The sequence below is a fragment of the Seriola dumerili genome, unplaced genomic scaffold (assembly GCF_002260705.1).
Source record: "Seriola dumerili isolate Sdu_G_001 unplaced genomic scaffold, Sdu_1.0 BDQW01000110.1, whole genome shotgun sequence".
NCBI classification, from domain to species: domain Eukaryota; kingdom Metazoa; phylum Chordata; class Actinopteri; order Carangiformes; family Carangidae; genus Seriola; species Seriola dumerili.
The window spans coordinates 7,052,189-7,183,184 of NW_019174365.1; the positions used below are offsets into that span (position 1 = coordinate 7,052,189).

Here is a 130,996-nt window from a genome sequence, read left to right on the forward strand (position 1 = left end):
TCTGTCCACAATTCCTCATGAATTGATAGTTCAGGAAACAGCTAGAGGGAATTATTTAAATATGACTCAAGGGTGAATTAATCAGAATTTGGTGGTCAAAGGTCAAGGTCACTGTGACCTAACAAAATATATTTTCTGGCCATTAAATCAAGAATTCATACACTAATTATCATACACATTTCACATGTCTAAATAGATATTAATAGGATACTTATCTGAAAGTGGTTTTACATTACATTTTACATCCAAAAAGGTCAAAGGTCAACATCACTGTGACATCTAATATTTCGCAAAAAACACTTATGGCCATATATTCAAGGGCAGATTATGACCGTATTTTCGGCAAACTGGACTTTGACATTGTGGAGGCTTAAAATCAGCAAGGCAAGTAATTCCACTAGTGAAATGTCTCAACAACTATTTGATTTACATTGAAATTTGGTACAAAATGTCCATGGTTTATTTCATAAATGCTAATGACTTGTATGGTGACGCTGACTTCATCACCAAGCTAAACTTCCACTAATCTGTTAAACACAACAACACACTGAATTTAATACAGACATTCCTGGTCCCCAGATGATGAATAGCTCTGATTTTGTGTGATCCCTGATTTGTTTTTTGAGTAAAATGTAGCACCATGTTTGCATTGGCACTGTGATGTTGGCTTTTAGCTCAAAGCAGCACCCTGCTTTATTGTTACAGAAAATATCAATAATAATGATTATTTGATATTTTCCTAAAATACAATTACACATTACATGTATCCCATTTTAACTTGAAAATATTAATCATATATACATGGCAAATATATATATATATATATATATATATATGTGCTATCCCCTGTATGAATGAATGAATAAATATTCAGAGTTATTATCCAAAACAAACCAAAATTTTGGTTTCTTATAGCAGAGCTACGTATATAATCATAATAACCTACGTTTTAAAAAATTGTAATGCATTCAATGCATATTATGCTTGAGTGAAATCTGGTAAATTTGCTGAATATATCTATTTGCTGTATAAAATGCTTTATACATTATGATCTTTGATACCCTAACTTCCATGTTTCTTATCTCATTGGCATGTTTTCCATGAGTGAACTCCAATTAACGTCAAATCGATTCACAGCAGCGTATTTCAAACTTCCAGGAGGATTCTCTTGACACGCAGTTCTGGCTTCGCATACACATACTGTAGTACCACATAGTGATAGTGTCATTCAAACCAGCATGAAAAATGTTTAAATATTTATTTCCACGTCCCAAAATCCAGTCCCAAATTCCCCAAACCCATTATCAAAAATTTTTTTTATTCATATTTAGATTTATTTAGGCCAATAAATCAAGGGAAATCTTTTGGGATATTTTAGGGTAATTTGCGTCAGTTTGCAGAGGCACCATCAAATTCAGCTCCTGGTCTTTTACTTTGGATGTGGATGTTTCACAGACTCCAAAAAGTGGAGATGCCTCATAGCAAAGCAGCTAGCTTGCGGAAACAGCAGACTCTTGTCTTACCCCCTACAGTGGCCTAACTTCCCCTCTGGGCTGGGATCCCTATATGGCCGTGCATCTCTCTCTCTCTCACTTACGCAGCATTCATCAATCCAGGCCTGCTCTGTTGCTATAGAATGTGTAAGCACTCGAATATCGACTGTCTGAAATGTAGAAACACTGTGTTCTGCCAGTGGAGTGACAGAGAAAAGATGAAGTAGATGCTGTGTTGTGTGTGTGTGTGTGTGTGTGTGTGTGTGTGTGTGTGTGTGTGTGTGTGTGTGTGTGTGTGTGTGTCAGCATGCACTAGTGTGTACATGTGCTAGATATTCCCCAGCCCACGGTCATTATCCCAGCATGCTGTGGACTGTATTTTTATCAGGCTGTGAATGCTGCATGTTTCATACAGGCATGTTACAGGAAACCAGTCAATGATCATGCCATACATGGAAACCAATTGACCTTCCTTGACTCTACATCAAAGGCTGCATTGACTCTTGTAAATTATTCCACATCTGGCCAAGCTTTCCTTTAACAGCCATCTGTAAAGACATTGATTTTTTTCAACAGTCAGCGATGAATAAAAGAAGATGGTGTAAGAGAGAGATAATCATTTGTAAAAAAAAAAAAAAAAAAAAAAAAAAAAGAAAAAAAAAGAAATTGCCATATACAAATACTTCCACTATGTTTGAAGCTTAAAGTTCTATACAGATTTTTAAGAATAAGCAATGAAAGAAGAAATTAGTGCATTAAGAAATAAGTCAAACAACCTTTCACTTACTAACTAGATATAAAGCGCAATTCAAATGGAGATAGGATAGGATGTAGAAGGAATAATAGCGATACAGAAGCTTCAGGGATTCAGTTGGAAAAGTGCAAGGACAGATTTCTGTCTCGGTTTATGTGGATGAAAGCTTTGAAAAATCTCTCCTTAAATGGATTGGAGCAGAAACACCATCTTGAGAAGCCGGCTTCTGTGTTTTGGCTTCATCAAGTGGCAGCAGACGCCAAGATGTATGGATGAGAGGCCTTGTACAGGTGCCATGCCAATGCCCTAAATGGTTAAGTGCCCCAAGTGCCAATCTGCCTGGCACTCAGACAACTGGCACGGCGAGGTGGTCCCCTGAATTACATTACTGTCACTGAGGAAAGTAAGAAAAAAAACCAAAAAAAAACCCCACATGACACAGATACCATTTCCATTCCAGTGAATGCCTTCACTTTGACAGTATGGACCGGAGAGCTTGTGTTTTAATGGCCTTTATAAATCTGGCTTGGGCCCATTCTGCCAAAGTAAGGGCTGTCAAAATGAAAACAAAAGGCAGACAATATGAAAATGTGTACAAACTGTTTTGTTACCCTTGAACATTTTAGCAAAGATCGCTGTGACAATTGTATTTCTATATTTAGTATCATTGTGTTGAATTTTATCCTCAGTTGCCAGTTTACGCCTAAAAGGTTAAAATGCTCAGTTTTTGTTGATTCATCTTTCTTTTGTGCTTGTTGTGCCGATGAATTGTATGTTGTCACACTGAGAGGTGTTTTTAATACATTGTGCTCTTCATTTATATCAGTGAGGTCTAGGACTAAATATTAGCAACATCGTTTACAACACAACTGAACACCTCTCTCGAACACTTAAATATCAAATTAAATCATAAATAAATGACGTAAATATAAACATCAATGTTATTACATAAAAAATACAGAGTATGGTATTTGTGTAGTTCAAATTCATAAAAGCTTTATTCAAGTCATAAATGGGCTTACATACTGTACTCACACACACACACTATCTATTTGACCTATTTCACCTCTTTTTTTTTTCTCTTTTTTTTTTTTTAATTTCCTGATTCTGTTTTTACCATGAATGCGTTACCATTAAGCCTAACCACAGACAGGGGCTGCAAACAAGCTTCAGCTCAATGCCACATATGCATCACATCTACTGCATTGCTCTTCCTTATGTAACAATGTTTATCTGTATGGCCCCCGTCAAATAAACTAATTTTTTTTTTTCTCAGTTTATACACCAGTGTCTGCACACTGTACTGCCTGAAATACAATTCTGCTCAGGTTACCAATAAATTCAATTCATCCACTCTACTCTTTCACATCAGGTTTCGAGGTGTGAAATTAAGTTTACACAAAGCAAATGATTTTTCTGCGGGACCAATGCCAGAATGATTTTTGGAGGATGTCAAAGACGAGATGCTTCTAAAAGGCAGCAACAGCCCAGGCTGTGAAATTCTTCAACTTAGCAAACACACGGGAACCAGATTTTATTCCATTCAAACGTACCATTTGTAACCATTACATGTCACACAAAGAAGAAGTGTAAGGATCATGTGTTGTTAGTCTAAATCTGAATTTATCAAAGCAACTTATGTTATGTTTGGCAGTTATTTTTGCAGTCCTCATTAGCAGCGCTCCCTTGAATGAATTGTAAGACAAGTTGCTCTCCTCCATGTCTTCCCTATCATACAGAGGCAGAGGCTCACAGATGGACAGTCGTGCATCATTAGGCCTGGACTACTAGCTTAGCTAAACCAAGCAGTCCACTCCAGCCCACAGCTGGACAGGCCCTGAGAGGCTGTGTGTGTGTGTGTGTGTGAAGTGGGTGACTCTGTGTGTGTGTGTGTGTGTGTGTGTGTGTGTGTGTGTGTGTGTGTGTGTGTGTGTGTGTGTAATCCACAGGTGCACAGGCCTGCTCTGGACGGAAAAGAGAGCATTAGCCCGGGGCCATGGAGGCAGGGCGAGAGGCAGAAAAAGGGGCTGGGCAAATCTGTTTCAAATGCAAATGACCTGCCCTGTTCCTCACAAAAACTTTCTCCAGTGGCACAGCTTGTAAAATATAGCACCCTATGGCTTCATTCAAAAGATACACCCACTAACCAGCGGCTGCAGAACCACATGGCCTCCTAACCACTCAACCATATCATGAAGAAAAGTGAGCTCTTTTTCAATGGTACTAGTCCATGAATACACTGAGGCATATTAGCCAAGCAGTTAAGGTTTATTTAATGTTTTACCGTTTGGGCTGCATGATGTGATGCTGTATTATATAATGCATTATTTGTCCAAATGTGTTTATATTAATATTTTGTTTATAGGACATGCATTGAAGAATGAAATATATTTAAAGAGAAAAAAAAAAGATTGCGGCTATTAATATATGATGTATAAATAAACAATAAGTGTGTGAAATTAAATATTAATTCAAAAATTGGAAAACAATTTGCATTATCATGGAGGGCACAACTAAAATAAAATAAATTACTAATGTTTCAGTTTGATGTACCCTGATCAGAGCTAAGGAAAAGCAGATGGCCAAAATTCAGTGGAATAAGGTTTCAGCCATTTGAAATAGTATAATATTTCAGTTCATTAAGAAACTATGGCGGGACTAATTAGACTGTCAGAGGCAGTCCTTCAATGTGGCCTAGGACACATTTGTGTTCACACTGCGAGAAGAATGTGGGCATTCAGACCAAGTCTGAATGTGGTCTGAGTGATCAGATCTCAAATGCATCTTTGGTGTGTTCACACTTATACTTAGAGCTGTCCATTTGTTATCGGATAAACAGTTAAAAAGTTCTTTAGAGTTCAAATTGGCAAAAACAAAAACACAGTTGCTGTAACCTCTCCTTTGGCTGGCATGTTATTTTTCATTGTGTGGGTTAAATCCATTTCTGTTCAAATTTTTTAGTGTTGCTAAAACATTTTTATTAAAATTTCTTTTTTTTTTACACTACTCAATTACACTACTCAGAGAAAAATAACTTTTTTCCTAATGATCCTCTAATCTATCCCCCACTTTCCAAACGTACAAATGAAACTTTGCCTGCAAAGTTTGTATGTTCAGATGTTGTATCATTAGTCACACACTAGTGTGATGTCCCAACATTTAACACTCAGTAGGAAGTCAGAGGGAGTGTTTATACATCTGCTATGGCTATCATAGCAGCCCGATGGCCAACAGGCCTTTTGAAAACTGCCTTGTTTTTAGGACTCCCTCGACATGCCACTCACTGATACATAAACTGAGGGGAAATGTTATGCTAGGCATGCCTAAGATACAGTCAATGGCAGTCACATACACAAAAATGCTATTGCATGCACACACACACGCAGATATTCACATGTACCAACACATTTTGCTTGATGCGTCCTGTGTTTCATTACATGATATATCATTAAATATTATTGTTCTTAAGAACGAACTTTGTTTGACAAGGTTTAATGGCTGTGACATAAATATATATATATATATGTGTGTGCGTGTGTGTGTGTGTGCGCGCATGTGTGTGTGTGCGTGCATGCACGCATGTGTATAGACCATGAAATGTGGCCTAGGCAGCCCACTGCACCACTGAACTATAAACGATATGCTCACCCACACACAAATACACACGGCACATACAAACTCTCACACACACACTGGAGCCTTTGACAGCAGTGTTAAGATTTAAGCCTGAGAGTTGGGGTGGGTTTTCCCAGCATGCACTAAGAAAATTGAAAGAGTACACTTTGATGGAACAAACAGATGCTCTACCAACCAACATACCAACCATCCATCCATCCATCCATCACCATTTGTACAGGTGAGTTTTACCAAACTACAGTGGTAGGCTACAGTCCGTTACCTTTGAGTGGCCTGGTTGTGCATCACTCAGAACATGGTCAGCCAATCAGAAGAGAGGCTCCGAGACACAAAGAGACCCTGTTCTTGCTAGAGGTCCATAGAGAAGCATGAGAGAGGAAATGTAAAAATATGAGATAGTTCTTGGTATTTAAAACTACATATATTTTTACAGATGTCAAAACTTCAAATAAAACACTGGAAAAGTGTAAAATATGGGACCTTTTAAAATGAACATTATAGAGCTTTTTACTTCACATTAGAGACATTTATGAAGGCACACACTGTAAAATAGCCAGGAGTCAGGTTGTTTTAATGATAATTATGTGCATAGCATACAGAGTGCTTTTGTTGTATGAGTGGGGGAAACTTAAGAGCACAGTGAAATGTATGTAGGAGGAGTGTGAAGGCTGGAGGTCAGTGACTGTGGTTTACAGACTGAGGAGATGGCATTTTAGTCTATGACAAATGAAGAGGAGTGACTCTGCAGTCTGATTGAAGAGCAAGGGGAGCCATTATGTTAAGAGTGGTTTTAATATTTCATGAAGATGGGTCACAACACGTTTCGAGTTCGGCGCTCTTCAGGTTCGTTCTTGAAAAGCCTATGTGTCTGCATTTCATGTTATGGCCACTGCTTGTTTCCCTTTTTTTTGTGTGTGTGTGTGCGTGTACTTTTTTGCATTCAAGGGATCTGTTCATACTGTATATTGAACAAACATTGTGTTTGTTGTAAATACCTTAACTAAGTGAGGAATAGGTGAGGAACAGAGGTATTATTTTAATCAAAATATCAAGATTTAATTAGCAATGGCCTAGATCTTGATCATTCCAATTAGACATCTGCAGCAGACAACGTACTGTATATTTGTCTTACAACTGATGTCAACTAAAAATGTTTGACCTTTCCAGTGCACCTGTCTTTAATGAGGCACTAATTAAGAGTCCCATTAGGATTAGAGAGCTTGCAATTTACAGGTCCTTAAATACAAAGATTTAGGTCTCTGGTGGAACACTAAGACACTCAGCACTCATCATCATGAGAGGCAAAATGTCAGCTCGTAATAACACATAAAAAGCTTTGCATAGCTCTGGAGTTGGATTGAAAATCATATCAGTATCTTTGAGCAATAGTCCCTTTTTAAAGCAGACATAGTAGAAAAAGCACAGGTGTTACTAATAACATAAGTGTCACGTGACAGTGAGCCAACGTGCAAAATACCAGGACCCTGAATCTGAAGCAGCTAATTGGAATTCAGCCATCATTTATTTTGTTATTTGCGCCTGCGCTTTTCCTACTGTAAGATGTCTAATGAAAAAGGCGTATTAGAACTGACAGGAACTCTAAGTTAAAGGAGCTATTTGTAAGTTTCGCTATTGCTACATAGCGAGCGTTAGCATTAACAGCTGTTTACTTACCAGTCTTGGCAAGAGCTTCGGTCATTGTTGTGTATACAAGACAACAGGTTATAATATGCCCTCTGAGAAGTGCTACTTCCTCAGGGCAGCCTGGATGCAACAGTGGCTCGGTATTGGAATGTGACAAGTCTGTCCAACAGGGCCGGAGCTTGCTGGTTACCATGCCAACCGCAGTACAAAAAAAGAAGAGATAGAAATAGAAGAAAAACACCGCTGCAAACAGCTCTTGGCGAGTAAAGGACTGAAGTTTGATATTGAACTTGCAACGTTTCTTCTAGAATAGTAAGTAAACAGCTGTTAATGCTAACACTGGCTATGTAGCAATAGCAAAACTCGCAAATAGGTCCTTTAAACGCATCAATGGTGGAATATGTTATTTAGTGTAATTACAATGTCTAAAACTAAATCATACAAAAGACACAGGGGTGTTCAAAAAAGTCTGACTAAAATTGAGATGAGGAAAATGATGAAGCCGAAAATATACTTGAATGAAGAGGAATTTGGTGGACTGATGGAAGTACAAGCCCTCATGCTGCCAGGCTCTTCTGTCTGGAGTGGTGATATCATGTGATAACTTTAACATCATTATTGGTGTAAACATTATTTATTGGTATATGAATTTGAAAAGGAAAAACTAAAAGGGAGACTTGGAGGGGTTTGTGTTTGTCTGCACTGTAGCATGTTTCCTTAAGCCTGAATGCCTGCATACATTTCAGTATCTGATATTGACATTTCTTGGGCTCACTGACCTCTGCCTGGATAAGCCACAATATCCTTCCACCTAAACATCGGGTCAAACATTGACATTTTCTCCTTATGCACTACCAGAAAAATCTGCACAGAAAAGTCCTCCTCCCAGCCATACCAATCGAAAACAGAATAAGTTTTGTTCTTCCCCCCAATCATTAACAGATAAAGCCCCTCTTTCTTACCCTTTAATCAAACAGGCAATGGCTTGACATGGCTGGTTAGCTCCTCGATAGAGTGCTCATTGTGCCAGCGCTGAAAAGAGCTATAGAGGGCTTGTCTGCGAGCAAATCATGGGATCACTGGATGTGCATTCCTCCTTCCCTCCTCCCATCCCTCCCTCCCCCTCTCTCCATCTCTCACCCCCTTTTGAAAATCATCACGTCGCACAGTTGCATATTAATCGCTAATTTGTGTTCAGGCGTAGATAACCTGGACAAAGTGAGAACAAACAGGCAAGTTGAAAGAATGAAAAGGTGTTTCCAAAGGTTTATCTACTGTCTGTAGACATTCTTTTCAGACAGTATGTACACCTTCACACAGGTCAAACAAGTCTGATTTGCCTCCTTTTAAGGTAATGCACTCCCATAAAGCCTTTCGTCTTTCAGCCTCTGCCTAAGGTACATGGCAAGGCTGCCTGATTCTCCCCACACACTTTTCCCCTGCAAACAGGGCTGAGAACAATAGGTTTCAAGGCGAAGGCCCTTCATGCTTTCTGTCTAGTTTGTGATGAACCCTCAGGGGCCATGGCTCTTGAGTATTGTACTTTGTCGTTTTTTTTTTTTTGTTTGTTTTTTTTTTAAGGCTTCTCCGGAGGCAGATGTGCTCAGCTCAATTCAGACGCAGCTGCAGATGAAGAGGAAGAATATAGGGGGACAAAGCCCAGTGAGATGGAGGAAGAATGAGGACCTGAGGGGAGAGAAGACAGCTTGTGAAGGAAATAAGAAAAAGCAGATGAGAGAAACAGTGAAAAACTGAGCATGTGAGAGACAAAAATGAAACAAAGATGTGAGGTACAGGACATACAGAGTCAAGTGAGGGAGTGTTTAAAGGTAAGAGAACAAAAGAGGTGGAATGCGTGAGAAGGAAAAAGATAAACAGAGAGGGAGGGACTGAGGCAAGCAGAGATAAAGAGCGCTGCGATGAATCGAATGGCACATTTCTTTCCATGGTGCATGTGAGAGAAGAGGAGAGACGGTTGAGAAACAAGACATTGTGGTTTCCCTGATCTAAATATAAGTTTGTGGTCAGACCCACTAACTGCTGTGTGTCTGTATCAAGTATGTTTTTTTTTTTCTTCTGCGCTGACATTCATAAGTAGCCAAAATGGCACATTAACTTATAAACCATGAAAATGTAGTGACGCCTAAATTAAAATGTTGGCTTAATTCGCTCAAATGCTTGTTCAAAGTCATTGTGCGTTAAGTTTGGCAAAGGCAAAGCTAAAATAAAGACCTGTTTTCAGAGAGCAAAGTATTGTATTCTAAATATAAATTAGAATTCATAATGTAAAAAAAAAAAAACTCAAAGGATTTCTAGTGAGGACAAAAAAAACCAAAACATTTACATATTCTCATCTTCTGGGCATCCACTGTTTCCTTTTATCATCATTTGTATGTTTGTTGATTAAATGGTCTTCCCCCTAAATTCTTCATTGTTGCCTGTAAACAACATAGTAATAAAGCTAACAATGTATTATTTATTTTTGGCTAATGTCCTGTGAGAGCTCTAAATGTCCTTGATGTCGTGTGCATTACTATCTTGTGAAATCTGGTTATTTTCCCATAAACATAACAATATGATGCGCACTTCAATACAAACTGGGCTCATGTTTTTCTCTGCTCAACCCATAAATAGAACTTCCTTACTGGCTTTTTCCCAATTTGTAGTGAGCCCATCAGCCCCAGTCTCCAACAGTAAAACCAGTGTTTCCCCTCATCTGTCGTCCCAGTCTTCTAGTATGTATGTATCTATTTCCTGTTTTTTTTTTTTTAAGAGCATTTTTCCGACCAAATGCAGATGACCAGGCTTGGTGATTACAACTGCTTTGCCACACCACGCTGAAAGACAACCCAGCTGAACTTTTCCGAATGGATAAACATCACAAATCTCATACCAAACCTGCAACTTTGAAGTTGCAAGTGAGCAGTTTCAGATCGCTATCAGTCCCAGGCAATGAAAAACAAGTTTTGAAGCAGAAGTGGATATCCGGCTGTAACTGTCCCAACCCACATGCTAGACAAAATGAATTATTTTAGAATACGTGCAGGTTTTATCATACTGGCATAAACATGGGGTTTACCATCACATCACTCATTTTTATCTCTATCTTCCTGTATTTCTTCTGCTTACTCTTCCAACCTTTCTGTCTAAGTCATGTACAGGAAACATTCAAAAGCTCAGTCTGGGGTTAATTGTTGCCTTATCAAAATGCAGTTTCAGTGCTAACGTTGATATCAACATCTGCAGGTGGCTCAGCTGTGAATGTAGATAGAGAACAGAGGAAATAATTGATTGGCACCAGCATTTCTGTTAGCTACTAGCAACAACAGCACACACATACACAGTGCCATTCACTGAGAAAGCCACAAGACTCAGTAAGGAAGTTAATAGCTAACATTCCTCACATGGTTTTTAATAAAATGTGTTGCTGGGGCAGGGAAGGAGTGGAAGTGGCAACCCAAGCTTATTTTAGGGTAACCCTTCGTAACAGAAAACATCTGCCACTGTTTCTGCAAGTCATCCATGCAGCTTTTAGTGATGAGGTTCAAGGGGAAGTAAATTTTGGAAAAATCATCCTCATCAGCAGCACCTTCCTTTCTAGGAAATGCAACCAAATTAATTGACTTCCTTTGTTTAAGATTATTTGAAGAACCTGTGACATTCAGGTCTTGTTTGTTTGTTTTTCTTAGTTTTGACCATTAGTGATTTGTCAGTTAGTTCTGCACAAACATGTAAGCAATGAACCTTCTTTTTTTTTTCTTAAGCATATGAATAAATGGCCCTATTTAATCCACATTCTACAGCACAAGGCGCACGTGCACTTTTCTCCGTCATGCTGATAGACAGTTTCTACAATTCAGGCTTCACTCCTGTTACTTTTTTCCCAGTTCAAAAGAAAACGTGCTGAAGTGTGTTCTATAAAATGAGATTTATAAATATGTGAGTACATGCTATGTACACAGAACAGCTGTTGCTGTCAAGCTGTGCTGATTATTTAATTGTTATGTACACTGCGGCAAAGATAACGCACCGACAAGGTAATTGAAATGTTATCCCAATCTTATCTGAGATGATTACTTAAACACTACATTTCTAATGCATGTTGAATTAGGCAATTACATGCGTTTAACGAGAGCCGGTGAGTGAGAGAGAGAGTGGGGGGGGGGGGGGGGAATTAGCAGACAATGGAATGGGAATATTAAGTGTTTCAGCCAGTGAGAGTGGGGTCAAAGATCACAGAGTGCTTATAGGCATATTAGCCACTTGGTTATGATAAATTATGACTGTGTTGCTATGGCGACCAGTACACTCATAGCTGGCATCCAGCATAAAAAACACACAGCCTTAATGAAGCCGGGCAGCTTGACTAATGCAGTAGTCTAATGTCAGTTCTGTTCTTAAATTAGGTTAAAAATGAATAAACTATTTTTAATGATGTTTGTGTGTGCGCGCGTGTGTGTGAAACTTATGTGCTGGAGCCTCGTAGAAATATTAAGACGGTGTTTTCCACTGTGATGTAACTGCATCCAAATGTGCTGCAGTTGTAACTTACGCTCAAGAAAAATGTGGGGTTTTTTTGTCTAGTTTTATTTGATCAGAAAAACTTGTGAATAAATTTACTTGAGAAGAAAATAATCAAGGAAACAGGGTCTTTTTTCTTTTCTATGTGTGTGTATGTGTGTGTTTCTGTGTGTGTGTGTGTGTGTGTCTACCTGTAAAATTCTGGATTCCCCACTGTCTGCCACATTACAATGATTTGCCACTTACTTGACAATTAGACGCTAGCAGCTGGATGCTGATTTTTTGGGAAGCGGTGGGCGCTTGTCGCCATAGTCACGTCACATCCCCCTGTGAGCTCATTAAGGATGTGTGGAACGCCTGGCTGACTGGCTTAAAATACTTGAGATGGACAGCCAGGTCTGTGCTGAGGAGGGGAGAAAGGGACCGACAGAGAAAGAGAAGGAGGTAGACATACAAGGAGAGGGGAAAAAAGAGAGAGATATGTGGATGGATATACAGTGAATGCAGAGAGCGGAGCAGGTAAGCAGATGAGACTTTGAACCTCCTGCACTGCCCCAAAAGGAATTTTTTTTAGCCACTATCATGTTGCATCTGAAGCTTTTTATGTTTACATGCGGGTGTGTACCCCTCCAAGTGCACATGTATACACCAACATGTCTGCACATGTAATGTTTGCCAGTATCCACCCATCTGTGTGCATCTGTGTAAACATATACACACGCATACATACACACATGCACACACATATGTCACATGCTTTATAATTAGCTGATTGAGCTCTAACTTCATTACCATGGGGGAGTCTTCTGCACACTAATCAATTTCCACCATCTAGTAACGGCTTAGCGCGCAGCCCTGGCTGTCAATGGCAGAATTAGCCACAATACTGTGGGGACGAAGCACGTGGCCGGCATTGCTGTGGGAGGGAGGGAGTGTAAAGTCTGATTAGAAAGTGTGATGTGTTGGCCCATTTGCATGCAATCTGCGTTTTCGGTGTGTGTCGGTACATCTGTGTGCGTGCTGCTTTGCATGTGTGTACCTGGCTGCTCTCCTTTAATAGCCACACATCCTGCTGCAGCCTGTTAAGACTGGCATTTTTACAGTCTCGTTTGACTCTAACGCTCCATAATACAAGCAGGCCAGCAAATGCCCAGCCATTCCTTCTGTCTAGCTCCCATCCCCCTTTGTAGTCGTTTTCTCCTTTAATGCATGTTTTAACCATGCTGGTGGCCTGCGCGACTTTAGGAAAGGCATGTTGGTCAGTCGGTCTGCCACTTTGTTCCAGACTGGAATAGCTCAACAACTATTGGATGGAACTGCTGTGAACTTGCTGTGAACTCTTGTGTAGGTATTCATGTATGTATTCTCCGAAGGATGAATGAAGGTTGACATTTTTTTGTTTCAGTGAAAATTTCTCAGCAACTATTGGATTGAGTGCAACAAAATTTGGTACAAATACCCATGGTGCCCTTAGGATGAATCCTACAAACTTTGGTGGTCCCATGACAGTACCTCTGGCACCACTAGCAGATCAAATGTTTCACTTATTTTGTGAAAAAGCTCAACAACTACAAGATGGATTGGCATGAAACTTTGTACAGACATTAATGGTTCCCAGATGATGTATCCTACTGACTTTGGCAAAGCCCCTGACTTTTCCTCCATCATCAGTTCAAAATGTTCTCCACTTTGGTTTTTGACCAAATACCTGCAACAAAAAAAGGACATTCCCATCAGCAACAGCTAATTTTGTAACAAACAAGCAAATGTTAGTACGCTAACAAGGTGAACTACGATGGTGAACATGGTAAACATTATACTAGTTTAACATCAGTATCCTAGAATTGTAAATATAAGCATGATAGCGATGTAGCCTTAGCGTTTATCTCCGTACAGTCTCACATGGTTGCTAGCATGGCACTATACCAATGTCAAGGTGTTATTGCCATTGTCTGATTTATTAAAGAGACTTCTTTTCCTCCTTAATGAATTGATATTTCCTGTTGAAACAGGATATAGGGATATAAGACTGAATACTCATTGTAAGCCGTAAACCAACGGGATATCAGTCAGGAAATTTAATTTAATGTAATAGGTGGGACAGCAGGGTGGGATGCCATAAAAAGTTATAATGCCTTTATTAGCTTCTAGTGTAAGATTATCTCACCACTAAAGACTTTATTTTGTTCCAGACAGTTAAAGTCCCCATTTCATCCGTTCTTCAAGATTCAGGTTTGGCAGGTTTCTCCCTAGAAGACGATGCCGCAGGAGGTTTAGTGAGTCGCTGGTCAGTCTTGTAGCCCTTAGGCTATCATGTCACACACACACACACTCACATGCAGGCATGCACACCAGGGAATCTTTAGGGACTAGAGATGGCGGATGGGACAGAAGTGGAGCAATGATTCAGCATCCATTTGATTTGCTTTGGCGGGACTTCATTGCGGTAACAGGGGTGACTGAAGGGAAGAGGATACCCCTGTATAAACAAGGAAAAAGGGATGAGTTGGAAGATTGATTGCACATCTGAAGGTGGTGTGGGCAGTACCGGGAAGCTTCCCCCAGCAATCCACGGTCCAGCCACAGGGCCAAACCCCCACCGCCACCCACCCCCCCATCCATCCATCCCACCCCCCACTGACAAGCTCTTCTGCCACTGGACAAAAGCTGCTGCAAGTCAAGCATGAAAGCAGGGGAGGGGGAGCCGAAAAGAAATTAGGGGTGTGTTGGAGAGAAAATAGCAGGGGGCATGAACTGCCAGCTGTTGTGCTCAGCGCTGCACTTCTCCTGGGGTAAAGAATGCCAAAAAATCCATCTTGGACTGGATCACATGCCCAAGATTTACTTCAGGTGCTGTCAGTGTTGATGCATCATTTATGAACCACTTACCGGGCTCTTATTTGTGCATGTCTGTCAAAACAAAACTAAATTGCAACATGTTTTCATTTAGGCTTCTGTGATATGAGCTTCACTAATATTCAATTGATGCCCTGAAGAGATTTCTCTCTCTCCCCCCCCCCCTTTCAGCTCTCATTCAGGAAGATGAGAGCACAGAGCAGTGACCCTGGAGCTGGCTGGGAGTTACAGTCATTTTCAAGGACGTTTGTCACCGTCATTTGAAGCTGAGCCTTGAGAGAAAGTCACCTGTTCTTGAAAGCGGCCCCTCGTTATTACACTAAAAGTAATCAGCTGTTTTTATTGTTGGGCCTGTAGTATAATGCTGGCACAAGTTATTCTGTTTACTTGAGAGGAAGCTTTATTAAGTCCTTGGCATCATAAAAATGTTGCTCGTCGTGTCGCTTCAAGCGGGGGGCGGGTCCTAAAAGCTCATCTACTCTGTTTAGGCCTGCCCTCTTTTTTCACCCTCCTGACTTTTGATTTATGCTGCTTGCCTTCCCTGCATGAAAATTACCCCTGGTGTGTAAAACTATCTGTCAATTTCAGCTCTCCAGATATTCCTCTAAAAAACAGTTTGAACAAATTTATTGGCTCATTAGGATGCATTTTTTGGACTCCAGCATCTCTCAACCCCCTTCCCCTGAAAAGTTCTGACTGTACTTATTATGTTTATGTATGATTATGAATCTTTTTTTCTACACAATGACAGCATGTCTGATTACAACATGAGAGGGAGTGAAAAAGCAACAAGCCAAATCAGCCCCCTGAAGTGATATGTATTGGCTGGGGAGATGTATTCTTCCAGCGTTCTCTTGTGCTGTAATCAAAGGGAGTGGCACTCTGACTGCGACTCCCATCACCAGAGGCTAATGGCTAATCAAACAGGAGGGCTGCCAACCCTCAATGGCTTTCTCTAGCTGTCCTGCACTCGCTCATTTTCTCTTCTTTATTTATTCAAGACATCTCACCTACACAATTAACGTGCACGCCAATTTCCTAATGGGATATGTTTTTATGGTCACAGCAATTAGCAATATAATCCCATCAAAGTGTGAATGTCAAAATCACACCTTTGCATCTAACTGAACTGATAGCACTGCGGGACTTTAGTTTCTTAACACTCTCCTTCTTTAAGCTCTTATTTCCTCACTGAACGTCAGATTTCTTGTATTCCACGATGTTCACGCCGCGCAGCTCAGGAGGTGCAACTTTTGCTCACCCCCTTTGTCTCCGGCCTTTGTGGAGAGCCACGGTTCAAGGGTCAAAGTTCAAAGGCTCTCTGACCCAGGGATCTTTTGAAACGCCACATCCCATCAGTCCTCTGGAGCATTCTGAGGAGGATTTGTATGATTAATCCCTCCCGCAGCAAATCTTTTCTCCCTCCCAGTGTCCCATACTAGGCACTGTCCCACCGTGAGCCCTTCACAAGACAGAGTCAAGTCAACACGGCAAATTAACTTCATGCCTCCACAACACTTGTGGGTTCATCCTTGTTATTGAATAATGTAGATAGTGAAAGAGAAAAACAATTACAGGAAACACTCATAAACCCTTCCATAGACAGACGGTGGCACCTACTGTACATGTGTGCTGGAGTTATTTAGGGAATGTGGCACTTCAGAAACAGTCAGATTGTTTTTGTGGCTATTCAGTTGGTGGAGATTCAGTGTTGCAAAATAAAAATTTGAACGATTTGAACAGCATCCTAATGAGGCACACTGCCGTTAAAATAATTCACTGCAGGTAAATCCAGCATGACAGAATAAAATGATTCCAAAAACTGATCCTCAAACCTGAACAAATTATACTCGGAAGCTCTTCAGTAGGCCCATGACACCACGTGCATTATGGGCTACTTGTATGGCATTCATCAAAAGCTAACCAAAGTGTTCACAGTCTAGCTAATCTCAGCATAACCTGTGAGAGTCATAGGTTAAAAAATTAGGGACTGTTCTGCTGCCGGAACTCGGTTAGAGTCCCAGTAGCAGGGCAGGCTGGATTCAAGATAAATTGGCTTTTTTACTGTTGAGTTGTTTGTATTTAATGCCTTCCACCCAACAGATGCTTCTGTGGCAATATATTTTAATGGTCTAGCCTTGCTCCAGGCCAGGGAGGTTAGATGAAATTGGAGGGAGTCTGGTGAAGAATAGAGTTACATTTACTGAGGGGAGAAAAGTCATTATTTATTGATAAAAACTGAGTTTTATCTATTACAAATCTACAAATACAAAATTGATAAGGTCACTAATGAAATATCATAAAGAAATTATTGTTTCTGGGCCACCATTTGACATTTTTTACCAATAAAAAACAATGGTCCATACAATATGACACTTGAATTCTCTGATTTTTCTGATTCAGGTGTTTGACAAATATAAAAGTCCATCTCTCTGTCTCTCTTTGTCCCGGACACATGCACACACACACACACACACACACACATATATACATACACACATACATGTACACACACTGACACACTCACACTCAGTGGCCCCAGGCATGGCATGTGGGGCACAGTAATGTGGTGAACAAGTTTCAGGACACTCCCCGCTGGTCTCAGTCTGCGGTGCCGACCGCCTGTCGGCCAACCTCTGGCCGCCATCTGTATCCCATTAGAGCCACAAGAGGGCCGCGGTGCAGAACGCATGAAAAAAAAAAAATAATCCACTGTGTTCCCCCTCAAAGTCATCCTGCATTATTTAATTACAGAGCACACTCCATAAACTTCATGCTATTAACACAGTGGGAACACATAAAAGTATATTGGATAAAGTGACACCGAAAACTCAATCAGTCATTGGCTGGTGCAAACAGGGAATTCAGGCCAATGCTGGTCGGTCAATCTCTGTTAATGCTCATTGGTTTGTTTGGGTGATTAGTGCATCTTTTCCATTTCAAATCCTGTGTCTGCAATCCTTGATGAGGTATATTCATTTATTTAGTTAAGGATGTGTAGAACAGGCATCTGCAGCTCTTGCATTGTTCTGTTGTTGTATAGGTGATAATTATTCCACATACTTTGACTCTTGTGAGTATGAAATATTTTCTGCCAGAACTTGTTATTCAAAGTGGATTCACTGAAACAATCATATAAAAGAAATGAATACACTATGTGACAAAGGAAATTAAGTATTCCCCTGCAGTTTTTCTTTTTGAGGTTTTTCTTTCCCTGGCTACGACAGCTTAAATAAATGCTGCGGTACATCTTTGTCCAATAAAGAAAAACATTAAATCTCCTCAGGTTTCAATTGTGAGGCTCTTGGTTATTTGCATTTTCGCCTGTGTGTGGAAACTCTATGCCAACAGCCAGATGACCGCAGAGGGGATTAGGGGTCACAGGTTTTGAGGCCACACTGCATGACCTCAATCAGCGCTAAAGGGGACATTCCCAAATAACTAAAACTATCCAGATGATGACCTTTGACCTCAGCTCTGCACCCACCAACCCGTGAGTGAAGTGGACGTTGCCTCTGGCTTTGGGAGACCAAACGCCTCCATTATGGCCTCAGATTGGAGCGAGGATTAGACTTGGGGTCCAACCATACACACACACACACACACACACACACACACACGCTGTCTATTTTCATCTCCCACTTTCCTCCTTGTTTTCTCTCACTCCCTCCCCTCTCCCAGTCCCCCTTTCCTCTTTTTCCTTCCTAACAAGCAATAAAGCTTTTGTGCTTCACCAACTCCTGCAGGCTGCTCAATTGGGGAAGTTGTCTGTCTCCGACACTTAATGTTGTTTAGATTTGCAGAAAAATAAAACATAACCTGCCACCTGCCTGCTCATACTCGGAGAAGCGGGCCAAACACAACAATTAGCCAGCACACAACTGCTATAAAATGCCATTATGGTGTGTCTATGAGAGTGTTTGTGTGTGTTAGGGGAGAAGCGGAGAAAAAAAACACCACACACTTGAGATATATAAGCACATTTCCACTCCAAATGAATTCATAGCATGTGGGAAAACACGGTGGCCTGACCTGAATAAATATTGGACGGGCTGTGTACCCGTCCAAAAAATGGAAATCAGCCGATTGATTTCAGGATAGCACTGCGTATATATTCTGAAATGGCTTTTATCAGTGCCACCTAAAGTCATATAAGGAAATCTAATGTCTCTGTAATGTAAATATAATGCCACTAATCCGAAGGTGCAAGGCAGCTTGAAATCTCCTCAAGCAGGCGTGCAGCAGCTCCTAAATATGTAATACCGTTAAATCAAATTAGAATACCACGGTCTGACCAGAACCAGAAGAAACCAGCGTGCACCCGACACTGGAAGATAATTCAGCAAGCACAGTGAGAGGAAAGCAGATTAATTTGCACCAAAATTATCCAGTAGATTGTATCATCGAACATTTCCATTTTTCTGTGAATTATTCTGCCACTGCAGGCTTGGCAGCCGAGCGGCACAGAGTATGTCCCACCTCTTTTGTCAAAGGAAACACATTTTTGTCATTTGTTTTGGCAGAGGAGGCCTTGTTCATGACATTTCAACCTCCATGCCAACCCCTGCGGCAGGCAATACGCCGGCTTCTCAGCAGCGGGGGAACGCAGCCTTTGATGGAGGTTGTCTGGTTCTGAGTGGCACAGTTGGCCCAGATTGGTTTAATACCCACAATCAGCTTTCATGTGCGTCTCTGAGATCGCGTCTTCTGCATTGAAACACACAAAAGATTTAACACACGGAGAAATCGTGGCATTCTTTGTGCTTGTGCTACATGACATCGGTGTGGAGGGCTGCACATCAGTCAGTTCTCCTTCAGACTTCCTTGACAGCCTGACGGCTCTGAGCGTGTTTCATCACAGGCCCAAGGTCAGCAGAGAGCCGCTCATAATGCTGCCGATTCTAGAGGTCAAGTTCAGCTTACTTCATATCGCGAGCTGTTAGACTTTTCTGTCAGCACCTGTATAGTTTGACATGCAGATGTGGATATTTTTCCTCTTGCCGTATTGAATACCAAAACAGAATTCATACATCGTCCAGCAAGCCACAATTGCTAAGAAATAAGTGTGCTACCTGCTACCCATGTGGCTGCAGTAAAAACAAACACTTCATAAATTATGTAAACTGCTCCTCTCTTACTGACTAGAATTAAATTAGTCAGGATTCAAACTAAATTCCACATCAATACCCCAGATAATGTTTTTTACTAGGTTTTCTAAAATTCTTGCTGTCAACAATATCTGCACATGGCAGCTACAGTGTGGCTAAGGCTAGTGGAAGATGGTGATTATGGCAAATACATTATAATTAAAGTGTGGTTAAGATTAGGCAACTAAAAGACTCACAGTTGATGATCTTGCAAGTCTTTGACATCAAATATTATATTAATTACTATCTCTCTATCTATGGCTGTAATTTGCAGGATACTGGGCTGATGAAAATACTGATCAACAAGTAACAACAAACAAAGAGAAAAAAAAGAAAGCAATAGTTTATTTTTGGAAGAATTGTTAGTTGGGTTGTTGGTGAAAATAATAGGCATGTTTTTATGAAAAGAAAAAAAAAGAATTGACAGATGTTCTCAGACAGTAATAACAAAGGCAGACCTCCCCTGGGGCCACGAATGCTCATGCACAGTGTGGGCTGATTTGGGCACATTACTACAGATGTAAAACTCATTTCAGGTCTAATCTTAGCAAGAACAAAATGACAGATTTATTTAAGCTGCTCCAAATTTCCTTTGTATTTATTGAGTGGGGTAGATTACCTCGGTATCGTAGGTGCTAAACTGCTTAAGGTGAATTTTCAGTCCACAGTGGACACAATTACTTGTCTATTCTGTTCACAATTAGTTGATTTCCATAAAGACATTGTGATGCATTTTTTTTCCAGCGTTGTTCGGTTCCTTCTGCATACATATGCATAACGCTACACGTACACACTTCAAGTACACAGACAAAACACATTCACAAATAGTTTGTCATCACTGCATGTCTTGTGCATCTTTTTTGTGAGTGTTTGTGTGGAACAGATGGGAGTAAATGGTGCTGCCAAGTTGAATATCATTCAGAGGAAATTTGTCAGATTAAAATGTCGCTTCAGAGCAGCTTTCAGAAAACCACCAACGTGCAGCTGTGACAAGTGCTGCTCTCACATTCGGCAGATGTGTCATGAGAAACAGAAATATGGGTGTGAACTGTTGACCTAACAAGGCGAACTAATAATGACGATTTTCAATTATGATATTGTCCCTTATCGGGATCTGAGAGTGAAACACACATAGTTGAGGTGACGTGAACAGAAACTAGTAATGAAACCGCTCTGTACAAGGAGTTTAAGCTGAGTAAACTTTGCTGATAACTCTAGTCCATTATCGGTCTGTTTCTATATCATCAATTCATTAAGACAAAGTTTTGCCTATTGATTGTATTTGGTAGGAAAAGTGAAAGAAAGAACCTGAATGGCTCATAAACACACATCCAGTCATTTGACAACATTATCTTAGTTAAGGGTCCACTCATAGCTTTTGCAGAGCTGTGAATCGCAACTCTGTGTTGTAAGATTATTTTGTCAACTTAGTACGCCCAAGGTCAAGCATGAACTCTCACTTTCAGTGAGTCATTTTAGTTTAGAGGCAAATAATGAAACGGTAATCGATCTAAAAAATAACATGCTCATGGCACCCGTGCAGAGTGGGTTATAAGCCTGCTTATTTATTTACTTACCATTGTTTAGGGTCCTTTGACCCACAGCTGCAGGCTCTTTTATGGTCACACACAGCTGGCAGTCAGCTGAGGCGTCACCACAGTGTCCTTGTGTGCACTCCATGCTAAAGATACAGACTCGGAAAATGATAATACAGTAGAAACTGGAAATACTTTTATAACTTTTGCCTAATTCTGGTGTGTTGTTCTGTCAAAGAGAAGCTGCACCACACTGAACCTAATCTATGAGATGTTTATATCTGTAGGCAACAAGGGAGTTTAGACCAGATTCACGCAGTCGGTGTTTTGAAACACATCAAAACCGTGTGCAGTGAGTCGAAAGTTACACCTGCCATGGTCATGCATATGTTAATTATATGTAAATCTTCTTGTGTTGCCCACATCAAATTCATCCTGTATCATGGAAAGGTCGTTCACAACACTTGACAACAGATTCTCCTCCATATTCGTCTGACCGATCTGAATAGCTGTTTCATATTTGCCTGCCAGGTGGGTGGGGATGCTTGTCCCACAATCTCGAATGGAACGATTTATGTTTTGGTTTATGTCATGTGTACATGTGTTGCTGCATGTATGCATGAGCCCTAACATGCGCGTTGCCCTTTCCTCACATGCCCTCAAAACTCTTTCCCTCACTTTACTTTCTGGGGCAGGAGTCTGCATCTCTCTGATATTTTTATTACATGCAGTGGTGGAGAATGTGTGTGTGTGGAGGGTGGGGGTGGGGGGGTGGGGGGTCCTGGGGACTTGGTACGCCCTTGTTTTTCAAAGCATAGTGTTAAACCACAGGAATGCTCAGGCAGCTCCTTTGCTGCTCTTGAGAGCAGCCATCAGCCGCTCGGCCCTTTGAAGGAAGTTCTCATCTGAATTCCACAATCCCAAAATACTCAGTATGAGTGTGTCTGTCTGTGTGTGCGTGTGTGTGTGTGTGTGTGTGTGTGTGTGTGTGTGTGTGTGTGTGTGTGTGTGTGTGTGTGTGTACATTTTCAAGATTTACCTTTATACTCTGTATTGCAAGTGAGTGAGTGAATGATGAAATGACATCATTGTTTGGCCAAATGTTGGACCTTTCCCATCAGCTGTTGCTCTCTCAAAAGTATTTAGCACAAACATTTTCTATTACATCATCAGGGGGTGTTTACAGCAGATGCACAACAGTTTTTGATTTCAGACCATTTTAGACCACAAACCTTAGCAACTTTCCACAGAAGAGAGAGAGAAGAGAGATGCCAGTGTGCGCCATGAGCGAAACATAGACCTCTCCCTGTGTCTGCTCGACAAAATAAGAGAGATATTCTGTTGCTTCTAACTCTCTCTCTGATTGATCATTTTACAACTGAATATAGCTGCTGCACAGCTGTTGTCTGTAATTATGTGTTTGGTGATTTCGTCAGGTGAAGTACGTCCTCAGTTTTGCACATTGACCGAACACACTCCGGCCATATAGTAGGTTCAAATTCAGAAAATGAAGAAAAATGAGAGTCCAAGTTGATGTCTTCAAACTGTGTATTTTGCCCAACAAACAGTCCAAAACCCAAATGCATTTCATTTTTAATTATATAAAATAGAAAAAAGTAGCAAATCCTCACTTTTGAGAACAGTGGATGTTTTTTTTATTTATTGCTTAATAAACAACTTTAACTATTGCATTAATTATCTAAATTCATTAAACAAATTGATTAATTGTCCAATTGTTTCAGCTCTGATTGTATCTTTTTGTATTGAGAAGATTTCTTTCCTTTCTCATTTCATCCGTCGCACGAGGGTGAAGTGAAGCTGCAGTCATAGGCTGGCAGTAATAGAATATTTCGAAATACGGTGATTTTGATTTTCTGCTGCAGCTTTGTCAAGAATTTCTTCACATTGACAAACCCTCTGAACAGTCCAAAATTACAAACGCATGAGTGGTATTCAAACACGTTTCTAAATTTTGACATTTAACATAAGATATTATAAGATATAATAAGATATAAGATATAAATTGTGTATCATAAGCGGCAAAAAAAAAACCCAACTACATACAAAAAGTTCTTAATATTAAAACAGTTTTCTGTAAATCCACATACACATCTGCAACATAGATCTAATTCACTCCCACAAACCCCTGAATTCCATGTTAGCACTCATTAACACTGATCATTAATACCAACATAAACGCTCATAATTACATGCAAACATGGTTTTATAGGCTCCCACCTGTGTCAATAGACTGTCAGTTTATTTAGCTTTAGCTTTGGGCTAAAGGGTTAGCTGTTTCCTTGTCTGCAACAAAGCTGCGCGCCTCGAGGGTGCAAGTTGAATAAAGATTACATGTGTCATTATATTAAGTAGACGCAGCTCTTGTTCTGCACACGATAATATAGGGTGACATACATTTTACATGAGTTCCACAGACCGGCTACTGCTCCAAGGTTGTTCACTTCATTTAAAGCACGGACAGAATTAATTAGGTAAATGTCTCAGAGGTTAATCATTTTCCCCCTTTTTCTTTCAGGAAAGGTTTTTTTTTTTTTTTTTCCTTCTGCACTGCACTCACAGGCTTTGTCTTTGACACACTCATGTATGTGCTGATTCTTTTTCTCTCCTGATTTTATTTCTGTCCTGTATTTAATCTTGCTTGCGTTCTCTCTTCAATTACAAATTACATCTATTTGCATTTTGCATTTAGAAGTCAAGGTTGGTGATTTTGTTTGATTTCTTACAATACTCCATGTGTATATAACTCTCTCTCTCTCTCTCTCTCTCTCTCTCTCTCTCTCTCTCTGTCACACACGCACACACACACACACGTTAGCACTCATTAACACACAAACACACACACACACTTACATTGAACATTTTTATGTAAGGTCTTCTTTCATTATATAAGTGCTAAACTGCTTGTGTAAATTTCTTTTAAAAATTGTCAAGAGGCCGATCTCCACACATCAAAGAGGGGGCCTCCACAGCCTGCAGGCGAACTGTCTATGATGAACACAGACTGGGACATAAATACATACAAAGGCTTTCTTGATGCCTTTCAAAAATAGATCCTATAACTATTATGTTTCTAACATTTAAACATGACAAATATTCTAAAAAATAACCTTGCGGTGTTGCATTATACTGTATATTAGAATGATATTGTAGTGTCTCAATTCTTTGTAGTTTTTTTTTTTTTTCACTTAAAATGTAACAAAAAAGTGTGTTCAGACTAAATAGTTTCTTTAGTAGGTAGCCTGTTAAATAGCCCGCCTGTATTTCTGAAAGCCTGCCAACGGCTCAAGCCATTCACACTATGGAGGAGTGTGAAAAAATAATGTGTGTGAGTTAGTCGTTAAAATCCCTGTTCCAGACTGCAGAGGTATGCAACCACACACACACACACACACACACACACACACACACACACACTGATTAGGGGTTGTCTGTAAAGCCTGAGGTTAAGTTGATTAATTAACATTGATATAGATTAATTAGCTGTAGCGACACTTTGATCTATGAAATCACCTCCATATGCGTAGCCAGCTATGTCTTTAGCACCGAGGTAGTTTGTACATGTAGGAAGGAGACTACATGTTGGATTTGAGCCGCCTGTGGTTTGATAAGAGCTTCTCAGACTCTTTTGACTCAGCAATAAGAAAGACCAAAGCAGAGATAAACAAATAAATGTTCATCTACAGATAATGGAAAATATCAGAGGGTGTTTTCTCACCCACTCAGTTCACTCAGTTCTCCATTAAAAAAAAGCACATTTCTTCGATAAATGACCTCTAGAGAACATGACCATTATGGCAACTGAAACAGACGCTGTGTGAACAAAGGCGTCGCAGTGGCGCAGGCAGCTAATGCATGTGCTTTGTATTTAAGACTGTATGGGCTCAAATATCCGCCATTGTCATGCTGCCCCTGCTACTGAGCTCTGTATGTTCATGCTCTATATGTAACTTAAATAACTCTCCCATAAGAAGTGAGGAGAACCAAAGCAAACCTGGTCTTCTTGATAAAAAGTCCTCCAATCTATTAAAGCATATAGACTGTTCGACCCTACCCTCTGATACGACCCATAGGAGCGTCTCCGCCCCGACAGCAGCAGGCTTATCAGACTTTTGGCATCGTGGTTACAATAATAAACCCGGAGTTAGGCTTATGGAGTGGTCACAGTTTGGTTAGGTTTTAGGCACAAAAACAACTTGGTTAGAATTAGGAAAAGTAGAACTTGCATAAGGTTAGAGGACCTTTGTTTTCATGGGTTTATTGACACATCCATCCACCCCAACCTCCTGCTAACATGGACTTCGTCGCTCTATATATATTACGCCACCTGACTTCCTCCTCTGCTCTCGTCATAATTACTACAGCCACTAGAGGTCACCTAACAATAAAACCGAACTATGGGTCATATAAGCTGCTTGCACAGACGACCCGTGAGCTCATTTTTTTGCAGCAGGACAGTCTCTGAAAACCTATTTCTGAAGAAGCAGTCATAAATCATTTTTGTGGTTCTTTCAACTTGCACAAAGAACCAAAAGTAACAAAGTGACCCAGCTCCATCATTCCTCTTAACTTCCTTCCCTCCATCCCTCTCTCCATATCCGACAGCAAGGGTCTTCCACTGGCTGGCATCATTAAAAATCAATATGGCTGCTTATTTAGAGTTTGAACTGTGTGTGAATTGGAGAGGGGGAACTCTGACAATTCCCCGGTGCTAAGCCCTCCAAGTCACATGCGGTTTGTCAAGCTTTGTCAGAGGACAAAAAGGGAGAGTGAGGCAGGGAAGGGGGGAAGAGAGTGAAGGTGTGTGTGTGTGTGTGCTTCCCTCCCTGCTTGCCTATGCGTGTGTGTGTTTGTGTGTGTGGGCGTGTGTGTGTGTGTGTGTGTGTGTGTGTGTGTGTGTGTGTACACAGTGTAAGGGTGAAAGTGCTGAGGATGAGTGGGGAGGCATAGCTGCCAGGGTCTCCATGGCAATGATGCTAGTTAGCTAGCTCGCGCTCAGGGGCCCTGGAGAAAAGTGACAATACAAGGGACTTAGCTGCAGCCGCGGCTCGGCAGCCGCACTGCATTAATGAGATTTTTCACACTTATTATACACGCACTTCCAGCTAGTGCCATAGCAGGAGTGGTCGAGTGGTGTGTGCTCATTATGCGCACACGCACAGGCTCTGTTACCACGAGCATGTGTGTTTGACAACAAAATTAGGAGCGGCCCGTGATTGGTTACGAGCAGGTAAACAAATAAACAAATACAAACACATATGAACAATATTTTCCCTCAATCAATTCCTGTTTCAAAATCTGCTGCACATGCACAAACACACACATCCACTACAATATGGAAGTAAACAAACAAACAAAGACTAAATTATAGATCCAGTCTCAAGGCCGTTATTATAAAACATTATGCTCATTTATTATATTGTATTGCTTCATTTCCAATGTGAAATACTCCTGTCTTTCCTCTCCTGTTGTGTCTCTGAGTTTTCTTTTTCAAGTGGAAAATACCTTTCTCCTGGTCAAATACTGAGGATTGTTGTACAATGTACAGAAACAGACAGATTGGCAGATAAAAGACAGATAAAGATAACAAAGAGAATGGAAAACACAAAAAGTATTATTTGTCTTTGATTTTTTCATTGATTTAGGAATACTTTTAAGCCCTATAATCCCTACTCCAATCTATATTTGAGCTATCACAACCACCTATCAAAACCTAAAATTCAGTGGTTATGTGGTCAAATAAGATATTGAAAAAAACAATGGTCAAGCATCGAGTTGTCTCTCTGTTAAAGGAAATCAAAACAATAACTCACATTTTAACAGCGGTCTTTCTCTTTTATGTTTTCTATTGTTTTCCATATTTCTTTTGTTCAAGGCTCAATTGTTATTTTATGCTTGCTGTGACCTTATTTCCTATTGCTTGTGTTCGCTTTTAATATTTCATTTCATCTCTTTGTTGTAAAGTTCTCTGACTTTGAAAAGTTACAAATTAAGCAAAATGGAGCCTGTTGAAATGTGTGTGTGCTGCAACTAGAAGGATGAGCAAATAAAAAGTAAAAGTAATGGCTGTTTGAATAGAAAAATAAATATAAAGACACAGTTTGGTTTACCAAAGTGGTGAACAAAGCTGTTATAATTTGAGAATTACATAATTTTAAAATGATTATAATAGTTTAAAGTGTAAAATATCCCAGACTGTGGTATGTTTGGCTCCTGTCCTGCCAGTCCCAACAGCAAGGGGGATACACAGTTTTAATACTTTACCGTTTGTTAGAGAAAAATTACCATCATTTATAAGAACACCTCAGTCTGGTTAAGTTACATGTCATATTACTTGTCTAGTTTGAGCGTATTATGGCATATAACAGTGAGGGAGAGAGGTTCTGCAGTAAATAGGCAAGGAAAAATTATAATAATGTTTCATGGCAACTCTGATTGATCAGTTTTATCTTATGATCTACAGAATTATCTCTGATATGACATTTCTGGGTTTTTCCTGGTGACAATGTCCTTATCAACCATGATGGTATTCATGAGTATTATATAAAATATCTCAGTCTCCACATTAAAGAAAAATGTTAATGGTGTATTTTCTGTGATTTATGCTCAAATCACCCGCAGTACGTGCTGTAAGTAGAGCAACAGAGTCTATATGACGCCTGGCCCTGCCTGACAGAGGAAAAACAATTGTGTGCAAAGGAAATGAGAATCTCATTGTACAAAGGAAGTGTTCCTCTGCTGCCTGGCTGCTGGCTCACAGATTAAAGCAGCTGTCAATTGATCAAATATTTGCATTTTCCTTCCCGTTCTTATTGTGTGCATTTGCAGTCATGTGTGTTCATGCACACACTCACACACACACACACACACACACACCATGCAAAATGAATGCAGGAAAGCACGCACACACACACACACACACAGTCAAACACACACTCTCTCAGCACCATCCATTTTCATCGGGGGATCTCTCTTGACACTGTGAGCGGGGGGTCCTTTTTGCAGCACTGACGGCACATGCCCCCTCAAGGGTAGCAAAGGGCAGGGGCCATAGTGCAAAGGGCACGGCCCTATCACCATGGTAACATCATTCTCAGGGGGAAAATTCCCACCAGCGTGAGGTTACTAAATCCAACTAGCGATGCATTATCACTTGTAAAGTTACGTTTTGAAAATGTGTACAGCAAGTCGGTCCCTCATCCAGCCCCTTCAAAATGAAAATGGTTGTTTATATTGCATGTGTTTTAAAGTAACGTTATTTTTGATGTTTTGTTTTCAATGTCTGGACACATTTAATATTCTTGTTTTGTCTTCATTTGCCGGTGTGATAGTGGACAAGAAAGTTCCTAACGAACCATCTTAATACCTGTTTTGGGAAAGACACAATACACATTTTAAAGGGGCTATATAAAAGTGTTCTCTGATGCTAAACATGGTTTCTTGCCGGGGGTGGGCGGTGGTGATGGTCACTTGCAAAGAGCTTCAGCCGTTTTGTGTTTACAATACAAGAGGTTTTAATACACTCTAATAATAATATTAATAATAATAATACAGCTAATAATACAGCTCCACTTTTTCAGGACACACTGAACCCTACATTGAGTCGGTATCGGAAAGTGACGAGAGAGTCCAGTCGGATAAGAGCTAGCTGGATAGCATGCTAACTTCAGTACAAGAACAGACATGATAGAAATTGGAGCAAAACAAGAATTAACATCACCACTGCTCTCTACTGCTGGAGAGAGCGCTTAGCAAAGAAAGTAATGAAGTATGATGCTGAACTCACAATGTTTCTCTTAGACTGGTAAATAAACAGCTGTTAATGCTAACACTGGCTATATAGCAAAAACTTACATATAGCACCTGTGTTAATACAAATAGTTTACAGTGAGGTGAACAGAGTCTGGTTCATTTAAAATGGTGGTAAAATCATTTTATAATACTTTACTGCTGCTACTCTCTGAAATGTTTGTTGATTTAAACGAAAATTTTAAAAAAACGTTTATAACAGACATGTGCTTCCAGCTTCCCAGGCATCCATCCTGGGGTGTTTAAAGATGGTATTTAAGTATTTCATCCTTGTTAATTATTAACTAGGCAGCCAAGTAATATTTAACTTGTGTGTAAACAGCCTGAGAAGCTTAAATGAAAAAGATGTTGATCTGAATCCAAAATGAGTTTGCTGATTTCAGAGTGAGCACCAACTGTCACTGAGTTTAGTTTCTGTAAACAAATGGGGGAAAAGAAAACAGATCATTTAGTCATCATATGGTGTCATCAGTTATGTGTGAAGCTATTGATAGTACTCTGTCCTCACTAGCCTTCACTGTGTATATAGAAAAACTGTAAAAACAGGAATAATTGTGTTTAAATAATAATCAGTTTTTATAGGCTATTACAATAATCAAAAAATATTAGATTCCAAACTGATTTTAAAACGAAAGAAGACAAGACCATTTGTTGTTACTAACAGTGAAACTTTTTCTTGATTTTATGGTAACGAGGTAATGCTGATTGCTGGACTTTTACTGTAGTCTCTTTGTGTGTGTTTGTGTGTGTGTGTGTGTGTGTGTGTGTGTGTGTGTGTGTGTGTGTGTGTGTGTGTGTGTGTGTGCAGTTTGTGTGTGTGCGTGCCAGCAGAGAGTATGTGTTTACAGCCCATGTAAGTATTTGTGTGCTTGCGTATGCATGTCTCACCTCCTCCTCACCCTGCTCCACTGAGAGATGAACAGATGGACACAGTGGGGGGTGTGGAGGACGGAGTCTAGCGAGGCGCAGAGAAACAAAAGGAAGAAGGAAGGACTTTTCTATCTCGTCTCCTTCTTTCCACGGTAACATGAGACACCAAGCTGTGCCACAGACGTGTCAGACTAACAGGTGATACAAAGGTGTCTTCAAGGGAGCATTTGGGTTGACAGTGGGACGACGCAGATAGCAACCTGCGTGACAAAGGTGACATTGTGGTGGAGAAATGAGACTGAAAAGGCACAGGTGGCACAAAAATGATTTGCAAGGGGCTCACAGGTAACACTACAAGGAGGTAACAAAAAGGTATAAATGAGGAGGAAATAGCAGCAAAACTGACATGTTTATATTACAGTATGCTATGTTTATGTGTAATTAGATTTTCCTTGTTGTGTATGCAGCGCTGTGGTCTTCTCTACACTCAAGTTTTGCAGAATGTGGAAGTGACTTACTAGAAAAAAGCAGCTCTGGTTTGAATTTGACCAAACTTCTGATGACAGAACTGACTGTAAATGAGGACTGTCGATAAAAAAAAAACATTCCTTTAACACAAGGTGACATGTAGAAAAGACTCATACCATACATGAGATAAGTGAAAGATCAGATAGCACAGAGCATTTGATGTGGAAGGTTGACACAGCAAAGATAAGACCTGCAGGATGACAAACAGGCACATTTCTAGAACACTTTAAGATGAATCAACCCGCTTTAATGTATGTATTCCCTCTTTTGCTTGGAAATATTATAAAAAGCTAAACAAACACACATTTTTACCAAAAACTTTGCCTGGCAACAGAAGGTCCTTACTGTTTTATGTGAACATTTTCAGTGATTTGTTTGACGTGAGAACACTGGCCTCATGAAAAGCAGGAAAAAACGACTTGTAGATTTGATCAGGAGCCATTTTGGTTGACATTTTCTCGTATTATCTATGATCCTTGGTTGAACTGACTATTGGACTAAAGTAGCACTCATAAAACTGACTTATACAACCACATGTCTTTGTAAATGGAATATGTTTTACTAGCCGACTGGCAACATAAAACTTAACCAAGCCAAAGAAAAAGTGGAACTAAACAGCAACTTGATATCAAGTTCAAACCAGACTGCACAAACCAAAACAGGGGAAAAGTACAAATGTTTTCAAGCCTGCGGAGAGAGTCGTACGGTCTAAGGAAAACAACAGAAGTCCAGAATTGTAAAAACATGTCAGACAAGATTTTTTTTGTCTTGTCTTCCTGTTGCTGATTAAACTGCAAACCCAAACAAATCTGTCACAGGCCTATCCAGATACATATATACGTGTGTTTACATTCAAAAATGTGCTTGCATGTGGGTGTGTGTGTGCATTGTATATAGTGCTTGTAGTGCAGTCAGGACTCTGAAGGGCAGAGGAGTGGAGGAGTGGCAGCTTCTTCTGCACAGCAGTGATCTGCAGACCAAGCAAATTGAATAATTGCATGGAGCATGTGCCATCAGGGAAGGTAATGTTTTCATGTAATTGACTCTGTGTGTGTGTGTGTGTGTGTGTGCGCGTGTGTGTGTGTGCGTGTGTGTGTGTGCGCACATGCCCTTTAAAAATCTGTGCAACATTACATTTCAGACCTTTAAACTTGGAAATACTTGTATCCTAACTAAAAGTTGAACCTCTGTAAATGTAGTTTTACAGAATAAAAAACAAACGCATATGTCCAATCAGTGTTAATGTTCAGCTAAACAAAGCTATTCAAATGTCTGAGTCTGTACATTTACTAAAACATAGAGAGTGGTGTAGCTTTATGTATCTTTGTTTTGATCGTGTTTACATACTTATTTGTGTTTGTGCCTGTCAGATTTGTTAAATGGACAGACATATCCGGCTCGCTCTCTCTGCCTTCAAGTGGATCTGATGGGCTTTTCCTGTGACTGTGTCAGCTCCGCTTTGCTCTGACAGTCTCCTCAATTTAAGCAGGAATTAGATTTACTTCCCTTCGCCAGCATCAGTCTTTCATCAACAAATACAGGGCGGCGAGATCACATTTGACAAGTGCAGCATAGGTAATACACTGCCATATCCATCATTTTAAACTTTTTATGTCTGGCAACGACAGGGCATAAATCCTGAGGAAAATAGTAAGTGTTGGAAGGATGTCAGTGAGCTGGTAAATGTCTGCGGGACACTGAAGGACGAGTACAGTAAGCAGCTGCAGTAAACTGTTCCTCACTCGCCCTCTGGAGTTTAGAATAAAGTCAGTCCAACTGTAGTCTTTTAAATGTTGTGTTCGTGTGTAGCTACAAATGTTATGACAGTGACTTTTTGAGCCGTGTTTTTCTAAACCAGAATGCATTTTTTAACAGTAAAGTTAAAGAGGTGGGATTTGTTACTGAATGTAATCCAAGTTCTCTGTTCTTTGTTTTGGTAAAAAAAAATCCATAAAGTTTTTACTGGCTCCGTCAGTGTCTTTACTGACCCTCTGTGTGTGCCTGTCATTCATGGGGGATGGTCTCAGCAGATAAGTTTCTTTCCCTGTCTGACTGTGGACCAGGGCCATTATTGGTCTGGCTTTTCTGCGAACCCTATGAGTTTCTATAAGACTCCAGCTTGACTCAGAGCTGGTTTTTCTTCTCCACATGCATAAGTAACTTGATGGCTCCATAATTACATTTCTGTTTCCATTAGCGACCGGCTACAAAAGACATGATAACATTAGCTAATTTGCCATTACCAATATTATGAATTTGTTCAGCAAACATTATCGCTAGTCGACTTAATGCCAGCATTGCTGTGAAGCATATCACTATGCTAGCATGGGCCAATGGTTGTGGCTGGATTGTTTTTTTATTGGTTGTCGTGTACACAGGGAAACTTTTTTCAGTTGTGCTTCTCGTGGTGAAATATATAACCTTTAGGCTTCCATAGAAATTATGAAGGATTATAAGGGAGTTGCTTTCCCCACCATGTAGTAGTAGGTGGTAGTTGTTTGTGGAGTCGCCGTACAGCCAAGCAGCCTTTTTTTCACTGGTTTTGGTTTGCATTTCACTGTTTTTTATAGAGGGGTGTTTAGAGCGAAGCAAATTTTCACCTCTCATCATTTGTAGGAATTTGACCCCTAGAGCATTTGTGGAGTCCATGTTGATTCACCTCAGAACAGCCAATGTACCAGATGCTCTGACTGTAAGCTCACAACAGACACACCAGACTGTGTGTGTGTATCTGTGTTTAGCTCAGCCTCTGCCTGATCTCAGAAGTCACCAGAAACTCTAGTTCTTTCTGTTATTATATGTCCGTCCTGTGAGTCTGAAACAGTGATGTGTCGTAAAAGCAACAGAAGATCAGTGGCTCGAAGAATAATTTGATATGCAGATGTGCTCAATGTTTATTTAAGCAAACAACATGTAACAGTCCTGTCATAGAAACAAAGATGTACTGTTTGATTTACTAAAGTGAAAGTGAGTCATAGTTACAATAAAGTGGGGAATTGTGGGAGGTTATTTTTTAATACCCTATGCAATACAAATAGCTCAGAGCAACATGGGTATCCTGTTTTGATCTTGTGGTGGTGAAAACATTATCATGAGTAGCAAACTGCTCCTCTGGGTTCTTGCAGGTGCTTTCACTGACTGGAAATTTATGACAAGTTAGGAATCTTCTTCTCTCCTGACAGCATCCTTATATTTCCATACATCCACTCTGGTATCCTCCTACCAAATTACATCAAACCCAGTGCACTGCTCGCCGCATCAGCCTCCACAATGCCTCATTCTTATCTATCGTTTCCACAGGCGAAGTACGAGTGCTGAATTGTTTAGCTCAGCCTCTGCAGATAGCTATCGCCTCTGACGCTATTTGCTTGCAGCGCTGCATGGGCGCCAAGATGGATGCATTAGCAGCGTCTTTTCATTGATGAGCGAAATAAAACTTTACGCTTGACAGTCTGTCCCAAAATGGATTCCTTCGCTACCTGCAGGTATATCTGAGGTACGCTCGTAATCCATCTGATGCCATTCAAGCATGGGACAGCATGGCAGGTTTGCCTCTGGTGTTGGATCCCTTCTGTGCCCGTATATGTGTGTGTGTGTGTGTGTGTGTGTCTGGGCCCGTGTGTGTTTGATATTTATGTCTGTACGCAACAGTGTCTTTGTCTGTGTGGGTAACATATAATAGAAGAAAACAAGATCCTCAGATTAGGCACATCTGTCCTACTTTGCTTCAAAACATGTCTCACCACAGAAATCCAAGGATATGTTTTTCATTTTTGTGTGTTTGTAAAATGTCAGTCTGTCTTTGTTTCAACGCGGGTTTGATTTGCGACACTGGCTCATTTGCACCAGATATGTTAAATCAGGACAAGATCAAGTACTACAATATCTTATTTTACTGTCTAAAACAAATGACATCTAAATTAATTTACCGATAACAACATAATTGCGTGGGAGTGGTTGGAGTGACACGACGTATTGATTATAGAGTGTGAATTTCCTGGCAGAGGAAACAAAATGTGTGGGAAATGTTGTAATTCAGGCTAAATTGATATCGGAAACAGAAACCACAGAGCTGATTTACAGAGTGTTGGGTGATTATAGTTTGAGATGGTCAGATAATCAGGCTATTTTCTCTCACTTTCACACTCACTCTTTCAGTCCTTCTCTCTCTTCTATGTGTGTGTAGCCTTGAGAATATAGGCTAGAACATTTACACTAAGATGGAAATGTTAATAAATATAGCCTGCAGGCGATCATCGATTGATCACAGTTTCCTTACTGCTGTTTTGTTTAGTGTGCCATAGACTGCACACACACACACACACACACACACACACACACACACACACACACACACACACACACACACAACAGTACACACAGATATACATAAAGGCTTTTAGGTGCATGACAAATCACCAGCAGAGACATGCACAAATGTAAAATCAAGCATTAACACACAAACCTGCATCTACACACACAGTGGGAATGATAAATTGAGCCGGATGCTGGTTTTCAAACAGATAGACATGAAGAATTACACTGATCATTGTTCAGCAATGCACACTTTTTTTAGGACATGGTTCTCATTTGTTTGGCTTCTAAGATCCAGATATCAGTTTAACAAGCAGGGAGCAAACCAGAGTCAGTGTTTTGGCAGAGGCGTGTGTCTTCATAGCTGCTTATTTTCTGCTTGGCGTTTGAAAGGAGTGTTTGTGCCTTGTTGAACAGTGAGGCCTCATCGCGGTGCTGCTGGCGGCTGGGCTTGTTTTGCATGCTGCTTACATGGCTGCACGAGCGCTTGTGTGTCTTGTGCACAAGCGCGTGTGCGCTTGTGCATCTGCAAAGAAACATGTGTGTTCAAGGTGTGAGTAACACACCGCAGTGGTTTGACATATATTCCCCTGTGTGATCACACACACATACACACAGGATGTAAGGTGCAGCCTGTGGAAGATGAAGGTGTTTACATGCATTTTACAAGTTGTCTGAAAAACATGTCTAACAGTAGAAAAGGCGACAGAAAGGTTCCCATAAGAGTTTATGAACCAGTACATACTTGTAATGCATGAAAATCAAGGACTTCAGTGGCTGCAGGGAAACCTTATATTCATAGTTTGTATTCAAGTTAGTATATAAGACTTATGTAAGTATTATATTCACTTGCTTTTATTCAAGTAGGCCTTAGAGGTATTATCTGCAAAATGTACTGAAATATACAAAATAAAAGTCCTCCTGAACAATCTTGTTTTACTACTGATCTAATGCAAGCAATTTTGTTTATGTTGTAGCTGTTGAGGTGGAGCAAATGTTTACAGGGAGTCTCACTGAGATCAAGATGTGCAAGAATAAACATAGTACTTCATGAGTGTAAGCACAGACAAAACAGAATTTCACAACAACACACTAGCTACATACAGAATACAATGATTCTACATTACAAGTTGCCTTCACAATACATAGTGATTTTACTTTAAAAACTTTTTGTAACTCATTTCATTTATAAAGAGCCTCATGTGTAAATCCAGTTTCCCCAAGCTCTGTGTGAACATATTGTAAAGTGGTGACTATAAGAGTCCAAACAGCCTGTCATCTGACTTTATGATGTCTGTTTACACGTATGATCAGAGGGCAGAGATAGTTTGTGTACCACAATGCATCTTGTTTTGTCATAGTATATTGGCGAATGTTCAATGTTGTTTTTGTGTAAATGTTAATCTAAAGTTACTGGTTATGTCAATGAGTAAGAAATAAGAAATGGAAACACGTGAGTAAAATCCAAATACTTGAAAATTGTACTTAAATACAATTATTGACAGTTAATGAGTAAATGATTATTTGCATTGCTTTTAAGCCACCCAATTTGTTTTCATTCATGTCCTTGGTAAACGTGACTTTATCCAGGAACTCCTTAATGCAGCTTTTTCTGTTTAGCTGTTCGCCAACACTTAATCTGTTCGAGATAACCCGTGGTTCTCCCCCTTAAAGTCACATCATTGCTGCTCAATTTCGTCACATTCAGACCAGCCACCTTAGCCCCCGTTAACTTATAGATTTACTGAGGATAGCCCATAAAATCCAATATCACTTTTCAAACTGTTATCATATACCAGTTGAAATAGGAGTCATTTAATGGGACGTATTAAACGGCTAATTGAAGTGTAATGTGCTCAGGTTTTATTTCCATTGTAAGTGATGGTGACACGTGAGAGCATAAAGCCCACAGACCATTAAATGAGCTCAATGAATTAATTTTATGCAAGCACATGTGTGTGTGTGTGCACATGTGTGTGTCTAGATGGTTAAATCTATAGAGGACATACACTTGTCTGTGCATATTTAACCAGTGTGTGTTTGCACTTCAGTGGGTAGAGCTTCTTGTGTGTTTCGTCTGTGTGCTTTTGTCCATGTGTGTGCTTGTGTTTGAAAGCAGCACCATCCCAGACCAGTCGCTGCCTCCCCCTCATCAACACGCTAATCACTGTGATTAGTGACTCATTTCATCATTACAGCCTTCACACCACACACTGCTTACCTGCGTACACAACCATTCCTGGAGAGAACTTCACACGGACACACACACACACACACACACACACACACACACACACACACACACACAGAGGCCTGGCTGTTGATCACACACTCCTCCACCTTCACCCCTGCAGTCTGCCATCCATCACTGTGCCACCGGGGAGAGAGATGGAGAGAAAGGAGAGAGGACGGGAGGAAAAGATTGTGAAGTGGAGAGAGAAAGAGAACAGAAGAGAGAGAGAGACAAAGGAAGAAGTGACCACGTCTGTCTTTTTACCTTGAGCAGGGCCTCTCTTAATCCCTGCCATGCACTCGCACGCACACACACAGACACACACACACACACACACACACACACACAGACACACACACACACACACACACACACACACACACACACACACACACACACACACACACACACACACACACACACACACACACACACACACAAACTGAATAAGATATGTGAAACCAGAAAGCCTTCAACCACTTCCTCAAGGGCCACCATGAGTGTATGTGTGTATGCATGTATATGTGGCAAGGTGCACCAGAAGCTACACGAAGCAGTGTGAGATCAGGTACTTGAGCTAAACACAAACATGCAGAAGCACAAACCACACATGGTGAGAACTAATTGACGTTTCCAAATCATAGATTGAAAATATTTCTTGGTGGCTTATTTTATTTCTTTCTATAACACCCTCATGTTTGCATGCAGTTAGAAATCTTTTCAATTTGATGTTTTGATTTTATTAATAATGATGATGATAATATCTTCATTTACTGTCTATTGCGTCTTTGTACAACATCAGCCTAGAGGGCGTATATTAAATTAAGAAAACCCTAACAAAAAGAGTAATTAGTAAAAAAAAAGCACTTTTACAAAGGAGATATTTAAAGGTAGAAACTGATTGGCTGAGCCCACTGAGAGTGGCAGACTGTTCTAAAATTCAGGAGCTTTCACTAAAATGCCCACAGGAAAAAATAAAATAAAACAATGACATGAAGTGAAATACAATACACTTTGTGGCACGGGCAATTCATGTCAAAATGAAAAACTAGATTTAAAAAATGTTGTTTTATCGTATTTTTAATTACAAAGCTGTAAACACATACATAAATAGAAATGCATATAACATTGTGTGTTGTATATCACTTTATTTGTTTGTTTGATTTGTTTTAAGCAGGCATTTAAATCTTCCACAAACCAAATGGTGCACCCTGGCAAATACACTGGGCCCAGCCAGACAATCAACTGCTTTGCAGGTGATGAGTAAAAGCTTAATATCAATTCTGAACTTCTAGTGAGCAATTAAAAGCAGGATGTGTTACATAAGTTATATATTACCTAATTTCTATATTGGCTTTGACCAGGATTTGTGCCTGATATAAGAGCGTCCAAACAGGAAGATATTAAGACGTGCATAACTTTTTTCCAGGTCTGGAGTTCTCAATTTAATCTTTGGTTTTTTTTTTTGTTTGTAGAAGAAATTATGCCTGAAAGAGTTTGTTTACCAGTGCATGACTTGGCAGAAACACAATCAAGGTTACAAATGAATGTTTCAAACAGAATGGATCACTCCTACTATTTGATCCTGTTTTCAAAGTGTGCAGTGAAGAATGTCACTGCAAAACTAATTACAAAGATTTTTCAAAAGAAAAAAAAAAACAGCTGATACTGATATTTTTGGCCACATGGAGGAAGCAGAAACACCCTGCGAACTCTCATATCCTCATCGTTTGCGTTAACGTGGTGGACAAACAGTTGCTTATTTACACATTTAGCAGTTAGAGAGCGACATTACCGTTCTTTCTGAGTCATGTGTCATGGCCACCTGGTGAATGTAAATCCAATATTCACTCTTCTTTTAGCTTTGTTTTTGGTCTCTACCAACTCCTGTGGGAAATATCTGGCTGCTTAGTTCTCCACTTTGTTCACCAACAGGTCACTAACTGTATGCCTCATATTTGGTCATATTTGGTGCTGAGCAGGTTGTGGACAGTGGGTTTTTACAGCCTTTTCACTGAAAATAGATCAACACTATGAGCTATCAGTAAAGTTGATGCTCTACAGCTAAACAATGAGCTGAAATTCAATATAAAGTCGAGAGGGGCTGAAGGTTTGGTTGATTCTTCTTCGCAGATTCATCACTACAAGTGACCCATTTTCACATTTTATTTGCTTTGGTCTGCTCTGTACCTCAGAAGAACTTCTTTCAGTGAACACCTTTATAACAAGAGTGGACTCAGACACAACAGACTTGAGAAAAACCGTTGTCTGCGTGATTCTGAGCATGTACACATTCTGTAGCTATTTATGTGTGCGTGTGCAAAACCGTCAGGCTGCCTTTGTACATATTTCCTTTGTTTCATTTCCACCGTTCCGCCGCTCATGTGGTGTGTCACAAGCTCAGCCAAAACACCTAGTTAGCTTTCTTTGATAGCTGATCGCACATCTGTGTTTCGATGGCACCTTGTCCAACCTGCTCTGAATGATCCGGCAAGGCAGGCCGTACACTGAGCCGAATCCTCCCCGTGTGCCAAGAGATTGTCAAAATAATAATCCCACCCCAGGTCAGAGTACATTAACAGTCTCTTTTATGAGGTAACGTACCCCCAGAGCCTTTCAGGAGGGAAACCTTTAGAACAATGGAGATTGTTTCCTGGAGGCTCTGAAGCAAATAAATTCAGCCTGCAGGGACCTTTGAAGGGCACATAGCGTTCTCACCAGGCTCCTGTAACTTCTCAGCAGCAGATAAGTGTTAAATTCTAATGCTCTGAATCCCTGTTGTGTATCTGCTGCCACAAAATATCCACACATGAAATAAAAATGGGGGTTCAAAGGAAATATAATAGCTAAGTATTGAGAGAGCTACTGTAGAAATCAGTACTAGAACAGGTGTGGAAGAAAGATAGTAAGACAAGGAAGCCAAGTCCAGACTGTTGGGACAGGGCTATAGGGTTGTTGTGAACTAATCCTAAGCAGACCTGCCTTGTCTGTCTTCAACCAGCGACACCTCATAAGTGTGTGTGTGTGTGTGTGTGTGTGTGTGTGTGTGTGTGTGTGTGTGTGTGTGTGTGTGTGTTTAAATGTGTGTGTAGGAGGAGGTGGGGACTGGTCTGCATCATGTTTCGTTTAAAAAAAAAAAGAAAGGAGGAGGAGGCATTTTCTGCAGAGTCTGCAGCCTCTCCCCTTCACTTGCCCAGTATGTGCATGCACATGTACATACGTGTGTGTGTGTGTGTGTGTGTGTGTGTGTGTGTGTGTGTGTGTGTGTGTGTGTGTGTGTGTGTGTGTGTGTGTGCGTGGGTTATCAAAACCTCCTACCATATGGGCTGCTTTACCAGGTGACCCAGCGGACTGCATTGCCGAGTGACAGAGATGCACGATGAAGCCTCATCCATCTCCACATCTGCAGTGAAGGTGGTGGTGGTGGGAAGGTGGGGGTGTAGAGGAGGCGGGGGAGGGTGTGTGTGTGTGTGTGGGGGGGGGGGGGCCTGGTAGATGGATAAGTTGCAAATCAGTTAGAAACCCGTGCACAGAGAATTTGTTCCTCTTTTCTCAGAGAAGTAGATGAGCTCATGACTTCTGAACGGCTGAAAATGTAAATGAGTTTTTGAAAAATAAAACCGCAATTCGATTTGATTCTTTTTTTTTTTCTTTTTTTTTACTTGTGTTGTAATCGTGGTACAACTCATTTAACAATTTCTTTTCTTTTTCTACTTCTAGGTATGAGTATTAATTGCACTACAGAGAAGAAAACAACACACACACACTCACACACACTAACATAGCCTCAACAGCAGTTCTCCTTCCTCTTCGCTCGTCTCTCCCACGTTCCCTTTTCCCTCCTACACAATCTCTTCTCCAACATCGAGTGAACATACAGTAAACATATCAGCTATTTAAAAAAAAAGAAAAAATAGGAACAGATTTGGCATTCACGGTCTCGCCAGTAAAAGATAACCGGACTGAATGTATGATAGATAGATTTAAATGATGCAAGTCACTGTTTCAAAGACACACCTATTGACCCTGCTTTAACATTTGATTTATTCATTTTCCTGTCAGCGATTATTATTCATTCTTTTCTTTAGTTCAGCAAGACTGGCACCATTCAAATATCATATCCATTCCTTTACGTACATTTTTCTGTGATTATTTTTATTTTATTTTTTTTTAAGGAGACTAAGAGCTGGATGTACACTTCAGTTGCTAGGCGGTGAGGCAAACCATCAGCCAAATGACTTCTAGTTGTAAATACATAGAAAGCATGCGCAGATGTTCCCCTAACCTTACAAATTGATCTTCATCATTGCCTTGCCTTTTTTTTTTTTTTTTCTGCAGCATCTTCAAAGTGTGCCCTGAGTTTGATGTTTCGTAATGCCAAACAAAAAGTGGAGAAAGCAGCCCCGTTGGCAAACCAGCAGAGAAAGAGGAGGAGGTGCAGGGAGTGAGGTGAGGGGAACAGGGAGGAGGGGTGGGGTGGGGTGGGGGCATGTTTACCTCTGTTCTCAGGGGGCACTGCTTTAGGGTTGGGGGGAGCGGCCACACCGGGGTAAGAGGGGGTGGTTCTTTCTTAGAAGGATGGGGGAGTTTAGGGGAGGATGTAAAGATGGGGTAGGGGTAAAGAGGGGGTAAAAATGACATATTTAGATTGTGTTGTCCTCCGCTGTGAGGGTTCAATGAAAGATGAGGAAACATTCATGCTGTAACTGCAGGCCATCGTGCGTGTGCTGATCACTTCCTCTGACAATCACACATTTAACACCCCTTTTTTTAACTCTCACACCTCTTACATCAGTATATTGTGTAGTGTGACGCTTCTATACGAACAAGAAATAAATATTAACCAGCCATAAATGATGGAGTTGCGAAAACCTCAACCTCACATGCATCCTTTCTTCCACTCCCCTTCTCTGCATTCCCTTCACTTCTCTTTTAAAAAAAACTATTCATCATTTCCAAAGTGCTGCATTCACACATTTGGAGAAAAACTACAAGCAAGGACTTTCATTTTGTGCTTGCAGTTTTGTCAGACGTAATTCTCACGTTTTCATCTCAGAGTAGCCTTCTAAAAAAGGAAGTAAAATAAAAAGAAAAAAAAACTGTGGTGAATGAGTTGATTGCTCAGGGAGTTATTCAGTTTACTCAGTTCAGATCAAGTAATACATATAAACATCAGCACAACATAACACCCCCAAACCCAGTTAAACCCCAGCCCACACCTCTGATAACCCCCCTCCTACTGCCTGCAACTCCTCACCCCTTAAACTCTTTCCCTCTTTCCCTCCCTCCCTCACACACACAAACCCCCCCCCCCAACACACACACACACACACCAAAGGCCCCTGCCAACAAAGAGAGGGGGCAGCAGAGGAGCGAGAGAGGCAAAGAAAGGGAGAAGAAGGAATATGCACGCTTGACTAATTCCTGTATTCATGTGTGTGTGTGTGTGTGTGTGTGTGTGTGTGTGTGTGTGTGTGTGTGTGTGTGTGTGTGTGTGTGTGTGCGTGTGTGCGCGCATGTGTGTGTGCACGTGTGCATGTGTGAGAACTGGCACACTCTAACCTTGACACTTTAGCATCATGGGGGCGATGAATGAAAATGACCACAATACACTTGGGAAGGGGGGAAGTGTGGAGGAGGGACTGGAGGAGAAGATGATGAGGGGCGATCGAGGTATAAATGGTGAAGGAGCAGCAGAGAGAGAGACAGATCTGTTTTGTCTATATGTTCATATATTAATGAATTTATCTGTGAGCAAACAAAATGTGTGTGCTTGAGTGCGGTTTTGTGTGTGTCACTGTATGTGTGTGTCCAAAGTCAGCAGCAGCAGCAGCAGCAGCAGCAGCAGCAGGGAGGGAATGGGATCTCTGATCTAAATAGCCTGCCAGTTATTTAAAGGCCTTGGGGCCTGTGCTAGATTGATGTTGTTTTCTTTCAATCAAGGAGCCGTGTGGGACGCACTCACGCTGCAGACTGCTCACATAAACACTCTTTACTACTAGTGTAGGGAGGAGGACAGGCCGAGACACTGTGTCTGCATCTGACTGTCTCTGTCTCCATGTCCGGGTTGGGATCTTCTCGCCGAGTGACAGGAACCTTCATGCTGCAAACATGTTTCACACTGTTTCACAGCGCTGACAAACCATGCTGCACTGACATGATTTCAATTAAAATCACCTATGCATGGTGAATTTCATTTTCAACTCTGTAGCACACACTGTATACGTTTACTTTTCTGTTAGATAACTTCATTTTGTTTTATAGACTATTCCTCTTGGATTTTCATACAGATATCCTGCATTGTTGATTCTATTCTTGTAATTAAAATTTGATTTTCTGCTTTCTGTGAAGCACTTTGTGATAGTTTTGAGAAAGCTTATTTTTCCCCATCTTTTATTTATTGCTCTGACTTGTATTCATTTGCAGATATGAACATAGAACAGAAATTCAAATTTAAACAAAGTATCCAGAGGTACGGTTTCATGTCAGTGTCGGTTTGGAAATTTGAGGTTAAATCAGGCCAGAATAGTTAAAAGGACACACTGTTACGCCAGCCCAGAGCCAAATAGAAAATAATGGATTAAAGCTGCCAGTTCTGGCCGGAGATGTGAAGTTACAAGGCACGCAACAGTTTTTCCTGAATATGGTTTAAATGTAAGAAAGCGTGAGCCACACTCCGCAGAGGCCTTTGTCACTGGTGCAACACATGTTCCCATCTCACCATCAGCCTGGCCTGCTTGTGACATTCAGCGCCCCCTTGAGTCTGCAAAGCGGTAACAGTCTACATGGTGTGGAAGATGTGGCCTGCTGATACTGCAATAACATCATCCCTTCTTGAAATTTAAAGGCTAAATGACAGTGAGTTTAGACAAGACTGCACCCCGATGCCCTGTAATCACCTGCACCAGAGCCTGAATCCACCTCAAATAACATTAACACCCTTATGTTAAATAATAGTAGTTGGTGATGTTGATAATTATACCAGTAATAGCTACCAGCTGAGTTACACATCTGATTGTTTTCTGGATATAAATACTAAAGAAAAGCGGGTATGTATATGTGCGCTCACACACACACACCCACACACACACACAGTCAGAGGGTATGAGATGTTTGTCTAAAGACAGAAATGATTCACCAGACTAGACTGTCCTCCAGGCTTATATACAGTAAAAACAAGAGTCTACCAGAACATGTTCTGTGAATATGTTGTGAATTATATCTTTAATTTCCCCTGGCCGTCCAAAGTATCCAGAAAGACAAATTGTACATATCCAGGCTTCAAGGCACAGAAGAAACATAAAGTCTCCCCAGTTTTCCCTTGAGTGAAAGATTCATGCTTGCACTTTTAAGAGATAAATAATCAATACACTACACACATCATACACACTAATGTTCCAGTCCAGCCCCTCTCCTCTCTGATATTTTATACCTAAAAATACCAAAGGGACATTGAAGGCAAAACATTAAACACTGGTGCGTCTCTGAATGGTGCTCTGACTCACTGCTGTTCAGGACAAAAAAACATTTCAGCTGCTGTGGCCAGAGTAATGTCCATACCCAGAATCTGAATTTCAACAAGTGTATTTCCAAACAAGATCTGTCTAAAGAAGATAAATATGAGAACAATGTATTTAACCTGTCATTTAGTTATAGTATATAGTATATAGTTAGTATATAGGACGTAAGACATAAAACAGAGCTTGACATACGGTCGGTTTAATTCCACTTCATTTGAAATTGTCAATGAGGAATGCAGAGGTCAGGGTCTATCAAATAAGAATCCCAGTGGCCAAAGAGTTGGAGTAAATTTTGACATTCTTCTAGTGGCCAAAAACTCCAAATGTGCTGAAATAAAGGGAAATTCCCAACTTTACTGTAGAAATACAAAGTGTATACATCTACATTCACGTTTTCAAACCATTGTTTCATTAGGAAGATATTAAGCCCAATAGAAGTTTGGGGGGCACTCTAATTGACTGACAGCTGTGTCAGCCACTTGCTTGCCCCACCACTCACTCCTAAACCCAAACTTCACCCCTTTATCCAGATTTAGATTTTATAACTTTGATTAGAAAATTTAGTGCTAACCCAATCCTGACTTGAGAAAAGTCCCTGTCCAAATCCATAATTTGAATTTTTCAAATGAAGTTGAGGATTAAGAGTGTGGATGAGATACACTTCTGACTAAATGACTGGATCATCTGAAAAAATGATGAAAGGGTGAAAACAGACATTAACATTAATTCATGAGAAATGGTTCATTTTACCTTGTGCAAATCCATTTAAATGTGCCTGAATATGTATGTTATTGCAGAAAAACACCTGAAAAATGTGACTTGTAAACTTAAACTTCAGCTTCAACTGAGACTTCTGTTCCAAGAACAGCCAAAAATGGTCTTGTGTACATTGACCTGCTGCACAACTGTATATATGCTATAGAATTGACTGTATAGTACAGTATATACTGTAATTCCAGTGACTTTCTATTCTCTTTGTGTAAATTTTCTATTACTGTAACACACACATGTATCAATATTTGCACTAACGTGTAATGTATGTAGGGACCCGCTGCTGTACATTTATTAGGGTTATTATATGATTAAACTGCTCTGTGGTCTGGGACAGAGACTAAAACATCACACCCAAAGGTTACTGGTATAGAGCGAGAGGTGGGTTTACCACTGAGGACATGGGTATTCCATTACTTTTGCATCTCCATGGCAACTACGCCGACACACACACACTGACACACACACACACACACACACACACACACACACACACACACACACACACATACACACACACACACACACACAGGAATAGTCTCTAAAGAGCATAAAAGGAAGTGAGTATAACTCAGTTTACCTATGAGCTCACTGTACCTGACTCCACTGTTGAGTCTCACTGCTGGCCCATTGTGATTTCCAGCCAATTAGGCAGCAGTGGGGAAAAGGAAACCTGTTATTATTATCTTACATCTTACCTTTTTACAGACCTGCACGTTATAGTTACCCCCAGTAGAAATGCAGAGGAAATGATAAAAGTCATGGTGGAAGATAACTGAAACAAATTATGGGATGTGTTGGATTAAATGGCTTGGGTAGAGGGAAAGGTTGATGAACATGCAGGCACATTCAGGTACACACACACACACACACACACACACACACACACACACACACACACACACACACACACATCTCCGTCACAGCAGTAGCCTCTGTGCCTTTTTTCTTTCTCATCGACCAGAGCTATTGATGTACTGAATGTTGGAAGGCTGAGTCAATAAACAAGAGGGAAAGCTTTTTGAGGAGAGAGTGACTGAAAAGGAAGAGTGTATCCACAAGCAGTCTGTCTTTCTGTGCATTTGTGTGTGTGCGTGTGTGCGTGTGTGTGTGTGTGTGTGTGTGTGTGTTGTGTTCGTGCATTCACGGATCTACCTGCACATTTTCTCTCCTCCCTCTCCTCTCTGTGAAGTGACTTTGTCCATGCAGTGTCTCTTTCCCTCTACTCACATCTTCTGTCCTCTCTCCAGACTCACAGAGCGCACTCGTTAATGTTTAATGCTCACTCAGGAAGCAGACATGCTCAGCCAGGCTTGCGCGCATAGACACACACACAAACACGCACCCACTCACACACACATACACACACACACACACACACACACACACCCTCCCCTCCTACATCCCCCTAGCGACGCCATCCTCATTACCAGCCTGAGATTTGACCTTTCACCCCTCGACCAGATGGCTGATGTTTTCATACTGGAGGGAGAAGAAATGAACCACATTGCACAGCGTCACAGGAAGGGAAAGGAGGACGAGTGTGTTGGAGGATGATGGAGGTGTTTGTGCATCAACAAGGGAGCAGATAGAACTATTGCTGAATCAGGCAGACTACTGTGCATTTATATTCTTTGTGAAGACATCTAGGTTTTCAGGAAGCCAATGGGATACCTACTACCTGAGGATGATTGCTACTAAAGAGAGAAAACTGCCTGATGACAGCAAAGTAGATTCTCACACCACATCATACAGGTGTCAAAAAAAGGTTTCACATGACCACATTTATGAGTGAACTGTTGCTGGATTTGGACTAAATTGCTAGTGTGGAAGTGCCCTCACACATTCTCATTTCTTCCACTGGCCTGTAGACTTTGCTGACTCCAGAAACCGTGACAAAGTCCAGATCAAGCTGCAGGTCGTAGCCACTTTACACATCAAAAGATTCCACAAATCACACAGTGTGGACGAGAGGGGGACGTCTATGCGGGACTGAAACTAAGCAGGCGGCAATGTGTAAGAGGTGGCATTGTGCGAAACGTATGTGGGTGTGTGCAAGTGTGTGCGCGTGGCAAAAAAAAATTGAGGTAATGAGTAAAGGCAGTGGAGATTTCACAGCCCTGTGTATGTGTGTGCCTGCACTCATATCCGTGTGAAGCTATCAGCATGACAGTGGCACACTCAGGTGGCAGGTCAATCAAGAGGGTATGTGCATTTTGGTGTGCTTACCTGCATGTGCGTGTGTGTGTGTGTGTGTGTGTGTGTGTGTGTGTGTGTGTGTGCGCGCGCGCGCGCGCGCGTTCTTGCATGTGTGCTTCCCAACTAAAGCGAACAAGGACACCCCCCCCTCAAAAAACCTCAGCATCCGAGGGAAAAGTGATAAAAACACAGAAAGGAAAATTGTGAAAATGGAGGCTGCACACCTATTAAAAAGCTTGTCTGGAGAAATATGTCTTGAGAAGAGACATGAAAGTTGACATAGATGTAACACGCATGAGTTCTTTTGACAAGGCATTTCAAAGCAGTGGAGTCTTGACAGCAATGGCTTTTGGATCAAGGAGCAGCCAGGGGACCCTTGTCAGAGGACTTCAGTTTGGGAAGTGGTTCATAATGGCTAAGAAGTTCACAAATGTTAGGCCAGACCAGAGGTTTTGCCTTGAATGAATTGAGTAAGATGAAATTCAAAATGAAGTAGCCACTTGCCAGTGAATGGGAAGGGCAAGTTATGGGTGATGTGTTTGTGCTTACTTGAATTGGTAAAAATCCATTGCGGGTTCTCTGTACAACCTTTTAGCTAAGCACCAAAACTGAGAAAATAGTCAAAAAGCATTTCTAGGTTTCAAGCTACAGGTTTTACAATGATTGTCAGACTGCCAAAGTTATTATGGAACAGATTGATGGAGTGGGGAGGGTCAAATAAAAATGATTTCTTAATTTCTGATATGTATTTGCCTAAAACTGTTGAAATGTTGCCTAAAAGGTTTGAATATCTAGTCCTTAATGTTATCAATGAAGGACAACTAAACTGCTAGTGTCACCAGTTGGTATTGGTACATATAGCTGAATGTCATCTGCATAGAAATGTAAATTAATATTGCATTTGCAAATAATGTCCCCTAGAGCATGCATATTCTGTAAAAAGAAAATAGTGGCCCTAAAATGGAACCTTGAGGCACACCAGATTTGGACAGTGGCACAAGAAAGTTTATCTCACTGGAGAATGCTTTACAGTAAAATAGGATTTAAAACACAGTATGGTAGCAAACAAAGATGTTGACCCACTTTTTTTACATTTACATGTTCTTTTAATTTAGCAGGCACTTCTGTCCTAAGAAAGGAACAGAGGGTATGAACCAAGCCAGGGAAGATCAAGAAGAAGCTTTACAGTGGTGCCGCATCACTCAGCTTCAAATTCCACTTGACACAAGTGCCACAAGGTTGCAGGTGCATGAAGTAAGACATAAGTGCATTGAAATTGAAATTTCTCTTTTTTTAAGAGCCAGAGAATGAATGTTGGAAGAGGCAGGTCTTCAAGCAGCTTTTGAAGACAGAAAAGGATTCTGCAAATCGAATTCTGTGAAGAATTTAAAGAAACTGCTGTGTGCAGTATGATCCACGGTATCATTTTCTGCACTAAGGTCCGGTACTATAATGTAGCTGTCACCAGCATAAGATGTAAAGATATTTATTTTCCTTTAAAAATCTGACAGCAGCAGATGTGTGGCCAGCACTACTTACTGAAGTTGCCCCTTTAACAGAGGTGACAGCCTTGTAGAAAGCTTCTGCCAACAACACTGCATGTGTTCATTTCACTGCCTATCTTTTTGCCTCCTCCACAGACTCTCACCATCCTCTTCTACCTCTTTTTTTTTCTTTTCTACTCCCTCTCTCTGTCTAGCACTCAGACATATATACTTTTGAGTGCTCCACAGCGGGAAAGAAAGCCAGAGTGATGGAAACAGAAAAAGATTACTTTTCCATTTTGCAACGTGCACTGTGCCTGCATTTCATTTTGTCCACTGAGTAGGCGAGTCAGAGGGCACGGCTGGAGACTCTGATGGTGTGTCATGACTCAGTGTGATCAGGAGGAAAGGCTGCAGCTCTGTTTACGTTACAACACAACCACAGTGTCTGTTCAATACGACCTGAATGCTGAGATCACCCGGAGATGCACGTGAAAGCAGTATTTCTGTGTGTGTGTGTGTGTGCGTGTCCTCCTTTCTCTTTAATCAGAGAGTGAGTGGAGCAGAACAGAGCGGAGGGTTGAATTGGGGGCCTTTCTGTCGGTCTCTCTGACTTTAGGCTGGCATTGTTGCCGTCTAAATACTGCCTATAACCAGCTCCTGATGTTTCTCTGTCTCTGCACAGAGGATGGATTACCACGAGTATCTCTTCATCTCACTGTAATCTTCTCCTCTCACATTTCCACCGAAGGACCACCTGAATTCAGACATATGGAGCTGGATTAAAACCACACACTGCTGTGAGTTCTGGGTATAGAGTGACTGTCTGCCATGCTCCGCAACACACACACATCTTATGAGGAGGGGAAAGTGAGAGTTCCTGTATGAATGCAATGATTCACTCAGCCTCTCTTATTTTTTTACTTTCCTTTCCTCCTTACTCTCTTCTTTCGACATTTATTCTTTCTTTCACTTCTGTTTTTTTTTTTTACACTGATTCATTTGCTTGAAACGTTTTTTCTCTGTCTTCCATCAATTCTTTATTTCTTTTTTTCCCCCAGTTCTCAGCTCTTGCCTTGTCGTTGCCGTGTCTTTGTCTTTCATTACAGCATTAATGATTTCCGGTCATGTATTCACTCATTCATATTCCCACCGATATAGGATCAGTACTTATTTAAAAGCGGAGGGCACATTCGTGATGCATATGAAAGGGTTTAATTATTAAACCACTCTTACCACTAAATTTCAGTAGGCCCCACACTTTGAAGAATATCTTTAGATGTTCCAGATCATAATATTTGATTATGATCATCATCTTCCTTCCCATCTTTTCACACTAAAGGGAAAGATTTTCTCCGTCTGAATTCTTTTTTGTATGTGCTGTTAAATGCTAAGTCTTGATTTTTGGTGAAAAGTCCAAGTTCTATTTTGGGCTGAGTGGGAATACTATTGTGCATTCATCTTGCAGTCATGCATACAAAATCTGTTTGCTGCATGTCCACTTCACATATTATTCAGACAATTTTAGGTTGAAAGCAAAAAAACAAAACAAACATGCTTTGTAATTGTTGTGTCAGCTCTACTTTGAGACCTGAAGTACAAGCTTTGTGTGGGTATGTGCTGACCTCTGCTGGTCACATGTGGGACTACTCTTTAAAGGGAAAAGAGACAGGTGAGATTCATCCTACAAAATGGATCTGGGACAACTTCATTGAGTCTCACGCTTTGTAAGTTCCAAACTGTCTCACACGTATTTAACAATACCTACAGGCTACACTATTGTGTGTAATGTCATAGCAATTTTCTTTTTGGCTTTGAGGAGACAGACAGTAGGGTATGATTTAGACGACACATGTACTGCATGTTGGATGTATTACGAGCAGTGATGTACTGAGCTCAGTCTGCTATCATTGCAAAGTGATATAACACTGAGGCTGCAGCTGAAGTCTCTTGTGTCATGTTTTAAAACAATTAGAAAAGATTTACAGTCGTACTGAATGAATGAATGGTTGCCTGGACTTTGTTCATCCAAAATCTAATTAGACCTGGCCCCTGGCTGATTCTGACTCTGCACTACTGACTTTCGATTACTCCTGTATGGAGTTTTGAATTTACGGTTAGCTTTGATGTGATTTTGTTCATGAGTGTTGTATTTTATCTGATGTTCTGATCTGATGATTAAATCTGTATTTGTTTTCCCTGCAATGCTGTGTTTCGGAGGGTATCAGTGTTCCAGGGTCCTATGTTCCCAGGGTCTGAATACATCTTAAAAACATATTTTTCAGGTTCCCATTATGTGTTATATGGAACCGAAGACCATAGGACTCTCTGTCATGTCCACATTACATGTTATATAAATCCTGGGAACAAAAGCATGACTCCCGTTGACTGTGAGGACTCAGAGGAAGGTTGAAACCAAAGCTGATATTTCTGTGTATTTTCAAATAGGATTATTTGAGATTTTGTTTGTTTACCAGACGTTCTTGGCTCGAAGGAACAATCACGTCCAATTTAAATGGCAATCAAATTTGTGGCTAGAACCTCAGGGAGGTCTTCGCGGCACAGTGAGAAGTTTTGATCAAATATTTCTCACTAATCCCTGCTTGATTACACAAGTTACTAAATAAAGCTTTCCACCTTTCTGCTGTAAAATGTTTGCATCTGTGTGTTGCCTGCCCCCAATCTCAGCAAGAATGCTTGTATTAGAGAAAGCCCATGAGGAAAGTGAAGTTTGGTTTAATTTGTTTTTTCAAGCAAGGGCAGTCATGGTCATAACCCCTCCTTCTCCCTTCCAGTAAGGGTATGAAACGTATCCCACATAAGCCCACACTGAGTTCACTGCAACATGGCATCGCACACTGGACACTCGGGCGAGGAAACCTGCCCACAAGTGTACGTTCAGTTTTATCTAACTGACTGATCAGCAATTTTTGCAAGTAAAATATTGTTCCTTTAACTGTGTAAAAATACTTATAACAGTGCAATGAAATAATTGTGAAAAATACTGTGAAAAAAACAAAATTATATATAATGTGCAAATGTCCAGGCTTTTTCATAGCACTGTTAAAGTGGAATCTTAGTGGATTCATGCAGTACCACATGCAGGCCGAAGGTTGGTGCTATAAGCTTGTTTACCTAATTCCTCTTACTTACTTCGCACTATAGGCAATGTTACATACAATATATTAGCTTCAGTACATTTACTTCACATTACTTAGATCATTGTTATCCCAAATCACTGACTGATGTCATGTCCAAAATGATGAACCTCATGTATTAAAGCAATACGTTTTGAATAAGTGACTGCTGAGGCCTTCTGATTTGCCATATTAGTGAGCAATAATAACAAGTTTAACAGATGAAAACACAACCTTTGTAAATTATTTATGTATCCGCTAATCATGCTGCTTTCAGTCTATTAATGAAAAGGCTGAAAAATGTTCCCCACATGATAAACTATTAGAATCATACAATCGCATCCAACTTGCACATTATTACTAAACTACAGGAAATGTTAAAATAAAACAACAGCACATTTAAACCCAATTTCTGTTCAATAAAACAAGCACAAATGTATAACCAAAACTCGCGTTACATCAAATCACATGGGAAAACACTGGTATAGCCACAATGAAAGCCTCTTACAGCATATACCTATAGAGGGTTTGTAACCAGTCAACACATTCCTGTAGTGAGTAAACAAGCAGTAGTTGCAGTTCGTGGGGGGCAATGTTATCTGCAGCTGTTGTGTACAGGCAGCTTCAGGGGCCCAGGAATGTTGTAAAGCAGGACAGCAGTCAGATACACTCATCACAGAGCTTTACACTGTGGGTGTTGGTTACAGTTTGGGGGATCCACGGGACAGAAACAGTGAGAAATATCAATAGGCCTCAAAGGAATTCATGTTATAACACCTATAAGTAAGGAAGTGTTTTAGTGACAATTGTTCAGGTTAGGGTTAGTTATTTAGATACTGTATATGGCACAGTAAAGTCAAGACAGTTATTATGTGCATAAACAAATAAAATCAGTTTGTTGATTGTACTATGAACACAATAAAGTTTTATTTTGTAGCCACCTGGCCTGTCTGTTAAATTGTGCGGTTAGTGATAGATGATGATGATGTTAGTAGATATAAAGATGATTCGCTGTTACCATTACATCATATGGATTCATACAAGTATATGCATGGTAGGCTACGCAGGGGAAGAGGAAAAACCTAATTTTATCACTAGTATTGGGTCTCGTTGCGTGTGAATTTAAAGTGTCAGTTTTCTTGCCTTGTTTGAACAGTAATGAGCTAAACCTTCGCTCCCCACGCGCATCAATGAGCCCTTGGGACCTTCCTTGGACCAGTACTAAGAACACCCCACAGGACATGCCGTCTCAGGCAGATGCATCTGGCTGGTCAAGCACAGTTTGGTTCTTGTTAAAGTCGCTGCGTCCAACACGTGAACTTCAAGAACTGACTGTTCACCTGATACCTGGTGGTGCCATAGTAACGAGATAATCAATGTTGTTCACCTCACCTGTCATCAGTGTGGCTGATCGGTGTAATTGTGTTAAGAAATGCGTCCTCTGGTGCACTGGAGGACTAGTGCGCGTGGTGCTACCTTCAGGCGCTGTCAGAAATGGTTAATGTTTTAGTAAAGTGTCAAAAACGACCAAAAAAAAGACCAATAGATAAATAAATTATGGATAGGGCTGGAGAAATGTGAATTTTGGTTATTATTGATTAATAGACCTGCCTTGGAAAATATAAGGAATTTTAAATTTTGCGCTCCATATTCATCAAAAGGTGTTCAATGAAACGTACCTGATTTGTGATGATTTCCTGAATGTATTCTTCTTAAATACTGAGATACATTACTTGTAGTTATCTAATCTAATGTGTGTGTGACTAAGAGATGTCTGTTCCTTCTCGTGCATTGTGTCTTTAATAAGCGTATTAGTCAACTCTTAGGACAATTAGGCTACTACGAGGTCCAAAAGTAGGGTGTTGGGGATTACGGGCAACACGTGAAGGCATCATAAGATCCCATTTTTTTAGGAGGGCTGATGTCATTTCAAAACTTAACTCACTCTCCTAAGTCAACGCGGCGAGCTGCTCACCTCTTATTCTCCAGTAAAGTCCTCCCTCTCGTCTGGACGAGCACGTTGATAAACTCCAGGAGGTGAATTAAACTAAAGAAGAACACAAACTTGTCTACTAGAAGCGGAGCAAAAGGATTTTACGGCAGAAACCCCGGGACCAGAGCCCCTCTTTCTGTGGGCAAAGGCGGCTGATTTTTTTTTTTTTTTAAACTGCAACCGCAAAAATGAATCGGAGCTTTAATAAGTCGCAACCTCTGCGAAATGTGGATTGTAACGCCGTGGAAGTGAAAAGCAAGGTGAGTGTCGAGGGGTGGAAACAGTTGACTATCGGATCTAAATGTGGATTTGGGGAGAAAATAAAAAGAGTTCACATGGTCATCCCGTAACGGAGCTTGGAGTTGGTCGGACAAACTGTCTGCAACTAACGACACATATTTTACCCTCTTGAGCGACAAAGCACGTATCCAGTTGTTGAAACGGGATGTGAACGCAGCAGTTTGTGGATGTTTGTGTAATTTGCAGTGATTATTTTCTTCTTACTTCCGACAGAATGCAGATTGTGCTGATTTGGCTCTTTCCCTCTCTGTCACGAAGCTGCTGGGGGAAAAACGGGTTTGACATTGTTTTAGATAAACCTAGCTTTGACCATTTGTTACAATAACAAGATTTTATCTGTTAAATATGGTGTGTTTGTAACAATAGTCGCATTCACTGCGGGTTTTGCGCTACATAGTTTCAGCCTACATGTTGTTTAGGGTAGTTTGTGAGAGACTGACAGTGTAACAGCTGCATAAACCAAGTTAAACAGCAAGTAAATCACTACAGTGTCAGGCTTATGTAATGGAGACCACCAGTTTTATATAAAATTTGAACAGACAGCACTTGGATCTTGTCAAATTTCATTAGATATAGTAGAATCACATTCGAGTCCCGGATGTTTAGCTGAGCTGAATGTCTGTCTTAAATCTGAGAAAAGTTGTTTGTAATAGTTTGGTGTATGATGGTCAACTTACCTAAGTATTAACAAGGGTAATGTGGGTATGGTGAAAATCATAACAGATAAACACATGACACTGTGTCCAATCCTCATCACAATAACAGTGATATAATGATTTTGCCAAAGCCTCTAAAGGGTTTCTTGTAAGCAACATTTTTCACTAGATTCCATTAACGTGATGACAACCTGTAGTGGTATTTGTAGACATGCATTTACACATGAATGTGTCTGCACATATGTAAAAATTATGAGCTCCCTGAGTCACAGATGACATGCCAGATTGAGATGGGCAAGTGTTGCAATAGTCACTTTTAGTTTTGGCTGCTCAGTTTCAGTGTGGTGGTGGTGGGTCAGTGACCTGGGAATGCTTGTGAGAGGGATAACGGACACACTGATGGTTGGTGATGGTAGGTGGTAGGGCATCGTATCCCAGGATGCTCATACAAATGATCTTTAATACATCACTCTTTGATACGTCATTTAAGATGACACATTGATGATCAGTCATCAGTGTTTTTGTTCTGAGGCAGGGTCACTTACATGTTTGCTCCACAGAGACAGGAGTGGTCACCTTGTAGCTACAGGAGGTTGTTTGTGGGTGGGACTGACGAGGCCTGGAGCTGCTCGGTGAGAACGGACAGGTTTAACAGCCTCTTTGCATCCATCATTGCAGAGCTGACTCACTGTCCTATAACGTCACACGTTTCCCTTTTTGGATCATGAATAGCTCATCACTCTTAGTAAGTCATTTGCTGTTTCCTCTGGTTTTGTTGTGACCAGCTTGTCGTGGCGTTTTGAAGAGAAGGACTTGCTAATGGAAAACTAGAAGACAATTTCAGATCCCACTTTGAACTCTAACAGTTCCTCTTACTTCTTGAGCTGCACTTTTTTCAGATGATTAGCTGATGACTGCTTGAGACTGCAACTCCAATCCAGTTATAAAAACAAACTAATTAACGCCAGCTTCACATAAGTTGTTTGACAGAAAAGTAAAAAGCAATTATTTCATAATCAATTTATCGTTTGAGTCATTCTCTGGTTGCGGCTTCTTGAGTGTAAATATATGCTATTTTCTACTCATGTATGATTCTAAGCTGAATATCTTTGGGTTTTGAGCTGTTGTTTGGATAAAACAAGATATTTTAAGACGTCACCTTGAGCTCTAGGAACTCGTGATGGATATTTTTTTTACTATTCTCTTTCTATAGATCAAATGATTAATCGATTGATCAAGAGTAATGTTAAATGAGAGGGAAAATAACCATTTGAAGAAAACTGAAAAGAAAAAGAGCTGAACAGTAGTTATGGGAGAAATTCAGAGCTGTTGTCAGCACGTTTGAGTCTGGTGCATGTCATGCGACTGGTTCTCGTTGGTCTACGTCTGCTTTTCTCAGGGGAAACTGTTCCAATGATAAGCTTATCAGGGATAACACTGGAGGTGTCTGGCTGCCTGTCCCGGAGCCTCAGCCATGGAGCTGGTTTCACTCACTTAAAGCTCTTATCAGAGACAGAGAGAGTGCATAGGGGTGTTGGGGGATGGGTGGGATTTACATTGATTTGGACCAGTACTAAGAGCACCCCAGATTTTCAAATACTTTTTATTTTTGAAAAAATGCATCAGCAAATCTTTTGTCGTTCACTTTACTGATGGTGTTTTATATTTATTCATTTATTTGTCTTCTGAAATGCAGATAACTTGTGTGTGATTTTTTTAATTTTTTTTTTTTAAGATGAGTTGTCCCTGATACACAGAGCGTTACGCAAGGACAAAAATCAATGCTGGTGAAATACAGATGTCAGTTATCTTCCATTTTCTCGACTGTGTCAGAGTTTACAGTCTCCCGACATGTTTCAACCTGTTGACATCACTTTGCTCTGATAGGCCAGTAGGACGGGTGATGTCACCTTTGTAGTGATGTATTCTTAGGTTTGGGTTCAGTTTTGAAGCCTGTGATTAATCAGCCCGTGTTCAGACTTGCTCATACCTGAGGGCCAAGTTCTGCCTCCTGAAAACAGATTGTTCAGACTGATCGCTATGTGAAGTGGCAAGAGAACATTCAGATTCAGTGTCTCAGTTTACTGATACGCACATGTATAATTATTATTTGGTCAGGTGAAGTGTAACACGATGAAAATTCTTACTTTGTTAATTACAGTTCATTAATGTTTAGGTTTCACTTTCTGAAATGTTAAGTACACCTGTTGAACACTGACAAACCTGTTCGTCTGCTTCTTGTGTCGTCCTCGAATGTAGGTAGAGTTTTAGAAGCTGGGATCCAAGTTGGGTGCCACATTTTCGAAATGCAGGTTTATACAGAACAGTAAATGCCTCCATTGCGTACAGTAACTACACACCAGCCTGGAATCCCCCTAGTCCCCTAACATGCCCCCTCTTGAATTCATATGTCATCTTCTAATTACAGAGCTGCTTAATGTATCCCCCACTCTTCTTCTCTCCTCCCAGTCAGTATTCTGCTACTCTCCTCTGCTACTCTGTCAGCACTTTTCCACTCCCTCCCTCCCCTCAGATCATCTCTCCACTCTTCTCCTCTGCTGTCAGCTTCCCTCCGCTGTGAGCTGATGATTACAGTAACAAGCAGCATCTTTAGCCTACAAATTACCACTGTGATTCAGACACCGGTGCTGCAGCCGTTGTGTGTTTGTGTGCTGTGAGCTTTTTTTTTCTTTTTTTCTTTTTTTTGCATCGGCCATATCTCACCTCCACTCATCCACTGCTTGTCTTTGACTCACATGACGACCCCACCATGACCCTCAGCCGAAGCTCTCATTGGTGCTTCGGTGGTCCAGCCGGGAAAGCTGCGGCACAATTATTCAGGTCTGCACTGTTGTGTGTAAATGGTGGGTGGGAGGCACAGCTCACCTGCCACTGCCGTTTATTTATGCTAAGACAGCTTACTCATCTACCTGTATTGTTCTATTGTACAACAAGCCCCTCCCCCCCTTTTCCTGCTCTGTTTGTGGTTAAAGTTACAAGTAATGTGCAACTGAAATTTGTTTTTGCAATGATGTGATCTTGCAGTGTAACACAAAGCTGCAGGGTTTCCCCCAGGAAATCATTCAGCTGAGGCGGAAGAGCCCCCCAGATCACTCATTGTTGTGGCTTTTTGGGAAATATGTGTGTTCACCTTCTAACAAACAAGATATTTCAATGTGTTGATTAATGAGCTTTAGAGGTGCTGGTAGAAAGAATTTGTCATCTTCGGACAGAGCCATGCTAACTGCTTCCCTCGCTGTTTGCAATTTTTTTTGTGCAAATTTAAACCAATCAGCTGCTGGTTCACTCACAGTTACTGTGCACACATGAAAGTGCTATTCATCTTCTCATCTTACCCCTTGGCAAAAAGATTAATGCTCCATTTGATGATGAAAAGTGTTTTTATGATGTTAGCGGAGGTGTTTTAGTCGAGGAAGCCCACCTTGGCTATAAAACACACTGATTTAAAAGTCTTTCATAATCCGAATCCATTTGCTATGCCATCAATAATTTTTGCTGCTGTTTATATCCATGTCTGTGAGTGTAATGTGAATGTTTTGAAAATGACAATGCTTTGGCAGAAGATACTTCACCTGCGTCATATTTTACATAAAGGTCATGGCAATAACTGACAGAGCTCAGCGGACTTCCACCCTGTTAGTTTTATGTAAGCCAGTGAGATGGTTTAGATAAATGCGCGAGGTCGGACATCCCGGTTTCCTCTTTCCTGTTTGGCTGTCATACCGACCGTGCCCTTAATGTCCTCTTCTCGTCTTTTGATCTCGTTTTTCTCTCCAGTATGGGGCAGAGTTCCGCCGGTTCTCTGTGGACCGGGTCAAGCCCGGCAAGTTTGAGGAGTTCTACAAACTCATTCTGCACATTCACCGCATCGCCAACATGGAGGTGATGATTGGCTACGCTGACGTCCACGGAGACCTGCTGCCAATCAACAACGACGACAACTTCTGCAAGGCGGTGTCAACAGCTCATCCACTCCTCAGGATCTTCATACAGAGACAAGGTAGGTTTTCTGAAAGGTTTTTAAGACAACATGGCGTCCCTTTCTCTTTTTCTTGTATTTATTACACAGCAGGAATCAAGCTTACTGAGTCTTTTTCTCCACCATCAGAATCTTAAAGATTGTTGGTTTAAATAAACATCGGATGGATAATTGTTTTGAAATATCCTGCAACTGGTAAATCTATAAAACAATCGTCTATTGCATTAACTGCGTCTTGGGCTGCAATTATTGTGCAGGCTCGAATATTTCCTTATCCAATTATGTCCGTCTTCCCGTTATGGGAACTCGAGGCCTTTTTGTTTACTTCATGCGAGGCTTTCTGTGTGTGTGTCTCTCTATGTGTTTCCTGCCCTCTTATTGGATGAATCAGTCTCAGTCTGTGTCTGTCTGCCTGGCTAAGTCCTGTGTCTTATCCAGAGGAAGGGCTCGCAGGCAGATGATCACGCGCACACATACACGCACACACGCGCGCGCGCACACATGCACACAAGCCGGTGCCTCGGCAGCCCCATAGAAATCAGGTCATTGAGCAAACCCTGTATCCCGACATACCAGACATTACAGAGAGACAAAAGATCTGTATGAAAAGAGAGACTCCTTACTGAGCTCCCTCCGTTTGCGTGTTTGTGTGTGCGTGCATGCATGTGAGTGTGTATTTGTTCAGAGACAACACCATGGCACACTGAATGGTAACCAAGTCCTAGCCTCCCTCTCCCTCATTGATCCCAACTCTGGAGTGGCTCTTGATTGCCAGCCAGCCAGCCAGCCAGCCAGCCAGCCAGCCAGCCAGCCAGCCAGCATACAAATGAATCTGTCACCATTCACATCTATTCATACCCTCAATCCTTCATGGAATGCCCCTCGCTCGGTTGTGTAATGAACACGTACACTCCAGGGTATTGTTTAAATTGTCGTGCAGTGGTTCAGATACAAAAGCTAGCCACGCTGCGGTGAATTATCTTGTCGCAGATTTCTAGTAAGAAATAAAGTTTGAATATTCAAGAGGCCCCACCAGACCTCTCTATTGTGCGACCTGCTGTCTTGAGCGTTCCTGCGGCTGGAGCTGAATTAACTCATTGTCTTTTGCTGATAAGACATTTGCCAAAGATGTTTCATATAGAAATGAAAGTTTTGAATGTTGATGAACTTTGAGTGAGATCAGTCAACAAAACAATTCTTATGATGGCGTACCTCTGCGTTCCTACAACTACAAATTATTGTTAATTCATGTTATGCACTGTCATATTTAATTTCTAAGACTTGTAGTTGATGTTTCAGTGGCTCAAACATCCCAGCGCTTGGCATTTGTAGCAAGATGTCACCCATCTCATCTCTCTTAACATCCAGACAGGACATCTCTAATGAGATGAGGTGTATACCAAGCATTTGTTTCTCATGACCTTTGTCACGTTCTCTCCGTATCCAATTCTCACTTTCTGCCACGCTCCAGAATACCTTACACAGGAGAAATCCCATAAAACACTAGAGGGATTGAGCGATTCTTGTTGAAGGACAGATTTGGTTGCACTTAAGAAGGGGCTTATTTAGTGCTGTTGTGGTGTAAACACAACGCTGACATGGTGATGTGGTTTAGGGGAATGTGCACTGTTGTGACTGATGCTGCAGCCATATGAGCATCTTAAGGCCTCACTGCAGTCTATTGTTCGCTGCCAGACAAAGAGGTGTGTGTGTGTGTGTGTGTGGGGCAGCGTGAGTACCTCATGTCTCAGAAGAGCTCTCCGTGCACCCAGTGTGGTGCATGCACGAGAAAGTGTCTGTCTGTGTGGTAATGACTGTATCAGTCAGTACCAGCCTGTTAGCACAGGTCATCAGCGAGCGAGCTCTTGTTGCCACCGCGTCAGACCCTCAGCAGACCACCCCAGATGAAAGAAAAGACTTCACATACACACATATATAAAGACACTGTGACTCACCCCTCAGTCATAGCAGGGACGTTCTGTGTAGCTTAAACTGAACTGGCCTTTCATATGTATATGAGAGTAAAAAGAAAAAAAAACACATTTAATTGGACTGCTCCCCTGACAGCTCAGCCAACAAAGTTTTCATTTCTCTCTTTCTTCATTTTAAAGACAAGAAAATTAAAAGATCTCAATGCAACAAAGAAGTTGTTACAATGTGTGAAACATGCCTTTGTTTCAGTTTGGGCTGCCACATAGAACAAAATGTTCAAAACTCCCATGGATACATGGAAACATTGTACAATAAGTGTTTTTAAAGGCTCTCATCAGAGTTAAAGATGAAACACAAAGTGAGACAGGAGGAAACATGGAAGAAATTAAAGGAGGGGAGGGGTCTCTGAGGCTGAGTAAGAGTGGAAAGTACAGTGGTGCATCAAAGGTGTGCACACAGCCCCTCCCCCCAGACAAGTTTCTGTGACTGACCTCGTGTGTCTTTGTGTGTGAGTACTTTCACCGTGTGTGTGTGTGCGTGCGTGTGCGTGTGTGTGTGTGTGTCTTTTATCTACCTGACACCCCCCCTTCCGGGCTTAGATTGCCATTGTTGGCAAGATCACTTGAGCACGTGCAGCAGTTGTGTGGCGATACAATGATAATTCTGCTGATGATACCGGATGTTTCTCCCTGTGGGCAAAAATGGCAGCTTGTGTAATGATGACCTACGCCTACAGAATAGATGTTGACACTTTGTGGGTAATTCCCAGCAATAGCCTCTCAGCGTAGGTGATTACACAGGACTCATCTTCAGTCAGAGCAAGGGGAAGTTGAGGCATAACACCTGTGTTGTTTTTATGCCTCTGCGCCGGCAACAGCCAGGACCAGAGGTATTATGTTTTTAGGTTGTCCTTCGGCACCATTCTCATGAACACAATATCTCAGTAATGCCTTCAGGGAATTTCTTCAAATTTGGCACAAGCATTCACTTGGACTCAAGAATGAACTGATTAGATTTTGGTGATCAACGGTCAAGGTCACTGTGACCTCACAAAACAAGGTGTTGCCTTAACCGACAAATTCATATCCTATTTATGACACAATTTAACACAAATGTCTAATAGGACAAAATGATGAGGTGATGACATTTTATATCCAAATGGTCAAAGGACAACTTCACTGTGACATCATAATGCTCTGCAAAAACACTTGTGGCCATTATTCAATGCTGTAACTCAGGAAGGGGAGATTGTGACAATATTTCCTGCACCTTGGCGGAGAGACGTACGACCGTGAAGCGGCAATTCTAGTTGTATTTTGAATCAGGAAATCTACTGACATTTAAAACATATAAGTGCAGAGTTGGTCCAAAACAGACACAGGCATTGTTGCAGTTTCAATGCCTCTCTCCCCTTTTGTGTCTGTACACAGTCAGTCATATTTGGCGATGTTAGGGTTAATTTTCCTACTTGACAAGAAGCTGGCTGCTATTATTAAACTCTGAAAATGAATCCACAGACCTGAAAGTTGCCAGATCCAGATAATTAATTAGCGTACACATGAAGCACTACTTTGACACAGTGAAATAATTATAAAAAACCCAGAGAAAAACAAAGAGAGACATCCTTTAAATGTTTATAATTTTGCAGCTACATAGCAGGTATTACTGTCAGCAATGCAGAACCGATAGGTGCAACATGTTTCACTTTAAATAAATTTCACTTCATTTGAATGAAAATTGATGAATTGTGTGTTGAAGAACAGAAAAAGCCTTTTTATCTGGTTGTGCCCGCAGTACAACGGAGCCTTTCTGTCTTCATTCATTTACATAATAACTTGAGCCACTGGCAATCTGTTCGTAACATAATGATTAACACAAAGAAATTAGATTGAGAGAAAACATACCTTGGGCCACTGAGCCGTGCTGGAATGTTTGAACACGAACAAAGTGTGTAAATAATGATGTTGGTTATTGAGTGACAACAACGGAGGATGGCGCGTGCAGCATACATGTTCATGTGGACTCTGCATGTCGGTGCATGTCTGTGCTTTTCATTTTAAAAGTTTAAGGTGGCATGAAAACTGTGTCGAAGCCAGAAGTTCTTCCACCTGTTTCCCACCCCTCCACCCACGCACTTTGGAACAACACTCCAAATCATCATCATTGCTCCTGAAAGCTCTACTGTATTATGTCAAAACCTGTGGTGGTGAAACATATCAGTTTGTAGAAGAAGAGGGGGGGGGGCGGTTTCCTACTGGGACACTTGAACATTTCTCATGCTCAACACAATCAGGCGGGGGAGGGGTGAGCAAGTGATGGGAAGAAATGGGACGCATCAAAAGATTTGTGGCGAAAGAGGAGTGACTGAACCGGCTCTGTATGTGGAGGTGGACTCGTCGTCTGGTCACATGTGTGGGTGTGTGATTGTAGTAGTTTAGTCATGTGTGGACAGCTGATGATAGATGTTAGATTGGGGTCACACGGACGTTTCAGCTCTTGAGAATGCCGTATGACTTTGTGTATGTTCCTGCAGAGAAAAGAATCTGATCTTGGATCAAGCTATTCATTTCCTACTTCCGGCTAAATTAGTTTCAAAAGTTGCAGTCTGCGATCCGTCTTGCTGTGCTCAGAGGCATGTTGAATATACTTATCTAGGTAGTCTGACATCGTGTCAAGGGTTCATTGTATGTTTATCTAGGGAAACTACTGTGAGTACTAACTGTTCACTCATATTATGGCTCTTGTGCAGAATGATGCAAATTAGGGTGTAGATAAGCATTAGAGGGAACACTGCCTACATATTCGTTTTTAGGCAAAGATAACTTGGACAGGAAAGAGGCCACTTGGCTCATGGATTTCCACATTTCTCCTTATGAAAGAAAAAAAAATGTAAAAGATCCCTGTAAGTAGTAAAAACAGTGGACAGAATATATCTAATCTACTCCCACGAATCAGTTGTTGGAGTAAGAGGGCCTGTGAATGAAGGCTTTCAATGTGCTAAAAGGGTTTTAAAGTTGGCAAACTTTGACACAATCTACTACCTTCCCACACTACAGCAGTGACTGTAGTAATGTTAGTAATGTTAATGATAGTCTGTACAGTTGAGGACAATTAGTGTTCAAATAAGGCTATTTGTGTTAAATCTAATTTGAATTTTACCTGTAATTACTGTAATGGTTGACAAAAAAACGGTCTCCATCCAAGTAAAACACTGGCCTGTTTTTGCAGCTCAGTTTTGGGGGAGGGGGGGGGGGGGGTTGTTTTTGTAGACAGTGCCAGTGGCCTGCACACAGACTAAACTCTGAACAAAAAGAAGAGACCCCTGTTTGGCAAAGGATTAAAAGTTTAAATAAATAGAGCTAGACGATGTGGGCCAAGGTTGAGCCTTGGGTGGCTTCATATCTAGCTTGCTGAGTGCAGTGGGTTTACAGCTGCGCTCTCCACACCTGTAAAAACTAGAAGGGCCAGATATCAACAGCAGCCAGACTAAAGAGAGATGTGGCACCGCAGCATAAATAAAACATTTTTTTTTTTTTTTTAAACGCCAGAATGTAACAGCAGCCACGCCAGCTCAAGCTTGAAAAAAAGTGCAGACATCCAGACCACTGTTTGTTTCTCAACAACTTGGACGACACAGTTGCTTGGAGATCAAAGAAATGCGGGCGTTATTAAATGTCTATGGCTGCCTTGACTGTCTGCACTTTCCACACTTGGCTCTGCTGCTTTTTACGATTTGACTGATGCAAAAAAAAAAAGATAAAAAAAAAAACAGAACAAAGCCTGGCAGGCTGTGAATAAAATGTGTCATTTATACTCAAAAATATTAAAGGAGGACAACAGGACATTGAATGCAGCATGATGTGAAAGATTCATTAATGGTTTCAGTGTATTAGTCGTCACCTTGAGAAGGTGTCTGTTGACACCCAGACGTGACTTTTCATTTCTACTAAGGAAATAAGAGTAAGACGGTTGGTTATTTATACTCCAGATGAAGTTGTTTGAAATTCATCACATGCAAATCAGCTTTATGAAAAATGACCTTTTTTTTATAGAAGTAGTTGTCGCTTCAATGTATTTTGGGCTCTCAGGTGTGTATAGAGATGTTAGGGGATATGGCATGATGGGCAAAAGCTTGACCTTAGCCAGGCCTGACCTGACCTTTCCAACTATGGAGTCACTCTGACTAGGATCAGGAGCTGTGGTCAACCATCAGCCACACTCAACCCAAATTTTGCTGCATTTTTTTTGCATGGGCTTTAGTTCTTATTGATGATTCAGTCTGTCATTTATTTTTGAAATCAGAAATAGTGAGACACTTGTAAAATAGATAAAACAGTACGGAATAAAAAGTCATGAAAGGACGTGAAACAGAAAGTCTGGTTTAATGCCTGAAACGGTCACAGTCCAAATGTTGAACTGGAGAGGAAGTTTTGGTGGGTTTGTGTTTGTTTTTTTTGTCTGGTTTTCTAATTTTTTTCTGGACTCCCTTTACTTACATTTTCGTAGAACCTTATTTCCTCTCATAAAAGAAAAGGATTGCAAGCAGACATCAAATCTTTCAGTTCTCATGTTCTTCCAGGCTCTTGATGCTAGAATTTGTGTTTTACATTTGAATCTGCACTTATATTTTGGACTGTTTTGGTCTGTTATGTTTTGGACTATTAATTATCGACCCCAAAAAACATTTTGTTTATTTATTCGGTGTACACTAGAAGGAATTTGAGCTCCGGAAGATACAAATTCTCTTCACTGTGTCACATTTACAGAGACTCAATGTACAAATGTTTCTACAGAGATTCATAAAGCAGCCATTGTACATTTTAGATCCACAATGTCTGTTGTGTTCCTCTCTCCGTCTGTGTGATGTTATACTGGCCAACTGCAGGAATCCTGTCAGCACATCTGGCCACTCTCGCACCATGGCCACAGGGCCTCCGATGAACGTGTGTGTGTGTGTGTGTGTGTGTGTGTGTGTGTGTGTGTGTGTGTGTGTGTGTGTGTGTGTGTGTGTGTGTGTGTGTGTGTGTACCTTTGCCCACATGGCCCTGTTCGCTGGATGGGATTGTGCAGCACATGTGTCAACACGCCAGTGCTCAGTCATGGTAGCTGTAGGTCAGAGCTTTGACCACCCCCCTCCCTCCCTTCATCCCTCCCCCCGCACGCAGCATTTGATGCATGTACACAAGAAAAAGAGCCACTTCAGTAATTAGCATTGGCTCTTCATCCGAGCCAGATCTCACAAAGCTGATTTAGTTCTCGGACAGTGGATTATAAAAGATCTCTTGATTGGTATGGATAATTCTGAATTCATTCATGCCAAAATGCAGCCTTTTCTATTTTGTCTTATTGCTCACTTGCGTTTTGGATGCTGTTTGGTGGCTTAATAACTTGCATTCCAGCCACCCAATCAAATACCATGATGAGCAGAAAGCATCCCTTTCCTCATACCAGCAGATCTATTTTGGTCATGTAAAGGTACTGCCTCATTGCCTTGCCTCAGTCTGCTTTTGTGACTCTCTAGACTGAACATCAATCATTAAGAGTGAGTTTGAGTGTGGTCTTTTATTCCAAGGCTTCCACTACCTTTGTGCCTGGCACAAGAGAGTGGCCTGAGGCTGTGCAACGACGGAGCTGGTTTAGTGAAAGGGATCGCAATGATGCAACAAGCCTATACGCGGCCTACTGCTCCTTGAAAGAGACGGCAGCTGTCTTTTAAAACCCCATCTCTGTTTTTTTCCTCTCTCTTGTGCTTTTGTTTTCTTTGTTACATCTCCACCCTTCTGTGCTTTCCCTTTTCTCGAGGACAGTGAGCAATTCCTGTCAGACAGACTTCAAATAAAGCCCTGCAACCCGTCCATCCGATCATCTTGGTCTGTATTCAGGAATGCTGTTTTAGGTATCTGCTTAGACTGATCCTCATTCTTTTCACATTAGAGTCCAGGCATGACTCAGTTGTCAAGGGCAAGGGAGAGAAAACCACTGCAGACAGTGGGGAGTCAGCCTGACAGTAAGAAAGACAGACGGGCATGGAGAAGGGAGAAGGGAGGAAGGAGGGAGGAGTGGGCAGGTTCAGTCCACCTCCATCCAGTGGTCTGGCTGTTATCCTCTTGTTGCAATCTGAACCAACAGAAATCAGGAATTTTCTGGGGAAAGAGGGGAAGCCCGTGTGAGCAGAGGTGCCATGTGCAAATGTCACAGACATCAAGAGACAAAAAGCCTTTTATTAGAGGTTGTTGTAAGATTTAGAGAGATACTTTGATGACACATCTGTGTTACACTCAGTGGGCAGCAGCACGGGAAACTGCGTTGCCTTTGAAAATGCCTCAATGCAGGCAAGTGAGGTGTTTAAGGTCTAGTCAGTGTAGGAAATTTGTCCCTGTCTCTACATGGGAAAGGTTTCTCTGCCATAAAGCCTTTTAGGTAGTGTGTGTGGGCTTCTCTATAAAACCCGTGTGTGGCCTTTTCACTGCGTGTCTTCAGACAATGCCAGCCATAGTTAAAGTGTGATGGAGATGCCAGGAGCAGGACAGAGCAGCAGCAGCAGCCATGTCCGACGGGGAGCTTTGCCTCTCTTTGTGACTGCGAAGACACTGCAAACCAGCTTGGACGATGCTGTATATCATGTCAGCTGGCACACACAAAAAAAAAGGGACAAACATGTGCATGACTGAGCACAAACACACAAATCCACACCCATATTAAACATGCAGCTAGATGCACGCACGCACGCACACACACAAACACACACACACACGCACTCAGTTCCATTACATTCACTTTGTACTTAATGTGTGTTTGTGAACTGAGTCATTTTATGGTAACTGCACCACAGCAGTCTTTTGCTTTAACTGTAACAAAGCATATCCTTGTAGCGGATGCACACATGATTTCTTGTTCATATGCGTCACAAATCGCAGCTGACACACATGTTCAGTCCTCCTCTCTGTTCCTGAAGCCCAGAAGGGGAGGTCCTGTGTTTTAATTAAACTTGTGAGGGGCTGTTGTGTTTGGCAAAACTATATTGGTGTTTGTGTTTCCTAAGTCCCTGCTTTCATTTTGGTTTACGACCCCAGCTTTGAACTGAGTCCGCGCTCCCCCACAATGAAGTTTCCAGACAGTGTGGGACAGGAGTGTCTGTGTCAGGGCATTCCTCCGATCTGCTTCTCACTTTTTGATAAGCATTTCAGAGATTTATTTTTGCGTGTTCAAAACCCGAAAGTCAACAGAGTCGCCTTTTTGGTTTTGCATGATCACAAGTTGTCGAAAAAGTGTTAAATGTTTTCTCCAATGTTTGACGTGCAAATTTCCTGTAGGACGCAGATGATTTGCAGTTCTTCATTTTGGTAAAAATGAACAATACACACAGCTGCTCTCAATTCAGAAATGCCTCAATACCTTGACAGACCTTCTGTTATGACTGTCTGACTGCTCCGACTCTCAAAAACTCAGTGGCTGAGTTGAAATTGACCTCATCCTGCATCTAAATAAGCCCAGAGACGCAGGCCCCTGGAAATTGTATGCTGGATGTGATGAATATAGCCGGTCCTTCAGGGACAAACAAACAACTTCCTAAGCCACCACCACCACTACAGCCACTCCTCAGCAGCATGAACCTTCAAAGAGAGAAATCAAGCTTGAAATATTTGAGTGCACTATTTCTTTCTGGGCTTGAAAGTGGAATGAGATCCTACGACATGTGTGACCTAGAATTTCCAACAGTGTGCGGGTTTTTCTTTTGTTTGTGTGTTTGTTTGTATGTTGTCATAAGAATAGTGGGCAGGGTTTGTTTTGGGCCAGACAGCAATGTGGACAGTTGTTTATCTATTTACAATAGAATTTTACCTTATTTTGGAGCCCTTCTCCAGCATTTTACATTTGATTTCTATAGAAAATGAACATTAAACAGCAGAAAATGTTTGTATGGTGGTACATTTTCTTATTCTCATGTATAACAGAAAAGTTCTAAAACTTAATCTTAAGATTCTTAATAAAAGGATTAGTTCAGCATTTTGGCATTTTTTACTTTCTAGCTGGGAGTTAGATCAGAAGATTGACACCACTCTCATATCTGTATATGGCTACGGCTAGCAGCTGGTTAGCTTAGCATGAAAAGCTAGCTTGTCTTGTTTTTTGTACACACTAAACAAATGACAGGTGTAGAGGTGCTGGTAGGTGGGTTTTGTTGCGTAAACATGAGACTGGAGTGAATCTTCTCATTTCTCTGCTAGAAAGTGACTAAATGCATTTTCCAAAATGTTGGACTATTCCTTTAAAATTGGGTTTTGCTGTCAGCCCCTCAGACTCAAAGAGTAACAGCTTGTTTTTAGATTCTCCATTTTGCATCGAGAAGGCCTCTCACCAGTTTTATCATATGCGACTATGTAGTCATCCTAACAGACTAGAAAAGCGATGGGCACTTTAGATGTGTTTTGTCACATTAGCTATTTACTCTGTCCGCCTCCATGGAAGTCTTCTTTTGTTCTGTTGGCATTGAAAAATAATTTTGAGAAATATAGGAAGTCATTTGCTGAAGTTTGCATGACACGTTGAGGGGTGAACATACACAGAAAATACCTACTCTAACACACTAAACATCATAAGTTTATGGTAACTAACAGTGAAGGGACGGTTTTTCCTTCAGCCAGGACTGAGACAATACTGAGACTGGTTGAATAAGAGAATGCAGTGGAAAATTCCCAGGCCAAGTTTAGAACCGAGCCACGAGCAAAGTGAGGGAAGAGGGTGAAGATTTGGGGTTAGAGAGAGCGGGGAATATGGACGCTGGGTGGGTGTTAGTGGGTTTTTGAGGGAGGAGTCGCTGGTTTGTGCAGAGACGGCTCGCTGTGGGACTGCTCACTGCAGTTCCTGTTTAATTACAGCTCTACTGAAGGACAAGGCCAGGCACGCTCTGCCAGTGCATCTGAAAACTCACACTAATTCACATATGCTAATGTTATCAACACAAGTTTGAGCGAGGGATTTGTGTCCTTTGAGGATATGCTGGTTTACCTCGCCTCATCAGACCATACAGGGTTGCTAGAAAAGAGTTTCACTGACACACACATGAGAACAAAATGCTGGATCTCTTTTCATTCAGGTTTTTTTTTTTTTTTTCACAAATTTCCCACCATGTCTGAGTCTTCTTTTGGTTTGCTGTCCACACACGCACCATCTCTTCCAGGGTTAGGCTACAGTTTGAAATTCTTCTGGATCTTAAGATCTTTTTTCCTCCTGGTTTTTCGGTGGAAGTTACACTTCAAAAACTTTGGATCATTTCCAAACCGCTCATTTGAATTGTCATCTTCTAAACAATAGCACCACATCCACTTCTTTTTCTGGCCTCGGAGACAGCATGTAACTTTCTGGTATAAGCAAGTTGAGCCCCGAGAGCTAGCTAGCACAACATCAACCTAGCATTGCCTCTGCAAAGGGTTATTTTGAGAGTCCATAATTACAAAGGAGGGACTGACTTTGCTTCTCGACAGCTCATCCGCAGCAAACACACTCACCACTGGCAAGGTTTAGAGCCACCCAGCTTACTTTAGGTTAGCTGTGTCTTGGCTACAAAAAACGAGCTCATACTTACTGCTGGTAGCTCGCCTAATATTTAGTTAATAAACAAATAAATCTATCAGCCCACCTAGTTTATAATTTAAGTGAGGAAATTAACTTCCTACTTTGCTTTGAAAGGAGTGGAGTCTGTTGTGCTTATTGCTGCTGGTACACATGGCGGGCTCATGTGCTATAAATACTATACATTGCAAACGCACACAAACACACTCCTTGTCCCCTGAAACCAATCAGATGTGCTCGGCCTCGTAGCACATGAAGTCATTTATTTTCCCCATTTGATGACCCTGGTCAGAAGTTCACTGTCCCTGAGGCAAGAACCATCCAGAACTAAATCCACTGAGCATGAAAGCGTGGCTGCTACAGGCTGTGTATGTGTGTGTATGAACTCTTGATTGTGTCCTTCTGTCTGCATGTTTGTTTTTTTTTTTTTGTTTTTTTTCTTGTCAGGATCCCTAAAGTGGAGATGCTACGTCACAGACCATGTGTGCACAACACACTGACTAAAATGATTACATGCAGCTTTTCCATGTTCACAATGAACAGATGATCATGCCTTTAGCATTAAAAAGGAATGTTTATGTGTCACAACCCATTTAGTGAATGTTGGATGTGTTTTTTTTCTGGTCTGCTGAGAGGGAGTTGACTGTTTCTTTAGGGTTGTTTACTCTTCTGGTATCCCCTTGCGGCCAAGCCACACTGATGAAATCTGAGGCCATTTTGTTGTTGTTTTTTTTTTTTTTTTTGGGGGGGGGGGCAAAAAAAGGGGGCTGTTATTCATCATATTTTCTGAAAGAACTGAACGTAACCTTTGCTTCTTTTTTACCTCCAGATGATGGTAGTTAAGTGCATTGATTTATGGTGACTAATGCATGTGGGTGTGTGTGTGTGTGTGTGCGTGTGCGTGTGTGTGTGTGCGCACGCACTCGAGGAATTAAAAGAACAATTACAGCCAGCTAAAAGTATAGCCATATATAGGTCATGAGGCTAAAACAATGAGACAAGCTGTCATGCCCCTCACCAGTCTGAGAATTCTTCAGCCATAACATGCACTGCAGTGCTTTGATTGGCTAGAGTAAAGCCAGAAGTGTTTATGATTGGCTTTCACAAATCACCAGACGTGGCAATGAGCCTGACAGTAGCCACCGCAAACTTCATTTAACATCAAAGTAAATCACAAAGCGGATCTAAAGCTGGTGTCTTATTTGTGGTTTGTTCATGGTGTAATTGACTGATCTTGGAAGAGTGTCTGCAGTTTTCATTTGGTCATTGGATATTTGGCTTTAATGGTTTACTTTGCTTTACTATAGAGCCAGTCTGTCTTAAGTGATCAGTTGAATGATTCAGAGCTACACTTTGTTCCTCAGCTGCTTTTTGCATAACATTTTCATTAATACATCTGTGATTCAGGATAAGCTCACTGTGTTAATGCCAAAGGAAATTGGGCAATAGTTCTTTGATATACAATATTCCAGAGGGTGTCTCTTCACTGTGTCCTCATGTACAGTAAATGTTCTCGAGAAGAGGGGTGAGGAGGCCTCAAAGTGAGTAATTCTGATTTTATTACAACAACAAAAAAAAAACCCCTACTGCATACCTTTCAGTAATAGTCACATAAAGGTGGATTTGTCTGGTTTACTCTCTGCCACTGAGCTCATTTTAAATGGATGCTGCACTGGTACATTCATTAATAAACCATCATAAATAACATTTTTAGAAAGCCTTCCTATTCAGTAAAATATGCTGTCTTACAAACTCCTGAACTGGCTCACAAATGTCTCACAGAAATAGACAGACACACCGTGAGAAGACGCTGCCCCCCACCACCACCACCTCCCCACCTCACCCCTACCCCCACCTCCCCCGAGTTGGTGGTTGAATCAGGCCAACTCAGCAGTTCAGGATGGGAGAGGAAGGAAAAGAATGGAGGAGGGGAGGAATGAGCCCTGACTCTTGTGCTGATATGAATTGTGTCCCAGAGACTCGCTGAAACAATGGACACTGACAGCTCATGTGGAAATTCTCCCACAGATAGTTTTGATATTGTGTGTGTGTGTGTGTGCGTGTTTGTGTGCGCGTGTGTGTGTGTTTGTGTGTGAGAGAGAGAGAGTAGTGATATGGCTGCAGCGATGAAGGAAAACACAAATGGAGTCAGTGGAGCAAAGCAGGAGCAGGAAGAACCAAGGATCTGTGTCACCACACACAGGAAGTGTTGTGTTATGCTGTGTGGTTGTGTAAGACAGGGTGTTGGTATTTTCAGGTGCAGGGGAGGATGGGACTGAGGCCTGTCCGAGCTTGCAAAGGATTTGCCCAATCACAACCGGGGAATGGGGGGCCCTCACCTGGAGGCCGGAAAGGGGCTTTTCATTGACCCTTGTTCATGACTGAATAGAGGTCAGTGAGGGAGCCTGCGCTAATGGCAGGATCCAACACATACCAGTGCAAATCTCATGCTGGATCCCCTTCAAAGGATTAAGAATGCAAATGTCAAACTGGATCAACAACCAAAGTGAACAAGAAGCCCATATTCAGCCAAGACTATCACACCGATCTGTTGCAAAACAATGCACATTCGTGTGTGTCTGTGTGTGTGTGTCTTTGTCTGTGTCTGTGTGTGTGCGAGAGAGAGAGTGACTGTGTATTTGTCTTCGTCTGCTTGGATAAGGATAAAAAATGATCTCACTCGCATTCGGAGACAACATTTTCTCTGGCCACTTATAAGTCGAGTTGTATCGTGAGGGGTTATTTTTCTTGCCCATGGTGTGAATGAGCTGAATGTCTCCAGAGGCAGCTTCATAACAAAGGATCACTTTTCCTGTGGGCTGATGTAAGAGCTTCTCAGCAAGACCTCTTCTGTGAAGACAGAGAGTCTCTCCCTTTCTCAGTCTGTCTCTCTCTCTCTCTCTCTCTCTCTCTCTTTCTCTTTCTCTCTCTCTCTTTCTCTTTCTCTTTCTCTCTCTCTCTTTCTCTTTCTCTCTCTGTTCCCCCTTAAACCAGCAGTTTACCACAAATTGTGGTAAACTGGGGTTAGGGTTAGGGTTGTGGCAACTGAAATTGTCTCACAGGCAGCATGATGAGTTTTTACTCTTTTCACCTGTTTACAGAAGGAAATTTGTCTATTTTCGAGTCTGTATTTGTCTGCTTCCTCGATTGTCTCATTTCCTTACCTATCTGCTTGAATGTCACATCCTCCAGCAATTCTTTGTCTGTTTGCAGAGAGAGAGAGAGAGGGAGAGAAAGAGAGAGAGAGAGTGAGCCCCCATAATCCTCCTAGTCTGCTTGTTGTCTGTCACCTGCAGCTGATAAAAGGTTAGAGATTGACTCTAGTTCAGGTCAGTGCCAAAGAGGTTAAGAAGGACAAAGGGGTAGTAGTAGAGGAAATGAGACCAGGACCTAACTATAGCTGCTCTAATCGGGTGGGGTCATCTTTTACTGCCACAGGTCCCGGGTCTCTGTCCAGCTAAGGGGACTGGAATGGATCCGAGCATACTCATTAGCTCAAATGATAAGTTGTAATCACCACAGGAGAAAGTATTTTTGGATATCAGTAGACCGTGTAAAAGATTTGTGTCACTAGCTTAAATGACAGGTATGTTTTGGTGTTTTATTCACTGATATTAAATTGGTTAGATTGTTGTTGACATCTATGAGTTAGTCCAATTTGGTGCAGATCCAAATAATAATCCGTATTTGGTGGAAGAAAATGTTATGTCAGGTATGCGCTCTACTGAGCCATTCTACTTGTCGGTGCAAGGGATGAAAATAGGTCTTCCATTATTTTTGTAAATTAGCTTTGAAGCATACAAATTGCTTTTGGAATTAGTTTCTATGACTTTTCTATGACATTGTTCCTATAATTATTATTTGCTGCTTGTTAATTTATTGCATATAATGCTAGTGCAGGTGCTGGTGTTGTCTTTCTATTTGTGTCCGTTTAGGCCAAATGATCCTCTGGTCTATTAAAATCTGCTCTCTTTTTTAAAGAACTAAAATATGCATGTTTTCCACTCTTCTATTTCGGGAGTGAAGACCTCTAGATAGCAGAAGGGATTGGTCTCTAAAGGACACAAAACAAACTCATGCCAGAAACCAGAAAGCCCATAAAGTCAACTCATTTATGCTTTTAAGTTTATTAGAAATATATACTGTTGTAATACAACTACAGCATTTAGATGTGTCACTTCCTACATTTGGCTTCCAAATATAGATGAGACTGTTCTCATGTTAGACGGCTAAATACACAGACTTAAGGTATGTTATTGCAGGTTTCAGTGGTTTATACAGAATAGTAATGTTTCACTTCACCCACCCATCCACAGCAACCACTGCATCCTCTTTACATGTGGGTTTATTATTCTTAGCTCTCCCTAATCCCCCTAACCTGTTTGCAACTATTTAAATAACATGAATAATTTCAACACTACTACAACATTAGACGGGTTTATTCATTTTCTTATAAAACTATCTCAACAAGCTACTGCAAATGAACCGTTGTTCCCTTTCTTTCGCTCCTGAAGTGGGCCCGCATGAATAATATTCACACAGGACTCATAAATATTGTTCTCTTCATTAAACAATGTGAAGCAAATCCAACTTAGGGCAAATCTTTTCAGCCTGGGGCTCATTAAACATTATTTGATGGTCGAAGAGGCTGAAGGCGGCTAAGCTCGCGCTCTGGTTTGTGAGTGTTGGAGAGGAACCGAGAGTTTATACAGCAACTGTTATTATGTTATGTTGTTATCTGAATGTCTTTCTCATAGTAGTATTGGCTTGTGTATAAGAGAAGAGGAATATTGGAAGAAAAATTGTCTATCAGGAAACAATATCTCATGTTTCCTCTTAGTTTTAGGGTCATTTAGAGTCATTCTGTCTGTGTTATCCTTAAGTCTGTTCTCGCTCACACGCACCCACTTAATCACTCACATGGACTCTCATACAAACAGAAGGCCAGACAGGTGGCAAGGACTTTAGTCCAAGTCTGCTGCTGTGACTTGTGTCACCACTACACTGCCAGAATCTATTTCCCCTTACCCCGTCGTTGCCAGAATGCCTGTGAAATGTATTATTTGTCATATGATTGCGGGACTTGTGTGTGTTTTTTAATGTTTATACTTGAGTCTGATCGTTCATTGTTCTCTTTGAAATGAAGAAATCTGCCCCCTGTTTATGGCCCAGTATATCTTTTCTTAAGAAAAGAGTCCAAGATTTCCATTAACTTTGTATTCCACAGTGACATTTATTTATATCTTTGCATGGGTAGTGAGCAGTAAAGGCAGCGCGGGTACCTGTGGGCCAGATGGCAGTGGAGACTTTGTGGAACTTAAATCAACAGCATGTGTTTTCTTGGTTGGAAACATCAGCAGAGAGGCAGCTGGATTAAAACTAGAAGCAGTAGTAGAAGGAGGAGGTGGAGGCAGGAAGGTTTGAACCCCCACCGGCACTTTTTTTTTTTTTTCCTTGAAGGGGGGGGGGGGGGGGGGGGGGGGGCTTGATGGAGTGTAGATTGTTCCTTTTGAGGAATGCAAGACCTGTCTACTCCATCGCTCTCCTCTTACTTCCTCTTTGATGTTTCACCCTCCTCTCCTCTGTTATGTGTCAGCCCCCTCATATACACACACACACACACACGCAGGTTAATCTCCTTATGTACGCACATGCACTCTCCTACTCCCTTCTTCTTTAAATACTCTTCTCTTGGTCTTAACCTCTGTTCCCCATGTGATTTGGCCCAGCATCTGCATGTGTGTGAATAAAGTTGCTGGTGCTGTGTGGGGTCTGGTGCGCGCACGTGCATGCGTATGCATATGTGTGTTATGGGGGGGGGGTGATACCTGTAGCGAATCTTAAACCTGTGACTCTCCCCACCCAACCCCACCACATAGACTAAGCCAGAACGGAGCAGACAAGGCAGCTCCATTTAACTTGTCCCAGATGTGCAGCTCGGCCCCTATGTGCCGCAGTAACTGTGAGAGAAATGAGTGCAGGGAGTGCATGCAAAGTGATACCCAGCACACATACAGTATGTATGAGTCTCATACTCTCTACAGTTTTTTTTTTTTTTTTTTTTTTTTTTTTTAATCTACCTGAAGCATAATGCTAATACAAAGCCTCCAAGACTTTTTTTTTTTTCTACCACCTCTTTCTGGAATGAGCAGGTCCACAGTTCACATAAAAGTGAAAGCAGTTGTTGCTTGTGTGTATGTGTTCACTCCTGTGCGCAGTGGTGTAAGAAATATTCCGATTATGATTAGTAATACCACAATGTAAAATACTCCATTCCATGTAAAAGTTCTGCATTGAAAAATGTGTAAAACCAAATCAGTATTACAAGCAAAATGTATGTAAAATATCAAAAGTAAAAGTATGCACAGTGGCTTCTTTTCAGTGAAGCTGGCATGTAGTGAATAAAAATGTTGAAATACAAGTATAAACTAGCATAAAATTGAAATACACAAGTAAGGTACAAATACCTTTTTAAATTGTGCTCAAGTGCAGTACTTGACTAAATGTACTTCATTACTTTGCACCTAGCATTTCAGAGCATGCATAAGATCACAGAAACTTCCAGTAAGTTCAAATCCAGACCTTCAGAGCAGCTGTCGATTATAACCACGTATGTTTATCGAGCTTCTCCAAATTTCCACCCGGGCGCTGCCTCAACCACCCCTACAAGAATGCGAAATATGTTTGCATGTTTAAAAAAAAAAGTTCTTCTTTATTCTGTCTGGATTCTTTTTCCATGTTAGTGTTAGCTGAACGTCTTGGCAGCAGTCAGCCCCTAAACACACAGATAGACTTCCCGGCTGTCTCCAATGGGGAAGGAGAGGAGACGTCCAAGAATACTGATTGTTTTGGTTCATTCAATACATTCATATGCGTACGTCTCATTGGAAGGGGCTCCACATGCATTTTATTTTGACAAAGGTGAAAACTTGACCTGGCAACTGCAAACGGAACTGCATTAGAAGAGAAAAGCCTTTCTTTTTTTTTCTTTTTTTTATTCACTGCAGTTCTGTTACATGGGAAAGAGATGTAGAAAAGTGCTGTTCAGCTCATTTTTCTGTATTTGGATTCGTTTTATGAAACCACTGGAGAGTCATCGTGAAAACCAGCTATTTCTGAACCCCACACTATGAGGAGGAAAGCGACACAAAGCGCTCTGCATTTCATTAAATCTTGTCTTTTATAATGCAAACACTACCAAAAGAAAAAATGCAAATGGTCAGTAAAGGAGAAAAATGTTTCAGTGGACACATATGCCTACTATACAGCATTGTACTGGGCTGCCTCGCTTCGTCCTGCATGGCTCTGCTCTGTCATGAGCTGTTTCATCCCGTTCTACTTCATGCTATATTGCTATAAGTGAGGAGGTTCCAGCTGTGTGTGCGTGTGTATGTGTCTATATGTGGGGCCCAGGAATGAAGCTCACTGCTGCAGCATCCAGTGACCTAATGCAAAAGGCAGCAGGGTCTAGCACTATTCACTATTTTTTCTCTCTCTCTCTCTCTCTCTCTCGTCTGCTTTGAGTCGGTTCTCTCGTTCTTCTCATCTCTCTCTACATCTTCTCTCTCCAGTGATTATGGTCTCTCCTGTCACTAAGCACTTTGTCACGCTTGGCCGAAGACCATGATGGGGGCTGGGAGGGGGGGTTGTTGGGGTGCAGGAATGTCACTTGCATAGATGGACTGTAGCTGGATATGCTGTAGACATAGCAACAGGCCAGAGGTGGCTGTCGTTAGAGCATACAGTAGTGAACTGATGAATATAGTGTCAACCTCTCATGCCCTTTTTATCAGCTCTGTGACATGACGTTTTTTACATTAGCTCCTGTTTTTAAATGGTTTATTAGTAGAAGTAGAAGCTTAATAATACTTAAAGAAATGGTTCAACATTTTGGGAAATTCTACCCAAGAGTCAGACAAGAAGATGAAGGCACTTTCATGTCTGTATGCTAAGCTAAGTTAAGTTTCCCTTAATTTGGGGGTTGCATAGTTTTCACTGCGACAGTGACGATAGGCCGATCTGTGCTCAAGATGCTAAGTCTAGCATGTGGCGTATAATTAGAATTTCATGCATGCTTCATATAGCTCAATGCCCAACTGTAATGCAGAGTTCTTTGCATGGCCTGATGTCATTGCTTCTGTGAAGCAGTCTGAAAGGATTGTGTGTTTGTGAAGTTACTCAGCTGGACTGTGAGTGTCTGGGTCATATCACTGGATAAAAATATCATTACCAGAGGGGTCGCACCCCTGAGGGGCCACCGCTAAAGCTGTTAGCAGGGTGTTGATGTTGCTGCCTCTAACCCAACTCTCGCATGCACATACCAACAAGGCTTTTCACAGATAAAGTTATGTTTTAAAAAATCAGCAATAATTGAACACAAGCCTTCTGATTAACAATATAGCACTTGTTAGCGCTTTCAATGGCTAATTGTCATGTTCCTTTTTTAAATATTTTTTTACAGCTGCTTTGACAGTGACTCATCCAATCAGAGGTCAGGGTCGGAGCTTTGTGTGAAGACACATTCAACATGTACTGGCCACTAACCACAAAGACTTCCATTCATGTACATTAACATTGCATAACATAATACTACAGACACAGCACTGACAAATCATACAAATCAATATGAATTCTGGTTTTAGCTCCAGCAGCTGCTTGCGTTTCTCCTCGTGATGTTCCCTCTGCCAACACTGGTGTACCAAAAATACTTATTGTCCCAACTTTCACAAAGCTCCGTGTGAAATATCACAGATGAAGCCGGCCCCACTCACCTCTTCAAACATCATTAGTCTGAACGTCTGTGTTGTTATTATGGTGCCGCTTAGTAGTCTCATACCAGTCATGCTGTGGTGTGGAGTATTCACTTATGTGAAGCCAGGAGCTAACGTTTGTGTTTGTAACAGTCTACCTTTTCATGTCAGTGCTCACATAGTGGCATGCACACACACACACACACACACACACACACACACACACACACACACAATACAAATTCCCTGTTGATAAATATTATGGTACTGTTTGTGTATTACACACGTTGCATCACACATGTAATTAAGCATAAAAAGGATTTGAGGCACAGTGTAAAAATGGAAGTGTTTTTGTTTTGGTTCATTTCCATCGTCTTTCTTAGTCTGTGTTTACAGTTTTGTCGAGTCAGTAGTGAATGTAAGAAGACGTGCCAGGAACAAGTGTGCAGAGCCCTTAATGGCTGATCATAAAACTCTTTAGATTCCTGACTTTTTATGGGAAATGGTGGAAAGCAGTAGGACTTTAAAGGGCCTTCTTTTCACAGCTTTGGTTAACTAGAGGTGGGCTTCAGTGGAACAAAGACTATTTTTCCACTTTTTCCTCTGCTTTGCAAGCTTGAAAACAGCATGGGGCATTCAACAGCAACTGAGAATCACAAAGAAACTAGTTTTCTCCTCTCTGAATGCACCAGGATCACACGAAACTCTGCACATTATTTTTTAAATAATTGTCGATGATCTCAGTTTTCATTAAAGTTAGCACTTAGTGTGGCTGTGAAGAAGATTAGAAATATGCCAATGATCATATGACTTGAACAATATCCTGGCAAGCTTAAATTACCTGGTTGCTTCGGTTCAAAGCAGCCTGTGCCTGTCTTGTGAATGTATGCAGGTCTTCAACCTGTTGGGAGATATCTCCAACTACATCTACCCCCACATTCCTCGAATTTCATGCGCGCACACACACACACACACACACACACACACACACACACACACACACACACACAAATACACACATACTGCAACACTCTTCAGCAGGGAGTAGAATGTAGAGACACCAAGAAGCCGTCTTTTCACCTCCGACCTCTTTCCCCTGACCTTCCGTGGGTTATGGATTGGAGCCACGTTAGGTGGTGTTTTCTGGTGTCATGGGGTTTCAGCTTCAGTCCAGCTCAAGTATGGAAAACATGGCAATGTTGAAATCCCACTGTCAATTTCTGACCCTCTTTCTTTATCCACCAAGCTGTGTCAGAGCTCTCACATTACCCTCACCGATACTCTTTACCACAGATGTTAAATGTTATTTAAGTGAATGAATGTTTTTCCGTCCCTGTCAGCATTTAGCCTCACTATTAGCTGGATTTTTAGTGGAATTCCCTGACCTTAAGTTTCGAACAAACTGAGGTTTAGGGTAAATGCAAACAGCTGGTTTGAGCATGCACACTATATGCACAGTAGGTGTTCCTAGGTTGTGTATCACCTAAACTCACGTTTTATATTCCATCACTGGTCACTAAATTACATTTGGTAATTAATAACAGTGTGGAAAAAATGGAGTAACGGCTAATTGAAACAGCAAGTTTTTCTAATAGGCTTTTGTTCTGAGGTGCTGTTGAGCCTGCAGATGCCTGGCAGTGACCCGACAGGCTTTGATCAACGGGTTCACATTGGCTTACCCATAATGCTTCAGTGTAGCTGGGATTAGGGTTGTCAGAAGTTGTTACGATAACCTTTGTGTGATCGGCTGGAACATGCTCACTTAGTCTAGCCCTGCGCCACAGACCGTGTGTGTGTGTGTGTGTCCCAAACTTGGCACGGCTGAGCTAGGTCTAGAAAGCTTAGACACCTGATAGTTAATTCTTAGCTTCTTTGAAGTAATTAGTGATCTTTATAAAATTGGATTTGGTTTCATTTGCATCTTAAATAACAGAGTAATTTTCTTGCATTATAGGATAATGCAAAATGTGCACCAGTAACAGAGAACATAATGTGCAACTTTGCAATGGAAAAAAACCCTTTTCAGGTTGATGAATGCCCAGCCCTGCAGACAGACATAGACAGACAGGGTTTTGCTGCCACAGCCTGGTTCTATGACTCGACATTTTAATTTGTTTGGCATCTCTAAATACTGTAATCCCATGATGCTCCAGTGGTTTTACTGACCAAGGGAATATGCAGTAGCTTCAGTTGTTATAGAAGGCATACTGCACATAATGGCTGCAAATAATTATTTTCATCATCAGTTCATCTTAACTGATCAATCATTTGGGGGAAAAAAGGCCAATCACAATTACCTAGAGCCCAAGGTGACATCTTCAACCACCAAAAACCACCAAAGATGTTCGATTAACCATTATTAAAGACAAAGAAAAGCAACACATTCTCACATTTGGAGGAAGTGAATGTTTGACATTTTTAATTGAAATTGGATTCAAATGATTCATTGATTACCAAAATAGTTGTTGATTAATTTTATCTTTTGAATATTTGATTCACTAATTGTTTAGCTCTTGTGCACTTCAAGGTAATATGTGTAGTATCACGCTCCCCTGAAATATGAGATGACTTCAGGGTTTTCTGGACGTGAACCTGCTCCACCTGAGGTTATTGTCGTCTGAAAGCCTTCCTTCTTTCTTACTTGGCTCGCATTCACATTCTTCCGCAAAATATGTGGCATTAATTATATAGATAGGTTTACATAGACTCTTTAAGATATATTTATTCTGGTGGATTGTAACAAATATGTGTCCTTATTTAGCCAATGCTCAACTTTACTTCAATCTTGCCTCTTCAGCTGTTGCCCTAAGATATATCAAATGCACCACCATCCACATCTTTGCATCTGTAGCTTTCTTTCAACAAATTACAGCAGCATGGGCTTCTTATGGGATTTTGCAAAACAGCTGTGAGACATTACACACAGAAAGCATAATTATAGTTGTATCCATAGGATTTCTGACTGAAAGATCGTCTGTTCTACTAAAGATACTGGTGATGTGGTGGGCTGTGTGGTGTGCCGTTGGTTTCAGTGAGGTGAGGGTGTGGAAGGAGGAGGGTGTTGCACCATAGACCTTTAATGAGACTTTCCCTTCCAATATGGTTCCCATCAGGCAGACTTGCACTTGTGGCTGAAATTCCAGCGCTGCAGCAAAAAGCCTTGTCTGGATTCAATCAAATCAACTTCTGCCACGACATGCATAGAAAACTAAGAATACCATGCACTATAAGTTTGATGATACTCAGACGCTTTTGCAAAAAAAACATAAAGAATTGTTTAAAAAAAAAAAAAAAAAGATTTTAAAGCAGCAAAAGTTGATAAGAGGCATTTTCAAAGCCATTTCTTTATCAGGTATTATGTGTTTTTGGCACAGCAGTTTGGCTCGAGTCTGTGAGCACTTGACAACATTATTTCATGCTGTTCCAAGAGACGTCAATCTACTATTTCACTAACACTCATTTATCATTCTTGTTTTTGTCATGTTCCTCATTTTCCTCAATTTAGTCATTGCCAGATCCGTATGTGCACTGTGGTCGGTGTCACTGCCAACCCCCACAAGCTGCTTCTTTTCACCTGACGGCGACATTGAAGCACATACCAAAATTCACACCATTTCCCCCAGATTCACTCCATTTCTTCTCTAACGCTGTAACAAAACATGCTCCTGCTTAGTCAACATTCTGCTCAGGACGGGCAAGAGGAGGTATTGGAGGAAGACATTTATTATTGAGTCAGCATTGCATAGGGAGTTGTATGGCAGACGTCCGCACTCCTCCGAGGCTGGGGGGACGACTGGCCAGCTGGCTCTGCTCAGAGACTCCGTGTTTGTTTTAGTGTTCTCTCCTTCCACAGTGTACTTTGAAGATGGGACCCTAAATTACAGTGTGCTCACCCATAGACACCCCCCCCCCACACACACACACACACACACACACACACACACACAATAATTTTATAAAGCAGGTGTCCCACACAGTAGGGCAAAGATGACTCATCGCTGTTACCATGGAAGTGCAGGATGCTCCCGCCTGGGGACCCTCACTTCCTGTCACATCAGGCTTTGCTGTGTCCAGATTTCCTGTCTGCCTGAGAAGGGAAGATTAGAGAGCTATCAAGTTTTTTTGTGTGTATTTTTTTTTTTGTTGTTTGTTTTTAACAAGGAGCACACATATGTGACTGTTACTTTGCCAGAAACACAACTCAATTAGCACATTTAGTCAGGTTTTCTTAGGTGACATCTTATTTCACCTTACTTCATTCCACTCTTCGCTAAGCCTCAATCCACCCTCCTTTATTTTATCTGAGCGAGTGCATGAGCATGTTTGTCAGCGGATATGTTGTTATGAAGAAGTCTCTCTCTTACTGCGAGGGTGATCTAGTCCTCCCATGAAGGTTTTCATTGTTTCACTGATTGCTCTAAATCTCTGGTTGGAAACATCATGCTTTAACTGAGATTACCACACTGATCTTCCCTCACAGCTCATTCTTTCCACAATGTATTGTCTTGTCTTCTTTTGAGTTCACTCTCAGGTTAAGCTAGAGGAGCGCTGAATACTTTTTCCAGTAGTATAACTGAAAGAACAATCGGTATTTCTCTATCTGTCAAGTTTTGTTTGTACTGAGGATAGTACATATATGTGCCTTTGTATCTGAGTGCAGAAATGCACACTGGGAATCCCTACAGCTGCCTGGTAGCAGAAGGGTGGGTCACCTCTGTCAGCACAGACAGGAATGCTCTGCACACTCAGCATTTTATCCCAACATGCACACACACAGGGCGTCTCAGTAGTAGGAGTATGTGAATATAGTTGACATGCTCACATGTCATTTTTCATACATAGTTGGACTCATCATTCTAAAAGGGACACAGTTAAGCACTAAACCAGCAACTACTCAAGTCTTGTTTATGGCTCCAGTAATAAAAACTGTGTTAATGTCACATGTGGAATAAAATCTGTTTAAATGATTAACAGGTCTCTTGCAGGAAAATTCTTTTCAAGCACATCTGTGCATAGTTTGAAGAAAGGTTCTCGAGCCTGAGAGGCAGGTGGTTTGATTTAAAGGTGTGTTCATGAGTACAGGTTTTGTAGTTCTAGTATGGAAACTTTTCTGTTGTCAGTTTATTTTAACTTTCCATATCCTACTCTCTCAAACTACTCGGGTATTAGGGTTAGACTAGAAAGACTGTTTTCAACCTGTGCTGCATATTAATAATAATGAAACCTGTGCACTCATTGCTTTCTGTTTCTCTGTCTCCTTTCGTTTCTTTGCAGAGGAGGCCGACTATGCTAACTTTGGCATGAACACAATAACACGCAAGAAGAAGGCAGTGGTCGCACTGCGCAACAACGACGTCAACCGCAAGCGGCCACAGATCCGCATTGGCATGCCTCAGGACTTCCGCCCCGTCTCCTCCATCATTGACGTGGATATCTTACCTGAATCTCACCGTCGTGTCCGTCTGTATCGTCACGGCTCAGACAAACCCTTGGGTTTTTACATCCGAGATGGAACCAGCGTACGGGTGACACCACATGGGCTGGAGAAAGTCCCCGGCATCTTCATATCCCGGCTGGTGCCTGGAGGGTTGGCAGAAAGCACCGGACTGCTGGCAGTTAACGATGAGGTCCTGGAGGTAAACGGCATCGAAGTGACTGGAAAGTCCTTGGATCAGGTAACCGATATGATGATCGCCAACAGCCACAACCTGATCGTGACGGTCAAGCCGGTGAACCAGCGCAACAACGTGGTCCGCAGCAGCAGGATCTCAGGCAGCTCAGGTCAGTCATCTGATAGCAGCGGATCGACTGGTTACCCAAGTTTGTCTGTGGCCTCAGTGGGAGTGATGTCCTCTGGAGCACATGGGTACCAAGACGACCTGGAGAGTGACGAAGAGGCAGATATCGTCATTGAAAACAGCCTCAAGCGGCCGTCTCAGAGGTCCAATGCTTCCCTGGCGTCCAGTGTTTCTCGCACACATCAGCAGCCACCAACAACATTGTCAGGCCCGGCAGCACCTCCCAGCCCCCCCACACGTCCTTCATCGGTAGTCTCAACTGCCTCCTTCCACACCCAGCCGAGCCTTAACGGAGGGTCCCACCACCACCACCAACACCACCAACACCACCACCACCAACAACAACACAGCAGCCTCAGCTACCAGCTCCACAGAGACCTGAACCTTCAGCACCAACAGTCCCAGCACAGTCACCACCACGTACAGCCTCCGCATCACAGTAGTAACCCAGCCCTCCGCCACAGCAACGGCAGCCTGCACAAAATCCTCAGCTCTCTGAAAACGGACCCACGAAACAGTCTTGCGCTGCCCAGGGGAGGGGTGGAGGAGGATGGCACCGTCATTACCCTATAATACTGATAAACACACACTCAGAGACATAAACATCCCAAACTGCTCAGAGACTTAAACTGGAACAGCAGGCCGGATACATATGAGCGCAAGTGAGTTTTGTCAGATACTAATTTTGTAACTTCTGTTTGTTTTTTTTACAAGATAATTGATAAGAAGAAGTTACAAAACCAGGAAACAAGGAAAATGTATTGTATATATTTCTTGTATTTTTAAAGTTGTTTTTGTCTTACATGAAAAGATTTGTACGTATGTATGTAATAAGCATCAGAACAAATAACTGTTTTTAGGCGAGTCCACTGTATCCTAGAGTTCTGAATGTGCCTACAGCCGATATCTTCTGTTAGTGACCACTTTTATTAAGATCCTTTCATTCTTATTACTGGGACCAACTTGGGGTTGCTTATGGATGTTTTTAAAGAGTAAATCTATATTTCTTATATTCTGATAAATGCTGTGTAGAGTATGATTTTTTTTTAATAGTTCTTTTATGCATTGATGATTGTGATCAAAACCTTGTATCTGTTCCAATAAATTATTCTGTCTCACAACTTTGCAAACAAGACATGTGATGATTTGGTCCACCATATAGGGGCTACACGTAGATGGGTTTTGTTACTGTATATGTCCACATTTTAGTTTTTTACAACAGAAAATAGTCAGTGATGTATCATGACTTGTAAAGGACACTTGAGTCAAAAAATATTCTATTTATCTCAGTTTATTCTCAATTCAGTTCCCCAGTTCCTTCACAGTTGTTGGTGCTTAAATTTGCTGTAATTTCATTTGTTTCACCAAACTTTTGTGGCAAAGAAAAATGTTGTCTACTAAACATGCAGTGGATGCAGCTTTAATTCAATATTAATTTGCCCAGTTTAGCTTGACTGGGTTTTAGAGGGAAACCTATCTAAAACAACACATTACATCTACTTTAGGTTTCAGACCCTCAGGAGCAAATTCAGAAGCTCTTTTCTAGACTCACTGCTAAATCAACAGAACAAATAATCATGGCTGTGACTGATCCCTCATGTCTTCACCAACAGCAGCATCTGGAGACCTGAAACGCATAACCATAAAAAGTGTGACTTTGTTTTGGTTTTTTGGGGTTTTTTTTTTTATTACTGGCTGTGCTATTACCATTCTGCAGCTAAAGCAAAAGATATTTTCACCTCAGTACTTACAGCAAACTAGGTAAAACCACACTGATTACTTACAATGTGATGATTCTAAGATGACAAACAAGTGTGCTACAAGAGCATTTTCATTGTCACTTTAACTTCACCCCAAACATGCAAATCTGCATCTTAATGCAACATGATCATGCCATTTGGAGGCAATAATCAGGTTGAGTGGAAGTGGGTAAGACACAAAGATCAAGTTTCAACACACAAATGATTTTCTGTAGACATCACAAGGTGAAAACAATAGTGTTTGAAGGTCAGATTTCCCCTTTCCAGACAACCATTCTTTATCATCCTCCAGCTGTTGGATAGAGCCAATATATCTGACCTGGACATGCAGAAGGAATGCAGCATTGTCCTGAGTCAGAGGCCTTCCAGCAGCAACAAGCTCCTTTCACCTCTCTGCTAATGAATGTGTGTCTGTTGTGTTTACTCAGCATGCCACACACCTCAAACAGCTAACAGATCATTGACACCCAGCTGGTCTACTTTGATTGTAGTATGCACTGCTAAGCAGCAGATTGTAGGATTAAAGGGGGACCCCAAATCCTGACAGTCACACAATCGATCTTTGCTATCAGTGACTTAACACTGAACTCTCAAACATGAGGCTGCTTAGTGATGATCATTTTGCAATTCAGGCATTAATAGACTGATTAACACTGACAAAGTCTTGGTAGATCTATCAAATTAAAATTAACTGTATAAAACAGTGGAAAATTTAAAGTGGAAAAAATACTCCAGCAGCCCAGCCATTTAATTCCACCAATGTGATTCTTATACCTGCCCATGTCTAAATGCATGTAATGTAATTCATTCTATTAGATATTTTGTATGTTATAGTTTTTGCATCAGACCTGTGCAGACAACTGAAGTCCATTGCCATGCAGTAATTCTGTCTGCCATCTGCTGGCCAAGATTACAATGACAGTATGTCATGAAATGTCCAATGCGCGGAATGAAAATTAGTCTCACGCAATATTCACGTTTGCCTTGTATAATTGATTGGACAACAATTTCTCAGCACGAGTCATTAATGGTTGTGAGTTGAATGTGTAAAAATACCGTCTGTAATAGTGACATGAAAACACTTTCCAAACTATCAGACACATCACCACCATTTTGTGCCTCTCCTGTTTCAAAAGTAATGTTAGCAGATTATTAGTATGATGTCTTTTGACATACTAATAAACGACGTTTCAGTCAAATTCACGGTCCATATATTACATGGTTTTGTCTTTCACTTTTGATGTGCTTCCCTATTGCATATTTATATCGCAGTACTTGTGATTATCTTTCTTTGTTTGATTTGCTCAGGGTTTATAAGCGTGTCTTTTGTTTTTTACTTCAAATCTACGTGTACCTGAAATATACATTACAGTCTACAGTGGTCAATAAGTACAAAGTTTTTCAACGCTTTATTGTACGGTACACTGTTTTTGACTCTTACGAGCCACCGTCGGCTGCACAACACACGTGATCTAGTCAGTCAGTTGACAGGGCAAAACACGGCAGGAGACCCGAGAAAGAGAGGAGACATGGACCATCATCAGATTGACAGGGTGGGCCTCTTGTCTCCCCTGGAGGAGTCCAGTGCCGAAATAAGCAGAGACAGCGGCATCGTCTCCCAAAGTGCGAGCAGTTTGTCCATGGTGAGCGAAATCCTCAGCAGCGGCACGGTGTCGCAGAGCCCCAGCTTCGGCGCGGTAGCTAACGTTATCCCTCAAAGCCCAAGCCTCAACGAAGCAGCAGAGCCCGGGACGACCGACCAGCACGACTCGGAGCAGGACGACGAGGTCCTGAGACACACCGCCCTCAGCTACTCCAATTACATCAGAGCGACAGCTGGAGAAGAGGTTTGTGCTGTTGGTTTTTACACAAAAGAGACAGTCACCAGGTCATGTGCGGACTAATTAGCTACTTCACGTTAGCTCTTTGTGGTATCACTTTCTGAAAAGGCGACAGATTGTTTGTAAACTGTAATTAATAGAATTATCAGTGTTAATAAATCATTCCTAATCTTTTATAGATAAGCTGTAAGCAACTAGATAAGAACAGCTTTTGGGTTGCTAGATTGTGGAAAACCCTCCTCCAGCATGACACTTTGTTTTCGTAGCTCTTTAATTCGTTGGTGAGACCCCTCCAACGGGCTGTTCGATCACCTCCCCTCTGGAAAAGGGCTGAAGGACATTTGGACCAAAATCCATTTATAAAGTGCTTATTTACATTTGCACATGCAGACTTGATGGACTGTTGAACCCACAATTCATAATTGCAGGTGCCTGACTAACACGTTCAAATGGCGGGGGGGAAACCCAAGACCCTGTATTGCCTTGTATAATTGATTGGACAACAATGCCTAACTAACATTTTAACTGCAAACCCAATGACTTATTAGCTTGATTTTTACCAACATTTATAACTTCATTATAACTAAATAGATACACACAGCTATGTTATTACCTGAACATGTGATATGAATACAGCACACTGTACACACACACACACAAGAGTTTTTATTCGAGAATGGGAACTTCTGAACTTGAATGTAATAAAATCTGCTCTTATTATCAACGTTTCACATCTGCTGTATTGTTCTCACTACATTTGTACACTAAGTTTTACATTCAGATCAACAGTAGTCAAATTCAGTGAATGAGTCGATCAATGCCTATAGTATCATGAGTCCTTAAAGAGTCTTCCCATCTTTATAGAATTACAACAATACATTTCTGGAGTACTCTTTGAAATGTTTTTATTACTTTAAAACAAACTCTATAGTATTTCAGGCAAAATTATTATTTGATAAGCCAAATGTTTTGCATGTTTCCTTTCATTTTTGAAGAACTAATCGCGTTTGAGATGTCGTCTTTCGTCTTCCTGTTAATATAATGCGATGAGGTGCAATCAGATTGATTCAAAGTACAGTATATCCATTGTCAGAAAAATGAAGGGTCCACTGCACACTGACTGTTTAAAGTTATTTCTTATCTTTCTCAAGTCATTCCAGGCTTAAGTTCAAGTGAAGTCACAAATAATTGTCGTTAAAGTCAAATCTGAGTTGTCAGATTTCTCTCCCGAGACCGATTTGAAACCAGGCCATGTGACTTGTGTCCACACTTCTTTTTTTCTGGCCCTATAGTCAAATAAAACTTGTTTATAATATCACACACTTAAACAGTCTGAGCCCACAGACTTTGTCAACTCCAAAAAGTGTCAGTTGTCTTCAGCTTAAGGAGAGGAGTGTTCTGTATTTGTAGTTACTGACTGTATGATGGCTGACCGACCAACTCACTGTCACTCCTGAGTTGACATTAACTGGATCAGCATGATACCTGGCAATTTATAAAATGAGCTAGCGGGCTCTGTAGGAAGACAAAGGCCCCTGTGTTTTTGGCCATGGGGTCCTTTCTGACACAATTTAAAGGCATTTGACTGAATTCCAGCCTAAACAAGCGCATAGGACTGAATTTGAAGTGCACATAAACTGTCACCTAAGTCCCCAGCTGCCTCATTTCATTCAATGTGTAATCGGTGGCTTTAGGTTCAGCAGGTCAGGTCAAGTCATAGTTGGTATGTGTGTAACATTTAACAATGTTTTCTTTAAATGATCTCTCCTCTAGATCCTGTGCTTGGAAAAGAGCTTGGAAGAAATGCTGACCAGAGTCGATGAGTTTGTTGGAATGCTGGACATGGTAAGCTAGGTCAGGCTGTGAAACAGTGAAAGATTGTGTGTTATTATTAAGATTGTTATGAGTGCACTGTATCTCATTTTTTATTGAATTACATGCATATTTGTCTCTTGCATCCTTTCATGATTTGTCTCCAGATCCGTAATGACACTTCCCAGATAGTGAATGAAAACCTACCTCAAATCCAGCAGAAGTCTGATGAAATGAGACAAATATACAGAAGAATTGATAAGTTAGAGGTAAGTGATCATTTTAACTTTGTGAGGTTCAAAGGGTCAGTACTGCTTCATACAAAATACAGTGCTTTTGTAATATACATTTGATCTAGCGAATGGCATCCTGTGAGCAAAGCAGACTGTAAACTACTCCATTAAGGACTGTGAAATCAATGTAGCATGAAACCTATGATGTAATTTGATGAAAATAAGATTTGTGCAAAGTGTTTTTTTATTATTAAGTATACGATATATCCTCATCACAAAAGGAGAAAGTGTTATAAATACTGTGAACTAGTCAGTTTTCACATGTTGGCCACTTCCTATTTTCTTCTATCAAAAATGGAAGTAAACAATGGTCTTGGAGTGCAGTATGCTCTTGTTTTCAAAGGCTAATATTGTCACACACACTGAGTAGATAACTGAGACAGAAGCCAACTAGCCAATACATAAACGTATTAATTGTAAGCCTGCGCTTTTTGGTTAGGTATGAAATCTTTGGTTTTATTTGTTCTTTGTCCATTCCTCGTGTAAAGGGCCTTCTTGGTTATATTCACAATTTTTTTACAAAACACTTAGTTTTTTACAAAATATTCACAAAATGCTAAATAATTTTGCCAAGAATCTTAGAGAAAGAGTTTTGCCACGTTATGCCTGGTGTGCCTACAGGCCTTTGTAAAGATGGTGGGAGCCAATGTCAGCGCCATGGAGGAGCAAGTCACGCAGGCAGAGGGAGAGCTAGGAACACTACCTGGTGCTTTCAAGAAGATCCTTCGCACAATGAGTGTCCCAGGCTTCTTAAATGTAAGAGCTCCCTCATGTGCTTGTGAATATGTAGTTTTACATTGTCAGTTTTGTTTTTTAGTATCTATGAATTTTATGTGTTCCTGTGTTAATACTGACATAAACAGTGAACTATGGTGTGAAATAGTCTTTTCTACCACTGACTTGAACATGCCTGAGACCCTTTCCTAGTTAGCATATTTAAAATTGTTCTCCAGGGTGTACTATTGGACAATTAAGATTAATTTGTGTGTTTTCATTGACAGAAACCGGCCAGCCCAAGAAGACCAGCACCACATCAGCGTCAAGAGATCCCCAGTGTGTTTCGGACAGATGATTATTTCACATCACAGCCAGAACAGTGACACGCTAGAACATTTAACTTAACATAACTTGGTCTAACCTCAGAGGCCTATTTGGGTGAAACTGTAGAGACAACTTTTACTGCCATCCATTGCAAGAGGATCTATTGGTACAGCGGCCTCAACAAAGCAATAGTAGCCTTTCTGAACAAGTCACTGGAAGTCAAGTGCGTGAAGACACTCAGCATTTTTTAGTGTCCTGGCAGCAACAAGCACTGAACTGTAGCAAAATGATTTTAAAAGTGCCTAAATGGGTCTTCTTTCTGTCAGTCTTGTTTTCAACAGTTGTGAAGAAAACAATGTCAGCTGTTAAATGTGACAAGTAAGGAGGACAAAGTCAACCCACTGTAAAGAAGGTACAATAGGAGGACCTGTAAACATCTAAAGATGTATTACACGAAGAATTAACCCAGCGTTTTTTTATAAATTACATTCCTGTTACTGGTGTTTGTAAAAAACCTGCACGCTGTTATGAATTAATCTGTATTTCTAATATCTCATCACTCTCCCCAAGCAATATTGATCTCATCCAGTTAAGCATTTAATGTCTTCCACTTCAAAATATTCACTTAATTGCAAGCCTGACTTTACTGGCTATGGATGACAGTTGCCCCAATGATGTGGGGCTACATTTAATGGCACCTTTAAAAAAGAAAAAAAAAAAAAGAAGCACACTATTGATAAATTGTATTCGTTTCACAAGTCCAACTATCTGATGAATCAAAGTCTGGGCCAGTGATGAAAATGTGATGTGGCCCTTACCCTTCGAACAAGGTTTAATGAGTAATGGTCGCAGTGGTGATTCGTTTTTGGATTAATTATTTGCCAAAATAGCTAGGAATAAAGATGTTTCATTTACAGGTTGATTTTGGTTTACGTTTTTAAAATAATCATTAAAGTTTTATTTGAGACAAGTTCTTTGTTGCATGTCCCATTATTTGTAATTTCTCTCAGTTTGGTCATAATGGTTTTTAATTAGTCCATAGATTGCATCAAAGTGTATATACAAAGGTTACCACTTGTCTATCGACCTTAAAATGTATTGAGATTTGTAGCCCTGAATTCAGTTTTTCAGACAGCCTTTCCCCAGAGTGTGTCCCGCATCCTCTACTATGACTGACGTTCATACCAACCATCTATAATGGGATATTGCCCTTGTTGGAAGTAGGCCTAATACCTTGGATGTGGTACCTAGTCGTGGAGAAAGAGGTCCTGACAGGCCAAACTCAGGGCAAATATTACATTCCAGAAATGTGGGTCCTCATTGGTCAGCTTGCAAGCGACGTCATAAGTTGGTCATAACTCGGAGGAAGCGGGAACACCATAAGTCCCGGTCTGATTGAATTTGTCTCCACGCTGGCTGGCCTGCTGCCTGAAAAAGTAAGCTAAAACTTGCAACACGATAAAGTAGGCCTACTCTTTTTTTAGTTTAACGCTTTTCAAAGGTGATAACTTGCCTAGTTGTAGCAGCACGGCTTTATTCAGGCAAGTACAAGGAAAATTAATAAAACGGTTCCGGAAGAAAGGCAGTCTGTGTGCTAACGGCAAAGTTAGCCGTAAGTTAAGTTCATTTATGGCGATGGTTCCCGGCGTTGAACAGTTGTTGGACCGCCGGTAGTAACTTTTGATGGACCTTTGATGGAGCTTTCTGTACCGAGCTCCCATTTATACGAAAATACATTGCTATGACTCGGGCCAATTACAGAAAATAACATTGGAAACTCATGCATGACTAGTGATAGTTTCAGAATACAAATGTATCAATACAAGCTAGTATTTCTGTTTTTGTCTTTGGCGTAATCCCCATCAGCAGGAATAAAACTAGGGATGCAGCGAACTATTATTTTCATTATTATTAATCGATTTGTTTATAAAAATGTCCTAAAATAGTGTAATGTACCCACTGTCATTTTCTGAAGTCAAAGCTTACGTATTCAGATGGCTTGTATTAGTCATCACACACTCCAAAACACAAAAATGTTCAGCTTATGATCAGAAATGACAAAGAAAAGCTCCACATTATTGCATTTGAGTAACTTCAACCAGCGAATGTTTGGAATTTTTGGTTGAAAAACGATTGAAATGATCGATGATGACTGAGGATTGATCGATCAATTGACTAATCATTGCAGCGCTAAATAAAACCCTGAAGACATACAGCCAGTCCAGATAGTGGCAGCTAGCTGTGGCACTTCCTGTGGCAAACTCAGCTGCCACTGACTTGCCATGTTCTGGCCAACGGGGCGAAATAAGTAAAACATTAGTTTAATAATTATACAGTTGCCACATGTGAGTAACGGTATTTTAGAGGTGCTGAGGGAAGATGGGAGACTACACCTCGATCTTGTGCAGGATAGTTAAAATTGTTTTCACCTTAAGTGGGGTGTGTGGATTACAGTGCCTGTACTGTGTGGTTTGACAGGTAAGTGTGGTAAGGTAAATTGCCGTGCCTCCACTAGAGGGTGATAGCGTGCCGTGGTCGAGTGGTCTACCTTAAAATGGGAGTATAGACCTGTGCTTAACTTTGTGTTGGGGATATCACTGTTTAGTAGGATCTTTAAGGTGTCCTGTTGGGACGTGGCAGTTATCTGTTATTGTAAACCTCCTCCCTTTTTAAGAATTTAATTTTACAGAAATAAAGATATTGTATTTTCTGTATCTGCATGTTGTGGTTAGTTGACAGTTGTTACTCAAAACCCACATTTATTGCTGTATAACCTATATATGAAAAGCTTTTCTCAACAGCAGTTGCATCTGTAAGAAGAACCTGATCATATGAAGCTTGATCTTCATCATTGCAGCTGTTGTATACTGCAGATGACCAATCACACACTCACTGACTGACTGACTGACTTTCTGTCTATCTGCCTGTCTGTCTGACAATAGAACAATAGAGTTAGAAATTTTAAAACCACATCTGCTGAATTGTAGGTGTGTAAAGCCAGATACTGAATAAATATATAAAATATAAACATCAAAAACCGTATTAAATAAAAAATAGGAATAAAAAAAGAAGAGGAGTTGCTGTGGGTTCTCCTTCCCCACACTATGAAACACTTATAAAATAAAATTACACACGTGGCAACTATATAACTAAAATATTGTTATACTGAGCTTGCCCCATCGGCAAGAGTATATAGCATGCGCATATATATATATATATATATATATATATATATATATACACACAGCATTTATGTTAAGTTACAGGAGCGACTAAGGGGTGCTACAAAATCTTGCGTTAGAGAATGTGTACATCAGTATGACTTCACTGAACAGTCTATAGTCTACCACAACTCTGACTGCCAGCTAATGATGAGACTCTTTTCTCTTTCAGATCCAAAGCTTCACACATGGCTTGTGAGAAAGAAATATGGCAAAAGATTGGAGAGGGCTTTGTGCAAGAATATTACAACCAGTTTGACAATACCAATAGGATGGGACTGGGTAACCTTTATGTACGTTTGTTCACTGTCCATTTTAAGTTTGCTACAACATGACATTTGCTACAAACCAAATTGCATCTCAGTAAACATTCATGTTACACTCAAGTTACTTTTGTAAATGTTACAATGTATGATTTTTAAAAATGTGTACATGTATGTAATGTAAACAAACTTCTTTTTCTTAGTCTGCTGATGCTTGTTTGACATGGGAAGGATCACCTTTTCAAGGAAGAGAAGCCATTACAGGCAAACTAGCAGTAAGTATCTCTTCTTACCATGGTTGATATTAATCACAATCCACAAAGAAACTGTGGAATTGTAGGCTTCCAGTTCAAGCTGCTTTTTGTGGTTATTGTGCCTTAGGTGCCTGCATTTGTTCACACATTTCAACAGATAGTATTGTCTCACTTTTCTGCATTGAACACTGTCCCACCTTTTTTAGTATTAATAGCAAATCATTATGGTTGCTGGATGTTGCTGTATATTCCAATAATAATTTTATTTCCAATCCACAGAACTTGCCTTTCAAGCGTATTAAGCACATTATCACAGAACAAGACTTCCAACCCACGATAGATAGCTGTATCCTCATCATGGTGTTTGGACAGTTGCAGGTAAGCTGGTAGATTTTAGTTAACAGGCTTGGGTCTGCACTATCCACAGATGTACAGTTGACGGCAGAAGTTTCCATACACTTTGCACAATTCCTGATATTTAATCCTAATAAACATTTGTTGTCTTCATTTTAAGAATGTAAAATGTCAGAATAATAGTAGATAGACTCATTTAGTTAGCTTTTATTTCTTTCATCCCATTCCCAGTGTGTCAGAAGTTTACATACACTTTGTTAGTATTTTGTAGCATTGCCTTTAAATTGTTTAATTTGGGTCAAATGTTCCAGGTAGGCTTCCACAAGCTTCTCATAATAAATTGCTGGAATCTTGGCCCGTTTCTCCTGATAGGACTGGTGTAACTAGGTCTCCTTGGTTTACACGCCTTTTCAGTTCTGTGTACAGAATTTCAATTGAAGTCAGGGCTTTGTGATGACCACTCCAAAACCTTGACTTTGTTGTCCTTGAGCCATTTTGCTACAACTTTGGAAGTAAGCTTGGGGTCATTGTCCATTTGGAAGACCCATTTGCGACCAGCTTCAACTTCCTGGCTGATGTCTTGAGATGTTGCTTCAATATGTCCCCATAATTTTCTTTCCTCATAATGCCATCTGTTTTGTGAAGTGCCCCAGTCTCTCCTGCAGCCAAGCACCCTCACAACATGATGCTGCCACCCCCATGCTTCACATTTGGGATGGTTTTCTTCTGCTTGCGAGCCTCACCCTTTTTTCGCCAAATATAGGAGGGTCATTATGGTCGAACAGTTCAATTTTGTTTCATCAGACCACAGGACATTTCCCCAGAAACTAAGATCTTTGTGCACCTGTGTGCAGTTACTAACTGCGGCTTTTTTATGGCAGTTTTGGAGCAGTGGTTTCCTCCTTGGTGAGCAGCCTTTCTGGTTATGTCGATATAGGACGTTTTACTGTGGCTACAGATACTTTTGTAGCAGAATCCTCAAGCATCTTCACAAAGTTCATTGCTCTTTGCACTTTTTGCACCAAAATAAGTTCATCTCTTATGTCTCCTTCTTGACTGGTATGACACCTGCATGGTGTTTATACTTGCTTACTATTTTTTGCACAGATAAATGTGGTACCTTCAGGCATTTGGTAACTGCTCCCAAGGATGAACCAGACTTTCGAAGGTTCACAGTTTTTTTCTGACATCTTGGCTGATTCCTTTTGATTTTCCCATGATGTCATGCACAGAGGCACTTAGTTTGGAGGTTGGCCTTAAAATACTTTGACAGGTACATCTCCACTGAACTCATTATGTCAATTAACCTGTCATAAGCTAAAGGCATGATGTCAATCTGGAATTTTCCAATGTGTTTATAGGCACAGTTAACTGAGTGAGTTTAAACTTCTGATACACTAGAATTGTGATACAGTGAATTAGAAGTGACACAATCTGTAAACAATTGTTGAAAAACTTACTTGTCATGCACAAAATATACCGACTTGCCAAAATTATAGCTTGATAACATGAAATCTTTGGAGTGGTTAAAAATAAAGTTTTAATGACTTCAACCTAATGCATGTACATTTCTGACTTCAACTGTACAACCTGTATATATGTGCTACAGTGCAGGCCAACATGGCTTGGTATTCTTTTTTTTCTTTACTCATTATTTATAGATCATCCTGTACACCTGCTTCATTTGATTGTCACTGCTAAGTATCTCAAAACAATTTTGTAGCATAGATTTCAAAATAGAGCAAAGCTTTTTATTTTGTACACCAGACTCCCTTGTCCTCCTTGACAATCTGATTGCCTTTGTTTTATTGCAAATATTGCATGTAAGGGAAACATTTCTGCCTTAGTTAACAATTTTTCTCATTATTGTGCTCAAACATTTTCTGCAACAGGTCGATGATGATCCACCAATGGCCTTCCATCAAGTGTTTATGCTGAAGAACCAAAACTGTGCATGGGCTTGCACAAACGATGTGTTCCGGTTGGGGATACATAACATACCAGTGTAGCAATCTGGATTTGTTGGCTCACACACATTGAGATCCACTTCTGAATTCATGCTGGGGTCATCATTGAAAACGCAAGGCATTATATGCAAAATTCCTCAATGTTGACAATACATGTGTAAGCATGCTGTTAGTAGAGAAATGCCAAACTACATTCCTGTCCAATAAAAGAATTTATTAGTCTGAATTATTGTAATTGTGTTCCCTTGCTCTGTCAAATAGGTATTTTCCCAATGACTAAAACTGCATTTTATAGTAATTTTGTCATTCACCATGGAGATTTTGTGGTTTCATACATGATCGCTAGAGGCGCAGCGCCTGATCTGTGGGTGTCAGTTTAAATGGTCTAACCAACAAAGCCTCAGCTGCAGTTACGTGAAGTCATGGCACTGAGTAGAAGCTAGAAGAACCCAATTAAATACTCTGAATGACATGGAAATGGATCTCGTGAATATAAGTCGTCCGTCGGATGACCTAAAACAACCGGTAAGCAGTTTCAATGCAGCTAGCTACTGCGCTTAATTCATATAGGGAAACGTTAAATAATGATAAAGAGCGTACTTGTGTAACTGTCAGATCTGTCGCCTGTGTGTTAACGTGGTCTGACACACCACATGGCTGACTCAAGTTTAGCCTCGCTTTGTGAAAGTACAGCGTATTTATGGCTTATGGTTTATGGCTAACGTAATATTAAATCGAGCCTCGTCTGGTAATGTTGGCTAACTCAGTGACGCGATGTCGGATACAACACAACCGTCGACTACGCTCGGGCCTTAACGTTCAAGACTTTTGGTAACAAGATAAACGTTCAACGTGAAGACTTATACAAATCCCATATTAAACATGTGAAGGTTATATGTCCATTGTTATGGTTGTTACGAGTTAATAATGCGCATGCGCAGTGGCATCTTTTGTAATGAAAGGTACATATTGTAAAACAAGCTGTCTACAGTTGACAATTACTGTTGCGGGGTTGTACCCACTGAACCCCAGTTCAGAAATTAAAAAACATCAGAAAAATACAAAACTAAATGTGAGGTGAAAATATGTGTGTTTACTTACTGGGCTCTGGCTCTTTATAGAATGGCATCAAAGATAAAGATCCAGACTGCCGAAATGGTTCAGAGACAGAGGATGAACCTTTGCTCAGAGAAAACCCCAGACGGTTTGTCATCTTTCCCATCCAGTACCCCGACATCTGGAAGATGTACAAGCAGGCGCAAGCCTCTTTCTGGACAGTGGAGGAGGTGGGTATTGCTATTTTGGTATTTCTGACTGCCTTAAGGGGAAAATACTAAAAATAAAAACAACTTTTCAATTACTGAGTAATTTTTTTTTCATATCAATTTCCACACAGATTTACATGTAGCCACCGCCCACAATATACATACATACATTCAATGCCTACCACAGCTTTTCATCATTGGAAAAACCGGAACAATCTATGAGACGGACAGATTTACTGCTCATATTGTGTCTTTCAGGTTGATCTTTCCAAAGACCTGACACACTGGGACAGATTGAAACCTGAAGAGAAACACTTCATCTCCCATGTCCTTGCATTCTTTGCTGCCAGTGACGGTATCGTCAATGAGAACCTGGTGAGAGAGATACCAGAGGGATGTCACTCAGCTGTTTTGTGGGTTGTACACCTCTAAAGAGACAACAAGATGTAATATTTCTTTCTATAGACCCACCACAAGTGCTCATAGATTCAGAGCATGGCAGTTAAATGTATTGGCAGCCAAGTTAAGATAGAACCTAATGAGCCTAGCTTGGTTTTCTTCCATAGTCACTTGTAAATCTTTCTAGCCACTGCCAAAACGAACTGCTTTTGAGCCTAATAGTTCATGGTACATGCTGTGTTTGATAGCATAAACACTGTAAATAGCCACCTGACTGGAACATGGTTTACTCAATCAACTGTTTGTGACATACACCATCAAGAATGACCCACTAAAGTCAGATTAAGTTTAAATTTTGAATTGAAATTATATTTTTGCATACAATAAAGTGTCATGGTAATATTTTTGTATTTGTGTTTCAACTAACAGGTGCAGAGGTTCACCCAGGAGGTGCAGCTCCCTGAAGCACGTTCCTTCTACAGCTTCCAGATTCTCATAGAGACTGTTCACTCAGAGATGTACAGCATGCTCATCAACACTTACATTAGGGATCTGAAGGAAAGGTCAGTTTCTTATTGGTCTAGTCCTTTCTTATGGTGGCTCAGTGGTTCTGTCTAATTTTTTGATTCAAGCAGGTTTTACATTTTTTTAATTTAATTTTTGAATTTATTACTATTTATTGCGACAAATTCTCCCTGTACATCAAATTTTCTGAAGATTCAAAACAAACTGTAAGATCTGCACCTGTTTGTCACAGGAAATATCAACAACAACACTTTGTGGTGATGTCTGTTGCATTCCCAGCTGGTGCAGCTTTGATGTCCCTACAGACTAGGAAGACAACACTTTCATGCTTAAACAAGCTATTTACTATGTCTATAAAAAGTATATGGACATCATTTTTTATTGTTCTACATCATGCATCTTTGTTCCTTCGTTTTGTCCCGCACATTCAGAGGTTCTGCCATGTTTTATGTTTTTATAAAAAAGTAAGTGGCTCAAATATGATTCATTATTGTTTATCAGTCAAACAAAAAAAACAACCAAGGGAGTGAATAGTTTTCGTAGGCACTGTCTTTGTTATGTATGTTTTGAACTAGTAATGTTAAATGTTTTTTAATAAATTGCATGTGTTTTAGGGACTATTTGTTTAACGCCATTCAGACTATGCCTTGTGTGAAACGAAAAGCAGACTGGGCCATACAGTGGATAAATGACAACAAAGCCTCATTTGGTAAGTACAACATGCCATTAAAATCATCATATCATAGATTGAACATAATGAACAACTCTTGCCCAGATGAGCTTCCTTTTACTGGGGGTTAATAGTAGTTTTGACATTGACTTTCTGCCTTCAGGGGAGCGGATTGTGGCTTTTGCAGCTGTGGAGGGAATCTTCTTCTCTGGCTCATTCGCTGCCATCTATTGGCTCAAGAAGAGAGGCCTCATGCCCGGGCTTACCTACTCCAATGAGCTGATAAGCAGGGATGAGGTGAGAGGAATTATCAACTAAACTGAACTGAAAAGTCCACTTAACTTTGAGGACAGCTGCAGACAGACAGACAGACAGACAGACAGACAGACAGACATACAGACAGATAGACGGATAGATAGATAGATAGATAGATAGATAGATAGATAGATAGATAGATACTTTATTTATCCCCTAGGGGAAATTCATGTGCCCATTAGCTCATTGTTGATAATAATAATAATAAAACAGTTAACAATAAATGAACAATAATAATTAGATTAGTCCACTTCCTTTGGCTGAGGTGTTGTATAGCCTGATGGCAGTGGGAACAAAGGATCTCCTGTACCTTTCTGTTCTGCAGCACAGTGTGATGAGACGTTTGCTTCTGTAGCTGCTTCTCTGTCCTGCCAGAATGTGTATATATATATATATATATATATATATGTATAATAATTTTATATATATAATATTGTAACGAGGAATGTTTGATCTCAGGCTACACAATACATATTACTCAATGCAGGTGTGGAACTTTAATCTTTGACAACTTTGTGTTACACACCTGTTGAGGTTTGGCAGTGCATGTTTTTCCTGTTTATTTCAGGTCACTCAGCTACTTATATTGCTACCATAGTGTCTGCATTTACCACTCCTATAATGTGATTGCTGGCTTGTTCAGCTTTTCCTTCCACACTTTGTTATTTAAAATTTTTCACAGTAGCTAAGGTGCTCTAGGGTCAGTTTGGGTAGTAAATATGGTCACAGTTTGAAAACAGTTAAAGGTTGATCTTCCCGTTTCAGTATCAACTATCCTCACATGTATATTGATGTGTCTCCTAGGGCCTGCACTGTAACTTCGCCTGCCTGCTGTACAGCTACTTGATGAAAAAGCCATCAGAGGACAGAGTGAAGGACATCATCACAAAAGCTGTTAGCATTGAGCAGGTCAGCTAGTGTTGGAGGATTTATGCTTTATTATGATTTATTACCCAACCCACACTACCACATTAGAAATTTTAGCATGCAGTATATCTATGTTTGTTTTTCACTGTCTAGTTTGTCTCTATGGATAGGTATTGAAATAAACCAGCAAGTGTTTAACAGTATATTCTCCTTTGATGTACTTTCTGATTTTGAAAGACAATAATCTTGAGAGGATATACATTTCTGTAAATAAATAAATAAATAAATATCCTGTTTGGTGTTGCAGGAGTTTCTGACAGAGGCCTTGCCAGTGGATCTCATTGGAATCAACTGTTGTCTGATGAAACACTACATCGAGTTTGTGGCTGACCGTCTTCTCACTGACCTCGGACTGGCTAAAGTAATTCTATTTAAATTTGAATTAAATGGCAGCCAGGTGGTCATTTCTCATTTAATTTCTTTATATTATGGTAGCTATGCTGTTGAAGAAGTGGATCCCCCAATGCCTTGGTCTAGAAGCCATATTCCCAGCAAAAAAGTTTTTAACATAAAATTTACAGATTATTTCACTAATGATTTTTGGTTAACTGTTTGTAATGGGAAAACTTATTTCCTTCTCTTTTTCAAGGTTTACCAAGCAGAGAACCCATTCGACTTCATGGAGTCCATTTCCCTAGAGGGGAAAACAAACTTCTTTGAGAAACGAGTGGCGGAGTATCAGAGATTTGGAGTTATGTCGAGCATGACAGACTGTGAATTCACACTGGATGCAGACTTCTGAAACAGAGATCACTGTTACCATTGGCCTATTTATTTTAATTTTTCTTCTATGTAGTAGTTGGCAAAGAAAACCTCCACATGTTACAGCTACGTTTGGCTGAGGAATGGGAAATACACCTCAAGTGAATTAGCAGCCAGTATAGTTTGCAAAGTGGAATAAGGTGAATGTTAAAGGCCAATTTTGACCTGGAAACAGTTCAGAACAGGCATTTTTAGTTAAGCATAAATAATGAGCGAGGTTACAAGGAACAACTGTTTCACACCTTATTTGACACTTAAAGATGATAAATATATACATAATATTTTATTGAGTCTGCAGGTCTGGGTACTGGATTCTATGGTGAACTGTTTTAGCGTTTTGTCATTTTTAAAGGTACAATAAAATGTTTTGTAAAATGAAAGTAATTTCTTTGTCGTCATTACCGGCCGTTTTCAAATGGTGGTGAGTAATTGTTTAACTATATTATTTAGGTATTGCCAAATCCCTGAATCTATCTCATATTATTTGACTTCCTAACGACCAGAATAAAAAATATTTATATACATCTAATTGTAGTTTTCCCTGAGATTTCTCCAGCAACCAGATTAGATTAGCCACTCCTCCGTTAGCATACGGATGCAGGCAATGATAGCTAACAGCTAGCTAGTGTTTTCGCAATTTCGAAAGATGGCTGGGGACTTGGAAGGTTTTGCGCTGGAAAAAGCCGAACTGCTTTCCAGCCGTTTGAAGGAGCTCCTGTCTGCGGGGCAAGGGTATGTTCGGGCTCAGTTCGGTGTGGATATGGGGCTGAAGCCCGAGCTGTACCCGACGTGGGTCATCCTGTCCACGGCCGCGGTGGGTCTGCTGCTGCTACTCTGTCTGTCCTGGGTCGCCGTCTGCGGCGGTCTGCTCGTTGGGAAAAAGCGAGGATCCCAGCTCACCCAAAGCAGCGGTGAGCCTAACAAGGCCAATCTTGTCAAAACTACGAAACCAGAAGAGCAGAAGAAGAGGAACAAAAAGAAAACGCTTGAAAAGGTACCGCAGTCTGCGTTAACGGACGGTAGAGTCACAGTGGTACAATCAAAATAAGTACATCTATTCAGTCGTGCCCAGAAACAACTGACAAAAGTGTTTACTCAGTTAGCTCAATTTATACATTTATCCCCACTGGTATTTTATCAGAAAGAGCCGTCAAGTTCAACGTTTACGTTTGTTAACCGTCTAACTTGGTAATCTCACACACCTTGAATTCTAATAAGCGTCACAAGACGCTTTGTTTAAACACTATAAATTAAGCCATCTAAAGAAAATACTGTGAGTCACTTACAAATTACAAAAATAAAGAAAAGACTAAAGATACAATGAATAGCAGCGTCTTGTTTAGAAAAGCATGCTAACTAGCTGCCAACTGACAAGTCACAAACGATAGTTAACGTAAACAAGTAAAACAAGATGGAGCACTATCTAGCTCCGATTAGTAAACTGTTGATAGCGTGAAAATGGCAAGGTTTTCTCTCATCTGTGAACAGGATTATCTGAGTTTTAAAAAGCTGTCTGTATTTTTAATATTTCAGAAGCTTAAGTTCAGGACTACGTGAGCTATTCAATCCACAGTCAAACGTCTTCGGGGTCAGGTGTCATCAAGGTTATCGACCACCACATGGATCCTGTCTTTAGTAGTTTTAGAAATATAACGTTAAGTTGATGTTTACTTAAAAACTTAAAAGCTTTTGTTTATGTTGCAGTTGAAAGGTATGTTTGTGAAGTAAACAGCAAAGTCGGATACAGTCAGTGTAAAAATCTTGAAATTAAAGGTTAGCAGCATGACTGGTTTCAAAGACATCATGCTGTTTTTCTGCTTCCTTCCTCCCCCAGAAAACTCAGTCCAATGGGCAACCAGTGACTGTTGCTCAGGAGGAAGTTAAAGTGACTCCTGTGGTTTCCAAGCCTTCCTCTGACATCAAAACTGAGAAGGTATGTTTGAGCTTCTGCTGCCAAAATTAAGGGGAAAACTGTTAGAGGGTGGGTGTTTGAGGGCAAGACAGCCATTAGTTTTATACAATCTCATGAGACAGTTTCGTTATTGATGAAATAATACTGAAGCCTTACTGTCACTGCTGGTCACATTTTCCATTATGTATAAGGCTTCAATGTACACCAAAGTTATATGATTGTCATTAATATAAACTTTTATTATTACCCCATCCTTCAATTTTGTGTAACTTTTCTCTCTGACCACAGGTCCAGGTCCAGGTCCAGGCCCCAGTGCAAGTGAAAAAGAACAAAAAGAAAACCAAGACAGATGTGAAACCAGTCCAACATGTGACTACAAATGACACGAAGGAACCTGATGATGGTCTGTTGTAGGGGAAATTTCATAACTTCTCATTTTAAAACTGACAGTTTAGTCAATCAGTGCATACCCCTCATGTGTCAAGTATTTACAACCTACTTGACTTCTTCAGTTTCGTTTAGCCTGAATTGATAGAAGTATCATTCTATTTTCCCTGTCTTGGTTGAATAATCAACCTCAGTGCATCCATTCCTTCAACCTTAAAATACATAGTTATTATTACATTGTGCACACCAAGACACCTAACCAATTGTAGTTGGGTTTTTTTTGTGTCTACCAGGTGCATGGGAGACCAAAGTCAGTAACCGAGAGAAGAGGCAGCAGCGCAGAAAGGACAAGGGCCCTGAGGACTCTGGTAGTTCAGGAGGTGTGGAGACCCCCAAAACCCATGTGATAGCAGCTGTAGCCACAGCACCTACCAACACCAAGAAGAACAGAGGAAGCCATGGTATTTATCTAACATCTAAAGAATGACATTAAATTTAGATGTTAGAATATAGGGATTTTGTGTCATATACATGGCAGGAGTAGTAATCAAAAGGTTGGGCCTATCATTAAAATGTGATGGAAATTTAGTTTTATTTACTGTACTGAATGTACTGTCTTGTCGGTAGCCATTCACTCATACTCAAAAACTAGAATGATCTAATAATGTTGAGATTTACTGAAGCATAGTTTTTCTCCCTTCACTTTGTTTTAGAGTCACTGCCTTCAAGAACCACTGGAAAGGGGGATGCTGCCAGTGGAGCTGGTAAAGACTGAGTGTGACAGAGAAAACTTTGTATTAATTCCCATTTCCCTGAATGCCTTTTTTATTTTCACAAGTAAATATTTGATAAGGTCTTAAAGTGATTTTTAAATCAATGACATTGGTCTGAACCCTGATATATGATTTAATTTGATTAAAATCTGCTTGACTAAAGGTTGTTGACTCTCTGTCTTCCTGTCTGTGTTCCTGCTTCCTCAGTGTCCTCCAGCTGGAGAGAGGAGCCTTCAGTCAACGGTGTAGGATGGACTGACATTTCCATGAAGCTCTCAGGTCAGAGAGGTGCTATGGAGGGAACCAAGTGGAGTAACGTGTCCACAGCTCCACATTACAGGGTCGCAGCTGAGCCCCAGCGCTGGACACAGGAGACGCAAGGTACCACATTGGCAGACCTTTTTCTACACCACAAATATAAACAGTAATAGCAAAAACAGCAGCAGGGTATAACACAGCAAAGTCAAACATACATTGGGACAGTGAGGTTTTTCATTGTTTTGGCTCTAGTCAGCATGTTGGACTTGAAATGAAACAATGACTATGAAGTTAAAGTGCAGCTGTAAAGATGTTTGGAAGAAGTTACATCCACCTCAGGTGAACAGTGTAGTATTCATAGTCCATTTTATCCTCGGGTGGCTGATTAGTCCCAGTTCTAACTGTATTTGAATTTAACAATGTGATCAGATCTTTCAGCATGCTGTATCATTTGTGCCTGTACTGCTATTTCAATATTCAGTTACTAAGTGAAAACAGGCTACGGTAACAACAATTCAACACTGCCGTTTGGACTGCTGAAATTTAAAAAAAAAAAAAGGGAAAGAAAATCAGATTCTTCAGTTTACGTTCACTGAGATCATAGTTATTTACAAGACCCTGTCCAACTGAGCCATCTGCTGGCTTGAAGTGGTATTGCAAGAAAAATGAAGATTGATAAGGAGTGGAAGTTATAATGATGTGTTGTTAAAACTTGAGCTGATATTTTGTAAGTGGCTGTGCTAGCATGTGGTGAAACAATTAAATGATTATATCAACTGTTGGTTCAACAAAGACACCCTAAATATTCATTCTCTATATAACATTTTATAAGGTTACACACCCTGAGGGGTTATTAAAACCAAATTAAGACTTAATGACGATTGTGATTCAATCAGTTTTGATGTCTCGGGAGGTGTATTTTCAATCATGAATTATTGCCAGAACAGTATTCCAACTATATTTGTGTAAATCCATGTTTCTGTGTACCCTCGTCAGCAGCATGGAGTGGCATTGATGGTCGGATAAAGACTGAACACAACCCTGTGTCTTTCTCCATGCGGAGACTAAACACCACAGGTTGATATTGTGTTTAACTGCCAGCTTTATCACCTCATCAATTGTTTTTTTCGATCATTTTTTTAATCATTTCTGTCAGTTTAGTTTATTTACCTCCCTTCTGTCTCTCATAGACCCAATATCAAATTCCGTTGAGCTGCAGTGGGCAAGCCACCGAGATGCTGACGATGAATGGTCTGGATTCAGTAAGTGTTTCAGCAACCCATCCTACATCCCACACCCTCCTAAACAGTTGCTGTTTGTTCAAAAACAAAGGGAACAGCATTAAGGATTTTTCTGTATCTTGACTTCCATCCTGGTGATGTGAATTTTTCAGATGGGATGGCAGCAGCGGATCCCAGCTCTGACTGGAATGCCCCAGCAGAGCACTGGGGAAACTATGAAGAGCCTCCTGTGTCCTTGACACCAGCCCCTCCGCTGAAGCAACAGCCACTCGCCAACAAGGTCTTTCTCAATCCTCAGGGCCTCCACACTGCTATTTGTGCTGTATTCTTCTCATGAACCCCCCTTATCCAGGACCTGAAAGTCTTAATGACGTGGAATAGGCTTTAGTAATTCTGTATTTTGAGTGTTAATCCCAAAAGCACCCTTTGATTGCTTTCTGTCATGATCATTCACCATGACAGAAAGCAATCAAGAGGACTTAGTGATCTCAGTTTTTAATTGAAATAATTTGAGTGTTGTTTTTTTTATGGCAGGTATCAGAGGATGAGAAGGACACAGAGGATCCCTCTGGGGGAGCAGCCAAATCCAAGAAGAAGAGGAAAAAGAAGAAGAAAACAGAAGAGGAGGCTGCATCCGAGCCTCAGGCAAGGAAGCAAAACATCAGACTGTCAGATTAATATCTTGCACAAAGGTATAAAACTACTGTGTTGTCGGCGTTTTCTCTGTTTTGTCAATTTCCTTGTGTTTGTTTGATTGTAGGTGGTGAGCGCTGCACCCCTGGTCAATGCAGGGCCCAAACCCCAAGAGCTTCCAGTGACGGCCTCCAAAAAACTGAATCCCAGCATATCCTCCTCTCAGAGTAGGTTTCAGAAGTTCTGACTCTGAATCTGTGTTTACTCACAGTGAAGAAAAAAGTCACTGACAGGAAGTAAATGTTCCAACCGAATAAAAACTACTCTTAACTGTTAAGTCAATCTCTCTACTTTCCCATACATTTCTTTAAGGCTGAAGCTGTAATGTATGTTCCTATGTTCTGTAGGATTAAATGGAGATGCTTCTAAATACAACTTTTTTTGATTTTTACTTTTTAATCTATTTGCAGAGAAGTCTGAGCAGACTGCAGAGCCTCCGAAACCCTCCCAGAAGAAAAAGGTCCGAAGAGAAACATGAAGTCACATCACAGGTCCAAACAAAGCATATGCAAATGATTGTTAAATGTGTCACATGCAATAATTACCAGGTACAGAGTTAGAGAGTCTGAGATACAAGAACAGTTTATTGGTTACCGAAACAAAAAGAAAACAAGCAGTGGATATCACCTGCTTGGCTAAATATAGAGATGAAATGTGGTCCTGTGGACTAAAATCTTAACTAATTTGCACTATTTACTACACTGCAAAAAGAGTGGAGTTTCAGGAGAGGTAGACTTGCAGTGGAGGTACATGTTTATGTAATTATTTTTCAATGGCATCAAAGGTGTTTTTTTTCTCCAAGAGTGTTCTTTATAATTGTGAAACAAAAAAAAACATAAATGCTTTTTCTTTTTCTTTATTTTTTAGGAAAATTTAAGTTCCAATACAACAATACATTTTTACTCCCCAGAATGTTGCACTTTGTTTTGTTTTTCATGCTGCTGCCCGTAAATCAATTACTGAAATGTTTGAGAGCAAGCAGCATGTCAGTTCTGGTTTCAAATCCATCTTAAAGGATTGGTTTGGATTTTTTTCAAGTTTATTTCAATACAACACTCTGATCCCGTACATATGTTAAAAGAGCCTCTGTAATCATCTCTCCTGTTCATTCTGGCCATGAAGTGATAACGTCATGGAGCAGCTAAGAGACAGGAGACAAAAATCCACACCTCTTGGTTTATGCACAAATGCATTCTAAAGTTCAGCCAAAGCTAATATGTGGCTTCAGCTAAGTTACTGTTTGCCAAATTGATTGATTTTTTTGCTGATCTGTGGCAGAGGAAAACGTCCTGGTGTTAGCATAAAGGTTTGTTGCCAGAACAAACCACAGGTAATAAACTTACATATGACTGCCAGGACGAAGGCTGATTTGATGACTCTTAGACTGCTGAAGCCTCCGATTAGTTGTGACTGAACTTTAGAATGCATTTTTGAACAGCACATACACATATTTTGTAACCCATTTCTTAAAGTGTATGGGCTATACAAAGGTATTGCTACACAACTTGTATGAACAAGAGTCATTTTAACACTTCCAACATATGACATAGAAAGACTTGACTTGAAAAAAATCCAAACTCCTAGGAGTCTCCTTTTTATGAGGAATGGCAGCTGTGCACAGGTTGAAATCCGTGTCAGTCACCGTGGTTGGTCGTTCACAGCAGGAAAAAAAAAAAGTATTGTGGCCATAGAAACTTCTCAACAACAACTTTACAGTGTAATCCACCTCTTCACTGTTTTGCCAAGGCTGCATATTTAGCCATATTTTGTTGAAACTATAATGAGAATTTGGAACAAACTGACAGCTGAAAAGTTACTGATTCATCAGTCATTTTCTCAATGACGACGCTAAATTTGAAATTTAGACGTTGTAAAAGAGTTCCGTATTGACACTGGGACTGTTATGTAGAGAGCACAGTAACTGATATCAACCACCAGGAGGCACTGTAAAGTGAAGAAAAGGAGTTGTGGGATTATTCCATAAATCAGAAGCACTATTGTGTCACTAATGTCCCTTTACTTTTATCATTCTGAGCGTGTCTATCTTTATCTGACTAGACTGTGCATTGATTTTTCTAGAGATTTAATGGTCCCTTCTGCACTCTTAATGATTTTTTAAGATGTTTTCTTCTGATTTTTCTGCTAGAAAAAGCCATGCCATATGTACAGATTGTAAGGGCTTTTTTTCCAGTTCTGTGATTGCACTGTGCAAAAGGCTGTATTGATTTTTTTTTTTTATGTCAAATGAATTGTTTTTTATTACCTTTTTTGTGGAATGTGAAATCTTTAACTTTTTTGGTTTGTACCTGACTTCCAGGATCTTCAGTATGACGGGGAAAATGTTTTTTGATGTAGATTGAGAGTGAAAACATACATAGAGATATGATATGGAGCAGCTTTAATTCCACATCAAAGTTGGTTTCAAACACACACACACACACACACACACACACACACACACACACACACACACACACACACACACACACAATTACAAAGGAATTTAATTCCATTGCCTTAACTTGTAGATGTATAGCATTGCCGTCCTTTTTTATAGTTTCCATCTAATTGCAAGTTTTGATGTCAGAATAAATTTCATTGCATGACTTTGATAATAGTACTTGTGTACATGAAATTAAATGAATGATCTCTTGCTTTAACTGTTAGTACTTGGTCCTGGAGTACCACTCAATGTGCATACTGTAATGGCTTTTTTTTTTTAAGGAGTCAAATTGCAGCTTTTCTGTGGGCATCCAATTAAGTGGACATTAACAGGAGTCTGTTGCTGGTAGGCAAAGAAAAAGAGCCTTAGTGCATCAGTGTTGATCAGCTGGTGGTGGTACATAATTGTTTGTTGGTAGATCTGATAGAACAACATGATATGTTGCTGTGGCTTCAGGCACCCTTTTTTTTTTGTTTGTTTAATTTTTACTGATTAAGATGATTCGATCAATGTATTTATAAATTTGTCTCTAGGAAATGGTTTTTGTGAATCATTTTGTCTATTGAGGAGATACAAATGATATTTCTATGTCTGTTTGTTAAAGATAAAAAAAATAAATAAGAAATGCTTGATATCACCTTGTCATAAGGGTTTCAATTTTTAGTTTCAAGGGAAAGCTTTCTAAAACTATGGTTTCCATATTTTTGTTTTTCTTGAATCATGTTTTCATGCCTCACTAACCTTAAAATATGAATTAGAGACCAATTCTTTCAGCAGAATTCCCCATAACCAGTACTGATAGTAAATGGTGCTTTCTCCCTGTCCACCGGCATGTTGATTTCACAATTTCTTTCAAACTAATCCTGAATCTGTGATTAATTCAATGAGATTTCACTATATGCTATGGTGCTATGTGTGTCAGCAGGCCTGTGACAGGCTCCGGCTGCAGTGACCCTCCTGAGGCCAAACCACTGCCCCAGTCAATGTGGTGAGGCAGTCGCGTGGCACGCTTACAGCGCCTGACCTCCTTCGCCTCATCTCTCTCTCTCTCTCTCTATCCCTTATCTCTCAGTTCATTTCGGATTTACCAGTTTTTAATCTGTCACAATCTCTGGCTCACTCTCCATTCACCTTCACTTCATAGAGATATCACGTTTGTTTTTTTTTTCTTCACTAGCTAGAGGATTGTTTGCTAATCGTTTTTTTCTTGTTTGTGTGTATGAAAGGCAGATATATTAATTATGAAGGTCACTCTTTAATGGATGGCACTGTGGTTTGCTCAAAGCCCTGCTACAAAAATCACTTGCTAATGCTGTTTTAAAAAAAGATCTGTCTAAAGTCCCTGTGTCTGAAACCCACACAATCCCACATCCTGCAACAAGTCAGTAGTGTGTGGCAACATTATACAGCCACACTGATGTATCTGTGCACCCAAACCCTGGCGATGGGATTTATTGTTCTCCAGCAGGCCTGAGATTAAAAGGCTTTGTACTTCCGGTCATTATGTCAGAGCCCTTTCTATATTTACACAAAAATGTCTGTTTAATAATTGAAACAGTCACTATGGCTGTTGTATGGAAAATCTCTCAAGATCTTCTGTTCAAAGATTGCATTCCAGCATTTAAAGAGGTGGCAGTCTGGTCATTATTAAGTCATGGCAGGGGAGGAAAATCCCCTAATGTGACAGTGATGCAGTCCACCCACCAGAGCTTAGAGCTGTGGTCACTGGCCCATCTGTCAGGCTTGGTCCAGGATGTTTGTATAGACAGAGAGAATTTATCATTCTAACACTACAAACAGATCCATATTTAGCCATTCAATTTAGTTTTAAGACTTTTCTTCAAATGAAAAAAAAATACTATTGTGGTGACATCTTGTTAAGTCTCAATGTTAATCATCTTTTGTAAAGAATAAATCGAGCCATATTATCTTCATATTGATTGGGCAGAATGCGTTTAAGAGGCTGTGACTCGCTTTGTAAAAAGGCTTTAAACAGCTGCATTGGAGCACAGCCCAATAAGTCTGTGAGGGGGGCCTGGAGGCCTGATTAATTCCTTGTTCCTCCCCCTCTCTGTGCAGAGTGTATGTATTGCTATGCTGGAATAATACATGCCCCCATGTTTTCTGTGTGTACATTTGCATAGAAACAAATTAATGTAGGAGTATGCATCATGTACTGTAAACACAATATGAGCTCAAATAATAAAGGTCTTGTGCATTATTCCCCTACTTTCAGACAAAGTTACAATCGATTAGATTACCGCAAACCAATTACTACACAGTGAATGTGGAGCACCCACTTTGCCCGAGTTGTGAACCAGCCTTATACTGGGGACACGTAAAATGACTGCTTCCACTGGCAAAGTTCTTAACATGTAAAGTGCGTTGTTTAGTGGCATGTGATTTTCTGTCTGCTTTTCTCTAATAACTGGGAGCAACCAAAAAAAGCTAAATAATAATAAAGCAAAAGTGTATGTGTGCTGGATGGTCAGTAAATCCCTCCAGATTGTAGGGCTTCCTGCCCGTTAAACTGCAGTGTCTTGTTCTCCTCTTGTACATGTGTTAAATACAAAAGATGTGATGTGTGGGTGTGGATGTTGGCGGTGTTCGAAGGCCAACGATGAAGCTGATAACTGAGTAACAAAAGTAAAGCAATGATTAATGCTGAGTAATTTGTAATGTCATTACCTTTTCAATGAGTTGTGTATGATGAATAATTGATTATAGTTTTCAAGTAACTTGCCCAACAATGCTAAGGAAATAATGAAACTGTGTTGTATAGTGAGGTTCAGCAGGGGCCTAAAAAACAAAATTTTCCCCTGGGCCCTTACATGAGGTTAATCCGGCCCAGGTCTAAACATCCAATTTCCCCCAAAAAGAAACTGTGACTATAGAACAAATCTTTTAAAAACTTGGGTCATAAAGACAGATATCATCATGTCAAAACCGAAATGTTTTTGTGTGATTGTGAAGCATTTGACATCCATCACCATCCAGGCCTCGGAGCTTGGTCAAAATCCTACAGTGGTCACGTGACTCCGGATGAGCCAGATTAACGGCTCTCTGTTTGCCAGGAGTGCACTTGCTGAAACAGGCGAACACCGACTCAAACACACGCTGGATGTGGCGATCCTAGCACCAAGGACGCCAACGATCCTGTCTTTTTCGGACCTTGCAGACTTGAATAATTCATTTTCAGGAGCATTCATGAAATAGCTTGAAATTCAGAGCAGGATAAAAAGATGATTTCGCCGTGGGACCGGTGGTACTCGACGAGCTGCTGCCTTTGCTGCCATGTACGGACGGGCACCATTATTCTGGGAATATGGTATATGGTAAGTCAGATTTTTGAACATTTATCATTCGGTGTCAGGCCTAAATGTCTTTGAATATGGCTAAAATGTGGAATGTGCGATGAAATATATTATACATATCAAGTGCCATTGAGTTTTACAGCAAAAAAGCTAAGTTAGCTAGCTGCTGTTTTCCATTTGTTTTTCGGCTCTCATTTTTGACTTGCCATTTTGAGGATGTCCTCGGTTATAGACCAAAGTAATACATTTAAACTACAGTGCCTGCTAACTGGTCACCAACATTGCCAGTGAAGACTTCTTTCATGGCTCTTCTCTTATATTTTAATCAAATCGTAACGTATAAAAAATATAAAACATACTCACAATTTGTGGCCATGTATTTACTTTCCCTTTAAGCTGCACTTTTTGTTGTGTTGGAATGATCACTTTACCAGCCCATCCCATTTGATCTGTCCTACATTTGTACCGGTTAAATATAGGGTTTGCTTCTGTTTTTACCCACGGGATAACCTAAAGTTTTAAACATAGTTCAGTAAGCCTCGTAAATCCCTGACCTTTAGTAAGCGTTAGCCCCCCTCTCTTTTTTACCTCACTACTACAAGTGTATGTCGTCAAATGGAGCAAAGGGCAGAAAAAGCAACAAATGCCTTTACAAATACGATGTTTTGACGTGAGTTTAAAACTGTGATAAATAAGACTCATAAAGTCATTTTGTTTCTAGAGATGCAGGTTGGATGAATGCTGCAATGACCCATCCTATGACCCTGTATCAACACCAGTGTTTCATACACCAACATTAGATCAATTTTTTTCCATTTTATACCATTTTAAGTTAGATTTTGATTTTGTTCAATAAAGCAAATCAATTGAATGTCACCACAGGCTCTAAGAACTATTCATTTTCATGTTACAGGCTAAACTATTAAGCCAAAAATTGACAGAGGCATATAAGTAATTGTTTGTTGTGGCCCTGATCACCATATAATGATGCTTCGTTACAGTTTTGTCTTGCAGATCTATGTCAGCAGTTGGCCTGTATCATATCTTAAAGAGTAACTAAATTCAGAAAGGTATTAGTCTTTTCGTCCCCTGTAGTTACTTTTTAATTTGAATTACTTTTACGCTACACTACAAAAAGGCCCAAGCATCATAAAAGCAATTTCCGAAAGGATAATAAACTAACTAAGTATCTGACGGTTAACTCAAGAATGTAAAAATTGGTAACTCAACTGTGAAATATAATATTAATTGAATAAATTTCATTTCCCCACAGCTCATCAATGCAGTGGTTCTACTCATCTTGTTGTCGGCTCTCAATGACCCAATTCAGTACCGCTACCACCTTACCAGCTCTGAGCTGGGAACTGACATTGATGTCATGGATGATGCAAGTGAGTGCAGCTAATCCCCTCATTGTTACATGTCTGACTTGGTATAAATTGCCTAGTGGTATGGTAGATTATGTGAGGATGTCTCTGTTTATATCGCTGTAAACTGATTATCTTTGGGTTTTGGACTGTTGATCAGACAGAAAAAGACACTTGACGATATTACCTCTGCAAAACTGTGATGGGTATTTTTCGTAATTTTCTAAGAAGTTACAGACAAGACAACTAATTGAGTAATTGAGAAAATAATCCGCAGATTAATCAAGAATGAAAATAATTATTTGTTTCAGTTGTTTTCTACTATTCATCCCACCCATTAAAGATGTATCACTGCAGATTTGCTTTGAAGGCTTGCTTTGTTTTCTAGTTTAAGATTTCATCTAGATGGTATGTCACTGCTTTTTTATTTCTTTTTAAACAATAATTTCTTATTCTCAATAATCCATTTACAAAAATTCTTATTTTGCCTACTCTCTCAATACTCCTGGATAATGCGCTATTTTTGAAAACATGTACTAGAATAATTCAATGGATGGATCATTTAAATATTGAACCAAAGTTTAACATAAGTAATAAAGATTAAAAGACAAATTGATTCTACAGTTAGGGGTGGAATGGCTGAAACATCTACATTATGTTTTGTCCGTAAAAAAATCCCAAAACTGTGACATTGGTATTTCCTTTAGTGCATTCATTTGTTTCCAGCACAGATGCAGCTGATATATCTACTTTAAATGAAGAAGCGAATACTACAATGTTTTAGCATCAGTGTCAATGTTTATTAAAGACAACTAGTGATTATACACTTGTTTAATATTTATTTAATTCCACTTGAAAAGTCTGAGTTAAAACGTTTGAAATTTTAAATGAGAAATGACTATGAACAGTAAACACTGAAGCTGTATCAAGATACCGCATCGACTGGAGTCCTAGACAATATCAGTATAAAGTTTGAAGGCTCAGTAACAATATTCTTTGGATGTATTTCCAAGCTCTGCCAGAGAGAGCTCATTAAAATCAGCAGCATGTCCATAAAGCCCATATTTTTCATCATCTCTAAAATCACCTCTCCTTTCTGCCCAGCACTTCTTTACCCAGAATGCTGCTCTCAGTACAGACATGGCTGAGTAGGCTCGGCACCATAGTAAACAAATCAGAGTGCATGTGTATTTTCAGTGCTTCCCCTCCAGCAGCTATCATCATCACCGTTGCCTCTGGAACGCCACAGACCCTGTCACTGGCTACTCTGATTAAAAACGACTGCTCCAATTCTCCGTCGGATTAAAACGGCCATCTTGACTGACTCCCCCTCAGATGGCATTGTGCTGCATCAGTCAAAGATTGTGAAACAGTGGGAGAGGATGGAGACAAGCTGTTGTCATGGTTTTGTAATTGGCAGGTGTCAATAGTACCAACACCATTGTGATCATACGCAGGAAATCCTGAAATTAAAACTCAGATGTGTGGATGATGTAGGTGGGAGGTGAGAGGGATGGCAGTGCATTTATGTGTGCATGAATTGTTTATATATATATATATATATATATAGTATGTGTGAACATGTGTGTCTGTGTCTAGGGTATGTGGAAAAAGGGATTAAGATGGAGGGGCATCATCATTTCCTGGGTCTTAACGAAGTATCAGCACTGTAATAATTACTGTTGCCGAGTGTAAGGGAAAGCTGACAGTCATGGTGACATACAGTGGTTGCATTCACTTTTTCGTGTTTTGTATTTTGTAAAGTCGTGGACGGTGTTACGTTTTCATGCAAAAAAATGCCACCAAGAATTACCAGAGGTGCATTGAGTCCAATGTTTTCTCAGGAACCACTGAGTCTGATAACCATGTTCAGTAACTGCCAATACTGCATAGTGATCTGGGATTGTTTTCACCCAACTGGGCATGTGTCTAATAATGTCCTGTCTTGGTTTATAGTGTCTCATCAGTCACTTTCACAGCTGCAACGTGAATGTGAGAAGGGTGTGAAATTTTGTCAAATTTAGCACCTCTTGCATAACAATTATCCACGTGTTGATCATGTTTTATCCGAGGCAGATTGGCTGCTAAAAATAGTGAGGTTACTGAAGGTGCTTTGTTTATAAATCCATGTTCCCATAAAGACTTTTGGATTACATCAGTGGATTCAAGGTTCCAATGTTGTTACGTGTTTTTTGCTGTTTTTTCACTGGTAAACTAGATTATCTGTTCTCACATAGTTCTGTTTGTCTGTGTTTTCTCTCTGCAGATATCTGCATAGCCACTGCAATATCCCTACTCATGATTCTTATATGTGGCATGGCAACATACGGTGCTTACAAGGTAAACAAACAATAGGAATGAGAAATGTTTGTAAAAAAAAATATATATATTGATGGTCTGACATGATCAGTAACAGATTCATGAACTTAATAAACAAACTCCTTATGCTGCTAACCTTTTGTCAATCTCTCCTGTAAAGCAACATGCTGCTTGGATCATTCCATTCTTCTGCTACCAAATCTTCGACTTTGCCCTTAACACACTGGTAGCCATTAGCGTGGTGGTTTATCCCAACACAGTGCAGGACTACCTCCAGCAGCTGGTGAGGACCATTTCACTCTTCACAACTAAAACAGCTATCTATATGACTTCCATAAAGCAGGTTCAGGAGTTAGTTCTGCATCCATTGAGCACTGCTAAAGATGGAAAAAGGCTACCCAGGCATGAAGTTATTCAGATTCAGACTCCATTTTGGACTGTTTGCTTGTCTATTACTTAAAGGTTTTGTCTGATTTGAAAAAGGCCACTTTGTTATTCTCTGTCTAACATGCCTCTTTCACTGATTTTTGTTTTGGTCCTGACATTTATTTATTTCAATTTATCTTCTTCCTTAATTTATCTTCTTCTCTCTACCTGTCTTCCTTCAGCCGGGGACATTCCCTTACAAAGAGGACATCATGTCCACCAACAACATGTGCCTAGTTTTTGCAGTCCTTCTCTTCATTGGCTGCATCCTTTCATTCAAGGTAAGCCTGCAGATTCTCCTAATCTGCACTAGCTTCGGCCTTTTTTGGCTTTGGCAAACATCCATCTGAATGATATCTAAAACTATAGGAATAGAATGCATAGAAAAAGATATACGCTCACAACTTTTTTTTTTTCTTTTCAAAATGATCACCTATCAACAAATCTAGTGTCTATTTGGACAAACCTTAGCTACTTTCTCTGTCCTTCCCGCGAACATGAGGTGACACTTTTCTTCTGCAGACAACCCTCTCCATGCCCCTCATTCAGCTTCCAACTTTCTCTCTGATCATTATAAAGTAAATGTAGTTGAAATCACAGCATCGTCAGACGACGTCACTGTCATAAAATCAGGATTTTAGCAGTGCTGAGCAGTAGCTTGGAAATGACTGCTTGTTAACATGTGGTCTTAATGGGCTGTGTTTCAGTCACTTTTTTATACTTGTTCCATTGTCTGACAACAGAAACAAAAACATATAAATGGGAACAGTTTTATTGGGAGTTCAGCTGTATTAAGATACTGTATATGTGAACACAGAGAGTAAGACAGAAGCACACAGATAAAGGGCTGAAACCGGCTGACACTAGGCAGACTGCAAATAGCCTTTGACGCGATACAGCCATATACTGGGTTTTGATCTGTTCTTGTTTATAGATATGCTCATCATATTGCAATCTGATTAAAGCAATTAAGTTTAACACTGCACACATCTCATAGCAGTATCTGGCATGTACAATGAATCTGTCACTGTGAACGTTTCCATTATCAATGTTCTTCATGAGATTATCACGCAGTTAGAGAGCAGCGGGTCAGGGACAACAGGAAACCAACTCCTGTCAAGCTAATTCCTCCTTAATGCATGGATGATTCTCCAGGCGCAGCTATGCTCTGGGGCTCTGGAACGAGATGGAATATGAAGTTGCAGTCATGTGTACAATCAGATCAAGTTGTTTCTCCTTTAAGCTCAGATTGGAAATGTTCTAGGCAGATATCCAAAGCCAGAGCTGGGGTTTTATGATAGGAAGCAGCCACTGGAAGACACACTGTTGGACTCGCAGAGAGAAGAGTTATAAATGTCACAACTCAGAGGAGGAGTGTAGAGTGTGTGCGGTAGTTGAACTGCTTATTGCTCCAAAATTCAGAATTAAAGATCAAATAGAGATGTGTCCTTGCTAAGTCCTTGCCAAGCAAAATCAATAGAGCCCCTTTTTTTATCGAAGAGCTGCATATACAATACATTTGCTACTGTTGCCTATAGTGATGATAGTTAGTCAGTCTGCTGGGAAGAGGCCAGATCTGAAAACTCAAGGATGCACCCAGATCTCAGAACAGAGGCAGCACCTGCTGAAGGTCCTGCAGAAGCCAACATCCTCCACTCGACTGCATTTGGCATAAATGACAGATATAGACAGACAGAAAGAAGTAGAGCTGAAGAGAGAAAAGAGGGTAGATAGGAGGAGAGGGGATGTGGCAGATATAAAAGTGTAAATAGATAGAAGCTTGGATGAATAAAAAGAGAGACAGTATGACACACTAGAATGTAAAAGGGCAAGATGGACAAACTCGGACATCGTAGCACAGCTAGAACGTTGCCTCTCTGATACAAAATGCTGTTGTACCTCGCAAACAAAATGTTTCAGGGACAAAAAAAATCTAAAAATGTAATGTTTGTATCCTGTAGATTGCAGACTGTTGAGTCAGTTAAACAAAATAAAACTTACTGGAGAGTGAACAATAAGCTGAGGTATTTACCTTTTTAAAACGACAAACAAAATGTTGTTTTATTTGATCAAAATAACAAGTTGAACTGGATCTGCTACACTTAGCTGCATTATCATCATTACACGTTGTGTTTTAAAGGTATAATTGTGCAATACTGTGCTGCATAGTGGTTAAGTTGACCTCAGTTTAGAGTTGGTATCACAGTGAGGAGGTCAACTCAGCAGATGGTAAAGTGATTGGCTAGCAGTCTGTCTGGCGTCCTGGTTGGTTGGTTGCTCTTACTGCTGGCAGAGGTACCGACTCAGCAGGCTACTCACACATACACACAATGAACCTCCTGTTCTTCTGCCAAGTCAGCCAAACCTAAACCTCAGTGCAGGCATAGCCTTACTGAAGCAAGAGATGCCTGTTAAGTTGCTTTTGGTAAAATGTTGGAAATGTCCAACCATTAAATTGTCTTATGTTTATACAGCTGAATTGAATTGCCATGTGCCCTTACCTGTCTTGATGCTCACGAAGATACCCGTTATATCACAGTCTTTATGAAGTGTTGATATGATGCATCACTGCTGTCATCATCCCTAACCTTGATGAATGGATGAGATCATAGCAAGCAGCATCAGTAATAATGAAAAGTGGAGACGTGTACGAAATCTTGGTAAAGGTCATTGTGTGTTCTTTGTTTTCATGGGGACAGGCCTACCTGATTGGCTGTGTGTGGAACTGCTACAGATATGTGAGCGGCAGGGGCACCACAGAGGTCCTGGTTTATGTCACCACCAACGACACCACGGTGAGTCCTCACATCCACCTTCCAGCTCCTTACCTCAAGGACATCCTGAAACCCCCCCCCACACACACACACACACACACATCCTGGGCTCATAATATAATTGCATTTGCACAGCATAGATTTTTTTTTTTTTTTTTTTTTTTTTTTGCGGTTTTGGCTTACAAGCTTTGATTCATTAGAGGTAAAGGTTTTGAAAAGTCATTGTCATCACTATGCGTAGCACTTTAACTTTAATATGGTGTATCAAATGCTAGGCTCAACTGCTGAGGTTTTACCTAACTCTACTAAAATATAGACTATATTCACTTTTTTATGTTATTGCAGTTCAATGAGTTGATACCTCTTAATGTACAAGGTAAGGTTTCTGGGTATTACTTGTAAAATCATCATTCTTGTAGAGCTGGAATTGTGATTAGAGCAGCAATTTAGAATAAAAAATAAACATTTCATTTTTAAAATTCTCAAAAACCTCATTAACCTCAACCTACTTGAGAACTTAAAGACATTTAACGCAAGAAAATGGGAATGATTTTCTATTCAGTGTGGGAATTAATGTTTTCTGCATTCATAGATGCCACATTGCTAATGAGGAAGAAGTACCACCGGCACCTCACAGCCAATGTAATGTGATTAAAATTTTATTGACTGTTTCAAAATAAGAAAAAAGAGAAAGATAATTGATCTGTTTGAATCTCTGTTTACATTCTGTATATTAAAAATGACCCAAACCCAAATTAATTTGAAAAAGTATTTTCAGAAAGTATTTTATCCCACGCCTCGGTATATTGCGGTCATCAGGTCATTCCACATGTCAAATAACTTTTCCATTTCCAAGTGGTTCAGGTTAGTGTGGTCCTGCTACTAAATCACTAGAATAGGTATCATGTCACAGTCTCCACATACATGAACGGGTGAAGATACTATGTGTAGTATTTTAATCATTAATTAATTCTTGCCAAAGCAGAAATTAAATGAGAATGAAACCGACAGGTAAAAATGTTTGTACAGGATTTGCTTATTATTAAGATAAGCAAGAAATTATTTAAAGTGATTAAATGAATGATTAAATCCTACACATACAGTGGGGAGAACAAGTATTTGATACACTGCCGATTTTGCAGGTTTTCCCACTTTCAAAGCATGTAGAAGTCTGTCATTTTTAGCATAGGTACTCTTCAACTGAGAGTAACGGAATCTAAAACAAAAATCCAGAAAATCACATTGTATGATTTTTAAGTAATTAATTTGCATTTTATTGCAAATTAATTACTGTATCACTGTATTGCAGAAGTAAATTATAGTAATTCATAGAACCCCCTATATTTTTTTTTCTTGGTAGTATATCATAGACACTGGTAGAATAGTATACACTCTGCAGTGTATATACGTGGTTCAGTGAGAATGTCCAGGCTCCAGATTCTTCCGTTGAGCCGTCTAAATATCCCAGTGTTGTCACCATACACTTTGTGTTCAGTTGTGTGAGAGTCAGTGATGTGACATTGGTGGTGTTGGTCACAGTGCAGTAGGCACTGTAGGTCATCCTTAGGTGGGGTTGGCCGGCTGGCCAGCCGTCGTCGTTGATCCCTCAGTGTTCACTCAGGAAGCTTCTCAGAGGCTTTAGCATAGTCATGGTTTCCATTTGTCTGTCTGTCTGTAATCCTCCACACTGATACATAAGACATTAATCTGTCTCACACCCGCTGTCGTCTCAATACGTAGCACTTCATCTGTCTGTCACTTTGTCCTTGTGTTGTCGAGGCCCTGGTTCACTGCTGACGTTTCTCACCTTATGAAACAGACTCTACAGGCAGGAGCTTATCCAGCAGGCTCTGGTATCATATTGTGTATCGTATGGCCTTTGAGCAAATATTGAGTATGTGCCAGTCTGTTTTGTCCACTGCAGATATGATGGAGGGCCAATATGAAAGGAAAGAAGTGTTTTCCACAGCCACAATTTGAGAAGAAAAACTTAATACATTTGTCATCAAAACACTCTGTTTAAAAAAAAAAAAAAAAAAAAAAAAAAAAAAAACTGATTATTATAAAACTGATTTGTAAAGAATGGAGATAATAAAACGAGATCAATTTATGTGGATTAGCAGTTAAAGTGGAAACAGACAACTTTTCGACTTTCCCCCTTTTGCGTTTCCAAGTGGTATTACTGTTGGTGCCACTGTTGCAAGGCCAGATCCCAACATGGCTACAGCTATCTGCCAGGCAAAGCAAGAAACAACCCCAATCTTAGTGCTATGATAAAGGCAGAGAAAAACAATCGGTTGTATTAATAAGTAGGCTTCAGTTCTGAATCCTCTCAAGTCTCGGAGCTCTGTGGTTGGACTGGCCATCAGGACTACAGGGACAAATTCCAGTGGGCCGTGGCATCTGTGGGACCATAAAATCACAATCACCTGAATTATGAATGTGTTTGTGTCTGTCCTGCTTTGTGATGGGGATTTGGACAGTGCCTGACGAAGATCTCCAGTAGACCAAATCATTGCTTTATTAAAATTGCTGGGAGCTATACAGTAAGCACAGTGTGCTGATCTTTTGTCTGACTAACTAAGTTTGATTTTTGACCCAGCACCCATGAAAGTTTTTTTTTTTTTTATTATTATTCTTTTTTTAGATGTGCGTGCTTTATATCCTGTTTGTCCATCGCAAAAAAATCCATAAAGCATTAACAAACCCTGTTAGTCTCTGTACCAGCCCTTTCTGTGTGCCTGTTGTGAACAATACAGTATTAGATTATTAAAATGGAGTGTAAAAAGCAATAGAAATCTTTGTACGTTGCTTTGAGAAAATAATTCTTTTAGATGAAAAAATGAGCTAGGCAAAAATAAATAGAAAACTTTTTAAAATTAAGTTTTAATTCCTTATTCCAGTTGATTGGAGGTCAAAAGAAAAGTGTGAAGCTGTATATATATTACACTCGGCTTTATTTATGTATTCATTAGTTTTAAATGATTTGATAACCTTTTACTGCCTTTTTCCAGTTTCAGGGCTCCACATATAATGAATAAGAATTAATTAATTAATTTTAGTTTTAGAAATAAAATGTGTCATTAAGATATGGTTTTAACCACGTTCATTAAATTACACAATGAAAGAAATTAAGTAAAAGAAAACGGCAAATTATCTTGAAAATATTGAAAATGTCTTTTGGACAGAATCAATTACATAAAGGTTGTGTTGTAACATTTGTTATTATTAGTTAGTTAATGGAAACAGAAAATTAGTGTTATAGTGTATAAATGTATTCTAGAAAATCAACTGTTTATCCAGATTAATTCAGAAAAAACTTGGCATGTAAAAAACAAAACAAAATAAAGCAAACAGCTGAAGCAAGTGGGTCAAAGTGAAGGCCACAGAATAAGCTGTGTGAATTTTAATTAGAGACTTATCAGGGTACAGATAGAATCTAGATGCAACAAATATCTGTGGCACATGGTTTAAACAGGTTAAATAGCTTTCAAATCGGCCTGAATACTGATGATATGGTTTTATTCATGGCGTTCCCTCTCTCCACACACGGTGGTGAGTGAATCGAGTGCTCCATCTATTTTTACTATTAGAAAGCCGGCAGTGTGTCTAAATGGCTTTTTACAGCCTCGAACATCAAGTACCCAGCTGCTTATCTGCCCTGCTTTTATATAAATGCCATTAAAATGCACAAGGGTCGTCTCTCTCTCGCTCCCTCTCTCTCTCTCTCTCTCCTCCCTCCTCTCTCTATATATCTCCGTCCGTCCCCCTCTCCTCTTCTGGACATGTTACATAATAGTCTGCTTGTCCGCTTCATTTCAAATCCTCCCTGTGATGTGTTTGCCGGGCCTCCCTGGCTATTTCACAATTCCATCCCCTCCGAGAATATTCTCTCTCTCTCACTGAATTAGCAGCAGGGCTGGTTTTATAACGCCATTTACAGAGAAAGACCTCTGGTAGAGAGAAAGCAGTCCAGCCTGTAGAGCACAGGGATGTGTTTGTGGATGTTGTCCTTTCAGCTAGTAATGCCTTCTATAGGGATGGAGTATAAAGAGCTTGAAGGAATCGGGCAGAAACATGCAACAGTGACTAAGGCTGTGTCTGAAATCGCTCCCTGTTGACTATACTGTGAACTAGTTTTACTGTCTGAAATTTCTACACACCGTAGCTCCCTTAGAAATTCTCACAGTAGAATGAAGAAAGATGTGTCCATGTCCAGCATGTAAACTACTCAAATGCAAAATGATGATTTATAGTGTCCAAACGCTCCTATACTGCTCACTATGGATAAATTACTGGGAGGGATTGGCGAATGAATTCAGCTTTTCTTTTATGAGAGTATAATTGTGTTTTTCTACTTTCTAGCAAACATAATTCACTTTAATTATCAAAGCTGGAATTTAAAGCTAGCAGCTACAACTTCTTGTGAAATAAGGTATATGTAGAATTTAAGCATGGATGGTAATTCTTTGTAATGTAAGCTCCAAGCTTCAACCACATCTCAAAGTCTTCTTTCAGCAATGGAGTTCTCAATGGAGATCTCAAGGATAGCCAAATCTTTTCAATCATTTACTGATATCACCAATTCAGGAAAATTAAATGTTTTACAATTGTCACTACTGAACCCTTTCTAACAAACAGCAGAACAGTATAGAGGATGTATTTGAGCTATGAGGTTTAACTGAGCCTCCTTTTGGTTCTCTGTTACATTTCAGGTTCTGCTGCCACCATACGAGGAAGCCATTGCCATTCCACCCAAGGAGCCTCCTCCCCAATATATGGAGGCGTGAGATACATCCTCACTGCTGGACCCTATACCCCAAACACCCCCCTACCCCCCCAAACACCTCCAACATCTCTCTCCAACAGTAGGACCCTGGAAACTGGCTGGGACATGTTGAAAAACCAAGAAAAAGCAATGTCTTAGATGCTGGTTTCAGCTTGGATTCCTGCCAATTTTAGATTAGATTAGGCTGACCCTGAGCCAGTATTGCCATCAACTCTCCACCATCGCTCCTGGTTGTTGTGACGTATTCTCCTCCCCTCTCGTCTCCTCTGTCCTCCTCATAGGACAGTATCGCAGCAACTTTGAGACCGCTCCCTCTTGGCAGCTGCTGTCCCCTGGCAGCATCTAAACTCTTGCACGCCCTGAACACTCTGTCCCAACTTAATTTGCACTTTTCTTTGAGTGAAACGTGCACCCACCGGTCTGGCCACCAACTGTTAACCCCCAATACTGTGAATCTCCCTTGTGGTCTTTGTCTAGAAACAAACTACCTGAAGAGAGATAGCGATAGAGAGAGAGAGTGAGAAGGAAAGCGACATACGTGATCAGTTATGCAAGAGCACTTTTTTCAGAAATTGACAAATTTCCTTCATTGAATGTAATGTTGGGGTATTTTTGTATGACTTTTTTGTATAACAGTAAAAACTGAGAGAAAAAGAAGTGAATAGGAAAGGCTGTCCTGTTGTACTGATGTAGCTCGTCCTGCAGGATATCGTATTGAAGAAGGTTCCTTGACCAATAACAAATACGTCTTCCTTTTGTATCCATGTAACACACTGTCTGTAAACCTGTAACCCGTTAACTGCCAGTGAAAACCTTGTTCACCTATTGATTTCAATCACAATCTATTCCAGTTTGCCTTCCTGCCCCTTTCCTGAACTGCTCCGAGATCTCAAAAGACTGGCATTAATGTGATCATCCAGTGAAGCGAACACAAACCTAAATGTTTCACTCATTCACACACACTACAGATTCACATCGAAAAAGGCATTACACATAAAAAGTCCAATGTGTAAACGTTAATGAGTGAATATATTTCAGTAGAGACGTCTGTCTTGTGTCCCCGTTGAGTTGCACATGCAACAGCATTGACTGTGTCTTTTTTTTTTTTTTTTTTTTTTTTACATGGATTATAGTGTATAATCTGATCTTTTGAGTTGAGCTAACTTAGCTGGACTGAGGGCATTTTCCTATAAAGACAGCGTGACATGCTGCTGTACATGCAGAGAGTGTATGCGTGTCTATGTTTGTGGTTGTGTTTGTATGTGTGTGTCTGCTTGCTTGAGCGCTATGTGTGACATTATGATGTAACTTTTAGGTCCTTTATATGTAGTAACATTGTTTTTTTTTTGCACATTCAGTGACATCATTTTGAGATATTTCCTGTGCTGGTGACGTTTTTGACATTAATGATGGATGGGGATCTTAAAGCATTGATTTAGCATTGCATAGTAGCACAAAATCAATAAACAGTATGTGAAGCTAGTTAAACAGTGCAAATGCTTGTCTTTTGCCTTGAATTATTTAGGCAATCAGTTGAGCATTATTAGAAATAATAATGGAACACATAATAATCCTATTCTTTCCAATAATTCCCAAGTAGTATTTGTTATGAACGGAGAGAAAATAAATCAGAGTTACAGACTATGCAATAGTGCAGTCACAACTTGTTAGACCTGGAAATACATGTATACCATGAAGTAGTTTTCCATTTGATACTAATTCTGTAGTTGATAATGTATCCCTTTGTTGGCCCCTTCATCATTGTCCCTGTGTGAATTATGACCACTGCTTTTGCAAATCCAACAAAGCTGAAAATGAAATTGCACTTTAAAGTCAGCGTGAGCTCACTATAAACCGTTGTGTTTGTGTTTTCTTCATCGTTACCATGCTATGCTGTAGCCAAGTGATTCTAATATGATCAGCCGCCCGTGTCTGGATGATACAAGCTTCCAAAACATAACATCAACAAATCAGTATTTACACTGTGTGATGTGACTGAAAAGCTGCAGATTTGTGATGGAAGGGGAATTTTGAGCCGAGTCATTCGGGGTTTAGAGGAAAAAGCTTGTATCTGGACAAGTGGATGGCTGAAGCCTCATTTTATTAGAATCACTCAAGACTGTTCTCCATCGCTTTTCCATTCACACACATCCTCTTGTTGGATCTGCATGAGCTCATGTCTTCAATTCTGAATAATAAAAAGCGAAATCAACCTTTGTCTCCTGCTGGATTTCTTATGGAGTCGTTTTGTTTTGAGCTTTCATTGTCATCTTGAAAATAACATAATAAAAACGATATTGATGAGTTCACATACATTATGAAACATTTCAATCAGCTTGGGAGATGAAAACAAAAAACTTTTAATCAGGATAAGGCTTGTAGCAGTTCCTTTCAGTATGCTATTTATTTTAATATAAAGTATATATATAATGTTGCATTACTTTTTTTTTTAAAACTTCTCATTTTGCATACCACCAGAAGTATTTTCTAATGTTTGATGAATAGCAGTGTATTGTATTGATGGTCCAAATGTTTGCCATGACAGGGGAAATAAAAAATAACTTAATATTCAAGCAAGCTCAAAGATAACATTTAATAAAAAACTGAAAACTGAAACTGAAAAAATAAAATTAAACAAAAAACATGCAAGACCAGGCCAGATATAAAAAGAACAGAAAATTATATTAAAGCCCACCTCTTAAAACACTGGCATGATTTCTGTAACAATAATCTACTTACAATTACTAATTTAACTAACATTAATAGCATAATAACAGCATTCACAACACCAGGACCGTGAAAATGAAAACATTCTTCCCTTAAAGTGAAGGTTATGTGGTTGTTGGAGGAGGATGCAGCTGACAGTATGCCCGTCCTATTCAAATTACAGCGTGTCTGTGTCTTGTGATAGGGGAGTTGGCATCTTGGGAGAAACACCACTCAACAAAAATGAAACATCTCATAGGTTGAAATTGAGCACAGATGCTTACCAAGAGCTGACTGGATCGATTCAGTGCCAGGAAATTCATCCGAAGTCAGTATATAATCAGTATATTGGAGTTTTATTCACTTTAATTCAGACATTACATTCATCATATTTTCTCTGTTGTTTAAAACACAGGATAAATTAGTATAGTTCATACTAATTGTGCACTTTCTCTGCACATGGACCAGAAACAGGTCTAAACCTTGTTATTAGAGCATGGTCATTTATTCACAGTTCTTACAAGATTGTTCTAAGATCACATTATTATATATACGGTGAAGTTTCAAGAGTATGACTGTTCAAAAAAAATGGGTGTTATGCTGACATGCGTGCATCCTGCTGCCCTCAGAGATTCAGTGCTCCCCTCAGCCCAGTGCGGATGAACAAGCTGGCAGATCAGCAAGGATTTAGCCGCCTGCCTCAAAATGGAGGCTGGCATTACCTTGGGTCTGACAGTAGGCTACCAGACAGACACGCTCACCTACTTTCTGCCACTGGGACAGGGCAGGGGAGGAAACAAAAAACAAAAAAAAAACAAGTGGGTCACATTCTGACATTCTGTCTCTTTTCTTGCTGAAATGCTTAGTGGAAGCAGAAAGGGTTGTACAATGACTCAGCTTAAAAGAGGAGATATTTATGAAAAGAGGACATAAGAGCCAGAATCTGTTGGCAGAATTCATATGACCTGGATACAATTCAGATTGTCCTCTGAAATTTTCCTCACATTTTACCTTAGAGCAGCTTGTCAAAAGTAATACCTAATAGGATTTGTATGTACATTTACTGTGCAGCATTACAACTCGATACATATAATAAAACTGCTTGGTGTATGTAATTTTCTGCCTGTAATGACACTGCCCAGAGACAATGAGAGAGGTTTATGATCATTAATGAGAATATAAAGCACATGGCACCCAGTCAATATCCACTGAAGTGTAATTAATGTCACATATCATTTATGGTGAGAAATGTTCAATGATAAATTTACTATACTGACCAAAATGACAGTTAATTGCCTTGTGCTTAGTATTTTGGACTTTGTTTTACATAATAGGAAATAAATTAGTTAGCAAAGTTAACAATTTAATCTGCACTCAGCCAAAATGTAAAAAACCACACTAAATGAAATAAGCCTAACACAATAGCCTAGATATGTGAAGGGCTAGGGCTGGGGCTGCAGCGTGGCTCTCTATAGCTTTATTTCTATTATTGTGCAGATTGCTCATACTTGTTCATTCAGATCTTATTCTGTCACATCTTTATATATTGTCCTCATTTTGAGCAGGGCATCTGCTGCACGTGAAACGGATCATCTGGGATGATTTCATTCGATTTAATTGGGAATCAAGAAAAAGGCTTAGGGAAGCAGTGAGTGGAAAAACTGGGCCAAACCACTCGATGGATGATGGACGGCTTATATCTCTGTCACTGGGTAGATGCATCGGCCCCTGTAAGGCAGCAAACTTATGGCAAAAAGAATGAAATCTGATCGTGGCATAAATGGGATTGGTTTGTATTAGCGTACCTTGCCAAGAAATGATTCTTGACCTCTCTAACCATGGTAGTCAGTTTTCCAGGCTTTGCATGTAATGCACTCATTCATGCAGTGGCGAATTTAGATACGGGTGACGTGGGCAGCCGCCCAGGGCCGCATCTTGTCAGTGGGCGGCAGGGGGATTGCAAGAAGAAAAAAAATTGTTACATTTGCATGATCGCTTTTGTATTGCTCATTTGCACATCACGTCATTGACACAAGGGAGTAGGTTTGGATATGGATGGTAGGGACATGGCACTACCATATACATTTTTATGCCTTACTATATTATGACGTTTTTTTATACCTTACTATACTACGACTTTTTTTGACGTTTTTATGCCTTACTATACTATGGCGTTTTTTACGCCTTACTATAGTACAACGTTTTTTGACGTTTTTATGCCTTACTATACTATGCCTTTTTTTATGCTTTACTATACTATGACGTTTTTTCACATTTTTTTTTTTTCTTACTATACTATGGTGTTTTTTATGCCTTACTATACTATGGCATTTTTTAACCCTTACTATACTATGGTGTTTTTGACGTTTTTATGCCTTACTATACTATGGCGTTTTTGATGTTTTTATGCCTTACTATACTATGACATTTTTTTGCCCTTTTATATTCTGTCAT

General features: G+C 40.4%; 6 protein-coding genes across 8 annotated transcripts; all 6 read left to right on the forward strand.

Moving 5' to 3' along the window:
- Positions 1–54,428: 54,428 nt before the first annotated feature.
- On the forward strand, positions 54,429–86,578 carry LOC111223265 (partitioning defective 6 homolog gamma-like). The gene is made up of 3 exons (XM_022747343.1): positions 54,429–54,722; positions 59,217–59,439; positions 84,948–86,578. Exons 1-3 carry the CDS (start codon positions 54,651–54,653, stop codon positions 86,042–86,044), a joined length of 1,392 nt encoding a protein of 463 aa, XP_022603064.1. The 5' UTR covers positions 54,429–54,650; the 3' UTR covers positions 86,045–86,578.
- Positions 86,579–88,707: 2,129 nt separating this feature from the next.
- LOC111223295 (biogenesis of lysosome-related organelles complex 1 subunit 4-like) lies at positions 88,708–93,188 on the forward strand. Its single transcript, XM_022747386.1, has 5 exons — positions 88,708–89,078; positions 90,846–90,917; positions 91,052–91,153; positions 91,799–91,933; positions 92,179–93,188. The coding sequence occupies exons 1-5, from the start codon at positions 88,761–88,763 to the stop codon at positions 92,275–92,277; spliced, it is 726 nt and encodes a 241-aa protein (XP_022603107.1). The 5' UTR covers positions 88,708–88,760; the 3' UTR covers positions 92,278–93,188.
- Positions 93,189–93,576: 388 nt separating this feature from the next.
- LOC111223352 (nuclear transport factor 2-like) lies at positions 93,577–98,503 on the forward strand. Its single transcript, XM_022747457.1, has 5 exons — positions 93,577–93,654; positions 95,612–95,732; positions 95,906–95,977; positions 96,236–96,334; positions 98,203–98,503. The coding sequence occupies exons 2-5, from the start codon at positions 95,628–95,630 to the stop codon at positions 98,317–98,319; spliced, it is 393 nt and encodes a 130-aa protein (XP_022603178.1). The 5' UTR covers positions 93,577–93,654; positions 95,612–95,627; the 3' UTR covers positions 98,320–98,503.
- Positions 98,504–98,639: 136 nt separating this feature from the next.
- rrm2b (ribonucleotide reductase regulatory TP53 inducible subunit M2B) lies at positions 98,640–103,520 on the forward strand. The gene is made up of 9 exons (XM_022747456.1): positions 98,640–98,802; positions 99,399–99,563; positions 99,801–99,917; positions 100,371–100,504; positions 101,081–101,175; positions 101,300–101,433; positions 102,256–102,360; positions 102,626–102,739; positions 102,968–103,520. Exons 1-9 carry the CDS (start codon positions 98,749–98,751, stop codon positions 103,118–103,120), a joined length of 1,071 nt encoding a protein of 356 aa, XP_022603177.1. The 5' UTR covers positions 98,640–98,748; the 3' UTR covers positions 103,121–103,520.
- Positions 103,521–103,574: 54 nt separating this feature from the next.
- LOC111223350 (protein LYRIC-like) lies at positions 103,575–109,219 on the forward strand. Of its 2 annotated transcripts, none has more exons than XM_022747454.1 (12): positions 103,575–104,134; positions 104,975–105,073; positions 105,341–105,455; positions 105,733–105,900; positions 106,153–106,203; positions 106,420–106,593; positions 107,467–107,547; positions 107,661–107,732; positions 107,864–107,991; positions 108,246–108,356; positions 108,472–108,571; positions 108,815–109,219. In XM_022747454.1, exons 1-12 carry the CDS (start codon positions 103,787–103,789, stop codon positions 108,880–108,882), a joined length of 1,515 nt encoding a protein of 504 aa, XP_022603175.1. In that variant the 5' UTR covers positions 103,575–103,786; the 3' UTR covers positions 108,883–109,219. The 2 variants fall into 2 exon arrangements, with proteins under 2 accessions (XP_022603175.1, XP_022603176.1); XM_022747455.1 differs by having other exon boundaries at positions 107,470–107,547.
- Positions 109,220–113,941: 4,722 nt separating this feature from the next.
- Positions 113,942–128,048, forward strand: LOC111223354 (lysosomal-associated transmembrane protein 4B-like). Of its 2 annotated transcripts, XM_022747458.1 has the most exons (8): positions 113,942–114,182; positions 115,435–115,552; positions 117,795–117,868; positions 118,008–118,130; positions 118,456–118,554; positions 120,973–121,068; positions 121,393–121,423; positions 125,763–128,048. In XM_022747458.1, the coding sequence occupies exons 1-8, from the start codon at positions 114,090–114,092 to the stop codon at positions 125,972–125,974; spliced, it is 846 nt and encodes a 281-aa protein (XP_022603179.1). In that variant the 5' UTR covers positions 113,942–114,089; the 3' UTR covers positions 125,975–128,048. The 2 variants fall into 2 exon arrangements, with proteins under 2 accessions (XP_022603179.1, XP_022603180.1); XM_022747459.1 differs by lacking the exon at positions 121,393–121,423 and having other exon boundaries at positions 125,763–125,928.
- Positions 128,049–130,996: the final 2,948 nt, after the last annotated feature.

Coding starts and splice junctions, on each gene's coding strand:
- LOC111223265 (XM_022747343.1), top strand. CDS start 54,651: ATGAATCGGAGCTTTAATAAGTCGCAACCTCTGCGAAATGTGGATTGT. Junction 54,723..59,216: donor CCGTGGAAGTGAAAAGCAAG/GTGAGTGTCGAG, acceptor TTTTCTCTCCAG/TATGGGGCAGAGTTCCGCCG. Junction 59,440..84,947: donor GATCTTCATACAGAGACAAG/GTAGGTTTTCTG, acceptor GTTTCTTTGCAG/AGGAGGCCGACTATGCTAAC.
- LOC111223295 (XM_022747386.1), top strand. CDS start 88,761: ATGGACCATCATCAGATTGACAGGGTGGGCCTCTTGTCTCCCCTGGAG. Junction 89,079..90,845: donor GAGCGACAGCTGGAGAAGAG/GTTTGTGCTGTT, acceptor TCTCTCCTCTAG/ATCCTGTGCTTGGAAAAGAG. Junction 91,934..92,178: donor GTGTCCCAGGCTTCTTAAAT/GTAAGAGCTCCC, acceptor TTTCATTGACAG/AAACCGGCCAGCCCAAGAAG.
- LOC111223352 (XM_022747457.1), top strand. CDS start 95,628: ATGGCTTGTGAGAAAGAAATATGGCAAAAGATTGGAGAGGGCTTTGTG. Junction 95,733..95,905: donor TGGGACTGGGTAACCTTTAT/GTACGTTTGTTC, acceptor TCTTTTTCTTAG/TCTGCTGATGCTTGTTTGAC. Junction 96,335..98,202: donor TGGTGTTTGGACAGTTGCAG/GTAAGCTGGTAG, acceptor TTTCTGCAACAG/GTCGATGATGATCCACCAAT.
- rrm2b (XM_022747456.1), top strand. CDS start 98,749: ATGGAAATGGATCTCGTGAATATAAGTCGTCCGTCGGATGACCTAAAA. Junction 98,803..99,398: donor CGGATGACCTAAAACAACCG/GTAAGCAGTTTC, acceptor GGCTCTTTATAG/AATGGCATCAAAGATAAAGA. Junction 102,361..102,625: donor AAGCTGTTAGCATTGAGCAG/GTCAGCTAGTGT, acceptor TTGGTGTTGCAG/GAGTTTCTGACAGAGGCCTT.
- LOC111223350 (XM_022747454.1), top strand. CDS start 103,787: ATGGCTGGGGACTTGGAAGGTTTTGCGCTGGAAAAAGCCGAACTGCTT. Junction 105,901..106,152: donor GAAGAACAGAGGAAGCCATG/GTATTTATCTAA, acceptor ACTTTGTTTTAG/AGTCACTGCCTTCAAGAACC. Junction 107,992..108,245: donor AACAGCCACTCGCCAACAAG/GTCTTTCTCAAT, acceptor TTTTTATGGCAG/GTATCAGAGGATGAGAAGGA.
- LOC111223354 (XM_022747458.1), top strand. CDS start 114,090: ATGATTTCGCCGTGGGACCGGTGGTACTCGACGAGCTGCTGCCTTTGC. Junction 114,183..115,434: donor TTCTGGGAATATGGTATATG/GTAAGTCAGATT, acceptor ATTTCCCCACAG/CTCATCAATGCAGTGGTTCT. Junction 121,069..121,392: donor TCACCACCAACGACACCACG/GTGAGTCCTCAC, acceptor ATGTTATTGCAG/TTCAATGAGTTGATACCTCT.